The 144,179-nt window shown below is 43.4% G+C and overlaps 2 protein-coding genes and 1 pseudogene across 5 annotated transcripts; 1 reads left to right on the forward strand and 2 right to left on the reverse strand.

Moving 5' to 3' along the window:
- Window positions 1-3,025: 3,025 nt before the first annotated feature.
- LOC132815100 (centrosomal protein of 290 kDa-like) lies at window positions 3,026-28,325 on the reverse strand. Of its 4 annotated transcripts, XR_009644626.1 has the most exons (9): window positions 28,227-28,325; window positions 26,130-26,269; window positions 25,111-25,194; window positions 20,052-20,145; window positions 15,028-15,202; window positions 12,032-12,126; window positions 11,015-11,166; window positions 9,353-9,515; window positions 3,026-3,483 (listed from the first exon to the last, which is right to left on the reverse strand). XR_009644626.1 is itself a non-coding variant. In XM_060823860.1 (8 exons), exons 1-7 carry the CDS (start codon window positions 28,257-28,259, stop codon window positions 11,020-11,022), a joined length of 768 nt encoding a protein of 255 aa, XP_060679843.1. In that variant the 5' UTR covers window positions 28,260-28,325; the 3' UTR covers window positions 8,511-9,292; window positions 11,015-11,019. The 4 variants fall into 4 exon arrangements, 3 of the variants coding, with proteins under 3 accessions (XP_060679843.1, XP_060679842.1, XP_060679844.1); XM_060823860.1 differs by lacking the exons at window positions 3,026-3,483; window positions 9,353-9,515 and adding an exon at window positions 8,511-9,292; XM_060823859.1 differs by lacking the exon at window positions 3,026-3,483 and having other exon boundaries at window positions 8,511-9,515.
- Window positions 28,326-38,357: 10,032 nt separating this feature from the next.
- On the forward strand, window positions 38,358-79,294 carry impa2 (inositol monophosphatase 2). The gene is made up of 8 exons (XM_060824490.1): window positions 38,358-38,503; window positions 41,983-42,116; window positions 57,140-57,244; window positions 59,126-59,171; window positions 66,027-66,135; window positions 71,200-71,308; window positions 75,394-75,545; window positions 78,264-79,294. Exons 1-8 carry the CDS (start codon window positions 38,417-38,419, stop codon window positions 78,404-78,406), a joined length of 885 nt encoding a protein of 294 aa, XP_060680473.1. The 5' UTR covers window positions 38,358-38,416; the 3' UTR covers window positions 78,407-79,294.
- Window positions 79,295-83,017: 3,723 nt separating this feature from the next.
- Window positions 83,018-86,947, reverse strand: LOC132815249 (cathepsin Z-like; annotated as a pseudogene).
- Between the last annotated feature and the right edge of the window lie 57,232 nt (window positions 86,948-144,179).

The following is a 144,179-nucleotide window of genomic DNA, read 5'->3' on the forward strand; positions in this document are numbered from 1 at the left end:
TATTTGCAGAGCTATCATTGTGCTTGCTGAAGAAGCCATGATGTTGAGGTGCTGGTGTTGAATGGGATGGACAAAGTTAAAAATCACACAACACCAGATTATAGTCCAACAGGTTTATTTGGAAGTACAGGCTTTTGGAGTGTAGCTACCTGACTAAGGAGCTGTACTTTGGACTATAACCTGGTGTACGATTTTTAACTTAGCTGAAGGAGGTAACAATTACTCCTCTTTAAGTGATTTCTACACTTACTGTTTATAAAACAGACTTATTTGTCCCCTATGAACTGCTTATTTGCAAACTGCCCATTTATTTTACAGAAAGCAATCAAATACTCGCTGTACTTGGGTAGAACCATGATCTCCCAGCAACTCCCCACACTATTACAGTAGCACAAGCTCTGACTCAACATGAGCTGTTCTATGGATACATCAATGTACAAAAGAAGTGGTACAGTCAGTGCAGATTGTCTATCACTATTCAGTCACTATCACATTTTTTGAGAAGGAATGTCTAATTGCTGGTCCGTGTGCCCACTGGCACTTCATTCGTGCATGTATTATCCGTACCAATCAATGAAGAACTCTTTATCAGAAAGGAATCTATGGTCCCAGTGGAAAACGTGGACACCAATTGACAGATGTTGGGAGATACATGAGCACATGCTTTTAAATGGCTATACCATCATTTCTGTAACAGATCGGATTTGTGCTGTGGGACACTGCAGGACTCCTAGTCATAGCAAACATTGAGGGAATTGCCCAGAAAAGAGCCTCCATCCTACCCCACAATCAACCAACTAAACCACGCCAGCTGCTCAAACACCCTTCTCCCCCTGGAAAGAGACAATCATCTCCCCTTTGTCCCAAGCCTAGATACCTTCACCTCCCGAGATCCAATATCCCTCTTCTCTCCACTTGTCACATCCCCATCCCCAGCCCTAAAGACACACCCTCCCATGCTGCCCCATTCCCACATCACCCCACTCACTTGCCACTGGGACTCAATAAACCCTCTGTCCCCATAACTCACCATCTCCCGCCAAACCCCTGCTGCCAGAATCCAACCCTTCACCAACTCCCTCCACATAGAATCATAGAGATGTACAGCATGGAAACAGACCCTTCGGTCCAACCCGTCCATGCCAACCAGATATCCCAACCCAATCTAGTCCCACCTGCCAGCACCCAGCCCATATCCCTCCAAACCCTTCCTATTCATATACCCATCCAAATGCTTCTTACATATTGCAATTGTACCAGTCTCCACCACATCCTCTGGCAGCTTATTCCATACACGTACCACCCTCTGTGTGAAAAAGTTGCCCTTTAGGTGTCTTTTATATCTTTCCCCTCTCACCATAAACCTATGCTCTCTAGTTCTGGACTCCCCCACCCCTGGAAAAGACTTTGTCTATTTATCCTATCCATGCCACTCATAATTTTGTAAACCTCTATAACGTCACCCCTCAGCCTCCGACGCACCCTGTTCAGCCTCTCCCTGTAGCTCAAATCCTCCAACCCTGGCAACATCCTTGTCAATCTTTTCTGAACCCTTTCAAGTTTCACAACATCTTTCTGATAGGAAGGAGACCAGAACTGCATGCAATATTCCAACAGTGGCCTAACCAATGTCCTGTACAGCTGCAACATGACCTCCCAACTCCTGTACTCAATACTCTGACCAATAAAGGAAAGCATACCAAACGCCTTCTTCACTCTCCTATCTACCTGTGACTCCACTTTCAAGGAGCTATGAACCTGCACTCCAAGGTCTCTTTGTTCAGAACAGTCCCTTGGACCTTACCATTAAGTGTAGAAGTCCTGCTAAGATTTGCTTTCCCAAAATTCAGCACCTCACATTTATCTAAATTAAACTCCATCTGCCACTTCTCAGCCCATTGGGCCATCTGGTCCAGATCCTGTTGTAATCTGAGGTAACCCTCTTCGCTGTTCACTACACCTCCAATTTTGGTGTCATCTGCAAACTTACTAACTGTATTTCATATGCTCGCATCCAAATCATTTATGCAAATGACAAAGTAGAGAGCCCAGCACAGATCCTTGTGGCATTCCACTGGACACAGGCCTCCAGTCTGAAAAACAACCCTCCACTCTCTGTCTTCTACCTTTGAGCCAGTTCTGCGTCCAAATGGCTAGTTCTCCTTGTATTCCATGAGATCTAACCTTGCTAATCAGTCTCCCATGGGGAACCTTGTCGAATGCCTTGCTGAAGTCCATATAGATCACTTCTACTGTTCTGCCCTCATCAATCTTCTTTGTTACTTCTTCAAAAAATTCAATCAAGTTTGTGAGACATGATTTCCCATGTTCAAAGCCATGCTGACTATCCCTAATCAGACCTTGCCTTTCCACATACATGTACATCCTGTCCCTCAGGATTCCCTCCAACAACTTGCCCACCACCGAGGTCAGGCTCACCGGTCTATAGTTCCCTGGCTTATCTTTACTGCCCTTCTTAAACATTGCCACCACGTTTGCCAACCTCTAGTTTTTCGACACTTCACCTGTGACTATCGATGATACAAATATCTCAGCAACAGGCCCAGCAATCACTTCTCTAGCTTCCCACAGAGTTCTCGGGTACACCTGATCAGGTCCTGGGGATTTATCCACTTTTAACCGTTTCAATATATCCAGCACTTCCTCCTCTGTAATCTGGACATTTTACAAGATGTCACCATCTATTTCCCTACAGTCTCTATCTTCCATATCCTTTTCCACAGTAAATACTGATGCAAATATTCATTTAGTAAATATTCATTTAGTATCTCCCCCATTTTCTGTGGCTCCACACAAAGGCCGTCTTGCTGATGTTTGAGGGACCCTATTCTCTCCCTAATAACCCTTTTGTCCTTAATATATTTGTAAACACCCTTTGGATTCTCCTCTTGATACTCCATGCCTTGCATCCCAATGCTGCCACAGCCTGTATTCCATCACTTTCAAAACACAAGAAAGTGCACTGCACTGCACTGTTTGGTGGCCGAGTCAGAAACCCTTCACTCATGGAAAAGGCGCCTGAATCTGAAGATAAAGTATTGTAACCTGCAAGGTTATGGACCAGGTGCTAGAAAATTGGATTAAAATGGGTAGCTAGTTTTATTTTGGGTAGAAGCACACACACAGGTAGTCCGAATAATTTGCTTGAACATTACACTGGTTCTACACGTGCCAGCACCCTACATCAGTTTCTGTATTAAGCACTCACACCTCTACTTTATTGGATTACACCGGGATATACAATTTAACAATAAAGCACCATATTGCATGACTTCCAGTCAGCAATATTATAAAAACGGCACATTGGCAAGCAGTCCCTGTTGTATGAGCTTCACATTTTGCTCACTAGATCAACGATGTACAAAATTAAGAATCGTGAAGGTAGTGATTGTCAGCTGTGGCTCTGTTAGTAGCACTCCTGCCCCATATCACGAGATTCTGGATTTACGTTGTGGTCCAGCTCTGGAATGGAAAAATCAAATCTGATGCTCCAATACAGTATTGAAGAGGCTCTACCTGGTGACCTTTCATCTATGCTGTACAGTTCTAGGACTCTATGAATTGAATTGAATTCATTATCACGTGTACCAGGACACAGTGAAAAGCTTTGTTAGATCTATCTGAAAGATAATAGATGATCCCTGGTATGGATGGACTGTCTTATGAGCAAAGCTAAATCAGGTTGGACTCTACTCATTGGAGTTTAGAAGAATGAGAGGTGATCTCACTGAGATATGTAGGATTGTTAAGGGGCTTGACAGGATGAATGCTGAGACAATGTTTCTCCTCCTGGGTGAGAAGACCAGAGGGTGTAGCCTCAGAATAGTAATGCCAATTTAAAAATGAGATAAGGAAGAATTTATTCTTGCCAGAGAGCTTGGGTGGGAGGCATCCTTGTGTCTCTTTAAGGTCAGGATAAATAGATTCTTGCTCAGTTGTGGAATCAAGGATTCTGGGGAAAAGGCAAAAAAGGGGAAGCTATGATCCTATTAAATGGCCCAACAGCCTCCTCCTGTTCCTACTTGTTATGATCTTATCCTGCAGCACTATTCTGAAGAGCAAGGGGGTTATCCTCAGTGTCTTGGCTAGTTCATTCCTCAATCAACATCACAAAAACTGTATTTGATTTAACATTGCTGCTTGAGGTATCTTGCTGTGCACAATTTGGACACGTTATCTACATTAGAAGTGATTACACTTCACAAGGAATTTACTGGCTGTAAAGCACTTTGAGATGTGGGCATGTAACATTCTATAAAAGTGCATGTCTTTTTTTCAAAAATTACATCAAAACGAAGAACATAATAAATGGAAGATGTAAACTATTTTGTCTTTCAAGTTTGCTTCACCCAAGTTCATGGTTGATCTGATTGTAGCCTCAACTGCACTTCCTGCCTGCCCCAGACCACTGACTCCTTTGTAGACTAAAATTCTGTCTGAGTCTTAACCATGACCAACCACCACTGTTCTTTGAAGCAGAGAATTACAAAGTTTAATAGCCCTCAGAGGAAATCCCACTTCATCTCCATATTAAAAGAAGATCCTTGTTCTGAAATAGTGCTGCCTGGTTCTGGACTCGCATGTAAAAGGAGTCATTCTCTCAGCGACTCTCTGGTGAAGACCTGTCAGAATGTTTTTCTGTTTTAATGAGATCACTTTCACTCTACAATACACCCTTGAGTCGACAGTGTGATGCTGGAAAAGCGCAGCAGGTCAGGCAGCATCCGAGGAGCAGGAGAATCAACATTTCAGTCAAGAGCCCTTCATTAGGAAATACACCCATGAGTACAGGCTCACTCTCTTTATAATTTTCTCTAAGGTATCCCCCACTGTCCCAGGACATACCTACCAAACCTTCTGAGAACTGTCTACAATGCAAGGATGTCCCTTCAGCAGATCAAACCTGCATAGCATACTCTCAGTGCAGTTCCACTAACGTCCTAAACTGTTATAACAATACTCCCTACTTTTATGCTCCATTCCTGCTTGCAATAAAGGATACCATTCCATTTTAGCTTCCAAAATATTTGCAGTTCCTGCATGCTAATGTCTTGTGAGTCATGTAATGAGGATACCCAGATTTCTTGCCATTTAAATAATATACTGCTTTTCTAATCTTGCTGCCAAAGTGGGCAATCTCACTTTTCTCACATCACATACCATTGGCCAAAGTTTTGCCCACTCACTTAAACCTGTTTATATCCCTTTACAGTCTCTTTGTGATGACTTAAAACTTGTTTCCCTACCTGCTCACGAGGTGGGGCCTGGCAGCCGGGTCAGACAGGGATGGGGACGTGGACAGGAGGCAGTGTTGGATGGTGTGGGGTGGGGCAGGTTTGGACAGGGTTGTTTGGGTAGACAGGAGGGCAGAGGGGGTAGGGTTGAATGGGCAGGGTATCGCGCGCAGTGTGCGGCTACCTAGTCTCCTGAACGGGGAACGGACTTAGCCAGTGCTCGCTGTGTCAATCCCATTGAACTGATTTTTTTTGGGGGATTGTTCGGCAATGCTGCAGGTCCCTTACACACAAGGGTGTGTCTGCTCAGAAACAAACCCTGAGACAGAGAGGGGAAGCAAGACAGACAGAGCGGGGAAAAAGGAAACTTCAGAAAACTGAGCCCCGGAGGAGAGGAATTGTATCAATTAACCGAATAATCAATTATCCGAACAAAATAGTTCCCATTCATCTCATTCCGACAATCGAGGTTCCTCTGTATTTCTCCAAAACCCTGAGCTCAAATCTTGTGCAGTAACCTTTTGTATGTATGGCACCTCTCAAATGCCCTTTGGAAGTTCAAATACATTGCAGATACTAGCATCTACTAATGCACCTTGCTTCTTAATCTATAGAAAACACTAATAAATTGGTTAAACATGATTTCCCTTTCATGGGCACCTATGAAAACACCATTCTAGAATTCCTTTTGCTAAACTTGCATTAATTTACAATGTCACAACACACACTTTGCACCTCATTAAGTGCTTAACAAAGTGTAGAAATAGCAGCCAGATTACAATGAAAAAAACAGGTATTAGTTGAAGGATAAATCCTGGCCATGGTACACAGAGAAATCTGCAGCTATTCTTCAATAGAGTAATGGAATTTCTTACATCCACCTGAGATAGTAGGCACGTTCTTGGTTTAACATCTCACCAAACATTTATCCCAATACCATCTTGTAATCTTTGATGTGGCATCTTATCGGGTGCCTTCTGAACATCCAAACGCACTATATCTACTGGTTATGGAATCAAATTAATAAACAAAGCCACAAACTCACAGCTAAAGAATGTTTTCTTTTACTAGAACTTATTTTGAACCCTCACTGCTAAGAACCATTTTCTATTTACCCAAGTGAAACAACTTCCCAGTCCATACCATTATTTTTTCCAAAAAAAACCCACAATTCTCATTAATCTCATTTAAATCAGCCGATGTGTTGGAACACCTAAGTTTAACCACAAAGGCTGACAGCCAGCACGTTTGACTTTCTATTCTTTTCAGTGATCAATCTTAGCCACAGGTTCTTGTGGCACACTGACAAAGTCCCTGTCTCTGGGCCAGGAGGCCTGGGTTAAAGTCCCACCTGCTCCAGAGATGCATGATAACATCACTAACAGGTTGCTTAGAGAATATCTATCAATCTTAGCCAGAGGCTCTTGAGATGCAGTGGCTGTGCCCCTCCCTCTGAGCCAGGAGGCACAGATTGAAGTCCCACCTGGTCTAGACAAGGGTCATCACACCCTCAAACAGGTTGGTTATAAATATCAATCTCAATCACAAGATTGCTTCAAAGGGAAATGAGAGCCAAATGCCGGAGATAATATTGCACTAAGATATTGTTGGAGCACTCTTAACTTTGAATCAGAAGTTCAATCCCATTGTTGTGGCTCTGTTCGCCGAGCTGGGAATTTGTGTTGCAAACGTTTCGTCCCCTGTCTAGGGCCTCCTGTGAAGCGCTTCTGTGATCTTTCCTCCAGCATTTATAGTGGTTTGTCTCTGCCGCTTCCGGTTGTCAGTTCCAGCTGTCCGTTGCAGTGGTCAGTATATTGGGTCCAGGTCGATGTGCTTATTGATTGAATCTGTGGATGAGTGCCATGCCTCTAGGAATTCCCTGGCTGTTTTCTGTTTGGCTTGCCCTATAATAGTAGTGTCCCAGCCGAATTCATGTTGCTTGTCATCTGTGTGTGTGGCTACTAAGGATAGCTGGTCGTGTCGTTTCGTGGCTACTTGGTGTTCATGGATACGGATCGTTAGCTGTCTTCCTGTTTGTCCACGGCACACCCATGGGCTCACCCATCTCTGGACTCATAGCAGAAGCGGTAATGCAAAGATTAGAACAAACAGTCTTACTGCAAATTCAACCCAAACTCTGGGTCAGATATGTGGATGACACCTTTGTAATCATTAAAAACACAGAAATAGAGAACACACACCGGATCATCAACGCCACACTCACAGGAATCCGATTCACGAGAGACGAAGAAAAGGACAACCAACTCCCATTCCTAGACGTGATGGTACAGAGAACACCTAACAGAGAATTCAGCACAAAGGTATACAGGAAAGCCACACACACACACAGATCAAGTCCTGAACTACGAAAGCAACCACCCCAACACACACAAAACAAGTTGCATCAAGACACTATTCAAAAGGGTTGCTGCTGCAAATGTGTTGCTGGTCAAAGCACAGCAGGCCAGGCAGCATCTCAGGAATAGAGAATTCGACGTTTCAAGCATAAGCCCTTCATCAGGATCCTGATGAAGGGCTTATGCTCAAAACGTCGAATTCTCTATTCCTGAGATGATGCCTGGCCTGCTGTGCTTTGACCAGCAACACATTTGCAGCTGTGATCTCCAGCATCTGCAGACCTCATTTTTTACTCGACTATTCAAAAGGGCCACAACACACTGCAGTACACCAATGTATTCGCCAAAAACGGATACCCGCACAATTTCATCAACAGATGCCTAAGGGAAAGACAACAGAACGAGGACATGCCGCAACCCAAAGGACTAGCATACATCAGGAGCATTTCCGAACTGACAGCCAGACTGCTGCGACCACTAGGACTCATAACAGCACACAAACCAACAGCCACTCTCAGACAACAACTCACCAGGGCAAAGGACCCGATATCCAGCATGAGCAAAACCAATGTAGTGTACAAAATCCCATACAAGGACTGCACAAAACACTACACAGGACAAACAGGAAGACAGCTAACGAGCCACATCCATGAACACCAACTAGCCACGAAACGACACGACCAGCTATCCTTAGTAGCCACACACGCAGATGACAAGCAACATGAATTCGACTGGGACAACACTATTATTATAGGGCAAGCCAAACAGAGAATAGTCAGGGAACTCCTAGAGGCATGGCACTCATCCACAGATTCAATCAATAAGCACATCGACTTGGACCCAATATACCAACCACTGCAGCGGACAGCTGGAACTGACAACCGGAAGCGGCAGAGACAACCACTATAAATGCCGGAGGAAAGATCACAGAAGCGCTTCATAAGAGGGCTCCCAAGCACTGAGGATGTCACCTAGACAGGGGACAAAACGTCTGCAACACAAATAGTGGGCAGCACGGTGGCATGTGGGCGGCACGGTGGTACAGTGGTTAGCACTGCTGTCTCACAGCGCCTGAGACCCAGGTTCAATTCCCGACTCAGGCGACTGACTGTGTGGAGTTTGCACGTTCTCCCCTTGTCTGCGTGGGTTTCCTCCGGGTGCTCCGGTTTCCTCCCACAGTCCAAAGATGTGCGGGTCAGGTGAATCGGCCATGCTAAATTGCCCGTAGTGTTAGGTAAGGGGTAAATGTAGGGGTATGGGTGGGTTGCGCTTCGGCGGGTCGGTGTGGACTTGTTGGGCCGAAGGGCCTGTTTCCACACTGTAAGTAATCTAAAATTCCCAGATCGGCAAACAGAACCACAACGAGCACCCGAGCTACAAATCTTCTCCCAAACTTTGTTCAATCCATACTAGATGAATTTGTATATAATCTAGCATGCTGTACCAGTGCAGATTGGAATAAGTACTGCACTGTTACAGATGCATTGTTTTAAGGCATTAAACTGAGTTATTGTCCATTCTCTCCTCTCCTGTGAACATAAATGCTCCTGTAGCACAATTCAAAGTAGAGCAGGGAGCTTTTCCAACTCACATTCTTCTCTTAAGTTCACAATATTAAAACAGATCATTAGGTCAGTTATACAGACAATGCCGGAGAAATTCGACAGGATCTGATAGCATCTGTGGAGACAGAAAGAGAATTAACATTTCAAAATCTTCAGAACTGTTAAGTTTTCTTACTGAGGTGTTATTTAGGTTATATAACGCCAGTCATCTTGTTGCTGTTTCTTGGGACCTTGCTATGCACAGATTGGTTGCAGTTTTCTCCATTTTACAACAGTGACCATGCTTCAAAATAGACATCCTGAGGTTGTGAAGGTGCTGTAAAAATTCAAAGGTTGGCCTGTTCACAGAAAGGAGGAAAAGCCTGTTAACAGGTGACAGCCCTGGCCATTCTGACATATTTGCCATTTAAAAAAATTTTTAAACTGGGCTTAGAAGGTGAGAACACTGCAGTCTGAACTTGATTATTTCAACTACTGTTTGCACAGAAACACATGAAATAACGTGTTTCTAACAAAACTTAAAATTTCTTAGCAAATAATTACTTAACCATTTTATTAAAAAATGTAACTTTTTCAAACATTTCCTTTGGACTGAATATAGGGACAAGTAGCTGCTCAGAATGAGGAAGATTGGGTAGTTTACCAGTCAATCACTCTCGGAGCCTGCCCTGCACAAATGTCTGGGATCGCAAACCATCAGTATCATGTAACTATTCTCCACACCCTGCATTTTGTTGTTGGAATAATCCATTTATCAAGAGTCTGCTGCAGTTTTGGTCATCATTTTACTGTGGATTGTACTGACTTTTAGTTGCTAAGTAAATAAGTAGTTTTCTATAAAATAGACACAGGATGGATCCTGCACATATTTCCCTGCAAGAGGGTGGAAAGGTCATGGGGCTTTTGAAAACATTTCCAAGAGGATCCCAGCCACAACATGGTGAATAGTCCAATTAATATTTCCTCTCTCCAGTGTGGAAAAGAGATTTTGGGGTTTTTTAATGCTCATTTGCAGCCCAGATTAAAGAAATAGACTCCCATTGGTAGAAATCGTTTTACTGTCACCGTACTAAGTAACATACCCAAAATAACAATATGGTTTAAATACTATGGAATGGTCTCCACTTTAGACATAAATACTTATTCTAGGGTAAATAGTGCCCAGTTCCTTCTCAAATTAATTTGAGTATTGCTGAATGCAAAACTCACCATGAACCAATCAGTGTATTTTGGGCAGGGTTTTAAATTATTATATATCCCTTGCTGATTTTAAGAATGGTAAGTAGGTGTGGTTTGATTAGTTCAGCTGAATCATTGGCTTATCACAAGAAAAATCTTAAGGTAGAATTAATTAAGTTGCATGGATTAATTACCATTATTAAATTGCTCACCATCATGAATAGCTCAATCTTAAAATAATGAACACATTTTTAAAAAAAAACCTTGTTAGATTGGGGCAATGAGGTCCTTAGCAGTTTGGTTTTTAAAAACCTAAAATTTTTAAAATACGCTTATTTATAATGATGATGCCTAAAAGAGCCATCTTAAATTCTCGAGTCTCCCCAAGTGTCTATAAACAAGTGCAAGCTGTGGAAAGTCCCACTGATAATTTACTCATCAAGAGCACTGCTAGATTTCTGAACAGGACTGGCTTCTGATCACAGCTCATGCTCAGCATTTCATGACCTTTTGCACTGGGTTATGCATCTGTTGAGTGAAAAGGAAACAGTGCAAGAGAACAGCAACTCCAGGTCCTTGTTTTTTTTTAAAAAATGACACATTCTAAAAGTATGACAATTTTTGTACATAAGGAAAAACTATTGGTATCATTCATTACTTTTTTCATTTTGTGGTAACTGTACATAATGTTTCTGGAAATGGAAGGCCACATTTTTCACACATGGTCCGTAGACATTTTTCATACTCTTTATTCAGTTTAGCAGATTCTTGCAAAGCATATTTTAAATCTTCAATTTCCTCAAAGAAACCCTGCATTTCACAAAGAATAATCAAATTAGTCTAAGCAATGTAAAAATTCAGAAGTCACATTTAAAATATATCCTTAACATGTTTATTACACTTAACTTGAAGTGACAATAAAGCCCCTCTGATACTAGCTAATTCAGTTTTGAACATTCAATTGAACTGTTTGTTGAAGTCACACAACTTTCGTTCTAAAAAAGTTCAAAAGCATTGGGATCACTGTGCATTGGAATTTGATCATAAATTACACAGTAAATGGTTAGGGCACATATTCTTATGCCATACTAAATATCATCCACCGAATGCAATGGCATTCTGACAATTTAACCAGTGCTAGTATTACATAGCCGGGAGCAGGTGGCACTTGCAACCAGTCTTTGGCTCAGGGGTAGGGATACCTCTTGACAATTTTTTGTTTTAAGTTAAGAGTGTTGGGGTGAAATCATCATTAGCTCAACAATTTCTGATTTACTGCAGAAGATGGTTATGGTTGTTCAAAGCCAACGGTCTCACTGCAGGAGCTCCTCAGGTTAGGTATTTTCTTCATTAACCTGTTCAGAGATGTCATCTCTGGAGCAAGGAGGGACACTAGCATTATACCACAAGAGAATCTTATAACATATCTAGATATTTTCCAATCAGATTGCTCTGACATGTGATAACAATCCTTTGGAGCAGGGAGGATTTGAATGCAGGGCTCCTGGCTTAGTGGTGTCCCTACCACTGTGCCACAAGAACCCCTCATAGCCTATGCCCATGAAGTAATGTGGTGATGGCCACATCAGACAAGATGTCAATGAAATAACTTAACCAGTTGAAGAGGATTGCTCAACTAAATAAAGCTTACAACAAATCAAGAGCAAAATAATACCTTGTCTAGTCCAGCTAGCTCATTTTTCAGATTACGTCTCTCTTTTATCAGTTTGTTCTTATCCTTTTGCAGTCTTTCTATCTCCAGCAACAACTCTACGGAAAACGACAAATATTAAAAGGAAATGACAGGATTGCAAACATGGGGAGTAAAACTTGTTAAATTAGTCTGTTTTTATAGTCCCTCTTTTAAGACTCTTGCTCGAATTTCATTGGTTTCACAGGATTTCCTTTGAACTGCTGTTATGAAATAGAAGAGTGTCACCCAAGCAAATCTCCCTCAAGTAATTTGTCTGAATATCAGAATCTGACCACCTTGACCCTCTGCTTGGAAAAATTTAGTTCAGATCAGAAATTAAATGTACATTTGTATTCCATATTAATTTCTTAACTGTTTTTATGAAAGGTAAAGATTATCAGAGCTGTAAGATAGAATACAATTTTAATATCAGAGAGATGTGGACATTATTTTAATAGAATGCCCCACTCAAAAGTAAAACAAGAACACATACTAATGGATACGTATTCTGGAATTTTGTAAGCTGTTTGGTAAGTGAGAAATGATAGAGTACTCTTTATGCTGAACCTGTATAAGAAACCATTTAGATCACAACTGAAGCACTGCTGTGGATCTGGCATAGACAATGGCCCTGAACTGACCTCTGGGCAATTAGGGATGGGCAATAAATGCTGGCCTAGCCAGAGACGGCCACATCCCATGAACACATTTTTAAAAAAAATTCTGGGTGCCTCACCTTAAGGAGGATGTGAGCGTGTTGCAGGGTGTGGAGAAGAGGTTTCCTACAGTGGTTCCAGGGATAATACACTTCAGTTACGAAGATTGAAGAAGTTAGGGGTTAGATAGAATACATAAGCAAAGATTATTCCTGTTCATGAACAGACTGAAGATGAGTGGACACATATATAAGGACATTTGCAAAAGAAGCAAACATGACTTGAGAAAACATTGTTTTGTGCAGCAATAGAATCTGCAACACACAGCCAGGAAATATAGTGGAGACAGGCCTAATCAAGGCATCCAAGGAATAATTCCTTCTCTGAGGGTGATAAATATATGGAATTCCTTCACACAGAGGGATTTAGAGGCTGGTTCATATGCAAAGCTGGGAGAGACAGATTTTTAATCATCAAAGAAATCAAGGGTTATGGGAAAAGGTTGAAAGGTTGAGGATTATCAGGTCAGTCATGATCTCACTGAATGGCGGAGCAGATGTAGCGAACTGAATGGCCTACTGCTGCTCCTACAGTGGCAGATAATTACTTAAATCTAAACAATCATTCGGAGAGCTAGTAATGACAGAACGAACTGAATATCCCTCATTAAACTCCCCCATCAAATTCCCTCACCGTATTCCATACTCAGTGGTCTGGCAGGCATAAAATAGACAGATATCCAGGGCTTGATTAAATGCTGTTGAATGAGGCAAGGGAGGTAATGGCAGGGGAGATGGCAATAGTTTTCACTTTCCTCTCTGGTACACTTGGACAGGACAAACAAGGCATGGGAATGCATGAAGAACTATAGTATCTTGGGAGCACCAGGGATCAGAGGGACCTTGGTGTGCATGTGCATTGATCCCTTCATCCTCAATGTGGTTGGACAGGGAGATAAAGTGGTTAAATAGAATATGGAATAGTTGCCTTTTACTCTCTGAAGTTTAGAGTTTAAGAGCAGGAAGGTTATGGGGAAACCATATAAAATGTTGGTTGGGCTACGGCTAGATTAATGTGGGCCGTATTATAATACACATTACAGCATGGATGTGACAGTATTGCAAAGGGTGCAAAGATTTCCTAGGATGCTGTTTGGCTGGACAGTTTCATTTATAAAGGCGAGATTAGATAGACTGAGGTTGTTCTCCTAGGAGCAGAGGAGACTGAGGTGAGATTTGATTAAGATGTATAAAATTATGAGGGGCATAGACACAGTAGAACAGGAGGGAATAATGACAAGAGGCCATAGGCTTAAGGTATGGGGCAGGAGGATTAGAGGGATGCGAGGGAAGATTTTCTTTTACCCAGAAGGTGCTAGGAGTTTGGAACTCACTGCCTATAAGAGTAGTAGAGGCAGAAACATTCATCACATTTTAGTAGTACTTAGGTACACATTTACAATGTTAAGGCTTACAAAGCTATGGGCCAAGTGCTGGAAAAAGGGTTTAGAATAGTAAGGTTTCTGGCTGGTCCAGACTCAATGAATCAAAAGAGCTTTATTCTGTGCTGTAGATCTCAATGACTATGTTCTGAGGATTGGGCTAGATGGGCTAAACAATTACAATTACTGAATGTAAATTAAACTGCAAGACTGCACAAATTACACAGTGTGACTCTATAAGGTTCAATTCAGCTAGTTCAGGAAAGTAATGTGCTCCAGAGGGTAACCTTTCCTGCACAGAGCATGGTGCACATATGGAATGAGCTGCCAGCGCAAGTGGTGAAGGCAGGTATAGTTACAACATTTAAAAGGCATCTGGATGGGTATATGAATAGGAAGGGTTCAGAGGGATTTGGGCCAAGTGCTGGCAAATGGGACGAGGCCAGACTGGAATGTCTAATCGGCACAGACAGGTTGGACTGACTGGTCTGCTTCCAAACTGTATAACTCAAAGTGGTTAAGGGCTCAATCTGTGCTCTATACTGAGATTGCAGATCTCAAACTGAGTGATAATGGGTTGTCACAAATGACCTCACTGCCACAAAACACTGTGGATGGGTGGGTGGGAGAGGTGCAATTCCCAGATATTATTCCTATTCCCTATCACCTATCAAATGATGTCTGCTAGAAAGTAGGGATGTCATTAGGACAAAGTTAGCAAAAGAGCCCTGTCTATGATACTTCCTGCCTCTCACAGTTAAAACATTCTCCAGTCGTTCACTCATAGATGATGAAAGGCCACTTGAGCCAGTATATGAGAAACTAGATGTCTATATAAGTTAACATCCACAAGAAGAAAGAAATATCAGTTAAAGCCTCACCAGTGTGGATACAGTCAGATGAGCAGCATCTCTTGCCCTCAGACTGGTGTTTGAGAGATGTAGTGCCATGCTCTGGTGTTGGTGTCCTTCGTCTCCTCACTGTGGGAGGGTGTTCCAGCTGCTGAATTCTTTGTTTTGACGTCACAAGCTGCAATTCTAACTCATGAATGTTCATCTGGAAGATGCAAGAGTGAGGAACCAAACATTTTACACTGTGCAAACTGCAGGATTAAGTGAAACAAGAATAGCAATGAAAGAGAAGTGTTTGTCTATTGTGTATCATACTATCTTTCTGGGGTTGTAGCACACTCTGAATCAAAATTACAAGAAAAGAAAATCATGCAGGTTATTAAATGAAAACTATTTCCAGGTTCAGATAATGTCACGTCCATACACAAATTGTAACACAGTATACATTTACCTGGCCTATTGCTTTCATAAGTTTTTACATAAACATTCACATTAAACTTATATATAAACATCTTTTGTGCATTTTCCAATATATGCCTGGTTAGCAACCATGTTTGAAATCATAAATCCCTTTAAATAAAAAATCCTTTGTATCTTAAAAGGACTTCAATAGTCTGAGGTGATCACAGTTATTCTGAAATTACTGAGAGTTCACCAAGGATACTGTGGTGCAGCCAACAATAAAACCCACCACAGGTTTAGTCAGAGACTGAGATTTTGTTACAGTTTAGACCGAGAGCTAGGGAATGGTTTTTCATAACTGCATGGACGACTGAAAATATGTGCCATTATTTATCACTGACAGTTAACTTATCTAGTTAATGTTCAACTGTCCAGAGATTTATTTTCTTGGCCGTTATCTGATAACAATGTTAATTTAGCTTAGATTCAATTTATTGGCCATAAATTATGGAATTCCCTTCCTAAAGCTTTTTGCTTCTCCTCCTTCTCTATCTCTTATTTAGTGATACTCCTTAAAACTTATCTCTTTCGACAAAGCTTTCGGTGACCTTTCCTACCAAGTATCACAGTGTAAACTTTCTGAAGGTGTTATTAATTGAGAGCTAACTGAAATAATCTGTTGCTGAATCTAAATATAGTATTTCAACACGAACAACTAACCGTGGTATAAGCAAAGGTCAGGAAAGAATATCACTTACAATCCAAAGGTTATCCTAGAAGACATAGGTTGTAAAAGAAGGTAGTAAACAACATTGTTCAAAGAGGCCTAAAGGTTTGGAAAAACTTAATATGATCAATTAGCTGAGTTGGCAGCAAAAGAAACAAATGTAAAAACTCACTAACCAACAGGAACATGCGCAGCAAATATCAAAATCTGTCTTCCTAATACCTATTAAAGAAAATCTCTGCTCATGCTGTATGTTTGGACAAGAAAAATAATAGCGAAGGAAATATTACCTTCGGTGTCCACTACAAACTCTTAACTTGTCAGCAAAGCCACCTTTGGCAAGTGCCTGAGGCTGAACTAGAATGTGCACAGCTTGGTGTCATGCTTGACTATTTTTACCATGAGTAAGACCACTCTCTTCCAATTCCATAACGTTCTCACTTTCACCTCTGCCTTAGTTTATATGCTACTGAGATTTTCACTCACATTTTTGTTCGGTCTAGACTTGACTCTGTTGCAATCCTGACTCACCTCTCTTCTTCCAGCCAAGTTATCCTAAACTTTGCTGCCGATATTCTAGATTGTAACCAGTCCCAGCACTAAGGTTTTCTCTCATTTTTGTTGTTCCTGCACAGACGTCCTTACAGTGCGCGCAATATATTTAAAAGAGAGTGGAAGTCACACAGTGGATGATGACAGGAGAGAGCACGAGGATTTCAAATGATGTGCAGCCACACACACAACTTACAGGGAACACTGCCCATCACTTCTGTGCTTACTGATCAATACTGGCTCCCAGCCTGCCAATGTCTCCATTTTAGAATTCTCCTTGCCCTCAAACTCCATTATCACTTTTTAATGTACTGCTCCAGGCCTCTCGGGCTGTCAGTGGGCTTCCAACTCCGGCCTCTTTCTCATTGCAGCAGTATAGGTGACCGTACCCTCACCTGCTGAGATGCTTAATTATTAGACCATTAAAAGGCCACAAAATGTAGGACCAGAAAGTACGCTATTCAGCCAATCAAGTTCATGACTGATCTAACAATCCTCAATGCCACTTTCAAACCTTTAACCCTTTATTCCCTTACTGATTAACTATCTGCCTCTCTCAACCTTGAAAATAATTAACGCCCCAGCTTCAACACTCCTCTGCAGGAAAGAATTCCGCAAGTTCACGACCCTCTGAGAAAAGAACTTCTTCATTTCTGTCTTAAATGTGCAGCCCCTTATTCTGGGCTATTGCCCTCTGGTCCTAGACTCTACCAGAATGGGAGACAACCTTTCCGTGCCCAGTCTGTAAAGTCTCCCAAGAAATGTACGTTTCTATAAGATCGTCTCACAGTCTTCTACATTCCATCGAGTACAGGTCCAATCTATTCAACCTCTCCTCATCAGACATTCCTTCCGTACTGGCCAAGTGAACCTACTCTGGACTGCCCTAATGCCAGTAAATGTTTCCACAGATAAGGGTTCTAAAATTGTTCACAGTATTCCAACTGGGATCTGACCAGTGCCTTAAATTATTTTAGCAAAACCTCCCAACTTCTGTACTCCATTCCCTTTGAAATAAAGGTCAACACCCAGATCCCTGTGTCAACTGGCTGCTGATCTGTGCTCGCCTTAGACTTCGATCTTGGCCACGGTCCGGGTAATTAATGCTATCATTCCATCTAAATTTGAACATTTAAGACCAACTGCGCTGCAAAGTGAATGCCCTGTCGGAATACATGGAACAGCAGCCGGAGCAGTGGGATAGTCAATCTCACTCCTCTTCCATCTCATCAGTGATTCACTGTTTGAGGAAGGAAATATAGTTAGGAAATATAGAAAGAGAATATATGGGAAGACAATACCCCAACCACAGTTATTCCCTGGAGGAGAGACAGTGAGGAGAGCCAGAATAGGCTGGGGCTGTTTTCCCTGAAACGTCGCAGGCTGAAGGGTGACCTTATGCAGGTTTATAACATCATGAGGTAAATAGTCAAAACCTTTTCTTTGGGGTGGGGGAGTCCAGAACTAGATGGCATAGATTTGAGGTGAGAGGGGAATGATTTGAAAGGGACCTAAGGGGCAATTTTTTCACACAGAGCATCATGTACGTATGGAATGAGCTGCCAGAAGTAGTAATGGAGGCTGGTACAATTACAGCATTTAGAAGGCATCTGGATGGGTATATGAATAGGAAGGGTTTAGAGGGATATGAACCAAATGCTGACAAATGAGACTAGATTAATGTAGGGTATCTGGTTGGCATGGACGAATTGGACCGAAAGGTCTGTTTCCGTGCTGTACATCTCCATGACTCTAACTTTCCATTTGCCTTCCCTATTACACATTGAACTTGAATGACAATGTTTTGTGATTCATGGATGAGAACTCCCAAATCCCTTTCTGTAGCTTTCTCCAGTCTTTCTCTATTTAACTAATATTCCGTTCCTCTAATCCTCCTGTTAAAGTACATAACTTCACTTTTCCCCATATTATAGTCCATCTGCCAAGATTTTACCCGCTCACTTAACCTGTCTGCCTTACCCTTTATAGCATCCTCACCAACTGTCTTCCCACCTATTTTTCTGTCATTTGCAAATCTGGCTATAGTACATTCTCATTTCTCATCCAAGTGATTAATATATCCTGTAAATAATTGTGGCTGCAGCACTGGTACCTGTGGCTCACCATCAGTTATATGTTGCCATCCTGAAAATGCTCCCCTTAACTCAACTCTGTCTTCTGTAGTTAGCCAGTCCTCTCTGTTAATATATTTTGTCCAACACCATGGGCTCCTGTTATTAAGTAGGCTAGTGTGTCACCTTATCAAATTCCTAATGCATTACTTCCATTTCTTTCCTGTTATCTATCCCATTATCCCCTCAAAGAACTCGAGTAAATGTCAGGATGAATTTCCTATCAAAAGGCCACGCTGACTCTGCTTGATCATATTCTGTAGTTTTAAATGCACTGCTATTATATCCTTTATAATTTACTTGAACAGACACTCAGTCCACACATTCCTGCCCTAACCCTCTGCTGCTCACTTTCTTCCAGTAAGATATTCTTTAAAACTCTGTCAAGGGCCAGGAGAGAAAACCAAAGTGACAACAGAGAACAAAAAGGTCAGAATGGAAATCCTGTCGCAGAGAGGAGCAGAATTTATTCAAGGAATCATACTGAGAGTGAGTTAAACAAGCAGATGTGACAGCGAGTGTTTAACTCACTGCTTAAAATGACATCTTTGATTATCCTAATCCATCCACATGTGGCTCAGTATCAAACTTTGTTCAATAATACTTGTGTAAAGCACCTTGGGACATCTTGCTATGTTAAAGGTGGCATAGAAATGAAAGCTGTTGTTATTGTTGTTTACATATATCATGGACATAAACCATCATGGTGTCTCACAAAATAAACAAATAAATGTTTGGTAATTATGATTTCCACCCATTCTTCTTCCATGTGATTCCCATTAACCATATAAAGAAAAATAAATATCTCCAAATTCAGGCTAATGGTCAAATATGTCCTTGAACAGAACTACTTTTTATGTACGGTCAAAATAAAACATGGCTGACATAAACAAGCTTCCAGTTTCATGTTACATCAAACTAGGTCAGCTGAGACATTCAAGAGGATTCGGGATGATTACTTGGAGATAAATAACATGTAAGAATATGCAGGGGAAAAGCAGGAGATTGGCAATAGGAAATTATGCTCATTTGAAGAGCTGGTGCAGATGCAATGAGCTAAATGGTCTCATTCTATGCCATAATACTTCTAAGATTGTGAAATTCAGCATGTCTTCAATCTTCTCACAGGTAAAGGCTTGTCAATTCCATATCATCCCAAGCTGTCAATATTTCAGGTACAGATAGCCACTTGATAATGAATGAAACATGATGCAGTTGTGATACAAAAATGCAGAACTCACAGTGAGATTAGAGATGATTTCACTCTGCTCCTTGTTGGTTTTAATTTCTTTTTCATAGCGTTTCTGTAGAGCGTTATACATCTGTAGCAGTCGACTGTTTAAACAAAGACATGATATTTAGTCCAGTATCGTTATTTCTGAAATAACACACTCCTCTAGGCATTAAGATTGAACCATGTAAAATGAAACTGATGTCACATACAGGTTACAGAGGATTGGAGTAACAGGAGAGAAGTGAATACCCAACAAACCTGGAAGATTTTACAAATTTAAATCGACCATGAGTGCTCCCGTAGTTTGGGACATCCTAAAGGTGCTGTGACACATTGATACAGTTAGTAACTTACTGGCCACCCTGAACTACTGTGCTCAACCATCACGAGAAAAAGGAAATCATTGATCCGTCACCTTGCTGCTGCTTTTGAAATGCCCATGGCAGAGAACGGTTGCTGGAGTTCCCGAAAGAAGTCAGTGCTCTTCAAAGCAGTTATATAGGACAATAATTAGAGACTACACAGTACAATTTACTTCTGCATACTAAAATGCTTAAAATAAAAAATCAACTTGAAGAAACATTGGGGCATAACATAAACGTGGTTAAGAAAGTAGCCAGAAAGGCACATAACCAGAGGAGGTGGTGCATTTGGATGTTAAAATGGTATTTGCTAAGTTGCAACATCACATGGTGTAACAGCTAAGACATCACCATGGATCAAAGACTGGTTAGCTAAAAGGAAGCAGACGGTAGAGGGAAATTTCCTTTTTCACTTTGCAAGCTGTAACTAATGGAATGCCATAAAGATCACTGGAGTATCAACAACTTTCAACCAATATCAATGTCAGGGAGTAGGAGTGGCAATGGCCTAGTGGTATTATCACTGGACTGTTAATCCACAGAGCTAGGTAATGTCTAGGGACCTGGGTTCGAATCCTGCCACAGTAGATGGTGAAACTTGAATTCAATTTTTTAAAAAATCTGGAATTAAGAGTCAAATGATGAGAACAACTCTTTCACGCAGAGGAAGTGGTGCAGGTTGGTACAATTATAACTTGTGGGAGAAAGTGAGGAATGCAGATGCTGGAGATCAGAGTCGAAACATGTGGTGCTGGAAAAGCACAGCCGGTCAGGCAGCATCCAAGTGTCAGGAGAGTTGATGTTTTGAGCATAAGCTGTGCTCGAAACATTAACTCTCCTGCTCCTTGGATGCTGCCTGACTGGCTGTGCTTTTCCAGCACCACACCTTTTGACAATTACAACATGTGAAAGAAATCTGGATCGGCATATGAATCGGAAAGGTTAGAGGGATATGGGCCAAATGCTTGTAAATGGGACTAGGTTAGTTTAGGATATCTGATCAGCATGGACAAGTTGGACCAACACGTTTGATTGCATGCTGTACATCTCTATAACCATGAATCCATTGTTGATTGCTGGAAAAACCCATTTGAATCATTAATGTCCTTCAAGGAAGGAAATCTGCTGTCTTTGTCTGGTCTGGCCTACATGTGGGCCAGTTAGGAATGGGGCACTAAATGTTGGCCTAGCCAACAACACCGAGATCACGTGAATGAATTTTAAAAATCAGACCAAATTGACAACAGTACCAAGGTAGGTAGCCCAGAGGAGGTAGAGAGTCTGCAAATAGATTAAGTCAGTGGGGGAGAAAATACAGATAGTGTATCACATGGGAATATATGAGCTGCTCCATTTTGCACAAAACATACAAAAGCAAAATACTACTGAAATCAAAAGAGGTTTTGCAAACCTTGTGGGTCGGGGCATCGGGGTATCTTGGTACATGAATCACAAAGTTATATGCAGGTATAGCAAGGAGTCAGGAAAGCAAAAGGTTGATTGGTGTTTCATGCAAAGGTTACTGGAGTAACCCTTCATCCTGGGGGATGATAGGGCAGAAACCGGGTGGATGACAGGGTGAATAACCATTGGGATGACAGGGTGGATACTGGGGGGGGGGCAGACAACGACAGAGCAGATACTGAGGGGGGGGGGGGGGGGGGGGGGAGGGGGGAAATGACAGGGCGGATATTGGGGGGTCTGGCAGGGAGGACACTTGGAAGATGACGGGGCGGATGACCGGGGAGGTGACAGTGTGGATACTGGTGGTGGGGGGTTGACAGGGCAGATGCCGGGCGAATGACAGGGCAGTGCACGGGGATAACAAGGCGGATACCAGGAGGATGATGAGCAGACACTGGGGGGGGGGGGGGGGGGTAAGGGAAGGGTAGATACCAGGGTGATTGCAGCATTGGGTGGGTACCAGGCGGATCATGGAACAGATACTGGGAGAATGATGGACAGACTGGGGGGGGAATAACAGGGTGGATCCCGGAGTCGGACAGGGTGGACACTGAGGGGATGGCGGATATCAGGGGGATGACAGGGCAATACCAGGACAATGGCAGGGCAGACACTGATTTGGGGGGGGGGGGGGGAAGAGGGTAGAATGAGAAGGTGCACACCAGGAGGATGACAGGGCTGACACTGGGTGCGGGGGGGGGGGGGGGGGGGGGGGAAGTGGAATTAGAAACCGGAAACTAGGAGCTTCCAGGTTCCATTCCGATGTGACCTTGTTGGATTTAAAAATGAGATTAAGGGGGAGATCCAAGATGGCGGCGACTCAGCAAGTCTGAGTCTACAGAGCCCTTCCCAAAACCTGGGTAAAGTGGGTTTCCTGCCCCCACCACACTTGCCAAACCACCCAAAAAATTTCTTTAATCTTAATTAGCTGCTGAATATTATATTTAAATAGTCTAATACTGAGTGGATAATGAGTAAATCAAAGGGACCCCGCAGCTCTCAGAAAACAAAGACCCCTCCCCCACCCTCCTCTCCTCCGGCTGCAGCTGATGTAAAAACAGGCCTTGTAGAGATGATTGCCAGACTGGAATCGACACTCGTCAATTTCATCGCAGAATCCCGACAGAGATGGAATGCATTCAAAGAAAAGCTGCAGAAACAGAATCAAACTATCGGAGAATTGCAGGGCCGAGTGGAGGGGGCGGAACTAAAGGCCACGACCTCCGAGGCTGCAGCTCAAACAGCTGCAGAACAGGTGCGAACCCTCGAGCAGAGAGTCCGGGCCTTTGAAATTTACATGGATGATATTGACAACAGAAATAGGAGAAAGAATATTCGGTTGCTGGGCCTTCAAGAGCAAGAAGGGAAAGGAAAGTTAGCAGTATTTCTGGAGCGATGGCTGCCCCAGCTTTTAAACCTGGGGGCTGAAACCGACCGGGTAAGGGTGGAGTGGGCCTACCGGGTCGCAGCACGCGGATCTGGCCCAAACCAGCGCCCACGCCCGGTCCTGTTCCGGCTGCAGAGTTATAGGGAGAGGCAGATACTCCTGGATGCCTCCAGAAAGCTTGGAAAGGATCCTAAAGCTATGATTCATGAAGGATCCAAGATTATGTTATTTCAGGACTTCTCCCCGGCTTTGGCACGAAGAAGGAAGGCTTTTGATGAGGTGAAGAAATGTTTAAGGGACTTAGATATTCAATACACCTTACGCTACCCAGCGACGTTATGCTTTACCCACGAAGGATCCGAGTATAATTTTAGATCATCGGAAGAGGCCAAGAAACTTTTAGACTCGGTTAAATAAATCGTAAGAGAGAATTTATGTTGGCTTGCCTCTCCCACACTCCGTGGGGAGAAATGGATACTTTATTCTACTTTACTTTTGCCTCTGGGAGCGGGGTTGTCTTCCTTGCTATGTTATTATACTTAACTGTAATCTGTTGGAGTTGTAATTTTATAGTTATGTGTGTTTGTACGTGGCATTGATGCTATTAGATATACTCAGGTATGGGTGGGGAGGGGTGGGGGTGCGGCGCTCACTGTTAACTCTAGCTCGGTATTATATCTAAATCCTATTAAGGAGCGCCCGGGTCGAGGGTGGGACACTGTTTGGGAGAGGATATGGTGGAACGTTTGAAAGGTAGTAAGGCCCCCTGAGAACAAGGGGGAAGATCTCCATTCAAACATGTTTAATTTTTTTTTGTTCTTATTGTTTGGAAATAGCTTCCTTTTTATCATACTGTTATGAGTGTATTAGAGAACATTTTCTCTTATTTGAAGGATGTAAGCGACGCAACTATACACTCTGGATGATTGTGGATTAGTTGAATTTTGATGATTATATATTTAAGATCTATTTTTATATTAATGTTTGTGCTTGAAAATTCTGCTTATTTTTGTAAATTTGTCAAAATGTTAAATTCCCAATAAAAATATCTATTAAAAAAAATGAGATTAAAAGCCAGGTTACATATAGAATTCTTAAGAATTTACTTGTTGGTGGAAAAATATTCGTACTGAGTTGCAAGACATAACTCCGAGATCTAACCAACAAATTCTCTGATTATGATTGCATATTTATTTGACAATTTTTGACAAGGCGTAGAAGCTGCATTAGCAAGCTATAACATCAATTATATTGCACATCATTGTCGAAACATTTCTAAAGATGACTTTTCAATTTGTAGAAAATGTTGACTTCAGACACCCAAATCCACAAACAGTCTTGATAAATGCAACTCACTTTCAGTACCCAACCAATATGTTGCCTGCTTTACATTTATGCAGATATTAAATGTAACCATCATCTTTCTCAATTACTATTTCTATGAAACAAGTACCTACTCACTGTGGACTTCATATGGATCAAGATCATTTTGCATTTATTTTGTGACAATCAACTTTAGTTCCTCCAAGGTTTAGCGTCTGCCTCAAAGTCGCTTGCAGCTTCAGAGACCCATGCAGGACAAATTATCACTGTATTTTACACAAATATTTAATTTATACTATTTCTTCCAAGGTTGCTGGGAACAAAGTAACGGTTCTGGTGGGGACAAGTAAAAGAAATGCTGGCCTGAATAATTATTATAACCCTGTATACATCTATCTTCTTTAAAGCAAAAACTATTTCTGGCCTCTTAGATCACTCACCCTTCATTCACTCTAAATTAAGACAAGGTTTGGTTGCCTCTTTCTGCTCAATACACAAATATTTTTGAAAACGGCAACGAAGATACTTACTTGTTCCTTTCATCTGCCTTTGACATATTGCCTTGTTTAACACCTCCTTTGTGCCATGGTTGTGGTTCTGTCTGTATTTGAGCACTTGGAAAACAGAATGGTGATGGTTAGTATTTGTTTTGTAACATCTTCTACATCATTGCAATTAAATCCAACAAGGGTTAGAACTAATATGCACGCAGCTTTTTTGCATTAACACTTTGTAAATAAATAACAGCTCATGCACAGATGCAGCCTACAGTGGTATATCCTCCAATTCCTGCACAGATATTAATTCCTTGTCTATTCCTATTATATCAGGCTCTTTATTTCACTACTTGTCAATTTCACAAAATGGTTGAAACCATTTTAAAAGGCGGTTGCTGCACAACATTAATTGCAAACAATAGAATTATTTTAACTTTTAGATTAGAGATGATGTCAACAAAATGTCATTTAAACAAACCAAGATTTTGAAAGCATGGTGTACAATTTAAAAAGCTGGTTAATCCAGTCAACAAACAATTCAAGAGGTTGTAAAAATTTATGGACACAGCTGGCAAAGCCAACATGTATAACAAACTCCTCTTGAAAGCATGGTGGAGAGGGGCCACCTTGCTGAATACAATCAAATGATCTGATTGACAATTTCACAAGCAGTTACAAGTCCACCGTATTACAGTACTACGGTCCTGAAGTCTCACATGGACAGGCCAGACAGGATGACATACTTCCTTCCTTAAAAGACATGTGACTAGGATGAACTTTAATTGGTTGGATTTGAAGTTAAGTTCCCAGCTCATTAGCCAGTCTCTGAATCACTAGTCCAGTAACATAATCGTCATGCTACCACACACCCAAGTTTTGTAATTGTGAGTTTTAGAATATGGTCAGCATCTTGTCCAGCAGGCTTCAATTTTCTTTCTTTTTCTGAATGGAATTTTGCTGTTGTAATATTTGAGGGTTGTTTTATACACATATAGATATAGTAATGTAGCAGTGCTTAAGGACTCCTACAGTATGCAAGAAAAACTAATTACTCTCTGGTAGTTACAAAGTCCCTCATCAGCTGTTGCATTTGCAGCTTTCCCTGGACTTCTGAGAGCTCGCGTTCCAATTGTTCATTTTTCAGCCGAAGTTTCTTCAACTTTCTTTGTATATGCTCGTTTTCAGCAAAAAGCTAAAGGAAAACATGGAAATGGGGTTAGTCCAAATCACATACAGCACAGCTAAAACCTCCTTTGAATGATGCCTTTGTAACGTCCCATTTATTACTTGGAAAAGGAATCTGTGTTTTCCAACAATACGCTTTCAAATTTCTTGTTTGGTGATATGAAACCCTATTTTATTTCTTAACCTACATTTGTTCCCAAGCTACATCCTGACTCTGAGATCACAGACGTGTCTAATCTTTAGCTTCCCTCCACCATTGAGACCTGGAGCCAACACATTGGAAATGTGTTGCAGTGCTCCTGTGACACCTCAACTTTTCCAAGCCTTCTACAGTTGACAATTCAGCAATGATCAACAAGATCGATATTTTGTCTTTTTCCACCACCATTTCTCAACAATAATGTTTTAACATTCTGCCACTTAATCAAACCTAAAGACAAAAAATTTCAGTTTTAAAATTTACAAATGAAAACTCTGGGAAAAGAATGTAATAATCCCATAGACAGGCGGCACTGTCCTGCCTAAGAACACATCAACCACAGAAAGATCTGCAACTATTCTGAGCACCTCCAGCAGGTGGAGACCAAGTACAAACAGTAGAAGGAGCTGGAGAAAACAAACTGCAGTAATTATTGAGGTACTGTCCACCACTTTGAATCCAAAAATATACTGATAAGCATAAGTTAACATTTTCAGTCCAGCCACCCTTCTTCAGAACTGGATCCAAACATTAACTCTGATTTCTGTCCACAGATGCTGCCAGACCTGCTGAGATTTTCCAGCAGTTTCTGTGTTTGTTTCTAACTTCCAGCATCCGCAGTTCTTTTAAAATACACCAATTTTTGTAAAATCCGTTCACAGGATGTCAACATCACTGGCCAATATCATTTATTGTATCCGTTGCTCCCGATGCGGTCTCCTCTACATTGGAGAGACTGGACGCCTCCTAGCAGAGCGCTTTAGGGAACATCTCCGGGACACCCGCACCAATCAACCACACCGCCGCGTGGTTCAACATTTCAACTCCCCCTTCCACTCTGCTGAGAACATGGAGGTCCTGGGCCTCCTTCACCGCCGCTCCCTCACCACCAGACGCCTGGAGGAAGAACGCCTCATCTTCCGCCTCAGAACACTTCAACCCCAGGGCATCAATGTGGACTTCAACAGTTTCCTCATTTCCCCTTCCCCCACCTCACCCTAGTTCCAAACTTCCAGCTCAGCACTGTCCCCATGACTTGTCCGAGCTGCCTCGCTCATTTTCCTCCTATCCACTCCACCCTCTCCTCCCTGAACTATCACCTTCATCCCCTCCCCCACTCACCTATTGTACTCTATGCTACTCTCTCCCCACCCCCACCCTCCTCTACCTTATCTCTCCACGCTTCAGGCTCTCTGCCTTTATTCCTGAAGGGCTTTTGCCCGAAACGTCGATTTTGCTGCTCCTCGGATGCTGCCTGAGCTGCTGTGCTCTTCCAGCACCACTGATCCAGAATCTGGTTTCCAGCATCTACAGTCATTGTTCTTACCTTAGCCAGTACTTACTACCCATCCCGAACTACCGTGCCGGCAGTTAACTGTCAATCACATTGCTAGGGGTCCGAAGCCCTCCCTGAAGGACATTAACAAAATAGTTGGAGTTTCCAACATTAGTTTCATGGGAATTCCTGGATATTTATTGAATTAAATTCCACTGTTTGAGATTGAGGGATATGAACCACAGTCCCCCAGAATATTAACAGGGCTCTAGATTAATAATTAAACCATAATGTCACTATTACATCCTCACTGTGACTTTTATAAAGACATTATTTTATAAAGAAAATTGCACAGGTCTAGGCCAGTGGCCCCTTTCCGGGAGTGTCGCCCTGGGCCACTCAGACCCCGGCCAACACAGAGTGATACCGCCGGGGGAGAGGCACGGAGACCCGGCTGCCCGTTTAGGAAACTGCCCGGACTTCACTCACTTGGATACACCTGTGTACAGGCGGCATCGCCATCACCGCCGGCACTCACTCCCACACACACTCAACCAAGCTCCAAGGTGAACGCCGCCGTTAGCAGACATCGAGCGCCCCCTGTCAGCGGGAGGACCGAGCAGCTCCCCCTGTCAGCGGGAGGACCGAGCAGCGCCCCCTGTCAGCGGGAGGACCGAGCAGCTCCCCCTGTCAGCGGGAGGACCGAGCAGCTCCCCCTGTCAGCGGGAGGACCGAGCAGCTCCCCCTGTCAGCGGGAGGACCGAGCAGCGCCCCCTGTCAGCGGGAGGTCCGAGCAGCTCCCCCTGTCAGCGGGAGGTCCGAGCAACTCAGGTCCGAGCAGCTCCCCCTGTCAGCGGGAGGACCGAGCAGCGCCCCCTGTCAGCGGGAGGTCCGAGCAGCTCCCCCTGTCAGCGGGAGGTCCGAGCAACTCAGGTCCGAGCAGCTCCCCCTGTCAGCGGGAGGACCGAGCAGCGCCCCCTGTCAGCGGGAGGTCCGAGCAGCTCCCCCTGTCAACGGGAGGACCGAGCAGCGCCCCCTGTCAGCGGGAGGACCGAGCAACTCAGGTCCGAGCAGCGCCCCCTGTCAGCGGGAGGTCCGAGCAACTCAGGTCCGAGCAGCTCCCCCTGTCAGCGGGAGGTCCGAGCAGCTCTCCCTGTCAACGGGAGGACCGAGCAGCGCCCCCTGTCAGCGGGAGGACCGAGCAACTCAGGTCTGAGCAGCTCCCCCTGTCAGCGGGAGGACCGAGCAACTCAGGTCCGAGCAGCGCCCCCTGTCAGCGGGAGGACCGAGCAGCGGCCCCTGTCAGCGGGAGGACCGAGCAACTCAGGTCCGAGCAGCTCCCCATGTCAACGGGAGGACCGAGCAACTCAGGTCCGAGCAGCGCCCCCTGTCAGCGGGAGGACCGAGCAGCGGCCCCTGTCAGCGGGAGGACCCACAGAGCCCCTTGTCACTGGGAAGATTAAACAGCGCCCTCTCTCCGCGGGAGGACCAAACATTCCATTCCCTCCATTCCCCCCCTAAGAGGGAGGACCAAACAGCGCCCCCTTGTCAGTGGGAGGACTAAGCAGCACCTCTTGTTACCGGGGCAACCGAGCAGCGCCCCCTATCGCTCCCTCACATACACACATATAAATCTATGGGTGAATTTGCATTTGCAGATAATTGTATATTGTTCAAAAAGCACACAATCTGTAGGCTGTCAGTGCATATGACATTTTATAAGTTCCTACTCTGGAAATAGAACTGGTCTGAATCATGTCTACATCGACACCACTAACTGCAGAAATACAGCCAGACTCTAACTTCACACCTTTTTAATGCATTGTCTGAGCTGAGACATAACTTTGTTTTTAAAAACAAAATGCTGATTTTATGGCTGGTGGCCTCAGATTGAGGCGTTGCCATGGAGAGTTTATCTGTTAATGATGATAGACAGTTAACTGCCCAGTTGAAAATGTGTTGCTGGTTAAAGCACAGCAGGTTAGGCAGCATCCAAGGAACAGGAAATTCGACGTTTCGGGCATAAGCCCTTCATCAGGAATGAAGGGTTTAATGCTTCTTCATGATGAAGGGCTTATGCCCGAAATGTCGAATTCCCTGTTCCTCGGATGCTGCCTAACCAGCTGTGCTTTAACCAGCAACACATTTTCAACTGTGATCTCCAGCATCTGCAGACCTCATTTTTTACCAGTTAACTGCCCAACTCTGTTTAGATTTTAAACAAGGACTGAGCAGAGCCCCCTGTCACCAGGAAGACTGAGTAGAGTTTGTTAGGAATCATAGAAGCAAAGAATTATTACTGCAGAGAAGGAGGCCTTTCAGCCCATCGTGTCTAGGAGAAAGTGAGGACTGCAGATGCTGGAGATCAGAGCTTAAAAATGTGTTGCTGGAAAAGCGCAGCAGGTCAGGCAGTATCCAAGGAACAGGAGAATTCCTGAAGAAGGGTTTATGCCCGAAATGTCAATTTCCCTGTTCCTTTGATGCTGCCTGACCTGCTGCGCTTTTCCAGCAATACATTTTTAAGCCCAATGTGTCTGCCTAGGTTCTATTATCTAGTGCCTTTCCCCCATTTTTCTTCACACCATTTCTGTCCAGTTCATCATCCAATGCCCCATTGAACCTGCCTCCACCACATTTCCTGACAGTGTGTTCAAGACCCTAACTACTTCCTACTTGAAATAAGTTCTTTTTTTCCTGGCATCACCTTTGCTACTTCTGCACATCCTTTTAAATATGTTGCCTCTTGTTCTTTTATCTTTTACAATTGGGGACAGCTTCTAACTATCTATGCCCCTCCTGCTAGAGATTTCGAAAACGCCAATCAAATCTCCTTTTAGCCTTCTTTCCAAGGAGAACAAGGTGGCTCAGTGGTAAGCCCTGCTGCCAACAGCGCCAGGTTTGATTCCCACCTTGGACGACTATCTGTGTGGAGTTTGCACATTTTGCCCATGTCTGCATGGGCTTCCTCCAGGTGCTCCGGTTTCCTCCCACAATCCAAAGATGTGCTGGTCAGGTGAATTGGCCATGCTAAGTCACCCATAGTGTTAGGTGCATTAGTCAAGGCTACATATAGGGTGTGGGAATGATTCTGGGTGGGTTACTCTTTGGAGGATTGGTGTGGACTTGTTGGGCCAAAGCACCTGTTTCCATACTATAGGGATTCTAATTCTAATCTGTCCTCGTAACTGAAGTTTTTAATTTCTGAAACCATTCTTGTCAACTGCTTCTGTACTGTCTCCAAAGCTTTCACATCTTTCCTAAAATATGGCATCCACAACTGTACGTATTGCGCCATCTAAGTGATCTGTGCAAGTTTAACATAATCTTCTTGCTTTTGTACTCTATGCCCCTTTACTAAAGCCAAAGGCTCTATGGTTTAGTAACTACTCTCCTCATTTGACCAGCCATCTGCAATGATATGTGAACTATGCGATTAAGCAAGATTTAGGATGCATAAGATGGGGAAGGAAACTGCAGGGGATGGGCACAATTGAAATGTAGAGCTTATGCAAGGAACAGCTACTGGGTGTCCTTGATAAGTATGTACCTGTCAGGCAGGGAGGAAGTTGTCAGGTGTGGGAGTCATGGTTTACTAAGGAAGTTGAATCTCTTGTCAAGAGGAAGAAGAAGGTTTATGTTAGAATGAGACATGAAGGCTCAGTTAGGAAAGACCTAAAGAAAGAGTTAAGAAGAGCCAGGAGTGGACATGAGAAGTTGCTGGTGGATAGGATCAAGGAAACTCTAAGGCTTTCTATAATTATATGAGGAATAAAAGAATGACTAAAGTAAGATTAGGGTCAATAAAGGATAGGAGCAGGAAGTTGTGCGTGGAGTCAGAGGAAATAGGGGAAGTGCTAAATGAAATTTTTCATCAGTATTCACACTAGAAAAAGACAATATTGTTGAGGAGAATATGTTGAGATAGAGGCTACTAGACTAGATGGGATTGAGGTTCACAAGGAGGAGGTGTTAACAATTCTGGAAAGTGTAAAAATAGTTAAGACCCCAGGCCAGATGGTATTTATCCTAGGATTCTCTGGGAAGCCAGGGAGGAGATTGCAGAGCCTTTGGTTTTGATCTTTATGTCATCATTGTCTGCAGGAATAGTGCCAGAAGACTGGGGGATAGCAAATGTTGTCCCCTTGATCAAGACCTGTGAGCCTTACTTTGGTTGTGGATAAAATTATAAGAGGTATGATTTATAATCATCACAAGTTGGCTAGGGATAGTCAACACAGTTTTGCGAAGGATAAGTGGTGCTAATAGGCTTTTATTAGAGGGATTGAGTTTCGGAAACATGAGTCATGCTGTAACTGTACAAGACTCAGGTGCAGCCGCACCTGGAGTATTGCATACAGTTCTGGTCACTACATTTTGGAAGGATGTGGAAGCTTTGGAAAGGGTTCAGAGGAGCTGAAAATGTGTTGCTGGAAAAGCGCAGCAGGTCAGGCAGCATCCAAGGAACAGGAGATTCGACGTTTCGGGCTTAAGCCCTTCTTCAGGAATGGCACCAAACAACAACGTTACTGTCATTGCTGCTTCCTTTTTTGTATTACAAAAATATACTTTGTTCATAAAAAAAATTACGTACACAGTTACAGAAGCAGTTCTGTACAGTCTTTTCACATGAAGAACAAACAAGCGTTGGAATTTGGCTGCTGTTTCAAAAATAAAACACCAAGTCATTTCTTACTTAAGCAGAACAATATTTACATACGTTTGAGGCTCCGAGAGGGTGTGATAACTGGACAGATTCCCATTGTGCTTCAGCAGAAAAACCTCCGATGGTGGTGGTCTTTCCCCACTGCACCTTGGTGCCAGCCATCCCAAGCTTTAGTGCATCCCTCACACATAGTCCTGGAGCTTGGAATGTGCCAATCTGCAACACTAGGCCAAGGTCGCCTCTTTGTACAAGTTTCAGGCAGACCAAAAAGCATCTTTCACCAAGCTGATGGTCTTCCAGGTAGCGTTGATGATTAACGTTAATGTTGCATCTCAAAGAATTCAGCAAGCTTGTTAAACATGTTTTCTCCTGTACTGACTTTTATTAAGCATCCCACCTTTCTCATGTGGTAAATAATTCTATCTCGAATAAATGTTCCCAAAACTTTCTCCACTATTGAGGTTAAGCTAACCCTCTGGAAATGCTGGGTTAATCCTTCCAACCTTTCCTGAACAAATCTGTGATGTTTGCAATTCTCTAAACTTCTGGCACCTCCCCCTACTGCAGGGAAGACTGAAAGATTATGGCCAGAGTAATTTCCATCCTCACTTCCTTCAAAATCCTTGGATGCATCTCATCTGGCCTCAGCGCTTTGTTGATTGGAAATGCTAATAACTTACCCAAGAATTTATCCTTCTTAATTTGGAACTCTTTTAATGACAGAGTTTTCTTCTTTAACACTATGGTCTGGGCAGCATCCTCCTGTTTTGTAAGTATTAATTTAACACCTCTACCTCTGTGTGTAAATTTCCTTTTCAATGTCTAATCAGGCCCACTCTTTGCTATCATTTACTGGTTTTTTTCTCTCAGGTTTCCAACGCCTGCATTGTTTTGGTTTTGTTATAGAGCTGCTCCATTGGGTCACCAATGGCCAATCGGCCTTTGGGTGTGATCACTCTGCAATGGGATAATCCAATCTAGATTATAATGCATGCTTAAAGATTGGTAACTTTAGTGTTTGAGCAGCCAAACTTTTTAGTTCCTTCCTCAATCCTATTTAATTTGAATATCTGAAGTCTATAAAGGACACCTTGCTTTAGGCAAGACTTGATGGTGTTTTGAATTTTTGACAGATTCTCAGCTGGGTTAGGTTGCAGCATCACGGGGGTTCTAGTGAGGGTTGTGGAGGACTTAGAGTCAAACAAAATTTGTTACTGACAACCTCCTTTATCAACAGGTTCTCCCACCACCATTATATCAGAGAAGGAGGCAAGCTGGCTTGTCAAGGTTCTGCCGTATGCCGTAACTACTGGTCAAACTGTTATTAATTCTCATGATAGCACTTCCTCCATTCCCTCAATGTGTCTTTGACAATTCACTGCTGGGGTGTCGATGTTGCTAGCTGGAGCAGCATTTATTGCCCATCCCTAATCACCCTGAAGAAGCTGGTGATAAAGTGCATTTACCAGCCTCCCAGGCTATGAATTCCAGATTCCCATCACCCCCCTGGGTGAGGAAAACAATCTTTCCTCACATCCTGTCTAAATTTCCTGCCACTTACCTTAAATTTATGCCACCAGTCATTGATGGTTCTACCAAAGGAAACACTTTCTCCCTGCCTACCCTCTCATACTTTTATACATCTTAATCATGTCCCTCACTCAGTCCCCCATGCTCCAAGGAAAACAACACCATCTATTCCAGTCTCTCTCCATAACTTGGAGTGCTCTGCCCAGGTATGCAAGAAATTACAAGAGTTGTGAACGCAGCCAGTCCATCACGCAAACTAACCTCCTATTCATTAACTCTGTCTTTACATCCCACTGTCTTGGATAGCAACCAACATAATAGACCCTCCCCCACTCTGGTTATACTCTCTTACGCGGGCAGAAGAATCAAAAGATTGAAAACACATACCAATAGATTTAAGAGCAGCTTCTTCCCCGCTGTTATCAGACTTATTATAGACCTCTCATAATTAGAGTTGATCTTTCTCTGCACCTTCTCTGTGGCTGCAATAGTGTTTGTATTCTGTTCTATTACCATGACGTACTTATTTAAGATACAATTTGTCTGGTTAGCATGCAGAACAATACTTTTCACAGTATCTCGGTACATGTGACAATAATAGATCAAATCAAATCAACTAAATGAACATAACTTTGTTATAACTGAATAATGAAACAGACTTGATGGGCTGAATGTGAGTGTAGTGTAGAAAAGCACAACAGGTCAGGCGGCACCCAAGGAGTGGGAGGACCGACGTTTAGGGCATAAGCCCTAGGCACATGCTCGACTCTGATCTCCAGCATCTGTAGTCCTCACTTTCTCCTCCTTGATAGGCTGAATGGCCTACTTCTGCTGCTCCATATTCAAGATGGTGGCTGCGAAGGCAGTGACCCAGGCTCCTGAGCCCCGGGCTCACCCACTCAGCTCACTTACCTGTTTTTTCCTTCTTGTCCTTTTTTTCCTTTTAGTTTTTGCTTCTACTTACCTCCTGGGGACAGCTCGGTCATGGCGGTATCCGTGGCGACAATATCGACAAGGAAGGCAGTAGGAAGGCAGCTACCTTGGGGCCTGGGATGTGGAGGCAGCAGGTGAGTCCGGAGTGCAACCCTGGCGAATGATGGCGAGGGGACAGGTGGCAGAGGGGTAAGCATGGAACCCAACATCGGCTGCTACATTGGCAGAGGTGACAGTCAAAGATGGAGCCTGAGGAGCGGTGACTTTGACATTGGTTGGGTCTGGTGCTGGCAGCAGAGAAGCAGTTGTGGAAGGATTACAGACTCTCTACCTGTATAAACCTTTTTTTTATGTTTTTAATATTCTTAAACTGTTCAAAATGACACTGGATCATGGCAACAGTGGAAGCTTTTCACTGTAAAATACATATGACCGTAAAATCATGTTTACGGTCTGGTATTTTATTCTCATTATACATCGCATTGTTAAATTTTACGAACATTGTAAATTATCCCAAAGTCCTTCAAAGGGGAGTAATCAGACTGAGTTTGTCAATGAGCTGTCCAAGGAGATACTGGCAGAAATGATCAGAACTGTAAATAAAAAACATTTTAAGGAGTATTTTAAAGGACGAGACAGAAGTAGAGAGATAGAAAGATCTCAGGCTGGTGTTATGACCTCGGCAGCTGACATTTTGGCTCCCAGGGATGGATAATTAAAATCAGGGAGGTGCAAGAGTCGAAAGTTGTTATTGTCTGGTATTTTGTAGCCCAAGTTTTACTTGGTATTCTTAGCCCACGCCTGGATTGTGTCCAGTTATTGCCGTATTTGAACTCGGACTGCTTCAATTACTAAGGAGTCATGAATCGTGCTGAACGTTGTGCAACTATCCACGGACATTCCCACTTTTAACTTTATAATGGAGCATTTTTTATTTATGCAGTAAGTCATTGAGATCTAAGTTGTGCTGTCTAAATAGGTGGTGGAGCTAGATTGAAAAGCAACATTCAGTAGGAATTTAGAGTAGCATGGTGGCCCAGTGGTTAGCACTGCTGCCTTAGTGTCAGGGATCCGTGGTTCAATCTTACCCTTGGGCGGCTGACTGTGTGGAATTTGTACTTTCTCCCTGTGTCTGTCTGGATGCTCTGGTTTCCTACCACAATCTAGATATGTGCAAGTTAGGTGGATTGGCCATGCTAAATTGCCCGTAGTTTTCAGGGATGTGTAAGTTGAGTGCATTAGTCAGGGGTTAAGTATAAGGGAATGAGTCTGGGTGGGTTATTCTTCAGAGGGTTGGTGTGGACTTGTTGGGCCGAAGGGCCTGTTTCCACACTGTAGGGATTCTGACTCTAATTCTAATTGGATAAATACTTGAAAATATTGCAGGACTCTAGGGAAGGAGAAGGGTGTTAGGACTAATTGGATATTTATTTTAAAAGGTCAACAGAGACACATTGTGCTTAAAGTCATTGTCTGTCTTTTCTTGAACACTTATAATTGGCATTTGTCTTTTTCATTCATATGATGTGAGCATCAGATGCTGGGCCAGAATTTATTGTCCATCCCTAATTAAGAGTCAACCACATTATTGTGGATCTGGTTTCACATATAGGCCAAGCCAGTTAAGGATTATAGATTTCCTTCCCTAAAGGGGCATGGGTTTTTAACAATAATTGATGGTGGTTACGTGGTCACCATTAGGCTAGGTTTTTATTCCAAATTATTTTTTAATTGAATTCTGATTTCGCCATGTGCCACCGTGCTATCTGAGCTGTGTCCCCAAAACATTAATCTGTTGTTTGTTGTGGACTACTTGTCCAGTGATATTACTGCTGTGTCACCACCTTCCTTGTGGCTATGATCTCTGGGCCAATTCATTAATAGATTATGTCCCTTATGTATCTAATTAGAAGCAAAATATCAGCACAGTCACTGTATTTTTATGCATTTTTTGCTGTCTTTAGTCAGGAATTGTGGGATTTGCTTAAACCTTTAACAAGTGATTGGGCTGGTTACCCATGTGGATCATCACTGAAGGGTTAGCTGTGATCAAACGACGAAGCAGTTACCAGAATTTAACCCTCAGCAATTGCAGGAACACAGTGCTACCCTTCATTTTTCTGTTTTAAGTGACAGTTTATTTACAGAGATTAAATAGGAACAGAATGTTAGTAACTGGTGGCTATTTACAAACATACCAGCTCAGTTTTGGAACACTGAAGGCAGTAAAATTGAAGATCTTAGTCTACTTTGATCCCTCAGAATTGAATTTAATTAGAATGTGCAAGCAAAATACAAAGAGTGAGGTTTGGAAATATTTAAAAGGAGAGCAAACAGGACAGTCAAGTATGTTCACTGTCAGCTGGGATAGAGACTAGAGAGAGAGTGTGGTGTGTGAGACATAGGGAGGGGACTGCTAGTTGTCACTGAGTGAGTACAAATTAAAAATCACACAACACTAGGTTATAGTCCAACAGCGCTACTCCTAGTGCTTCCAATTAAAGCTGTTGGACTATAATCTGATGTTGTGTGGTTTTTAATTTTGTACACCCCAGTCCAACACCACCATCTCCAACTCCTGAGTGAGGAGGCAGACTGCCATCTGGGAGACACACTAGAGAGCAACAGAGAGAGAGAGAGAGAGAGAGGTAGACCAACCAGTGTGTGAGAGACAGAGAAGGGATCAATTGCTATTTCTGACTCAGTGGGTGATCACACAGCTATCTGGGATACGTGCTAGAGAGCAGCAGAGAGAGACAACCAAACGGATGGGTGTGAGAAATATTGGGAGAGTCACAATTGTCAATTGTGACCGAGCAGATTGCTATGGAATACATCCTAGAAAGCAGCAGAAAGACAGAGAGAGAGAGTCAGATTGCATTGGCAGATAATTGTTAGTTGTGACTGAGTGTAAGGGGTAGGCAGTTTAAAGGGGGTAAAAGGATTTTTTTTCAACCAAAAGGTGGTTGGAATCTGGAACTCCCCACCTTCATAAGGGACCGGGGTTCGATTCCTGCCTCGGGTGACTGTGTGTGTGGGGGTTGCACATTCTCCCCATGTCTGTGTGGGTTTGCTCCGGTTTCCTCCCACAATCCAGAGATGTGCAGGTCTGGTGAATTGACGGTGATAAATTGCCCGTAGTGTCAGGTACGTTAGTCAGGGTTAACTGTAGGGGAATGGGTCTGGGTGAGTTACTCTTTAGAGGGTTGGTGTGGACTTGTTGGGCCAAAGGGCCTGTTTCCATACTGTAGGGAATCTAATCTCATATGCTTGGCATGTAAGACTATGGAACAAGTGCTCGGAAAAAAACGGTTTTAAACAGGAGCTATGCAGATTTCATGGGCTGTCGATATCTCTCTCTGAGTGAGCAGGTTTACAGTTGGGATATCCACTGGAGAGTGACAGAGAAATTGGTGTGAGAGATACAGAGAGAATTGTTCATTGCAGTGATTCACACTAGAGAGCAGCAGAGAGGGACTGGTGTGTATGATATATCTGTAGAGAGAGAGAGAGGGGAGGGGGGTTCGCTGTTCTGCAAGCAAAGGGGAAGGCAATGGCCGGCTCGGGGGAGAGAAGCAGAGAGGAGCTGCTGGAAGACTATCTGAAGGCAGCGGTACAGGTGGCTCTGGAAGCCGGCCAGGTGAATAACAGAGGCTGGGGGGAAGTCACCGGGGCGGATCCAGGCAGGAGATGTCTTCATGATGACACTTTATGTCCTGAGAGGCCGCTGCTGTTTTTATAACAAAAGTGGGTCTGATAGTTTAATTTGAAGTAGGAAATTGATTTTTAACCCCGTGAGACAAGGTCTAGTGTTGTGTAACCAACTGATAGGCCGAGGACATGTGGGGTGGGGGAGTGGATGAAAGAAAATGGAATTGTTATAACAGTGACATTTCCAATTCAGGTGGGAGCCCAGGATTAACGTTTCTTCTCTAAGTCATGCCTGCACGGATCGTCAGCCAGTGTGGAAATGTGGTGGGAACACGTTTCAAATGTTTTAAAACGTTAAGGAGGTACAACCTCTTGTTGGTTTGAATCCAGAAACAAAACACAGAGCAGACTGCTTCCGCCACCGGCCAGCCCTGAGCAACCCCCAGAGTCCGGCTGGATGTCAGAGAGACCTTGAGATTAAGCTGCAGTCCCCTGTAGTTCGTGTTCCACATTTCACCCTCTTCACAGCAGCAGGAAGAGGGGGTTCGGCCGCCCCACCACCCGCTGGGATTCTCCGTCTCCATGAAGAGTCTGGAGGAGGAGAAATTACGAGGATGACTGAGGCTAGAAAGGTCAGCCTGGCCTTTTTCCCACAAGGTTAAGGGGCGTCCTTTTTCATGGTTGGGGTTCGCTCAGCAGGACAATGCTTCCTGATGTGGAAATGCTGTTAGAGATAAAAGGTGGTAACCTTTCAGTTCTCTGGGAATTAATGGGAGCGGCTACAATCTAACCCAAGGAGTGGCCGATGTAAACATCCAGGGGCTGGGTATATGATCCAGAGAGGGTGCAGCTGACGGTTTGAAACAGGGCTTCTGGACTTGATTTAACACTGAATTTGCCCCTTCTCATTTTCACTTTCTCCTGTATTCTTTTGCGGTTTATTTAGCAATCTCTTCATCTACTTGGTTAGGGAGGGGTACCATTGCTCTGACTTGTACCCTCAAACCCCAGATTCCCAGTGTGTTTTATGGCCATCTCATCAGCCTGATCTTTTTGGCAAATAGGTGGGGAAGCGACAGTCTAGTGGTATTATCGCTGGATTATTAATCCAGAAACTCAGCTAATGTTCTGGATATCCAGATTCGAATCCTTGTATGGTAGAGGATGGAATTTGAATTCAATAAAAAATCTGGAATTAAGAATCAAATGATGACCATGAATCCATTGCCAGATTGTTGGAAAACCCATCTGGTACACTACTGTCCTTTAGGGTGGGAAACCGCTGTCCTTGGTCTGGCCTACACGTGACTCCTGACCCCCAGCAATGGGTCCTCTGGGCAATTAGGGATGGACAGTAAATACCAGCATAGCCCACATCCCATTAATGTGTACCAAAAAAGGAAAGGACTGCGGAATCTGGCAATCAGAAACAAAAACAGAAATTGCTGGAAAAACTCAGCAGGTCTGGCAGCATCTGCGGAGCGGAATCAGGGTTAATGTTTCGGCTTCAGTGACCCTTCCTCAGAAAACTAGAGTTGTTGTATTCAGTATCAAATCAGGATGAGCCAGAGACAAAGGGAGGAATAACAATTCTATTAGTGCAGGAGGCAAGTAATAGATAGTAAAGGCCATTCTTAATTAATGTTTAGGGTTACATTTAAAGAAATCCAACAACAATGAAAACGTAAGTGATTGATATTCCACACTTATAATAGCTCTTTAAATTCACGGGGGTTGACTGGTAATAATTAAGTTGTCATATTATTAAAATTGTAGTTGTTCATTTTAGCCTAAGGCTTCAACATTGGGAAGCGAGTTGTTCATCTCCCTCTACATACAGCAATATTATCCTGTTCATTGCCTCTCAAGTTGAAACCAGATAGTGAGTTGAAAACAGAAAGAGTTAGAGAAACTTGACAAGTCTTGCAACGTCTGTGCAGTGAGTTAATATTGTGAGCCCAGTATCACTTGTTCAGAGAGTGAGATTTCTTTCGTGACACGAATAGCAGACGGGTGTATTTCAGACAATGTTGGTGAACTGAATCTGTCTTTATCCATGCCACTATAATTTTCGCCATGAGTAACAGCAAATAACTGTTTACAATATATATTAATGACTCGGGGGAAGGAAGTAAAATGTATTGTAGCCAAAATGTGCAGATGTTGCAGAAATAAGTTCTGAAAGGGATGCAAATAGTTTAGAAAGAGATATTGAAAGGTTAGGTAAACGTGAGCAAAACAAATGGAGTATTATGGGGGGGGGATGGGGGGGATGCAAAGCTGTTAATTTTGTAAGGAAGAACAGTATTACTTTAAATGGAGAAAAGTTGCATCATGGGCTTAGGGTCAGTTGTGTACAAAACACAGAAGGTTAGCACACAGACAACAGATAATCACAAAGGTTCATGGAATGCTGGCCCTTAATTCGAAGGGATTGGAGTATAAGAGTAGGGAAATCTCACTTTAACTGTACAAGGTCCCCGTGAGACCGCTGCTGGAACGCTGTGAGCAGGTTTGGTCCCCTTACTTAAGGAAAGAAATTGTTTCACTGGCAACAGTTCGGAGAATGTTCATTCAGATATGGAAGCATTGTCTTATGACCAAAGGTTAAACAGGTTAGGATTCTCCTCATTGGAACTTAGAAGAATGAGGTGTGATCTGATTGAGATATGTAGGATTCTTGAGGGATTGACAGAGTAGCTGCTGAGAGGATGTTTTCCCTCGTAGGGCAATCTCGGACCAGAGGGCCTATAGATCACATCTATCGCTCTGCCTTCGATTAATCCTCTTTGTTACTTCTTCAAAAAAAATGATTGTCTCAAAATTAGTGGGTGCAAATTTAAGATTGAGATGATGAGAGAGAATCTTTGGAACTGTTTTCCACAGAGAGCTGTGGGGGCAGAGTCTGTGTCAAAAGCCGAGATAGATAGATACATCAATTCTTGGTCAGTAGGAGAATCAATGGGGACTGGGCGGGAAACTGGCAGGGAGAAATGTCAAATCAGCCATGAATAGTGGAGTAGGTTTGAGGGGCCAAATGGCCTACGCCTCTTCCTCCTCCTTGTGGTCAAATGTCATTAGCCTTATTTCGCCAACAAAATGTGACCCGTGGTTTTATGTGGCATCTTCATGCAGATCTGCCACACTTCATAGCCCTTTCCCTCTTTTTGCAATGGTTTTTTTTTCAGATGGAGAAAATGCCATGTTCTAGAGTGAACTGATTCATTTGAACAGATTGAGTAATTCAGTCAAGCTTGGGTTTGAAACAAACTTGTTCAAGGAAAAGACTTGTCTTGGCTAGTAGCCGAATGTTGAGTGTCTGCCTGTTTTTAAAAAATATGTGTACATATTCAGAATAAGTATTTCTTGAGGTGTGGGAGGTACAGTGTAGAAGGAGAGTACTAAATGTAATTTAATCTAACAGTAAAAGCAAGTTACTGTTATAATGTCCTGTATCTTTATTCAAAGATAATTAGGGAAGCATTAACAAGTGAAAAGCGAGTGCAGACCAAGTCCTCAGCAGCAGATCTCGTAACTGAAACAGACCAGCTTGTTGAAAATCTAATCATCTCGACGCTAAGCAACAAGTTTCCTTCACACAGGTATGTGGTTTTCACTGACAGTTTTAGGTCCCAAAACTGGTATAACTCTGTTTTTGTCCTTTCCCCAAATTCGATGCAGATTCAATAGTATTACCAAAGAAGCTAGAGAAAGTGAGGACTGCAGATGCTGGAGATCAGAGTCGAGAGAGTGGTGCTGGAAAGGCACACAGGCAGTCAGGCAGCATCCGAGGAGCAGGAGAGTCGACGTTTTGGGCATAAGCCCATCCTGATGAAGAGCTAGTGCCCGAAACGCCGATTCTCCTGTTCCTCAGATGCTGCCTGACCAGGTGTGTCTTTCCAGCATCACACTCACGCCAAAGAAAATGAAGCTTGGGCTGACCAACAGACCAATCTTTACTCATTGAAACAAGTGCTTGGTGAATTTCAAAATTGTTGTAATATTTACTAATGTCTAAATTTTCAGCCTCCTTTCAATGGTTATGATTCCAATGACGGCATTGGTGGAAACAAGTTATTGGAAGGAATTGCAGTTTAAGTCTTTTTTGCATTGTATGTTTGCAAGCAGTTGGCAAATGCAATATTCACTGACCAGAATTGTTCAATTGCTTAACTCACTTAATTCAGGTAACAGGGAGAACTATGTTTTTTATAAAAAGAGACTGTTCTCCGGTTCGATAGCTTTACCTCTTCAAACCAGTGGAAGCTGCAAAAGGAAATTAGCGATGTTCCTAAAGTTCTTCCAACCTGCTGTACCGCTCAATAAGGTCATGACTGTCCATCCACCTCAACTACACTTGTCCATCCCATTCCTTTGATTCCATATAATTTACAAAGCTACTGGTCAGAAATTTAAGGATACTCATTGTTTGAATGCCCTTTGAGGCAGGGAATTCCAAAGATCCATAACCCTCTATAACCAAAAGGCTACCTGGACTATGAGGAGAGATTATACAAATTAGGAAACAATGGATGCGAGCATAAGAGGTATAGTCAGTTAGTTTGCAGATGACAGCGAATAGGGTTACCTCAGATTACAACAGGATCTTGATCAGATAGGCCCATGGGCTGAGAAGTAGCATATGGAGTTTAATTTAGATAAATGTGAGGTGCTGCATTTTGGGAAAGCAAATCTTAGCAGAACTTATACACTTAATGGTAAGGTCCTAGGGAGTGTTGCTGAAAAAAGAGACCTTGGAGTGCAGGTTCATAAAAATGGAGTTGCATGTAGGTAGGATAGTGAAGAAGGCATTTGATATGCTTTCCTTTATGAGTATTGAGTACAGAAGTTGGGAATCGTGTTGCGGCTGTACAGGACATTGGTTAGGCCACTGTTGGAATATTGCATGCAGTTCTGGTCTCCTTCTTATTGGAAAGATGTTGTGAAACTTGAAAGGGTTCAGAAGCGATTTACAAGGATGTTGCCAGGGTTGGAAGATTTGAACTATAGGGAGAGGTTGACTAGGCTGGGACTGTTTTCCCTGGAGCGTCGGAGGCTGAGTGGCAACCTTATAGAGTTTACAAAATTATGAGGGGCATGGATAGGGTAAATAGGCAAAAATCTTTTCCCTGGGGTGGGGGAGTCCAGAACCAGATGGCATAGGTTTAGGGTGAGAGGGGAAAGATTTAAAGAGACCTAAGGAGCAACTTTTTCATGCAGAGGGTGGTACGTGTAGTGAATGCACTGCCAGAGGAAGTGGCGGAGGCTGGTACAATTGCAACATTTAAAGGGCATCTTGATGGGTATATGAACAGGAAGGGTTTGGAGGGATATGGCAGGTGGGTCTAGATTGGTTTGGGATATCTGGTCAGTATGGACAAGTTGGACTGAAGGGTCTGTTTCCATGCTGTACATCTCTATGACTAAATCTGTTTTCTCTAGTACTTAGAAGGTTAAGGGATGAATTGATTGCAGTCTTCAAAATACTAACAGGAAAAGATAGGGTAGATAAAGATAAATTACTTCCGCTGGTTGGAGATTCTACAACTTGGGGGTGGAGCCTGAGAATTATGGCCAGACCATTCAGAAGATAGAGTCATAGAGATGTGCAGCACGGAAACGGTGCCTTCGATCCAACTCATCCAGGCCGCCCAGATATCCTAAATTAATCTAGTCCCATTTGCCAGATATATTAGGAAACACTACTACACACAGAGGGTGGTACAGGTTTGAAACACTCCTTCACAGACAACAGTGGATGCTGGATCAATTGTTAATTTTTAGTCTGAAGACTTTTTTTTAAGCAAAAGTGTTATAGGATTTGAGCCAAAAGTAGGTATATGGAGCCACGATCTCATTGAATAGTGGAACAGGCTTGAGGGGCTGAATGGCCTACAATTGTTCCTCTGAGTGAAAATAATTCTCCTCCTCCTCCTCTGTCCGAAATAACCTGCCCTGATCCTGAGTGTGTTATCCCTATTTCTAGGCCCTTCAGCCAGGGGGAAACCACATCACTGCACCCACCCTGTCCAGTCCTTTTGGAATCTTTGTTTCCAGATAATAGCCTCTCATTTTTCTAAATTCCGGCGACAATAAGTACATTCAACTCAATCTTCTTATAGGACAGTGCTTTAATCACAGCAATCAACCTGAGGGGAGAATGACAGAGAGAGAGAGACCATTACAATAATGCATAACATTTTAAAAGCCATCAGTGCAAAAGTTTAGTGCCTTTTGTTTACTTGGTGTTGCTTGATATTGAGTTCAGCAAATGAATATTGAAGTGACCAATCCCAGATTGGTGCGAAATAGTTTGGATGCGGACATTATGAGCAAATATTACAGTTAGGAGCAGGAGTAAGGTATTCACCCTAAAGGCCTGCTGCACTATTTAATAAGATGATGGATGATTTGTCTGTAGCTTGAACCTTACTTGCCAGTCTTCTCCCTGTGTCAGTGAAATCCATTGTTAGTCAAGAATCTGTCTAACTTAGCCTGAAAAGTGTTCAATGATCCAACCTCCACTGCTCTCTGGAGAAGAAAATACCACGGACTCATGCTTTGAAAGAGAAAACTCTTCTTTTCTGCTTTTTAAATAGGAGATTGCTCATTTTGAATCTGGTCCCGAATGCGAGTTTCTCGTATAAGGGGAAGCATATGTTCATGTTGTCAGGTTCCCTCAGGATCATATACATTTCAATAAAGATTATAAAACTAGGGATCTACTTCTGAGGCTCTATAAGGCCCTGGTCAGGCCAAATTTGGAGTATTGTGCGTAGTTTTGGGCCCCATATCTTCAGAAGGATGTACTGGCCCTGGAGCGGGTAAGGACAAGGTTCAAGAGAATGGTCTCAGGGATGCAAAGCTTAACATATGAGGACTCTGGGTGTAGACATGATGGAGTTTAGAACGGGGAGGGTGGATCTAATTAAAAACTTACTGAATGGCCTGGACAGAATGGATGTTGGGAAGGTGTTTCCATGGTAGAAGAGACAAGGACATGAGGGCACAGCCTTAAAGTAAAGGAAAAATCTTCTAGTATGGAGATCAGGAGAAACTAATTTAGCCAGAGAGTGGTCAATCTACGGAATTCACTGCCATAGAAGGCTGTGGAGGCCAGATCATTGCGTACATTTAAGATGGAGACAGACAGGTTCTTGTTTGTCAAAGGGGATCAAGGGAGAAAGCAGGAGGATGGGGTTGAGAAATTTATCAGCCATTATTGAATAGTGGAGCAGACTTAATTTCTGCTCCTATGTCTTATGGACTTCTAACGTCTCTCAGCTTCCTATACTCCAATGAGTACAGGGACAACCTGCCCAACCTTTCTTCATATCATAATCAATTCATCCCAGGGATCATTCAAATGAGCCTTCGGTGAACTGCTTCTCACTCAATTTATATCCATTTGTAGACTCCTTTTTATATTTGAGCTTTATTTTATTCTTTCTTTTTTTAATAGCGCCAAATAGTGCCCTTTAGTTTCCTTTTTCGTCAGATCACCCATGGGTTTTTTTTATATATATGTATGTATTTTTTATGTATTGTGAGATAAAGAAAAGATACCTTTGTGAATAGATTTTGTTATTTTCCACCACCAGGAAAATACCCACGTGGCTAAATGTGCATTGACAAGCAAAGCCTAAGGGCAATGCTGACATCAGAAAAAGTGAGGGAGGGAACAAAATCAAAGTGAGGTTGGAGATAAACCACTTCACCGTCCTACAGTGCCCATCTCTCACTAACTGAGACCAGGAATTGAATCTCAGCATCTTGGTTATCTTGCTGAAAACCAATCATTTGTAAAATTCTTTTAACTGTACAGGTTCCAACAACATACCAATAGCAAATATATAAAACTTTGCACTGAGCATCACTGAGTAAAGTCTGATTGTCCGATTAAGACGGCACGGTGGCACAGTGGTTAGCACTGCTGCATCACAGTGCCAGAGACTCAGGTTCAATTCCTGACTCAGGTGACTGACTGTGTGGAGTTTGCACATTCTCCCTGTGTCTGCGTGGGTTTCCTCTGGGTGCTCCAGTTTCCTCCCACAGTCTGAAGATGTGCAGGTCAGGTGAATTGGCCATGCTAAATTGCCCGTAGTGTTAGGGAAATGTAGGGGAATGGGTGGGTGGCGGGTTGGTGTGGACTTGTTGGGCCGAAGGGCCTGTTTCCACACTGTAAGTAATTAATCTAATCTAAGACCTTGAGAGAATTATCAAATTCAATGATTGGTGAATCAATTCATGAGTAAACATGTCAGTTTTGTTTTCCAGCAGTCTGGCGGCTTTCATGCTGTTTAGTTACATGGAAATCCTATAAATTATTGGCTAAAAGAGCCAGCCTAAACTTACACACTTCCTGCAATGTGGTGACTGGAGCTGTGTGCAATACTCCAGGTGTGGCTAACTGGTTTATTGTACAGTTCTTCATAACCTCGCTGTTTTAATATGCAATGTCCTATTGGGCTCCTGTAAGAGTGGCTTATACTTGGGGTCATTTGCTGCAACATTCTCCTTTTGATGAATGGAAACTTACTAAATCAGAATATGGTTGCCTGGGTGATGATGGCCAGGCTCTGCAGTGCCCATTGTTCTTTAAAAGCCACTATTGTGTCTGTGGATATGCTCCCTCACATAAGACACTCAAGTGCGGGTGTAACCACAAAGAAGGGAAGGCAGTTGGGCACAGAGACCCACTCCACAGCTTGCTGCCTGGACCTGTTAATCTGCTGAGTCTAAGTCCTGTCTAATTATTAGTGGCAACTAATCAAACACTAATGAGAAGAGATACCATCTTCCATAGCTAGAAGTAGAAAAGCATGATAGGAATAGGTGCAATTGGCATGAATGTTTCAGCATTATTACAACAATTAGGAACTATAAATGGCATTAACGAGTTTTGAGAAGGTTTGTAGCTCAGGTTGAGGTTCTGGATGTAAGTTTGCTCGCTGAGCTGGAAGGTTCATTTTCAGACGATTCATCACCATACTGTTATATCATCAGACTGTTATATCATCAGACTGGGAAAAGCTAATGAAACTTCAACATTGACACTTTCAGAACTATAATCTTAAATAACATTCCTCCCCATGCTGTTTACTATCAATATTTATACAGTTTCCATTTACTGTTTTCCCCCCCCCCCTCCCCCACCACCAACTGCCCACAAGTGTCTGCTACATAATCGCAGGATATCTGGATGTTGCTCAGTTCTTCCAAAGCACATTCCCTTCTGAATTGAAGGATTGGGAGGCCTTTGACTTAAGGACCATGGACAATGCTTCTGTAAATCGTTTCTGCTCTAGTGAAGTGTTTTATCTCTCAGATGTCCTTTTGTAGAGGATATCATTCCTGCTGAACCCAGTATTTGGTGTATTATCTTTTATGTGGAGATCCCTTAATCTCCTAATTTCCTTCACAGGTGAACTCTTCCCGGCTAATTTAGATAGATGTCCATAATATCGATTTGGGATGCTTTAATCTCATGACTATCCAACATTGAGGACAATAGCACAGTTGAAACAAATGCTTTCTTCCTTGCAGTATTCCAGTCCTCTTGACCTTTTTTTTAATCTGAAGATTTTTTTTAGTGTCCAGGTTTTAAAATTAGGCAGTTGCTTTCTTTTGATTGAGTCACGAAATTGTGGACATTGGTCTGGGTTCCAAGGAGTCAGTCAGGGGCGGCACGGTGGCTCAGTGGTTAGCATTGCTGCCTCACAGCACCAGGGACCCGGGTTTGATTCCAGCCTCGGGCAACTGTCTGTGTGGAGTTTGCACATTCTCCCTGTGTCTGTGTGCGTTTCCTCCGGATGCTCCGGTTTCCTCCCACAGTCCAAAGATGTGCAAGTTAGGTGAATTGACCATGCTAAATTGCTCATAGTGTTATGTGCATTAGTCAGAGGGAAGTAGGTTTAGTTGGGTTACTTTTCGGAGGGTCAGTGTGAACTTGTTGGGCTGAAGGGCCTGTTTCCACACTGTAGGGAATCTAATCTAATCATTCTGATTTATTTGAACAACCTTTATTCATTGTTTGGTTTAGAAGTATTATTTATCCATCCATTTATTGTTAATATGTTTGTTTATTCCTATTCCTTTGAAAGTTGTTTTAAACGTACAGTATTCTAATGCTATTTTAACCTTTTAGTTTAAATCTTGAACCCGTATATTAAATCAATGCTGGCAAAATTCTGTTGCCTTGAAGCTTCTTCAGGCTTTTAAACTTTCTTATAATGTCTTTTCTTTGCCTATAAACTTTGAAAATCAGTATTTTGATAACACTATATGAAATTCTTCCAATAAAGCATTCAACTTAAATAAGTTAACGAGAAAAACTGTTGTTACTTCATTCTAGGTTTAACCTGTGTTAAATGACCAGGCTGTATTTTTGTTTCCTGCTTTAACAATTAAAATGGTGATTCAACACCTTCTTAAGTAGTTTCCCACCTTCGTCACGGGCAAAATTGATGTTTTCTCAATTTTCATGCTCAAAGCACTTCTCCTTGCAAATTTTCTTTTTAATACATTTCTGTGGCTGAGCCTTAATAGATTTTCCTACTGAAATCCCAGTTTAATATGTGTGTCCCAGTCTTCTAAAAGCCTTGCAATTCTTACTACCTTCTTCTGTTAAACTTTTTTTTCCAGTCCTTTTAAGTTGTCACTTGAAAACATGCTACTTTCCTGACACTATGCTGTTGGTATAAAGTAATTTTCTGTCCCTTTCTCCGCACACTATTGATATGCTTTGAGCCTACTGCTTTTAAATGTCGGTGGTACTTGGTTTTGAAGGGTGAATGCTCCCTTTCACTTCTTTCCTTTCCAACTCAGTCTTTTGTTCCTGTGAAGTTTTCCCTTGCCCTTGAGGATCTCTAACTCTCTCAGATCCTTTTTATTTAAGGAGTCTGCTTCTTCCCAGTGTGGCTAGCACTTACTTTCTTCCTTGCTCGCATTGTTTTCCTTCTGTCCCTTACAAGGTAAAGGTTTCTTCTGGAGTGCTGCTGACTGCCTGTTGGTTTACAGGCTTCAGCTGCTAATCGTCTGTGTCACGATTAACTGTAAATTAATTTACCTTTCAGAATTATATTTTCCCCAGTAGGATGGAATCACTCCACTATTGTATCATGAGGTACTTCAGCGATGTTGTCCACTGCTGATCCCCATATCATATTGGGTTCTGGGTAACAACCCCTGGTGGCTTGCGATTAGCGTATTTTGCTGCCACCCATCCTCCTTTCTCATTGTCACTGAGAGAGTCTTAACAAGAAGAGGCATTTGTCTTACATAATAAGGTGTAGTTTTTGCACGATTAAAAGTCACACAACACCAGGTTAAAGTCCAACAGGTTTACTTGGAAACACTAGCTTTCGGAGCGCTGCTCCTTCATCAGATGGTTGTGGAGTATAAGATTTATTTTGCTATAAATTTTGTGTCTTACAATCTTACACTCCACGACCACCTGATGAAGGAGTAGCACTCCGAAAGCTAGTACTTCCAATTAAACCTGATGGACTATAACCTGGTAATTTGTAACTTTGTACACCCCAGTCAAACACTGGCATCTCCAAATCATTTATTGCACGATAGTGTCACAATTTCACTGGAAAGACTGCACAAGAATGTCCCACTGTTTCACAAGCTGTCACCCCCAAAAAAGTACAATAACCAAAAGGAATAGTTTATCTTTGGACAAAAGTAATTCACGTCAGGTATTTTTGGTAACAGGGAAAGAACTTTCTTTAATGTAATATTCTTAACTTTAACTGGAACAGTAAAACAAACATTTTTCTAATTTATGCAACTTAAACTTTACCCCTTCAAAACTGCAACTACACTTAATCATGATTAACACAGGCGAAAGATAAATGTTTTAACCATATGCCATGGGTGCAAAAGAATGTACTTATGGTATACCAAAGATCAACAAAGTGGAAAATTCCTTTTTTCATGGTACTTTTCATTTTTGCAACAATGATGGTTGAGCAAGTGAACTTGGGTCTTGTATGAATTCTTCCTAATGAGCTTTCTTGGATTTGCTGTCTTTTCCCACATAGAGAGAGGAAGAGAGAGACCATTTCAGTTTGTGTGATCTGATATTCCCCAATCCCCCGTCGTGCTGCTCTTGACATTTGCAGCTTTTTAATTCTTTGCAATTCAACCGATCAGTGTTTAGTGCCTTTCCATCTCATTCTCCCTTACCGCTTCAAAAAAAGTAACATTTTATTCCACAGCTCAACAACATGTAACACTTTTAACTTGCAAAACTTTCTTGTATTCTAGTTTATAGAACTCCACCTTCCACTTCAATTTGCAATATAGTCTCATAAGTGAAAACACTGTTGTCTTTTACAATTGCAGTAGTTACAATTAACATTAACCCATTAGGCATAACTACACCTATCTGGAGTCAAGAATCACATAGTCATAGAGATGTACAGCACAGAAACAGACCCTCCAGTCCAACTCGCCTGTGCTGAACAGATATCCCAGCCTAATCCAGTCCCACTTGCCAGCACCCAGCCCATATCCCTGCAAACCCTTTCTCTTCATTTACCCATCCAGATGCCTTTTAAATGTTGCAATTATATCAGCCTTCACCGCTTTCTCTGGCAGCTCATTCCATACACATACCACCCTCTACGTGAAAAGGTTGCCCGTTAGGTCTCTTTTATATCTTTCCCCTCTCACCCTAATCCAATGCCTTGTGGTTCTGGAATCCCCCAACCCAAGGGAAGGGCTTTTGTCTATTTACCCTATCCATACCCTTCATGATTTTGTAAACCTCTTTAAGGTCACCCCTCAGCCTCTGACACTGCAGGGAAAACAGTCCCAGCCTGTTCAGCCTCTCCTAACAGCTCAAATATGTGCCGGTATCTAAATGCAAAATTTCCCAATTCTCCAGTAAAAGGCTATTACATCATCAATTTCAACATCAACCTTTCAGAAATGTAATGTTATACAATATTCTATTCCTGTTTTAATAAAGGAAAGTATCTTGCATGATTTTAAACTCACTTTATTTACTTGGTCTGTTACCTCCTATCAAAGAATCTATCGAGCTTCTCTGCTACCCTAACCTTTTCTGTACTCTCATATTCATTGAGTATTTTTTTGCCTTGTTTTCTGTTCCCAAATATCCAATCTCTCTCTTTGGATTGAATTCCATTTGCTATTTTTCTATTTATCTGACCAGTCTATTTCTGCAGCCTATAATTTCCTTCTTCACTATTAATCACATGCCTTTTGTTTCATCTGTGAATTTCTTGATCATGTCTCCTACATTTAATTCTGAATTGTTCCATATATATAACTAAAAGACTTAGAATTGAGCCTCGTGTAACCTCACATCTTTCTCAGTTGTAAAATGACTCATTGTTCATAACCATTTAGTTCTTGGCTGTGAGATATTTTGGACCTAACTTTTCTTTGAATCCCCATGGACCATTAAGTTCCTGACCAGTGTACCACGTGGATCCTCATCAAAGAGCTTGTTAGAGACCATGTCAGCTATTCTATTTCTGGCTTACAGCTACCAGATAGATTGAGTTAATTTTCACGCGCTATCGTTGATGGGATTTGAACTCTTGTACTCTGGATTACTTGTTTAATGCTTTATGTATCAACAGCAGGTAAATGATGTTGAGGTACAGATGAGCAATGACCAACATGAATGGCAGGGAAAGCTGGATAGTCCATTCCTGTGCCTATAGCTGATGGTTTCAAGTCCCTGCTCTCATACCAGTATGTGAAAATGTTTGAATTTGTTTGTTGTAAAAATGAAGAAATTTTAATACTGTTTGGACTATATTTGTTGGAAGTTGTGTAGTTTGGTTAATGAATGACCAGAGCTGACATGATTTCTGAGAATAAATGAGCATTCTGACAAAAAAAAGTATAATTAATGGATTACCATGTTTCTGTAAATTCCAAAAAAATGAAGTTTATTTCATTTTTGGGGGGAAATGAGCTTTCAGTTTGATGTTGCACATATGCTACAGTAACTTAACAATTTACAACTCTTGACCAAAGCAGTTCCATTGAATAACCAGTTTCCTTTCTGCCCCAGTATCTTTAATGTGAAAATGTTACAATAAGTATTTGTTTTTGTTAATGTCATTTTACATTGCTGCCTTCATACTGGTAAATGTTTTGCAATATGAGGAAGTTTTATTTATTATGAAACTCCCTGCAGCCTTGATAGCATTTCTGAGCCTTAGTTTGAAAGAGAGAGAGATTTTTTGCTCCTTTTGTCTGACATGGAAGCATTTTTTTTCTGCCCACTTCCATTCCATGCACAAACATGTACGGCTGTGACGCTGCGACTCTGCAGCTGAATATTGCCGTGGTCTTATGATCATCATTAGGGAGGAAAACTTCTTCTCCACCCTCCGCAAACCAGCTGACAGCTGCACAGCTACATCCATGACCTGTGTGGTGAAGCAGTATCCTTGCATATCACAATCAAACTGATATATTTGCAGCCATAAAAGATATTTGAGAAGATTGTAAAGCGTATGCATTGATCAAACAGTCTAACATCCCTCATTTATTTATTATTTACATAATGTATTTCATAGGTAGGTTGGACCTTGAAAAGTGTGTTGCTTCAGTGTAATTCAGAGACATGTCCTGACCTTACGTCAAAAGGGAGCTTCATAAGATTCCTTGGCAGAGGCACTGTTGCAATACTTCGCAGATTTATGCCCCGAGAGATGTAGGGATTGTGCTATCAAATTGAACAAGCCTAAGGAAGAGACTGAATGCTTCACAAAGTGGAGAGTATATGGTGTGGGAGAACCACTATTTTGGATAAAGGCACATAATCAAAAGAATGACATGGTGTGGTTGGATTTCTGGAGGCATTTGATCAGATGCCCATTAAAGTTATTGGGGAAAATAGAAGCTCATGATACAGAAGGTAACGTATTTACATAGAAGTTTGGATGGCTGGCAGCAAACAGAGTGGGTAGAACCAGGTCTCTCTCTCTCATTGGTAGGATATGATGAGGGAGAGTTCCCATAGGTTCACTAATGTCTTTTAAGGAAGGAAATCTGCCATCCTTTCCTGGTTTGGCCTACATGGGTCTCCAGACTCTCAGCAATGTGGTTGATTCTTAACTATCTTCTGGACAATTAGCCATGGGTAATAAATGTTGGCGCAGCCAGCAATGCCCACATCCTGTGAACTAATTAAAAGAAAAGGTGTTTTTGCTGGTACCTCAACTGTTGACAGTTTGCATCAGTGACTTAGATAAGGGAAGTGAAGGTATGGTAGCTAACAGACAACAGATATAGGTGGAGAAAGTGAGGACTGCAGATGCTGGAGATCAGAGCTGAAAATGTGTTGCTGGAAAAGCGCAGCAGGTCAGGCAGCATCCAAGGAGCAGGAGAATTGACGTTTCGGGCATGAGCCCTTCTTCAGGAATGGCTTATGCCCGAAACGTTGATTCTCCTGCTCCTTGGATGCTGCCTGACCTGCTGCGCTTTTCCAGCAACAGATATAGGTGGAAAAATATGTTGTGTAAAAGACATGAGGAAGTTGCTGAAGGGTGGGTTGAATCTGGCAGATGAACTATACTGAGGGTAAATAGAAAATTATTCACTTTGGCAGGAAGACTGCCAGAGTATTACTTAAATGAAGAACAACTCTGGAATTTTGAGGTACATGAGGAATATTAGCTGCATAATCAGAAAATTGGTACACCGATACAGCACAAAATCAAGAAGGCCAACAAGTTACCACTAAGGGCTGTCGAGGCTGTGTTATTTAGTATACTCAAGGCTGAAAAAGACAGATTATTAAACAGTAATGGAATTAAGGGCTATTGGGAAAGGGCAAGAAGTAGAGTTGAGGAATATCAGATGAGCCATGATCATATTAAGTCTGCGGATGTTATTCTTCAGTTATACAGGGGATTACTGAGTTCACATCTTGAATACTGACGAATGAAAATGCATTGGAGGAAGTTCAGAGGAGATTTGCAAGATTAATATCAAGAATGAATGGGTTTTTTTCTGACTTTAGGTAGGGAGGCTGGACATATTTGCATTGGAGTTTAGAAGAGAGAGGTGTGACTTGATTGAAGCTTAAGTCCCTCAATGGTCTTAATGTGGTCATGGAAAGGAAGTTTCCTCTTGTGAGGGAGTCCAGAACTGGAGGCCACTGTTTTACATTAGGAGTCACCCTTTCAGGGCAGAGTTTAGTGTATTTTTCTCTTAGTGTTGTGTGACTTTTACCACAGAAGGTAAATATTTGTAAAGTAGAAGTAGGTTGATTCCCTGGTCTAACAAATATCTAAGGGTACTGGGGTAGATGGGAATATGGAATTTGATACAGAAACAGCACAGCCTGATCTTATTGAATGAAACAGCAGGCTCGAGGGGCTGAATGGTCTACTTCTGCTCTTATTTTGTCTATTAATATTGTCATACAAGATCATATGAATCACTAATGACCTTTAGGGTAGTTATTGCTTTGACCATACTGACCTGTGTGTGATTCTACACTCTTGTCTACGTGGGAGGGTCTGGGGGGTGAAAGGGGGGAGGCACCAATATTGTAGGCAGGGCCTGATGTGGCAAATTAAGTCACTAATCACCGAGGGGGAAGTGGGAAGATACAAACTTAAGCGGGTATGGGTGTAATTCACTTGCTTTAAAAATGCCGACATATTTTGCACCAGAAATTACTGTGAAATTATTGGTACAAACTAGTAGAAACACAACCTCATTATATTTGGAAAGTGAGAGTGCTAGATTTGAAAATACTTAAAACTCAACTTTATGGCATTGGGAAGTTTTGGCAAGGGAAGATTCAGCGTAGAGAGTGGGAGCAATTTATCACTAATCAACCCTGTGCTGTTTGTATTGAAGTTACACTGACCATATCACCACAACCCCAATGTGGTTACTTTCCTTGCAATTCATTATTTATTTTATCTCCAGTATAACTGGATCACATTAGCCTTAGATGGTAGCTAGACACTACAGGTTTTCAGAGAACATCTCCGGGACACCCGCACCAATCAACCCCACTGCCCCGTAGCCGAACATTTCAACTCCCCCTCCTACTCTGCCAAGGACGTGTAGGTCCTGGGTCTCCTCCACTGCCACTCCCTCACCACCCGACGCCTGGAGGAAGAACGCCTCATCTTCTGCCTCGGGATACTCCAATCTCATGGCATTAATGTGGACTTCACCAGTTTCCTTACTTCCCCTCCCCCTACCTTACCTCAGTTCCAACCTTCCAGCTCAGCACTGTCCTCCTGACCTGTCCCACCTGTCAATCTTCCTTCCCACCTATCCACTCCACACTCCTCTCGAACTTATCACCTTCACCCACCTCCATCCACTGTCAGCTACCTTCTCCTCAGCCCCACCCCCCCTCCCATTTATCTCTCCACCCCAAGGTTCCCAGCCTCATTCCTAATGAAGGGCTTTTGCCCAAAACATTGATTTTCCTGCTCCTTGGATGCTGCCTGACCTGCTGTGCTTTTCCAGCACCACTCTAATCTTGACTCTGATCTCCAGCATCTGCAGTACCCACTTCTACCTACCATAGGCTTTCAGTTTAATTTTGAAATGTAGAAGAGTCATATGGGACTTGAACTGTTAATTCTGTTTCTCTTTTCACAGGTGCTTCCTGACGTGATTTTCTACAGCATTCTTTGTATTTGTGTTTGTTTCTGATCTCCCGCATTTACAGTATTTTGCTTTTCTCAATTTATTACTGTTGTGTTAATTCTTGTTTAAAACACCAAAGAAACTGGGTTATTAATAAACAAGCACAAGCTGAAGAAACTCTACAATTCTGACAGTACCTGTAGAGAGAGAAGCCATGTTAATGTTTCGAGTCAATGTGGCTCTTCTTTTGAGCTAAGTAATAATATCCTCTATTCACCAAGTCTGACTGACAGCTCTGACCGCTTTTATGCAGATTGTTTGTGTTCTGTTCTTACTTAAAGACCGATATAACTGACTTCAGGACTGAATAGGAGAAAGTGAGGGCTGCAGATGCTGGAGATCAGATTGAGAATGTGGTGCTGGAAAGGCACAGCAGGGCAGCATCCGAGGAGCAGGAGAATCGATGTTTTGGGCTGATGAAGAGCTTATACCTGAAACGTTGATTCTCCTGCTCCTTGGATGCTGCCTGACCTGCTGTGCTTCCAGCTCAGCACTGTCCTCCTGACCTATCCCACCTGTCAATCTTCCTTCCCACCTGTCCACTCCACCCTCCTATCAAACGTATCACCTTCACCCCACCTCCATCCACCTATTGCACTGTCAGCTACCTTCTCCCCAGCCCCTCCCCCTCTCAACTTCAATGTTGAATAGTCATATCATTTAACAGTAAAGTTACAGTTAGCTGTATAAACATTTATAATATTAAATGAAAGTAATAACGTGACAAAACAAACTTGTTACAACTTGAATTCTCAATTTTGGTGGCTCTTTTGAAAAGTGCAGGAAAATCGAATGAAAGATCCCTTCTGATCAAAGCACTGCTTTGTTTTGAGCCTTTGACTGAGAAACTCCAGGACAAACAGTTGGTCATTATGTAAGATACAGTTGGATGGACAAATCCACTGCATTGTTGCCATTTTTAATTGAATCCACCTTCTTGTTGTAGATTTATTGGCGAAGAATCCGTTGCTGCTGGTGAAAAGTGCATTCTGACTGATGACCCCACTTGGATTATAGACCCCATCGATGGAACATGTAACTTTGTACATGGGTATAATCTAAGCTTCATAAGATTATTTCCAGTGTTTCTTAAAAAAAAAGGTTGTCTTACACACCAAACTGTGTTCTGTGTCCATGTTTAATTATTGTACAGGAATATTATGCCATTGCATAATGACCATAATTCCACTCTGTCATCTTAGAGTCATAGAGTCACAGAGAAATATACAGCATGGAAATAGACCCTTCGGCCCAACCTGTCCATGCCGACCAGATATCCCAACCCAATCTAGTCCCACCTGCCAGCACCCGGCCCATATCCCTCCAAACTCTTCCTATTCATATACCCATCCAGATGCCTCTTAAATGTTGCAATTGTACCAGCCTCCACCACTTCCTCTGGCAGCTCATTCCATACATGTAGCACCCTCTACGTGAAAAATTAATGTTCATTAACTGAAGGAAATGTTTGCTTTTGAATGTGTTAAACAACAAATGCTGGCAATATTTTAGGCAGGTGGTTTGTATTTTTAAAATGAGCACCCACAAATTAAATCCACTGCTTAGAAGCAGCCCTTCATGAATAGGGCAACATCCATACCAGTTTCCCTGTGGCAATGCTATCTCAGATTGAGCGAGGCAGTGTGGACAGTTCTAAGGAAGGCTCTTCCGATTCTGTGTTGAATGTGAGGACCCTTAAAGAAGGAAGTATCTGTCCTGGGTTGTTAATGATGTGTAGATACATTGGTGTTGTCTTCACCGTTAAATTAATTCCTAGTCTGTCATGGAGATTGATGAATCATTATTACCACTTTACTATTTGTGGAATTTTATACAAAACCAGGAAGAATGCAAATGTCAAATATAAGAAGGTGATTCCACAAACACTGAGTTGGCAAAGAAAAAGTGCTTGCAATCATAAAGCACATTTTCATTACCTCCGGACATTCCAATGCACATTTATAGCCAACATAGTACTTTGGAACTTTGTAGTCACCATAATAATGTATGAAATGTATCAGCAAGTTTATAATTAGTGAAGTCCCATGAATAGTAAAGTAGATAGTGGTGCTAGTTAAAGGGTAAATATTATCCAGAATATCAGAAAGAACTGCTCCTTGAAGAAGTGCCACAGAATCTTTAACATGAGAGGGGGAGTTAGTTTTCACTTACTGCCACACCAGAGATGGAGTCTCCGACAGCGTGGCTGGAATATTATGCTGGAATACTAGAATAGAATCTGTACTCGAGTGGGACTTGAACCTACAACTTACTAATGAGAGTGTTATCAACTGAGCCATGGTAGGCAAGCAGGAGGCTGAAAGAACGCAGCAAGCCAGCCAGCATCAGGAGGTGAAGATGTCAATGTTTCGGGGGTAATCCTTCCAAAGGTTACATCTGAAATGTTATGATTTGGAGATGCCGGTGTTGGATTGGGGTGTACAAAGTTAAAAATCTCACAACACTGGGTTATTATCCAACCTGGTGTTGGACTATAAACAAGTAAACCTGTTGGATTATAACCTGGTGTTGTGTGATTTTTAAATCTGAAATGTTGACTTCTTCACCTCCTGATGTTGCCTGGCTTGCTGTGTTCTTCCAGCCTCCTGCTTGTCTACCTCAGAATCCAGCATCTGCAGTTTTTTTTTGTCTCTAATCAACTGAGGCACAGCTGATATAGTATGAAAGGGAGGGGGTTAAATTCTAATGAGGTTAACATCTTATGAAACAGGTTTGGTATTGGAAAGCTGCATGTTTTTGTGAACTAACAGTGTTAATGGCAGTTTGATTGCAAAGCAAGGAAACAGTTACTTTCCCACCTGAATATCAGTTAGGTTTCCCCATTAGGCCAGCAATTGTGTATCTCTCTCTTTCTTTGTAAAGTGACATTATTAAATCAAACAGAATTGTGACACTGATTTCTCTTTTTTAGAACACCGGTGGTGGCAGTTTCTATTGGACTTTCTGTCAAAAAAGAGGTAAAAAAAAAATGTATGATTAAACTGGCCTTATCTTTCAACCCTGTATTTTGCATCGAGTTGCATCACAATTTCATCTGTTGCCTTCCCCTCCCCAATTTCCTGCACTTCCTTAAGAAATTAACTCTGTGCAAGTCTGTTCCAGATAACCAATCCCCATTGGTGAGAACAGGGTCATTTGACTAGTTGAGCCATCATAGATAAATCTGATTGGACATTTTCCAGCCAATCATTTTGTGGCTTGATTGGATGACAATGTGGAGCAGGTAGTTTCCTCCTCAGAGGACAACACACTGAGGCTTGTAACTTGATAATAAAGCAGACACAGATTATGGAATGTGAAATGTTCAGGAAATTGGACTGTGATTTTGGCTAAGTCTGAAGAGAGTTGGAGCTGTATCTATTAGACCCTGAAGAATTAGACTCCAGTCACATTTATTTATCCATGGGTTAGGGATGTTGCTGGCTAGGGCCAGGATTTATTGCCTACCCTCAAGCTCAGAGCTACCCACGTTGCTGTAGGCCTAGAGTCACATATAGGGAAGGATGACAGATTTCCTCCCCTCAAGTACATTAATGAATCAGATGGGATTTTTATGACAATTGATTGTGGTTACATGATAGCTATTAAACTAACTTTTCAGTCCAGAGTTTGTTTTTAATTTTTGAATTCAAATCATAACCCTTGCCATGGTAGGATTTAACCCCACGCAACCCAACCTTTAGCCTGGGGTTAGACCATAGAAGGATACAGCGCAGTACAGGCCCTTCGGCCCTCGATGTTGCGCCGACCGAATCCTACCTAACCTATACTAGCCCAATAACTTCCAAATGCCTATCCAATGCCCGCTTAAATGACCATAAAGAAGGAGAGTTCACCACTGATACGGGCAGGGCATTCCATGAACTCACAACCCGTTCTGGATTACTTGCCCAGTGGTTTACCACGACGTCATCACCTCCTTACATCAAATGTAAAGATAACAATCTTCATCATAGATCTGCATTGAGATGGTTGTTTTTGACACTAGTATTCTGTGGGAAATAAGGTTGTGTGTTGATCTGACATGTTAAATGTGAATGGAAGAGGTTCATAGATCAGACTGAAATATATTTTCAAGTATTGGTGGAAGACGGCACAACATAAAAGTTGAATAATATAGCAGAGCCAGTCATGGCTGTCTGAGCAGGATTGGGTGATGTATTTTAAGAATAAGTTATAGATTGATCCAAGTGGAATGTCACATTCATGGTGACAGGATTGACAAATCAAGTTTTCGCATTTTGTCTTTCTCTGCCCCTCTCCCTACAAGTGTAGTTTACTGTCTGGGAGCACAGAATTGTGGAATTATCTTTCAGAGGATTTTAAAAATGGGACAAGGAAGTAAAACTCTAAAGAAAAACAGTGCATAAACTATCTCAAGGGGCAACATAGAAACAGAAAATTTACTGCACATAAAAAGGCCACTTGGACATCGTTGTTCTGTATGAGAACTACAAAGTTGTGTGTGTTGGGTCAGAGGACTAGACCTTCTCAGAAAGTCAAGCAGCATGTTTTGATATAACAGGAAAGAGAATGTGATGCCTGGCAGCTCTAATACCTGCCAAGGCTGAGTGGATAGTACTTTCCCCTTGGAGTTGAAAGGTGTGGGTTCAGGTGGCACTCCAAGGATTTGGGCATCAAGTTCAGGTTGACCGTTTAGTACTGGGACACCTTTTGAAGAGTTTGGCTGTTTTTTCAATGAGATGTTAATCTGAGGTTCTCTCTTTATCTCTCAAACAGCACCTAAAAACAAATTGTCTGGTCAATACCACGTTGCTGTTTGTGAAATTTTAACTGTAATTTGGTTTGCCATGTTTCCTCCTTTTACATAGTCATATGACTACACCATACAGTGTAATTGTGGCACGGGAGATTATTTGTCCCAATGAGTCCTTTAAAGACAGACTGACTATAAACAGCTTTGGATGTCCTGAGGATGTGAAAGGCACTATATAAATGCAAGTCCTTTTTATTCCATTTGTCAAGACTCTGTTTTTAAGGTTGGAATTAGGAATACGCAGTAGTATATACATGTCCATAATGTATTAGTGATCTTCGGAGTTCGAGAGTGACATTTGAGATGAAACATCTGCATTTTATTTCCAAACAAAAAAAAGCAAAGAGCAGATTCTGGAAGTCAGAAACAAAAACAAAAATCACTGGTAAATCTCTGCAGGTCTGGCACCATCTGTGGAGAGAAAGCAAAATTAACATTTGGGGTCCAGTCATCTCTGTCACAGCTGATTGTAGCTAGGATAGTAGCTACCTCAACTCTTTTCATTTCTCCCCTTGCCCAGTCCCTGCCCACGTACATCCACAATTCCTCTTCTGCTTTACACTTCAGACTTTCCAGTTTGCAGGCTCCAGCCAGTTCCTCTTTACCATGGATGTGCACTCCCTTTACACATCTGTCCCCAGTCAGGATGGACTCAGGGCAGTCCATTTCTTCCTGGGGAAAGAAAGGGCTGAACCGTTCCCATCCATCACCATCCTCCTCTGCCTGGCTGAGCTCATCCTCACTCTGAATAGCTTCTCTTTTAACTCCTCTCATTTTCTTCAGGTCAAACAGCTGGCTAAGGATACCTACCTGTGCCCCAGTTATGCCTGTCTCTTTGTGAGGTACATGGAACATTTCTTGTTCAGGTCCTATTCCGGCCCCCACCCATAATTCTTTCTCCATTATATCAATTATACCATTGATGCTGCTTCCCTCTCTCATCCGGAATTGGAAAAGTTGACCCAATTCAGTTCCAATTTCCATCCCTCTGTCACCTTCACCTGGTCCATCTCTGACTCCTTCCTTCCCTCCCTCAACATCTGTTTCCATTTCAGAGGATAGGCTGGACACCAATTTCCACCATAAACCCATTGACTCCCACAGTTACCTTGACTATCTATCCTCGCACTGGGCTTCCTGTAACCCCATTCCATTTTCACAGTTCCTCCATTTCCATCATATTCGTTCGCACCATATCAACTTCGACAAGGGAGCCTCCAAAATGTCACCTTTTTCCTCATAGAAGATTTCCTGGCTCTGTGGTTGACAAACACTCAGCTAGGTATCCCACATTTTGGCCCTCACTCCCTCTCTTACCTCCCACAACAGCGATACTGTTCATCCCATCCTCACCTGCCATTCCCACCAGCCCCCACATCCAGAGGATCATTAACCACCAATTCCGCCGCTTCCTGCGGATGCCTCCATCAGATACATAAACCCCTCCCCTCCCTTGTCAGCCTCCTGCTGGGACCGTTCCCTCCAGGACACTTAGGTCCCCTCCATCTCACAAGCCCAACACTTCTTTGTGATCACAGAAGGTACAATGCCTGGCTATTTACCTCCTCCCTCATCACTATGCAAGGCACTAGACGCCTTCCAGGTGAAGCAGTGATTTACCTGAATTTCATTCAATCTAGTCTCCTGTATTCGCTGCTCAAAATATGGTCAGTTTTGGGAAATGAAGCACAGACTGGGCAACTGCTTTGCTGAACACCTCTGTTCTGTCAGCAAAAATGATCCAGTGCTTCCAGTCACCTGCCATTTTAACACACCAGCATGTTCCTTGGCCAACACCTCTGTCTCAGGCTTGCTGCAAAGCTCAGCACAAATTGGAAGAACAGCACTTCATTTTCTGCTTGGGAACCCTACAACCTTCTCGACCCAATGTCAAGTTTGATCATTTTAGGGCTAAGCAACTTCTCCCATGTCCTTACCCCAACCCCCACACACTAGACTTGTCATCAGATGGGCTATCACCACAGCCATCCCATTGTCAGCCAGTAATGATCCCCATTAGCAACTATTCATTCTCCCAGGCTGACTCCTACCCACTCCTTTGTTTGTCCAACTGTTGTTCTCTTTCTCTCTGAGCTCTATCTCCATCTACCATTCACTCCTCCCCCCAATTCCACTCCTACTACCCATCTTCAGCATATACTGTAAACCAATCTTTTCTCAAGTAAAAAATGAGATCTGCAGATGCTGGAGATCACAGCTGCAAATTTGTTGCTGGTCAAAGCACAGCAGGCCAGGCAGCATCTCAGGAATAGAGAATTCGACGTTTCGAGCATAAGCCCTTCATCAGACTCCAATGAGCTCTGAAGAATGGTCACTGGACCCAAATCATTAACTCTGCTTTCTCTCCACAGATGCTGCCAGACCTGCAGAGCTTTTCCAGCAATTTCTGTTTCGTTGTTTCTCTGCCCAAATCATTCATTTCTAAAATTTTGGTTTATTTGGTGTTAGCAACTATTTCTTTGTTTTCATTTACTTCAGAAAATGTTTTTTGTCCTCAATATGATGGCTTGTGGTTTTACACAATGCTAAAACACTCACCTGCAGATGACTAAAAGCTGCTCAATAGTCCAGATCATCTTGGAATACAGCATTAACTCCAGCTGCTTTACTGCCCTGCCCATTGCTTTCTGAAACCTCTCTCTGCTGTCTCCTCCATTATCTAACATTGACCTCTGAACCACAAAATTTAAGTCCTCCCTCTGATCTTAATCAAGATTGACACTCTGTGTTCCCTTTAACACTGCACTGAGTGTTGGAGATGGAGGTGGACTCTATCTATCTGCTCCAGAGATTGTAAAAGACCCCCCAAAACCTTTTTAAAAAAGAGCTAAGGAGTTATCCTGGACACATGGCCAATATATATTCTCAAATAACACTACAAAAAAAATTTATTTGGTCAAGATCACGTCGTTGTTTATGGGATCTTACTATGCATCTACCAGCTGCTGCAGTTCCCATGCTGCAACAGTGAGTTGCTTTTGAATAAGAAAAAGTTCATTGGCTGTTAAATGCTTTGAGTCACCTGGTCATGTGAGGCACTATATAAATGCAAGCCTGTCTTCCATCCATTTCCAGTTTCTCTTCCCCTCCTTCTTGCATCCCTTTCCTCCCTCCTTTCATTTTCCAACAACCAGTTTCACGTGCATGGTTGATGTTCAGCTTTAGTCTTGCCCTCTCTGTAAACATCTCCACTCAACATCTCCAGTTTGCTTGTCCCACAGTTAGTAATGGGTGGCAGGAATGTTTTTTATTTCAAAAATATACTTTATGCATAAAATTCCTTGATTGTCTGTACAGTTGGACATGCCATACATATGTAAACATTCCATTTCTTTGCATACCGAAACAGAGTAATCATTCCTATTTACAGATCTGTACAATTACATTTTTAGTCGCGGCGTTAGTGGAGCCCAAATGACTGCCCAGGCCCCCTGTTCTTCTTTAGGCAGGCAGACATTACATGGTGGTCTTTCCCCACCGCTGCCCCAAGCTTCAGCGCGTCCCTCAACACGTAGTCCTGACCTTGGACTGTGCCAGTCTGCAACACTCAGTCGGGGTCAACTCCTTCAGCTGGAAGATCAACAGGTTTCGGACCACCCAGAGAGCGTCCTTCACCGAGTTGATGATCCTCCAGGCACAGTTGATGTTCGTCTCGGTGTGCGTCCCGGGGAACAGGCCGTAGAGCATGGAGTCCCGTGTCACGGCGCTGCTCGGGACGAACCTCGACAAACACTACTGAACTCCTCTCCAGACTTCTTCTGCGTAGGCACATTCCAGAAGGAGGTGTGTGACAGTCTCGTAACCCCCCCAGGAATTTCTCTCCACTTAGTTATTGGGAAGATTAAAACCATTGTCTTAGTCCCCAGCACAAACTCCTCTCCCTGGCCACTGACACTACTCCTCTTTGTGGCACTGACTGAAGTGTAACCAGATGGTTTGCAACTTTGGTGTGTGATTATTCATTCCAATCTGATCTTCTGAGTCCAAATTCAGACCACTATTAGGAATGCCTTTGTCCACCTCTGTAATCCTGCTCAGCATTTGCTCCTGTGTCAACTTGCCTGCTGCTGAAACCTACCTCTGGGCCTTTGTAACACTTGAGGTGTGACTATTCTAATGCCTTCCTTGCTGGTCACCCACATTCTAACCTCTTGTGAACTTGAGGCCATCCAAAACTCTGCCTGAGTCCTAATCTGGACCTAACATTTTATATTCATTCATAAGATGAGGGTGTTGCTGTCTAGCCCAGCATTTAATGCCCATCCCTAATCGCTCAGAAGGCAGTTAAGAGCCAACTCTGTTGTTGAGAGTCTGGAGTCACTTGTAGGCCAGCCCAGGTAAGAATGGCAGTTTCCTTCCCTAAAGGATATTAGTGAACCAGATGGGCTTTTCCAAAACTTGACAATAGTTTCATGGTCATCATTAGACTCTCGGTTGAATTCAAATTTCACCAGCTGCTGTGACAGGGTTTGAACCCGGGTCCCTAGAACATCACCTGGATTAACAGTCCAGCAATAATACCACAAGGCCATGGCCTTCCCATGTTGACCTATCATCCTTATGCTCGTTATTACACTGACCCCAGTCAAGTAACATCTTGGTTTTTCAAATTCTCTTCCTTGTTTTCAAATCCCTCTCCACAATCTTGCCCTTTCCTATGTCTCTCACCTCTTCCAACCTCTCTCCCAATCTCACAACCTTCTGAGATATCCACACCCATCTATACCTGGCCACCAGTACATGCCCAGTTTTAATTCCTCTCGTATTGGTGGCTGTGACTTCAGATGCCTCTCTTTATCTCATTTTACCCTTTAATATACTCCTTAATAGCTACTACTTTGACTCCAATATTAGCCATCTACTTTACACCTCCCTATGTGGCTCGGTGTCATTAAAGTGTCATAAGGCCTCTGTACAGCTGCTTTTTAATGTGAAAGTTGCTATATAAATATATTGTTGTAGTATGCCATGTTGCTGATGACACTTTTTTTTGTTTTTTTTCTCCCCCCAATAGCTTGAACTTGGCGTAATTTACAGCTGTGTTGAAGAGAAGTTATATACTGGCAGAAAAGGCCATGGAGCATTTTGTAATGGGCAGAAACTTCAGGCATCTACTCAGACAGGTTTGTTAACTTTCTCTGTTTAATGCTTTTGGGTGTTCGTGTGAAATGTCTATTTGAATAAGCTTTGAACTCAGGGAACGAGAATAAAGAAAGTAATGGAATTGCCTCTGGCAATGCGGGGTTGTTGGTCATTTCCTTGTTCACTATTCCTTTCACCAGCCCATTCACATGCCCCACTCTCTAGTTGTAGAGAATAGAAATGGCACCTTAGTGCACCCCATACAGGCAAATGTCTCTGAGCATTTCATGGGGCTTTCCCCCCTGACTCCCATTGAATCCAGGTTTGCTCGGGTTCCTTGATTCCACACTTGGTCAAATACAGCCTTGAAGCCAAGGGCTGTCATACTTGCCTCCCCTCTAGGGTACAGCTCTTTTGTCCAAGCTGTAATGAACTATAGGGAAAGGCTGGGGCTATTTTCCCTTGAGTGTCGGAGGGTTAGGGGTGACCTTGCAGAGGTTTGTAAAATCATGAGGGGCATGGGATAGGGTGAATAACCAATGTCTTTTTCACAGGTTAGAGGTGTCCAAAACTAGAGGTTTAAGATGAGACAGGAACGATATCAGAGGAACCCTAAAATCAACTTTTTCACACAGAAGGTGGTCCGTGTATGGAACTAGTTGCCAGAGGAAGTGGTGGAGGCTGGTACAATTACAACATTTAAAAGACACCTGGATGGGTATATGAATAGGAAAGATTTAGAAGGATATGGGCCGAATGCTGACAAATGAGACTAGATTAATTTAGGATATCCAGTGGGCATGGGCGAGTTGGACCTAAGGGTCTGTTTCTATGCTGTACATCTCTATGATTCTGTGCTGTTTCCCAGCGCTGTCAACAATTCCTTCCATCACTTTACTGATGATCAAGAGTAGACTGATGAGGCAGTTATTGGCTGGGTCAGTTTTGTCCCGCTGTTTGTAGGAAATTGTCCACATTGTCGGGTACTTGCCAGTGTTGTAACTGTACTGGTACAGCTAATCTAAGGGAGCAGCAAGTTGTGGGTGATTAAGCCTTCAGTAATGTTGTCAGTAGTGTCCAGGGATGTGCAGCTAGCTGAATTATCCATGGCAAATGTGGTGTTAGGGTGCAGGGCTGGGTTAAAGTGGAATACTCTGTGGAGGGTCAGTGCTGACTTGATGCGCTGAATGGCCTCTTTCTGCATTGTAGGGGTTCTATGACCATATCAGGAAAGAGTCTAAACAGAACAATGGGGAATACTAAGTGCCAAGTAGACATGTATAAACTCTCTCAGTGGTGAATGAGGTTGGTGAGTTCCAAGCATACACGCACCAATTTTTAAATGGGACTATAATGTTGTGAAAATAACAGAATCCTGGCTTTAGAAATGGTGAGCTTCAAAGTGATCAGAAAGTACAGGGAAGAAAAATTGGGACATGGGGTGACAGTATTGATCAGGGAAGGTGTTGGAAAGGGAAGATGTTCTTCCAGGGATAAAGACAGATTCCATTTAGCAGAGTTCAACAAAAGGATATGATAATATCTGTGCTACTCTATGTAGGTCTTTAATTGGAGAAAGAGCTAGAGGAGCAAATCTGCAAGGAGATCAGATGTGTAAGAATTAGAGAGGTGATATTTTCCCAAGGGGGCAGCGGAGTGGCTCAGTGGTTAGCACTGCTGCCTCACAGTGCCAGAGATCCAGGTTTGTTTCCAGCTTCAGGTGGTTATCTGTGTGGAGTTTGCACATTCTCCCTGTGTCTGAATGGGTTTCTTCCAGGTGTTCTGGTTTCCTCCCACAGTATAAAGATGCGCAGGTTAGGTGGTGTGCTCACATTAAATTGCCCATATTGTCCAGGGATGTGCAGGCTAAGGTGGGTTGGCCATGGGAAATGCAGGGTTACATGTATATGGTAAGGGGTGGGTCTGGATGGGATGCTCTTAGGAGGGTTGGTGTGGACTTGATGGGCTAAATGGCCTATTTCCACACTAGGAATTCTATGAAACGCCAATTGGGATAACATTCGTATGAAGGATAAGGGTGAGGAGAAATTTGTGAACTGTTCTCAGGAGAACTTCCTTGACCTGTGGATCTGGTGCTAGGGAATGAAATGGCCAACTGGCTGTGGGAGAGCACTTGGGTAAAATGATCATTGTATCATAAGAATGTACATTAGAAATGGAAAAGAGCAACAGGAAGAAGTATCTAAGCTGGAACATACAAAGTGGAAGAGAGCTGACCTCAATGGAGAAGAGCAGTTCGAGCTAGTCAAGACTGGCGAGACAAGCTGTAATGGAATAGTGGGTGAACTTGGAGGGAAAACATGTTGGGTGCATTCCAACAAGAACCACAGGTACAGGAAGCAATGCCAGTTTTCCTTTAGATGGTGAGGAGGATGGAGAACATGATGAAATGAAAGGAATTTCCTCTAATGTATATCATAAACACACTTTTAAATTTTTGGTTAGAGTGAGAGTCAGACCAAATGGAATAGGTTGAGAAGTGAAGAGGAAAGTAAAATTGACCAAAAAAGGATGAGAATAGAGTGGCAATTAATAGAAAATGGGGCCCAAACCTCATCTATCAGATGTAAACAGTAAGGGGATCGAGTATGAAGTGATAGAGTGCATTTAGAGACTCCAGGCAAGGCAAGAATACTTGAGTACTCTGTATCAATGTTTACTAAGGAAGACAAAATATCAGATGATAGTGGAAATAATAGAAAGGTGAAAATTGGGAAGCAGGAGGTACAGCGAAGCCTGGCTGTGTTTCAGAGGGGATACATTGCCTGCTCAGGATGGATTGAATCTGACTCTGCAGGCTTTTCACCAGGGCAATACACCTAGTGATAGTTCCCTACCTTCTCACCACAACCCTGCTCATTCTTGCTCATAATCCAGTTCCCTCTTGAACAATATGATTGTATCTGTCTCCCAATACCTCCCCCCTCCCCACCCCCCCACCCCCGCCCCCCACCACAGGTCATAGCCAATAGCCCACATGAAATTTCTCCTCAGATCTCTATGCTGCTTTTAAACCTCTCGCTCTTGCTGGTTCTCCCTGTGTAATCTGACCAGAACCTTTGTGAAGTTGAACACCTCTATCAAATCTCTCTTTTCTGAGGAAGACTATCCCAACTTCTCCAAAATATCTACATATCTGAGCTTCCTCCTCCCTGTGAATCCTGTTTCCTCTATTTGTATGTACCAAAGTTTAGTATTCAGGAAACTTTTGGTGCTCTAGAATCAATAATGCATATAAAAATAAAAGTGAATGTGATGGTAGAAATACCGCTGATAAATAACCAATGTTGAGGCTTCTCTTCCGGAGTAGAGAGACATGCAGCTGAGGGAGGATGGGAGGTGACCCACCTGGAGCAGGGGCCATTTTGGCCTGATCCTGTGCTATACAGTAAAAAATGAGGTCTGCAGATGCTGGAGATCACAGCTGTAAATGTGTTGCTGGTCAAAGCACAGCAGGCCAGGCAGCATCTCAGGAATAGAGAATTCGACGTTTCGAGCATAAGCCCTTCATCAGGAATAAGAGAGAGAGCCAAGCAGGCTAAGATAAAAGGTAGGGAGGAGGGACTAGGGGGAGGGGCGATGGAGGTGGGATAGGTGGAAGGAGGTCAAGGTGAGGGTGATAGGCCGGAGTGGGGTGGGGGCGGAGAGGTCAGGAAGAGGATTGCAGGTTAGGAGGGCGGTGCTGAGTTGAGGGAACCGACTGAGACAAGGTGGGGGGAGGGGAAATGAGGAAACTGGAGAAATCTGAATTCATACCTTGTGGTTGGAGGGTTCCCAGGCGGAAGATGAGGCACTCCTCCTCCAGCCGTCGTGTTGTTGTGTTCTGCCGGTGGAGGAGTCCAAGGACCTGCATGTCCTCGGTGGAGTGGGAGGGAGAGTTAAAGTGTTGAGCCACGGGGTGACTGGGTTGGTTGGTTCGGGCGGCCCGGAGGTGTTCTCTGAAGCGTTCCGCAAGTAAGCGGCCTGTCTCACCAATATAGAGGAGGCCACATCGGGTGCAGTGGATGCAATAGATGATGTGTGTGGAGGTACAGGTGAACTTGTGGTGGATATGGAAGGATCCCTTGGGGCCTTGGAGGGAAGTGAGTGTGGAGGTGTGGGCGCAAGTTTTACATTTCCTGCGGTTGCAGGGGAAGGTGCCGGGGGTGGAGGTTGGGTTGGTGGGGGGTGTGGATCTGACGAGGGAGTCACGAAGGGAGTGGTCCTTGCGGAACGCTGATAGGGGAGGGGAGGGAAATATATCCTTGGTGGTGGGGTCCGTTTGGAGGTGGCGGAAATGGCGGCGGATGATACGTTGTATGCGGAGGTTGGTGGGGTGGTAGGTGGAACCCTCCAACCACAAGGTATGAATTCAGATTTCTCCAGTTTCCTCATTTCCCCTCCCCCCACCTTGTCTCAGTCGGTTCCCTCAACTCAGCACCGCCCTCCTAACCTGCAATCCTCTTCCTGACCTCTCCGCCCCCACCCCACTCCGGCCTATCACCCTCACCTTGACCTCCTTCCACCTATCCCACCTCCATCGCCCCTCCCCCTAGTCCCTCCTCCCTACCTTTTATCTTAGCCTGCTTGGCTCTCTCTCTTATTCCTGATGAAGGGCTTATGCTCGAAACGTCGAATTCTCTATTCCTGAGATGCTGCCTGGCCTGCTGTGCTTTGACCAGCAACACATTTGCACCTGTGCTATACAGCGTGTGTAATGTCTTATTTTGAACATTTTAATGGATGTGTGAGCCAATCAAAAAGCGTTTTCTCATATTTTGTCCCCTCCATTCAGATATAAACCATGATAATTTCTGAGTGAAATATAATCCGTGAGGGAGATTTTCAAACCATTGTGTGTTTGAACTCAAGTTGTAGAAGTGAAAAAGTAATTGAATTAAACAATGTGCTCCCCAGGCCCCCACTTATTCAATGCTGATTTTTAGACTCAACAGCTCTCTTGTCCTGAGCAAGCCAATCATTTAGAGAGGTCAAAGGACTTTGGAGCTAATTTCTGACAACACACACTTTTTTTGTTTTGAGCAGTGCTGATCTGACGAGGTTTACTGTAAGTTCACTGAACGCTTTTCTGTATTCTCTTGCAGACTTGTCAAAGGCTCTGATATTAACAGAACTTGGTTCGATTCGTGACCCAATGGCAGTAAAGCTGCTGTTTAATAATATGGAGAGGTTACTAAAAGTGCCAGCACATGGGTAAGATGGTCTAAATAATGCAGCTATTAACCAATGTTCAAAAGAGCTCTGAAATGTTCTTTTGCAATGAAGGAAGGCTACTTAATCCTGATCCATTATCATAAAATTATGACAAAACCTTTTCCAAATGCAGAGTAAAATCTGAGGGGTTTAAGCATGAATAATAAAAGTATCTTTATTTAAGAGGTTTGGAAACTGTTAACAAGGATTCAATTCTTTAGGTCTGAATGTCATTAATTGAGAGAATGATGTAAAGTTTTAATCCCACTATGTGAGTAATCCACAGGCCACTTTGAAACCTACCACGGCAACTGGTGAAATTTGAGTTCAATTCATATAAATAAAGTTAGGCTCAATAATGGTATCCATGAACCACTGTCAATTCCTGTGAAGGCCTATCTGCTTCATGTCCATCTGCTGTCCTGACCTAGTGTGGCCTACCTGTGGTTCCAGACCCACAGGAACGTGACTCCTAAATACACTCTGGCCTAGCAAAACTCTCAATTTCAGGGCAATTGGGGATGGGCCATAAATGCTGACTTTGCCACTGAGGCCCACATCCCATGAAAGGAGACATAAAAAACTTAAAACAGCCCTGAATTTCAATATTTTCTTGACAGATTTAGACTTAGATCTTGACACTTTTAATTACCTGGAATTATTCTTGCCATTATCTCTCAGCTGATATATTCTATACCTGTGCACTTCCTTCCACTTCACCTGATGAAGGACCAGTGCACCGAGAGTCTGTGATTTCAAATAAACCTGTTGGACTATAACCTGGTGCTATGTGACTTCTGACTTTGTCCACCTCAGTCCAACACCAGCACCTCCATATCAAAGATTGAAGATGTTTGAGATTCTTCTCAAAAGCAGCAAATGTCTTTCTCTTTTGGATGTTGACTGCTCTGTATTTCCATTATTTTCTTGCTTTTCCCTTCATTTATTCATGTTAAACTGTTTACAATACAGACTTTCTAGTTTCTCTACTATTTCCCATCACCTTCTCAATATCTTGCCTTGCACGTCACCATGTGGTCTTTTGGCCTAATTGTCTCTAAACTGTTGTCCACTCGACTGTCCCACCTGATTGCCATGGGAACTGAGAATTTAAATGACTCTCATCTGGCACTGTCCCTGTCCCTTTCAAACTCTGTAATCAATTGCCACCATCTCTTCTAAAAGTAGCCCTGGATACTCAAGTAGCACAAGGTTCATTATATTGATCCTGGTGTGAAGGGATTTTCTTATGAGGAGAGTTTGGACTCTCATTGGAATGAGAGTCGGAAAGTGTAGCGCTGGAAAAGCACAGCATGTCAGGCAGCATCCGAGGAGCAGGAGAGTTGTCGGTTTGAGCATAAACCTTTCATCAGGAATGACACACTTTTTGACTCTGATCTCCAGCATCTGCAGTCCTCACTTTCTCCTAGGAATTGGAATGAGAAGTGACCTTATTGAAACAAGATTCTTCGAAGACTTAGAGTCATAGAAATGTACAACACGGAAACAGATCCTTCGGTCCAACATATTGATGCTGACCAGATACCCTAAACTAATTTAGTCCCATTGGCCAGCATGTGGCCCATATACCTCTTCAACCCTTCCTATTCGTATACCCAGCTGAAAATGTGTTGCTGGAAAAGCGCAGCAGGTTAGGCAGCATCCAAGGAACAGGAGAATCGATGTTTCGGGCATAAGCCCTTCTTCAGGAATGAAAAATGATTCATATACCCATCCAGATACCTTTTAAATGCTGCAATTGTACCAGCCTCCACCACTTCCTCTGGCAGCTCATTCCATACACCCACCCAGCCTCTGCGTGCAAAAGTTGTCCCTTAGGTCCCTTTTAAATTTTTCCCCTCTCACCTTAAACCTGTGCCCCCTAGTTCTGGACTCTGCCACCTCAGGAAAACAACCTTGTCTATTCACCCTATCCATGCCCCTCATGATTTTCTAAACCTCTACTAAACCATTCCCCGGCCTCCTTGACAGAGTAGATACAGAAAGGTTGTTTCTCTCTTGTGGGCAAGTCTAGTTCCAGAGGGCACAATAAGGGGTTGCACATTTTAAGACAGAGTAGAAGGGATTTAGTCTCTGAGAATAGTGAATCTGTGAAATTCTTTACTGCAGAGAGATACTGAGGCTGGGTCCTTTAAGTATTTTCAAGGCTGAGATACCAGTTTTAATCAGTAAGGCAATTGAGGGATATAGGGACAAAGCAAGGAAGTGGAGTTAATGAATGGCAGAGCAGATTTGATGGGCTGAACGGCCTGCTTTTGCTCCTATGTATATCTTATGGTCTTCTTCTCTAACCCTTACAAACTGCCATGTTATGTCTAAACTCCCTTTCCTTTCTAAAAATCCTTGAATTCACCTCCCAAACCCACATGTTGTTATCAAGAATTTTGGCTACACCATCTATCTTATCTATATCTAATTAATCATACACCGGGACTCTGTCCTTACAACTCTCTGTGGCGAGGAGGTCTAGGGATTTTTCAATCCTCTGAAGAAATCCCTCCTCATCTCAGTCTTAAGTTAGCACCCTTTCATTCTGAGAGTATGTCAGTCTCCCATGAGAGGAAACATCCTCTCAGCATTTGCCCTGAAAAATCCTTAAAGAATGCGACATCTTTCAGTGAGATCACTTCTTATTCTTCTCAGCTCCCAATTATTCACTGACCTACATCCTAGTGTTTCACAGGCTCTGATATTAAATACTCATCCTTGTGTCCTGATCCCTTTATCGCTATAGCCTCCTCCAGCTGGATAACACTCAAGAGTACTCTGCATGTTCCAATTCTGGCCCTCCTGTTCAAGCTCCATGCTCCATGCCTTTGCCTGATCACTAGAATAAGAGAACGTGTAGATCTAAAAATCATCACTTTAATTGCCATGGTTAGAAACTGGGGGATAGTCAGCTAAACAAATCTGCAAATGAGGAGAATATCTCAAACCCCTTTTTTTACTAAAAGGAAGGAGCCTTCAAATTTCCAAATCTTTAAAGTAAGAATAATGAGCTATGTTTGGTGGGCAGTGATGTCACAAAGCTAGTCCCTTTTTTCTCTATAAGCTGTTCCTTGCCTCAACGATACTCTGTCCTTGATTTTTTCAGTGGGGGAATAAATCAGCCTGGGTTCTAGTCAGTCTGGTTTGGTAAAGAGATGAAAAGGATTTTCAAGAGGCCTCTTGTTTATATGTAAACAAGTGAGACTTCAGGCCAAAGTGGTCATGTTTTAGAAGTGACCTGTATAATGAAAGAGGAGTGGTCAGCTCTCTAGCTGAGCAGTTTAGTTCAGTCCAGAACTAGTTGGGAGTTCAACAGTGAGCTGTGTGGAACCAAACTCTCTCTGTCTGCCTTCTAACTTCAACCTGTAAGCATCTGTTCCATTCATTTATACTGGTTTTTAAGGAGGTTTGCTTACTGGGACCGTTGTGTGGATTCAGAATGGCATAATTACCTATAGTTTGATAGACTGAGTTTGGTAAGGGCTCTTTATTCTGTTCATTGCGTTTCACTGTGTAATTTTGTAAATAAAGTTTTTTGTCTGTTTTAAAATCTAGTAGTCAATCTAGCTAACTAATTCTGGGTAATTTTCACTGTACACTTACTGAAACAAATTGCAAAGTTATGGTCTGGGCTACCTGCTTAAGAATGTTTTGAGTGGCCTGGCTTAGTCCCTAACAGCGAATACAATCTTCTCTGTGCAGATTTTGGACTACAATTGGCGCAGCACGGTGGCTCAGTGGTTAGTACTGCTGCCTCACAGCACCAGGGACCCAGGTTCAATTCCAGCGTCGAGCATATTCTCCCTGTGTCTGCATGGGTTTCTTCCCACAGTCCAAAGATGTAAAGTTTAGGTGATTTGGCTCTGCTAAATTGCCCATAGTGTTCAGGGATGTGTAGGTTAGGTGCATTAGTCACGGCTAAATGTAGAGTAATAGGCTAGAGGGAATGGGTTTGGCTAGGATACTGTTCGGAGTATCATTGTGGGCTTGTTGGCCGAAGGGCCTGTTTCCACACTCTGGGGATTCTATGAATCACACTGGTCTTATTTTGTTTGTTGTTTTCTATTGGTTCCTAGGATCAGGATTGTGGGAAGCGCCGCGCTGGATCTTTGCCATGTTGCAGCGGGTGATGTTGATGCCTTTTACCAGTTTGGCCTCCATTGTTGGGACATGGCAGCTGCTGCCGTCATTGTGGGGGAGGCTGGAGGAATCATGATCGATACAGCAGGTAAGGGGCACCAACCAATGAATTTGGTCCAGTATTGGTACTTCAGTTTTTTTGGGATCAGATCCAGCCAGGAATCGCAGCCTCAAAACGTTTAGTCCCACATTCCTTCTCTATTTAAAGTCATCGAGATCATAGACCCTGCGGTGCAGCTCATCTATGCCGTCCAGATATCCCAAATTAATCTAGTCCCCATTTGCCTATATTTCTCTAAACCCTTTCTATTCATGTACACATACAAATGCCTTTTAAATGCTGCAATTGTACCAGCTTCCACCATTTCCTCTGGCAGCTCATTCCATACACAGACCACCCTCTGCGTGAAAAAGATCTTCCTTAGGTCTCTTTTGCATCTTTCCCCTCTCACCTTAAACCTATGTCCTCTAGTTCTGGAATTCCCCATCCCAGGGAAAAGACCTCCTCTATCCACCCTATCCATGCCTCTCATGACTTTATAAACCTTAAAAGATCTCCCCTCAGCTTCTGACGCTCAGGGAAACCTGCCCCAGCCTATTCAACCTCTCCCTGTAGCTCAAACCCTCCAACCCTAGTAACATTCTGAGTTAGTATCCAGTGAGTACCACGCCCACCTTGTTTCCTTCTGTTTATGTGGACTGGGAGTGCCTCCCTCTGATATCTAACAGTTAGCTGATAAGCTTGAGTCCACCAATTATAACCTGAGAGCAGTGTTGCTGATGAAATATGCAGGAGACAGTTTGTTAATATGGAGGCTAGGACTCTTTCGTCCTGGCTTCAACAAACTTGGTCAATCAACCAACCAATGTCCTTGATGTCTTGCTCACACCTCCTGTCACCCTACGGCCTGGAAGAATTCCATTCCATTCTCCCTGTTTCTCTATCTCTGTTGTATCTGTTCTGATGAAGCCACCTTCGCAGAGATGTTTCTGATATTTCCTCCTTATTCTTCAACCAAAGTCAGTGCTCATCCATCCCTATTTCCTACATTTCGACCATAACCCCTTTCCCTTCCTCCCGGAACAACAATGTTTTGCCTCGCCCTCACTTTCCGCCAGCCTTTTCATTCAAGGGATCATTCCAAACCATTCCAGCAGCTCCAGAGAAGTCAAGAGTGTGGTATTGGAAAAGCACAGCAGGTCAGGTAGCATCCGAGGAGCAGGAGAATCCATTTTGCGCACCTCTACCCTTGAACCCCTACCTCTCCAACCGCACCAAGGCCAGAACCCCCACGGTCCTCACCTTCCACTTCACCAACCTCCATATACAATTCATCATCCTCCGCCATTTCCGCCACCTACAAAATGGACCCCACCATCAGGGATATATCTCCCTCCCCACCCCTACCTGCTTTCCATAAAGACCATTCCCTCCGCGACTCCTCATCAGGTCCACGCCCCTCACCAATCCACCCTCCCCTCCCGGCACCTTCCCCTGCCACTGCAAGAATTGCAAAACCTGTGCCCACACCTCCTCTCTCACCTCCATGCAGGGCCCCAAAGGAGCCTTCCACATCCATCAGAGTTTTACCTGTGATTCTCCTGCTCCTCGAATGCTGCCTGACCTGCTGTGCTTTTCCAGCAGCACACACTCGACTCTAATCTCCAGCATCTGCAGTCCTCACCTTCACCTCCAGAGAAGTGCCAGCACCTAACATATCATCTCCCTCCCCTCCATTGTCAGCATTCCCCAGGGACCATTCCACTTGTGACACACTGGTCTACTCATTCATTGTTCCTAACATTCCCTCATTCCCCGCATGGCTTCTTTCCTCGCTGCCCAAGGTGCCAAACATTCCAGATGAAGCAATATTTCATTTGTTTTTTCTCAATCTAATCTAGCATGTCCACTGCTCACAATATGATCTCCCTTGCATTGACAAGACTAAACTCCGAAAGGGTGGCTCCTTTGCAGAAGACTAACCCTGACCTTCCAGTTGCTTGCAATTTCAGTACACCGCCCTGCTCTTGTGCTTACTTCTCCATCTAAAGTCTGCTGCGGTTTTCCAGCAATGCCTAATGTAAGCTGGAGAAACTTCACCTCCTCTTCTGCCTAGACGTTTTACGGGCTCCAAGACTCAACATTGAGTTCAACAAATTCATAGCAGGACCTCTATTTTCTGCTTTGATTACATTTCTCCTCCAAGTCCCCATCTCTTGTTTGCTGTGTGCAAAGCCAACCTATTTTCAAGTGACCATCTCTATCATTAACACCAATTTTGCACCTCAATCCCTCCTTTACGCCCATCACCACTATCACTTATTTTGACTTTTTTTTTTGTCTGGACATCATCTGTTCCACAGCACCTACTCCCTTTGTCAGCAGCATTGGGTGTGGACATGGCATTTTCTGCCCATCGCTAATTGCCCTTGAGAAGGCGATGGTGAGCTGCCTTCTTGAACCACTGCAGTTTATGTGGTGTAGGTACAGCCATAGTGTTGTTGGGGGAGGGCTGAGCACCATCATTAATACGGAGTGAACTTATTGACACAGAATATTTTACAACAGTCTGTTGTCAATTGTATCAATTTCATCTGTTTCTCCCTCACTCGCTCCCAGGTTTTCTGTTTTTGATATCATTGCTTTGTGGACGTCATTAAGATAAGTTGAGTGTTGATACCAAACACGTTGATATTTCTTGCCAGCGTTGTCCAAGTTTACAGCATCCAAATTTTATCGAGGGTTTGTGAAAAGTTCAACCTGCTTTTACAGGGCAGCCTTCAGTTCTGATTATCTGCTTTCTAGGAGGACCACTGGACCTAATGTCTCGGAGAGTGGTGGCAGCTGGCACTTTGGAGATGGCGTCTCAGATTGTTAAGGAACTGCAGCCTGTGGCCTATGAACGGGACGATAGCACTGAAGACACAAGTCACTCGCTGTGCAAATAATGACCATTTCAGAACATGCACTGGTGGAACTGTAGCAAAATCACAGCGCTGAAACCTTACAAATAACTTAACAGAGACAAGCAGCTATGATGTCCACACTGCACTGGTATTTATAACAAAAATCATAATAGTAAACTGGTCCTGCTTTTCCTTGACCATCAACAATATGTATCTTCTATGAACTACGTTGGTTGAACTTTCTATTGTTGCTGTTGAATGTTTTGGAGAGTCTGATGGTGGGATAAATCTAACGGGTAGACTTATGGTTTTATATTGATTTTGATGGAGTGAAGTGCTCGATGGGATGTAAAGCCAGAATCGCGTCTGGTCCTGTCAGCTCCTTAATGCACTGACTATGTTCAAGCCTCTCCCAACCTTCGGTATAATTTATTTAAAATTTGGTACTCTGTTTCTGTCAGATGGGATTGTGCAACAATCTGGAACAATAACTGTGATTGTATAAAATATCAGCAATTTCCAAAATCTAACTAGTGGTCACGATTCTGATTGATGTCCAGGTTAATCTCCCGTCTGTTATCTAACATTTCAACAAATTCAGGAAGTATTCACCTACTAATGAAGAAAATAAAAGTCATGGATTACATCTATGCTTCCTCACTTAAATGGTTCTTTGTTTAGATGCAATCCCATCTATGTTTTATACTACGTGAAAACGATTTGAATCAGATTTTAAATGGGTCAGTCAGAGAGCAGAGTGGATGATGATGAATACCACACCCATTATCAGTTCATTCTTTCATGAGATGTGGGTGTTGATGGCAAGGCAGCAGTTGTTGTCCAATCCTAACTGTTCTCGATTTGGAGATGTCGGTGTTGGACTGGGGTTTAAAAAAATCACACAACACCAGGTTATAGTCCAACAGGTTTAGTTGGAAGCACACTAGCTTTCGGAGCGACGCTCCTTCATCAGGTCATTGTGAAGTGCTCTGTTACGATCAAGCCCTCCACAATCACCTGATGAAGGAGGGTCGCTCCGGAAGCTAGTGTGCTTCCAATTAAACCTGTTGGACTATAACCTGGTGTTGTGTGATTTTTTTAACTGTTCTTGAACAGAATAGTTTATTTGGACATTTCAGAGGGCAATCAAACAAATTCAGTGTTGGCCAGATCAGGTGAGGATGGAAGATTTCCTGAACTGGATTGGATTTTTACAAAAATTAATGATAATTGGCATGGTCACCATTACTGAGGCTAGCTTTGTATTCCTGATTTTACTAATTGAATGTATATTTGGTAGTTGGATTTAAAACCATATCCCCCAAAACATTAGCCTGTTCCAGTGGCATTACCGCCACCTCCCTTGCAACATTGGACATGGTCTAAAACAGTGGTCGGTGCCAATAATCTATACGTCAAACATCAATGTCACTCTAGAATAACTGAATCCAAATGTTGATGTGTCTGTAAGTGGTTTTCATTGTAATTACCATCAAGTATAGTTTTCATTGCAAAGTGTAACAGTCTGTAAACATAGACACATGAGATGACTATTTTTTAAAAAGAAGTCCTATTTTTAAATCTTTTATTTCAGGGTTTTATTCATTTTACTGAGTGGAATGTTGGCATAGAAATAAAATATAATTGTTCATTAATAAATAGTTTTACATTCTTGTTTTATTTCATGTGTCAAACTTGTTTTACTCTCTTTTGATATGAACAGATCTAGAGTGAAAGAGAATTGAGAAACATAATTAAAATGAAAGGTAGGTTCAATCGAAGCACTCAAGAGGGAAGGCAGGGAGAATGTGCAGTGCTCCAGGGAAAACTCTGGAACGCGGCACTGGACGCATTGCTTATTCAGAGAGCCGGTGCTGTAACCATTCTGTGAAAGATTTTAATACTTAAAAAGATTAAAGCCTCTTCGGCTAAATTTCACATCATTGGAATCAATTGACTTGTAAAATAGTTCCCTCTGTCTCCGAGTACTACTAGTGTGGCCTGGTGGTCCTGTTACTGTGTGTGTGTGTGTGTGTGCGTGTGCGCGCGCGCGCCTTGGTTACATATTAGTCTTCCTATTGCAGAGGTGGTTCAAGGTGATTTTAATAGAGGTGTTGAAAATCATGAGATTTCATGGAGTAAATAAAAAGAAACTGATCCAATGGCAAAATGGTCAGTTACCCAGCTGACAGTTTCTGAGAGAACAGAGCCAATGTTGTGGGACTTTTTCCTGTTATCATAGAATCATACAGATGTACAGCATGGAAACAGACCCTTCAGTCCAACTTGTCCATACCGACCAGATATCCTAACCTAACCGAGTTCCATTTGCCAGCACTTGGCCCATATCCCTCTAAACCCTTCCTATTCATATATCCATCCAGATGCTTTCTAAATGGTGTAATTATCCCAGCCTCCACTGAAATGCACTCTGAAGGGGCAATGGAAGAAGATTCAGTAATAACTTCCAGCAGAGTTTTGGGTAAGTATCTGAAGTGAATGGGAAGCAGAGCAGGGGAGTGGGATTAATTGAACGGCTCTTTCAAAGATGTGATAGAAGTACAATGGACCAAAGGGGCCAGCTATCTCTATTACTCAATGATTCCATACTATTTCCAAGGTGCTGCAAGATTCTCTAACTTTGGGCGGTGATCGGAACAGAATTCAGTGACCATTGCTGGGAATTGTGTGCGAGTAGGGTAGGGCTATAGATGAATAGCCTCTGATTCCAACACATCCATGTCAAGCAGTAATTCAGGTGGTTATATGTGACTGTGGAATTATAATCCAGCAAGGCATTAGAGAAAGTGCAAAGCAAGGGTGTCTTATTCCTTTGCAGTGTTTCAGTCCCACCCTGCTGTTTGTTGCAAATACATATATGTTGCATATCAATCTGATTTGTCAAACTCTGCAGCTTTATACAGGGTTATATTAACATTGTCTTCCAGTTCATACAGATAGAATATGGGTGCTGCAAGTTCTTTTGTCATTGCAAAAAGCAGCTCTTCAATGTGGTAGAGGATCTCCATAGCCAGAAAATGTGTTGCTGGAAAAGCACAGCAGGTCAGACAGCATCCAAGGATCAGGAGAATCGACATTTCGGGCATGAGTCCTTCTTCAGGAATGAGGAAAGAAGGACTCATGCCCGAAACGTCGAATCTCCTGTTCCTTGGATGCTGCCTGACCTGCTGCGCTTTTCCAGCAATGCATTTTCAGCTCTGATCTCCAGCATCTGCAGTCCTCACTTTCTCCTAGAAGATCTCCATAGCCACACAGCTGTTCAATGGCGAGGTTGTAATGATTGCTCTTCCCACCTTTTATAGAGACGAGTGACAATCCGCAGTCACCCAGACTCTCCCTGTGGAGATTACAGAGAGATTCCAATGTTTTCGATTACTAATTATTGAAGCTAAAAATGAGCTGTGCAATGGATCTCCTTTATGGGACCATCCATCAATAAATTTAGAGTTTTCCAGGCTGGCCTGAAAATAAATTAGAGTTGCACAATGTATGTGCTCCTTGGTTGAAAAGGACAGTTACTACTGTGAGCCTCTTTAATCATTTTAATTTGGAATGCAATAGATTTTTCTTTGCCATCCAAGGGGAGGAGGAGTTATGGAGCCAAGGTAAGTAGACGCAGTTAGGGCAGAGAGCAGCAGTGATCTCACCAGCAGAACAAGCTGGAGAGGCTGAATGAACCATTCTGCAGGTGCCAGGTATCCATGTCGAAAGGATTAGATTTACCAATAAAAATAATCTAATGTTAAATTTGTCATCATTCTGTCCCACCAAAACTAGAATACAATGGATGACCTGTTCTTGTGTAGGTCTAGAATCAAGTTGTCACAGTAGATAATTCATTAAGCTTGAAATTAGAACAAACTGAATTTGAATCCAGAAAAGCATTTCTTTATAGCCATGACATACACTGACCCAGAACACCTACAGTACAGGCCACATTGTGTTCTGGCCAATATGCAGGGATTGGAATGAGGTCAGCCAGGTGGACCTCATAGAACAGAGGTTCCCAGATTGGACCAGGTTAACAGCCCCAATTCTGGGATAAACAGACATCTCAGGGGTTCTGCTCCATGTAGGAGTTGGCTCTGAGCTAGCTGGGTCAGTGTCATATACTATGCATGTGTAAATAAAGGGTGACCTGGTGATGGGCTACCAGCACTTATGGAGTTATTTCACAATACGTATTCCTCAGTCAGTGTTGTTAAATCATACTATCTGTTCTTCATCACACAGCTGTTTTTGTGGAAGGGATTTGGCTGCTACATTTCAAAACGATTATAAGTTCAAACTTACTACTTTGTGTCTAAAAGGCTTTAGAAATCCTGGGGTTGTAAAGGGTACTATATAAATGCAAATCTTTATTTCAGATGGAAAACGACACTTGGAAAAGTATATAAAAGTACATAATCTTAAAGATGGAAGAAGTAAATGAAATTAATGGGCACATGTTACCAAAGATTCAATTTTCAACAACTTTCTATGAAGAAATGACATTGTGACTGGCTCAGTGAAGAGTCTACCCATAGTGCCACTTGAATTTAAATTAAGTAAACAGGTTTTTCACGTGCTGTTGGCCAAAGATCCTCCTGTCTTGACACTTCACGAGCTCCATCTAAAACACATTGTCAATATTTAATGGCTAGACCCTTCTTCATTGGGTTTTGCAACAGCCAGCACCATTTCCAACTGGTGACCCTGAATTGTGACCCTGAAGATATTTGCTGTGGAACACAAGAAACTATATGAGAGGATATCACACTCCCCCCATGCTTCACCCCAGGAGTTCTGTACTACCCAGTACTCTGTTCCATCATCATCCTCACCCTGACCTGCTACTGATACAATGTGATTGGTGATGGCCAGTGGCCCATATTCTCCTCCGTGGTAGGCATCCAGTTTCTTTGTTGTCATGATACCACAGTTGGAACACAGTAGGTTACAGTTCCAGAGATCCCCACTGGCATGTGTTAATAACCACAGGACAGAGGTTTGAAAATAATACACAAAAGAATTTTGGGGAAGAGATCAGAAGTTCCTTTTTTTTAAACCCACTGCATTGTTACAATCGGGAATGCTCTGCATTAAACCGCTCATGTTTTGGTTGAGGAAACCAAGTTGTGGAAACAGATTGGGTAGAGATGAGAAATAATAAAGGCAAGAAATTACTTATGAGAGTGGTGTACTGAATCACAAAGAGTAACCATACAGTAAGATGGAGAATGAAAGAGAATGAGAACTTGCCAGAAAGACACAGATTAATAATCATAGGCTATTTTAATCTATATACACACCAGAAAAATCAGATGGGCAAGAGTAGCCTGGATGAACAGTTTATTGAACATTTTCAGGATAGCTTTGTAGAAGAGTGTGTTCTGAAACCAATCAGATACCAGGCTTAACCAGACCTTATACTGTATAACGAGATAGGGACTAATTCAGTATCTCTTTGTGAAGGTGCCCATGAGTCACAGCAACCATTGTACATTCAGTTTGAGGGAGAGAGAGAGAAGGGACTCAGACTCCCAATTTTGACACAAGCCCCCAGATGTTGGTAAAGAGAACTTTGCAGGGTGAATTGGTTTTCTATTTTCAGGATCCATCCAATTAGATTAAGTAGAAAATATCTGGAGGTGGGGACTGGAGCTCTAGTACTGCAGTAATATGTCCCTATCTCTGGACAAGGAGGCCTGGGTTAAGTCCCATCTGTGTAGAGGTGTGTAATAACAGCTCGGAGCAGATTGAATAAAAAAAATGTGGGACTGGGGACCAACTGTAATATTGCCATGTTCGCCAATGACACGTAGCTAGGTGAGAATGTGTGTTGTGGGAAAGATGCGAAGCTGCTTTAATTTTCACAGATGTAAAGAATAGACAAGAATACAACTGATAGAATATACGATGGAAAAATGTGAGGTTCTCCACTTTGGTTGGAAGATCAGATATGCAGAGCGTTTCTGAAGTATTAATATATTACAAAGTATAGGGAACAGGGTGTCCCTGTCAATATGTCACTAAAGGCTAACATGGAGGTGCTGTGAGCCAGGCTAACGGATGTTATTATTACAGTACAACAGATTCGACAAAGCAGTCCATTACCTGATAGGCCCATTGGTGTACATTTCTGCCATCATCTGCTCATGTCCGCTAATTTTACCATAATCCCCAACTTGCCATAGGGTATAGTTTTGGATCACATTGCAGACACCAAAAGTGGTGCATGTGCCACACTGGTTATTAAATGGTTTACACTCTACAGCAAAAAAGAAATATAATAATCAATAAGTACATGTCAGAATCTAAGAGATTAAAAATAATTTCCCTTAAAAGCCAGAACTCTCCAAACGATGAGGGGTGGATCTGGAGCTTATTACTGAAATAAAGGGTAAAAAGAAATGACGTCCACAAACTTGCTTCCCTCATGAGTCCACCTTTTACATTGCTCATTGCTCTGTAATAATACTGGAGCTGACAACCACATGCAGAACAACGTAAATTGTTAAACTCTCTGGTGTTACAGCATGGAGCTATTTACCAAAGCAGCACTCTCATTGTCTGCTTCAGCTTCCTGGCTTCAGCAGCTTTGAGTTCCTTTTTTTTCCCTTTCTGGCAATTGATACAACTAAGTGGTTTGCTGAGCCATTTCAGAGTCAACCACATCAAGTCATATCCAGGCTAGACCAGGGAAGGAAGAGAGTTTCCTCCGTAAAGGATATTGGTGAACCAGTTGTTTTTTTTTACTACAATTGACAATGGTCATCATCAGCCTTTTAATTCCAGGTTTTCATTGGATTCAAATTCCACCATCATCATGATGAGATTTAAACTCAGGTTCCCAGAATATGGCAAGTTTCTCTGGATTGCTAATCCAGCAACAATACCATTAGGCCACCGCCTTCTGCCAAGTCTAAGCCTTTCATAGACGGGAAATTATGAAAAGAATGTACCTTGGTCTTTAGCCTGGTAATTGTTGCAGGTTTCATCTGGTGTTCCATTATCATGAGCATACCTCCAAACTGCCAATGGTCTCCCCCAAAGCAAGAGCCGACATTTCCACAGTGTAGAACATTCTGGACTGATAGGTATGCAGAAGGCCACGCACCTTTCCTCTTTGCGTTGATATGATCTGTGAAAGCCAAGGAAATTATTCCTGCATCCCAAGCCTTTTTCTCTGAGACATTACAACACTCAGCACTCTTCCAGAGGTACTTCAGCAATCGTAAGGTGATTTAAATGAGGACAGACTGCAGAAAGTATGGAACAGAGGGATATGGGAGAGTTCCTTGTTATGGATCAGGCCAAAACCCCTCAAAATATATTAAGATGACAGCCTAGACCCTAACTTCTCTTATTTTAAAGGTAAGTGTAAGGCATTGTGTTCTGGATGCAATTTGATTGGTCAAACTATTAGGCTTGAAACAAAACATAATTTATTCATGCACTATAATTAATATACAGACAAAATAAAAAAAATTGGCTTAACTGTAACTCTATTGAAATTCTTAACAAAATAATATATTTATTAACTGCCACTAATTAACTGTTCCAAAATAGTAACATTCCTTAAACACACCCTTGGCAAAAGCAAATTCAGCAAAGTAGATTGTCTCACATTCAATTCTAGCAGCAAGAACAGAACTCCAACCTTTAGTTGTAACAGAGACAAAGGAATAAGAGCTTCCATATCCAGCTTCAAGACCCCAGCAACTGCTACTGAAGTACAATTAAAACTAAAAACAAAAATTCTGGTTCTGTGGGAGCTTGACCTCACCCATTCAGGCTGCTTCTATTGTTTAAAATGAAACCCCGAGGCCTCAAAAGCTGTTTACTTTATTGGCTTTGAAGCAGACTGCTCGGTACCTCTGTCTCAAACTCTCTTCACAACAAAAAGGACAAAATGCATCACTTAAAGCCATGGTATTGTCACATCATGTAGGCATCACAAAAAGCTGGATACAAATTTCAGTGGGTAATAGAAAAAGCAACTGTAATGTTGGCCTTTACTTCAAAAGGAGTGAAGTACAACAATATACTAGCTACCAGTCAGTTCTTATTCCCTTATCTAAAGGAATACATCCTGCCACTGGAGGTAGTCTAGAGAAGGTTCACAAGGTTGATCCTGGGAGTGAAGGGATTTCCTTATGAGGAAAGGTTGAATTGGTTAGGCTTGTACTCATTGGAGTTTAGGAGAATGAGAAGAGGCTTTACTGAAACACAAGATTGGGTCTTGACAGGGTAGATGTCGAAAGGTTGTTTCACCTCGTGGAAGAGACTATGACCAGAGGGCGAAATCTCAGAATAAAGGGGTCGCATATTTAAAACAGAGAAGAGGAGGATTCTTTTCTGTCATAGGGTGTTATAATCAGAGAAATTAACTTTAGTTCTTACTCCAAAATGATGCTTAAGCTTACCTGGCTTTATTTCATATACTTTAACAAATAGTGAGTAGAGTTGGGTGGGAGAACAGATACTGGGAACTAATTTAAGCTCACCTGCAAGTGCACTAATCATTTCCAGAGCCACAGTATTGAGAAGTGTGCTGGTTACATCCTCAGGAGAATTCATATTCTCAACAAACAGTATTTCAACACCATCTCAAACATCAAAAACTGTAAGTACAACAAAGTTTTATCTCCCCACCTCCATAACCAGGGCTCCTCAAACATTCCAGCAGATTCCCTGATGCAGCTGCCACCCCCCACGCTGATTGATGATGTCACTTTCGCCCTCATCATAGCCACTCCCACAACCACTTCCTCCTCTCACAATTCCTCAGGCATTACACGTGACATCACTTCCGCTCCTAAGATCATTACTGATGCCACACGCTCAGTGACTTCAGCTGCTGTGGTCACCACCATTCCGCCCCCACCAGCGCCACTCACCTGTATTCTGCTGACACTCCCTCCACAGACCCCACTGTCACTATCCCCACCCCCAGAACCGCGAGGGGAACATTACCCCTGCTCATGACTCCACCCCCATTCCCCCCACTATCACACCCACTCCAGTTACAGGTTCCACCCCCACTCCCAGCTCCACACCCACACCAGATCCCAGCTCCCAGCCCTGCCGAGTTTTCACCATCCCTCCAGACCTCCCCCGCACTGAGGACGAATGATCAGTCCTCAGCAAAGAACTCACCTCATCCCCCTCCGTCCACACATCAATGAATTTAATACATGCCGTGACGTTGAACAATTCTTCTGTCGCCTCCGCCTCCGAGTTTACTTTCACAATCAGGATTTCTGAGGATCCCTTCACCCACCTCCAACACACTGCATCCACCTGACACCCCTCGCCGGCCTATTACCTGCCCTCGACCTCTTCATTTCCAACTGCCGCCGGGACATTAACCGCCTCAACCTGCCTCCTCCCCTCCCCCACTCCAACCTCTCACCCTCACAACGCGCAGCCCTCCAATCCCTCTGCTCCAATCCCAACCTCACCATCAAGCCAGCAGATTAAGGGGGCGCAGTGGTAGTCTGGCGCACTGACCTCTACATCACTGAAGTCAAACGCCAACTCAAGGACACCTCTTCCTACTGCCCCCTCGACCATGACCCCACCCCCCATCACCAAACCATCATCTCCCCGACCATACAGAACCTCATCACCTCAGGAGATCTCCCACCCACAGCTTCCAACCTTATAGTCCGGGAACCCCGCACTGTCTGGTTCTACCTCCCTCCCAAGACCCACAAGCCTGACCACCCTGGCTGACCCATTGTCTCAGCATGCTCCTGCCCCACTGAACTCATCTCTACCTACTCGACACTGTCCTATTCCCCCCAGTCCAGGAACTCCCCACATACGTTCGAGACACCACCCACGCTCTCCACCTCCTCCAAGACTTCCGTTTCCCTGGCCCCAACACCTCATCTTCACCATGGATATCCAATCCCTCTACACCTCCATCCGCCATGACCAGGGCCTCCAAGCCCTCCGTTTCTTCCTCTCCAGACGTCCCCAACAATACCCTTCCACCGACACTCTCGTTCGTTTGGCCGAACTGGTCCTCACCCTTAACAATTTCTCCTTTGAAACCTCCCACTTCCTCCAGACCAAAGGGGTAGCCGTGGGCACCCGTATGGGCACCAGCAATGCTTGTTTCTTTGTTGGCTACGTAGAACAGTTGATCATCCGTAATTACATCGGCACCACTCCCCACCTCTTCCTCCGCTACATTGATGACTGCATTGGCGCCACCTTATGCTCCCGCAAGGAGGTTGAGCAATTCATCAACTTCACCAACACATTCCACCCTGACCTTAAATTTACCTGGACCATCTCTGACACCTCCCTCCCCTTCCTGGACCTCTCCATCTCCATTAATGACGACCGACTTGACACTGACATTATTTACAAACCCACAGACTCCCACAGCTACCTGGATTACACCTCTTCCCACCCTATCTCTTGCAAAAATGCCATCCCATATTCCCAATTCCTCCGCCTCCGCCGTATCTGCTCCCAGGAGGACCAGTTCCACCACAAACACACCAAATGGCCTCCTTCTTTAGAGTCCGCAATTTCCCTTCCCACGTGGTTAAAGATGCCCTCCAACGCATCTCATCCACAGCCCACACCTCCGCCCTCAGACCCCACCCCTCCAACCGTAACAAGGACAGAACCCCCTGGTGCTCACCTTCCACCCTACAAACCTTCGCATAAACCAAATCATCCACCGACATTTCCGCCACCTCCAAAAAGACCCCACCACCTGGGATATATTTCCCTCCCCACCCCTTTCCGCCTTCCGCAAAGACCGTTCCCTCCGTGACTACCTGGTCAGATCCACGTCCCCCTACAACCCACCCTCCCATCCTGGCACTTTCCCCTGCCACTGCAGGAACTGTAAAACCTGTGCCCACACCTCCTCCCTCACCTCTATCCAAGGCCCTAAAGGTGCCTTCCACATCCATCAAAATTTTACCTGCACATCCACTAATATCATTTATTGTATCCGTTGCTCCCGATGCGGTCTCCTCTACATTGGGGGGACTGGGCGCCTCCTAGCAGAGCGCTTTAGGAACATCTCCGTGATACCCGCACCAATCAACCATACCGCCCCGTGGCCCAACATTTCAACTCCCCCTCCCACTCAGCTGAGGACATGGAGGTCCTGGGCCTCCTTCACCGCTGCTCCCTCACCGCTGCTCCCTCACCACCAGACGCCTGGAGGAAGACCGCCTCATCTTCTGCCTCGGAACACTTCAACCCCAGGGCATCAATGTGGACTTCAACAGTTTCCTCATTTCCCTTTCCCCCACCTCACCCTAGTTCCAAACTTCCAGCTCAGCACTGTCCCCATGACTTGTCCGGACTTGTCCTACCTGCCTATCTCCTTTTCCACCTATCCACTTCACCCTCTCCTCCCTGACCAATCACCTTCCTCCCCATCCCCACCCTCCTCTAGCTTATCTCTCCACGCTTCAGGCTCTCTGCCTTTATTTCTGATGAAGGGCTTTTGCCCGAAACGTCGATTTCGCTGCTCCTTGGATGCTGCCTGAACTGCTGAGCTCTTCCAGCATCTGCAGTTATTGTTTTTACCTGGTTATGGGTTATACTGATGTCGCTTTTGTTATTCACCTTTCTCCAATCCCAGACCTTTGGCAAATTGAAGGCGTTCAGATACTCATGAGGTTGAGGATAAATCTTGAAAAGAGAGATATTTTCCCGAAAGCATGGAATGTGTAAAGGCCATTCAGCCCATCAAACCTGCCAATTCTAGACAGTAGCCAATGATAATATTAAAGTAACAGAAGAGATTCAGTTGGTAATATTCTGTCCCCAGAATTACAACAAGCAGGCTCAGATATCTCCTTGAAGCTTGAGCACAAACATCAAGGCTGTCTTTTCAGTACAGAACTGAGGAAGGGCAGCAGTGTTTCAGATGGAATGATAAACCAAGACCCTGCTGCCTGGATGGAGGAGATCCCAGGTCACTATCCCAGAGGAGTGTAAGGGAGCGGTTTCCTGGCTAATATTTGTCCATCAATCAACATTGTACAGAAACAGATTATTGTGTCATCATCACATTGCTTTATGTGGGATGTTAGATTAGATTTCCTACAGTATGGAAACAGGCCCTTCAGTCCAACAAGCCCACACCAGCCCTCTGAAGAGAACCAATTTGTGGGTGGCACGGTGGCACAGTGGTGCCTCACAGCGCCAGAGACCCGGGTTCATTCCCTGACTCAGGCGACTGGAGTTTGCACATTCTCCCCGTTTCTGCGTGTGTTTCCTCCCACAGTCCAAAGATGTGCAGGTTAGGTGAATTGGCCATGCTAAATTGCCCGTAGTGTTAGGTAAAGAGGTAAATGTAGGGGAATGGGTGGGTGGCGGGTCGGTGTGGACTTGTTGGGCTGAAGGGCCTGTTTCCACACTGTAGTAATCTAATCTAATTAACCCAGATGCATTCTCCTATCCTGTATTTTCCCCTGACCATATTGGAATTTATTATTGTTGTCTTTGCCTTATCTCCAAAATATGCAGAATGATGAGTTTATGACTCAAAACTGTCAATCACATCAAACATATGAACTAGGAGCAGATGAGGAGGCAATGGCCTGGTGGCATTATTGCTAGACTGTTAATCCAGAAACTCAGCTAATGTTCTGGGTTTGAATCTTGCCATGGCAGATGGTAGAATTTTAATTCAAAACAAAAAAAATCTGGCATTGAGAATTTACTCATGGTTATCTCGATTGTCAGGAGAAAAATCCATCTGGCTCAATAAGGTCCTTCAGTGAAGGAAATCTGCTGTTCTCTCCTAGTCCGGTATGACTTCAGACCCATAGCAAAATGTGGTTGACTCTCAAGTGGTCTAGCAAGCTACTCAATTCAAGGGCAGCTAGGGACAGGCAATCATTGCTGGCCAGCCAACAATGCCCACCTCCCATTAGTGAATTAAACAAAAAGTAGACCATTTGGCCCGAAGCTTTCTTCACCATTCAATAGGATTATGGGTGATCTGTTAGGCATTGCCCTTTGATGTGAAGGGCACTGCTTGTCACTGGCCACTTAGCTGTTTCTTTTTCTCCTGGTGGTGGAAACTGAATAAAGATTTGTACACCTTGTGTCTTTCACTGTGTCTCACACCTGCACACACACAACATGGGTGCAGGGGAAAAAATAAGCACAAAAAAAATATAAAGGGACTGAGATCCCAGAGGCTGTGACTCCTGTGAGTATTCAACTCAGGACACTGAATATTGGCAGATATCCCTCCAAGAAGGTGTAATATAACTGAGCCCACTGCTCCTCTCATTGGAAGGCCACATGGATAAACTTTAGGTGACAGGTTAGTCCATAGTTGTTAGGAGCAGCAGACCTGGCTGTTGCTTCTGCCCTGTGTCTATGACAGTTCGATTGTTATAGAGACTGAATGGAAAATCCAAGATGGCGGCAGAGTAGGGACCTGAGCCCAGCACCTGTTCACTCCCATTGGCTTTCTTACTTTGTTTTCACCTTTGTTGTTTTTCATTCTTTTTCTCTTTTTTCTTTGTTTTCTTTTCTTTTAAAGCCTAGAGAGCAGCAGATGAAGAGGAAGGCCTCCAGCAGCAATGGCAGCACCACCAGGATGTTCTGGGCATGGCTTCATCCCAGCCCAGAGTGTCCCGTTGAGTGAGGAACAAGTACAGGTCCGCAGCTAGGCTCCGGGTGCCTGAAGGAACAGAAGCATCAGCAAAAGTGACAGATAACAGATAGGTGGCAGCGTCTGCAGGAGTGCTAGATGGGGAGCGGGGGCTTCTCCCAGCCCAGGTGGCAGTTTCAGCCCAGCATTGTGCTCATCTTTGGTGGACACTTCCATTCTAGTGTGGTGTTCTTGTCTTGGCCTGTCCCAGAATGGTGTTCTCGTCCTAGAATTGCAGTCTCGTCCTGGAGTGGCGGTCTCATCCCAGAATGGTGGTCTCATCCTGGAGTGGTGGTCTCATCCTGGAATGGCGGTCTCTCCTGGAATGGTAATCTTATCCCAGAATGGTAGTTTCATCCTAGAATGGTGGTCTCCTCCTGGAGTGGTGGTCTCATCCCAGAATGGCGGTCTCATCCCAGAATGGTGATCTTGCCCCAGAATGGTGGTCTCGTCCCAGAATGGCAGTCTCATCCCAGAATGGAAATCTCATCCAGAATGGTGGTCTTGTCCCAGAATGGTGATCTCCTCCCAGAATGGTGGTCCCGTACCAGAATGGTGGACTCATCCCAGAATGGTGGTCTCATCCCAGAATGGTGATCTCATCCCAGAATGGTGGTCTCCTCCCAGAATGGTGGTCCCGTACCAGAATGGTGGTCTCATCCCAGAATGGTGATCTCATCCCAGAATGGTGGTCTCATCCCAGAATGGTGGTCTTGTCCAGAATGGCGGTCTCGTCTCAGAATGGCGATCCCGTCCCAGAATGGCGGTCTCATCCTGTAGTGGCGGTCTTGTCCCAGAATGGCATTCTCATCCCAGAATGGTGATCTCATCCCAGAATAGTGGTCTTGCCCGCAATGGTGTTCTCATCCCAGAATGGTGTTCTCATCCCAGAATGGTGATCTCATCCCAGAATGGCGGCCCCATCCGAGAAATGTGAGCTTGTCCCAGAATGGTGGTCTCCTCCCGGAATGGTGGTCTCATCCCAGAATGGTGGTCTCATCCCAGAATGGCGGTCTCGTCCAGAATGGCGATCTCGTCCCAAAATGGCGGTCTCATCCTGTAGTGGCGGTCTTGTCCCGGAATGGTGTTCTTGTCCCAGAATGGCATTCTCATCCCAGAATGGTGATCTCATCCCAGAATAGTGGTCTCGTCCGCAATGGTGTTCTCATCCCAGAATGGTGGTCTCCTCCCAGAATGGCGGTCTCCTCCCGGAATGGTGTTCTCATCCCAGAATGGTGGTCTCATCCCAGAATGGTGGTTTCATCCCAGAATGGTGGTATCGTCTGGAATGGCGGTCTCGTCTCAGAATGGCAATCTCGTCCCAGAATGGCGGTCTCATCCTGTAGTGGCGGTCTCGTCCTGGAATGGTGGTCTCGTCCCAGAATGGCGGTCTCGTCCCAGAATGGTGATCTTGTCCCAGAATGGTGGTCTCCTCCCAGAATGGTGGTCTCCTCCCAGAATGGCCACTTCATCTGAGAAAGGTGAGCTTGTCCCAGAATGATGGTCTCATCCCAGGATGGCGGTCTCGTCCCGGAATGGTGTTCTCGTCCCAGAATGGTGGTCTCGTCCGGAATGGTGGCCTCGTCCCAGAATGGCGGTCTCATCCCAAAATCGCGGTCTCCTCCTGGAATGGTGGTCTCATCCCAGAATGGCGGTCTCGTCCAGAATGGCGATCTCGTCCCAAAATGGCGGTCTCATCCTGTAGTGGCGGTCTTGTCCCGGAATGGTGGTCTCATCCCAGAATGGTGGTCTCATCCCAGAATGGTGGTTTCATCCCAGAATGGTGGTATCGTCTGGAATGGCGGTCTCGTCTCAGAATGGCAATCTCGTCCCAGAATGGCGGTCTCATCCTGTAGTGGCGGTCTCGTCCTGGAATGGTGGTCTCGTCCCAGAATGGCGGTCTCGTCCCAGAATGGTGATCTTGTCCCAGAATGGTGGTCTCCTCCCAGAATGGTGGTCTCCTCCCAGAATGGCCACTTCATCTGAGAAAGGTGAGCTTGTCCCAGAATGATGGTCTCATCCCAGGATGGCGGTCTCGTCCCGGAATGGTGTTCTCGTCCCAGAATGGTGGTCTCGTCTGGAATGGTGGCCTCGTCCCAGAATGGCGGTCTCATCCCAAAATCGCGGTCTCCTCCTGGAATGGTGGTCTCATCCCAGAATGGCGGTCTCGTCCAGAATGGCGATCTCGTCCCAAAATGGCGGTCTCATCCTGTAGTGGCGGTCTTGTCCCGGAATGGTGTTCTTGTCCCAGAATGGCATTCTCATCCCAGAATGGTGATCTCATCCCAGAATAGTGGTCTCGTCCGCAATGGTGTTCTCATCCCAGAATGGTGGTCTCCTCCCAGAATGGCGGTCTCCTCCCGGAATGGTGTTCTCATCCCAGAATGGTGGTCTCATCCCAGAATGGTGGTTTCATCCCAGAATGGTGGTATCGTCCGGAATGGCGGTCTCGTCTCAGAATGGCGATCTCGTCCCAGAATGGCGGTCTCATCCTGTAGTGGCGGTCTCGTCCTGGAATGGTGGTCTCGTCCCAGAATGGCGGTCTCGTCCCAGAATGGTGATCTTGTCCCAGAATGGTGGTCTCCTCCCAGAATGGTGGTCTCCTCCCAGAATGGCCACTTCATCTGAGAAAGGTGAGCTTGTCCCAGAATGATGGTCTCATCCCAGGATGGCGGTCTCGTCCCGGAATGGTGTTCTCGTCCCAGAATGGTGGTCTCGTCCGGAATGGTGGTCTCGTCCCAGAATGGCGGTCTCATCCCAAAATCGCGGTCTCCTCCCGGAATGGTGTTCTCGTCCCAGAATGGTGGTCTCATCCCAAAATGGTGGTCTCGCCCGCAATGGTGTTCTCATCCCAGAATGGTGTTCTCATCCCAGAATGGTGGTCTCATCCCAGAATGGCGGTCTCATCCCAGAATGGCGATCTCGTCCCAGAATGGCGGTCTCATCCTGTAGTGGCGGTCTCCTCCTAGAATGGTGTTCTCGTCCAGAATGGTGATCTTATCCCAGAATGGTAGTGTCATCCTAGAATGGTGGTCTCCTCCTGGAGTGGTGGTCTCGTCCCAGAATGGCGGCCTCATCCGAGAAAGGTGATCTTGTCCCAGAATGGTGGTCTCATCCCAGAATGGCAGTCTCATCCCAGAATGGTAATCTCATCTGGAATGGTGGTCTTGTCCCAGAATGGTGATCTCCTCCCAGAATGGTGGTCCCGTACCAGAATGGTGGTGTCATCCCAGAATGGTGGTCCCGTACCAGAATGGTGGTCTCATCCCAGAATGGTGATCTCCTCCCAGAATGGCGGTCTCGTCCGGAATGGCGGTCCCGTCTCAGAATGGCGATCTCGTCCCAGATTGGTGTTTTCATCCCAGAATGGTGGTCTCGTCCGGAATGGCGGTCTCCTCCCAGAATGACGGTCTCATCCTGTAGTGGTGGTCTCCTCCCGGAATGGTGTTCTCATCCCAGAATGTTGATCTCATCCCAGAATGGTGATCTCATCCCAGAATGGTGGTCTCATCCCAGAATGGTGGTTTCATCCCAGAATGGTGGTCTCGTCCGGAATGGCGGTATCGTCTCAGAATGGCGATCTCGTCCAAGAATGGCGGTCTCATCCTGTAGTGGCGGTCTCATCCTGGAATGGTGTTCTTGTCCCAGAATGGCATTCTCATCCCAGAATAGCGGTCTCGTCCCAGAATAGTGGCCTCGTCCCAGAATGGTGGTCTCCTCCCAGAATTGCGGTCTCATCCCAGAATGGCGGTCTCATCCCAGAATGGTGGTCTCCTCCCAGAATGACGGTGTCATCCTGTAGTGGCGGTCTCCTCCCGGAATGGTGTTCTCATCCCAGAATGGTGATCTCATCCCAGAATGGTGGTCTCGTTCCAGAATGGTGGTCTCATCCCAGAATGGTGGTCTCATCCCAGAATGGCAGTCTCGTCCCAGAATGGTGGTCTCATCCCAGAATGGTGGTCTCCTCCCAGAATGACGGTGTCATCCTGTAGTGGCGGTCTCCTCCCGGAATGGTGTTCTCATCCCAGAATGGTGATCTCATCCCAGAATGGTGGTCTCGTTCCAGAATGGTGGTCTCATCCCAGAACGGTGATCTCATCCCAGAATGGTGGTCTCATCCCAGAATGGCAGTCTCGTCCCAGAATGGTGGTCTCATCCCAGAATGGTGGTCTCATCCTGTAGTGGTGGTCTCCTCCCGGAATGGTGTTCTCGTCTGGAATGGTGGTCTCGTCCCAGAATGGCGGTCTCATCCTGTAGTGGCGGTCTCCTCCTAGAATGGTGTTCTCGTCCAGAATGGTGATCTTATCCCAGAATGGTAGTGTCATCCTAGAATGGTGGTCTCCTCCTGGAGTGGTGGTCTCGTCCCAGAATGGCGGCCTCATCCGAGAAAGGTGATCTTGTCCCAGAATGGTGGTCTCATCCCAGAATGGCAGTCTCATCCCAGAATGGTAATCTCATCTGGAATGGTGGTCTTGTCCCAGAATGGTGGTCTCCTCCCAGAATGGTGGTCCCGTACCAGAATGGTGGTGTCATCCCAGAATGGTGGTCTCATCCCAGAATGGTGATCTCCTCCCAGAATGGCGGTCTCGTCCGGAATGGCGGTCCCGTCTCAGAATGGCGATCTCGTCCCAGATTGGTGTTTTCATCCCAGAATGGTGGTCTCGTCCGGAATGGCGGTCTCCTCCCAGAATGACGGTCTCATCCTGTAGTGGTGGTCTCCTCCCGGAATGGTGTTCTCATCCCAGAATGTTGATCTCATCCCAGAATGGTGATCTCATCCCAGAATGGTGGTCTCATCCCAGAATGGTGGTTTCATCCCAGAATGGTGGTCTCGTCCGGAATGGCGGTATCGTCTCAGAATGGCGATCTCGTCCAAGAATGGCGGTCTCATCCTGTAGTGGCGGTCTCATCCTGGAATGGTGTTCTTGTCCCAGAATGGCATTCTCATCCCAGAATAGCGGTCTCGTCCCAGAATAGTGGCCTCGTCCCAGAATGGTGGTCTCCTCCCAGAATTGCGGTCTCATCCCAGAATGGCGGTCTCATCCCAGAATGGTGGTCTCCTCCCAGAATGACGGTGTCATCCTGTAGTGGCGGTCTCCTCCCGGAATGGTGTTCTCATCCCAGAATGGTGATCTCATCCCAGAATGGTGGTCTCGTTCCAGAATGGTGGTCTCATCCCAGAATGGTGGTCTCATCCCAGAATGGCAGTCTCGTCCCAGAATGGTGGTCTCATCCCAGAATGGTGGTCTCATCCTGTAGTGGTGGTCTCCTCCCGGAATGGTGTTCTCGTCTGGAATGGTGGTCTCGTCCCAGAATGGCGGTCTCATCCCAGAATGGCGGTATCGTCCTGAAATGATGATCTCGTCCCAGAATGGCATTCACGTCCCGGAATGGTGTTCTCGTCCTGGCATGGTGATTTTGTCTGGAATGGTGATCTTGTCCTGGAATGGTGATCTCGTCCCAGAATGGCAGTCTCATCCTGTAGTGGTGGTCTCTTCCTGGAATGGTGTTCTTGTCCCAGAATGGCATTCTCATCCCAGAATAGCGGTCTCATCCCAGAATAGTGGCCTCGTCCCAGAATGGTGGTCTCCTCCCAGAATGGCGGTCTCATCCCAGAATGGCGGTCTCATCCCAGAATGGCGGTCTCCTCCCAGAATGACGGTGTCGTCCTGTAGTGGAGGTCTTCTCCCGGAATGGTGTTCTCATCCCAGAATGGTGATCTCATCCCAGAATGGTGGTCTCATCCCAGAATGGCTGTCTCGTCCCAGAATGGTGGTCTCATCCCAGAATGGTGGTCTCATCCTGTAGTGGTGGTCTCCTCCCGGAATGGTGTTCTCGTCTGGAATGGTGGTCTCGTCCCAGAATGGCGGTCTCATCCCAGAATGGCGGCATCGTCCTGAAATGATGATTTCGTCCCAAAATGGCATTCACGTCCCGGAATGGTGTTCTCGTCCTGGAATGGTGATTTTGTCTGGAATGGTGATCTTGTCCTGGAATGGTGACCTTGTCCTGGAATGGTGATCCTGTCTGGAATGGTGATCTCATCCTGGAATGGTGATCTCATCTGCAATGGTAATCTCGTCCCGGAATGGCAGTCTCATCCCAGATTGGTGGTCTCATCCAGAATGGTGGTCTTGTCCCAGAAAGATGATTTCATCTGGAATGGTGATCTCATCCCAGAATAGCATTCTTGTCCTGGAATGATGGTCTCGAGCTGGAATGGTGATCTTGTCTGGAATGGTGATCTCGTCCTGGAATGGTGATCTTGTCTGGAATGGTGATCTCATCCTGGAATGGTGATCTCATCCTGGAATGGTAATCTCGTCCCAGAATGGCAGTCTCATCCCAGATTGGTGGTCTCATCCAGAATGGTGGTCTTGTCCCAGAAAGATGATTTCACCTGAAATGGTGATCTCGTCCCAGAATAGCATTCTTGTCCTGGAATGATGGTCTCGAGCTGGAATGGTGATCTTGTCTGGAATGGTGTACCCACCCTGGAATGGTGATCTCATTCCTGAATGGTGCTCTTATCCCAGAACGGCGATCTTGCCTGGAATGGTGATCTCGGTTTGGAATGATGTTCTCATCCCTGAATGCTGATCTCATCCTGACTGTGTCTTCAGAGTATTCCGCCATTCCTTAATTGGCTTTCCCTGAGCCCAGGAGCCATTAACTAAACTGTGATGAGCATTTTCCTAATTTTACTTCTTTTTAATATTAAATATGACTTTTATCATTAATGTAGGCACCTTAGTGTGACAACTTATAAAACATTTCACTGCATTTTCCATGTAAAAGTACTTGTGACAATAAATTACAATTTGATGAATTTCTGTTCTAAGATGGGATGGGGCCACTTGGCTCATGTTACAGTCAAACAGAAACAATGGGCCAAGTGGCCCTTCCTTAAAGTCATTGAGCTGACTGGTTGAATGATTAAACAATTTTGTTTTGTTATCAGACCAAACAGTGTGTGAAAAACCATTCAACTTACTGAATAATTTTATGTAATCAGTATTGTTTAAATGGGGTAGCAGCAACATTTCTGTTAGCTCAGGCTGTGCTGTTATCCTGACAAGCAATAGGAATGGTGTTACAGGGAAGCATAGTATCCCTGAACTGTTACTTCGTAAAACAGGGAGCCTGCTGTGTTATAACTGGGGCAACTATAAACTTCTTGAACTCCAGATTTGCAAATTCACATTTATTTGCTTAGATGTATTCAGGAATAGTGGTGCTGGACATGAAAATGATTGTTTCCATAAGACTGTAAGACATAGGAGTGGAAGTAAGGCCATTCAGCCCATTGAGTCCACTCTGCCATTCAATCATGGCCTCACATTCTATCTCATTGACCATCCCAATGCAGGGGTAGAAGAAGTGTTTGAACTTCATAAAATGCTTTTTCCTGTGTGCAATCCCACACTCACTGTCCAGTTGATGAAACTGAAATTATGCTTGAGCCTAAATCTAAGAAAACGATACAAACACTTTTGAAGTGCGTGACAGGACTGCAGTATTTCAGAGGAAATAGAGGTTGGGAAGGCCAGGACAAACAGTGGAGTTTCAGACAAATTCCCACCACAGAATGCAAACATAATGACTGTTGAATATGTGGAAGAAAGGATCAATCCTCATTTTTCAACCTTGGATGAAGACTTCAACATTTACAATGTAGATGTAGCTAAATACTATTTAGTTCTATTTAAAACATTTATCATCCATTTGTCATCATTTCAGGGGATGTTGGTATGGTGGTGGTATCACTAAAACTAGTTATCCAGAGGCCCCAAGTTAAAATTCTGGGAACATGGGTTCAAATCCCACCATGGCAGAAATTAGGTCATTCAGCCCATCAAGTGGAAAAATCTAAATACAATTTTTGACCTGGAACATAAAGTTAGTCTTGGTAATGCTGAAATGATTATGGATTGTTGTAAAAAAACCAATTAATTCACTCATGTCCTTTCAGCAGGGAAATCTGTCCACACTTAAACTGGTCAACATCTGACTCCAGACCCACAAGAATGAGTTTGACTCCTAACGTCCCTTTGTAATGGCCTAGCAAGCCACTCAGCTCAAGGGCAACCAGTGGGCAGAAACAGTGATGCCCGCATCTCATGAAAAACAATAAAGAAGATTGCAGAGGAGCTGGTTGCACTGGTCTGCACTGCTTGTTGAGAAATAAATTAGTGAAATCAACACCCTGCTAGTTGTAGGTGAAAGTCAGGACTGCAGATGCTGGAGGTTAGAGTCAAGAGTGTGGTGCTGGAAAAGCACAGCAGGTCAGGCAGCATCTGAGGAGCAGGAGAACCGACGTTTCAGGCAAAAGCCCAAAGTTTCCTGATAGAGTCATAGAGATGTACAGCACGGAAAGCTTCAGTCCAACTCATCCATGCCGACCAGATATCCCAACCAACATGTTTCGCCACATTCTCCCAGTGCTTTCCATTTTTAGGCATAATTGTACTTGTTTAGCTAAACAAATGCAACAACAAGAATGAACCAAGATAAGTTAAGCATATGTAAGTGTTACTAAAAACCAAAACTCACAAAAGAATCTACTTTCCAAACTGTAAACATTGCAGTGAGTTTAAGGATATACTATTTTATAATAACAGTGTTGTTATCCAATATTAAATGTAAAATCAGGGTCATTCATCTACGATAATTGAATTTGCCAAATTATATTCTGACTACAAGGCTTTCTGGCATATTTGAAGCTCAAATACCTCACCTTCATTCAGATTTTCAGGAAAAGTATAAACCAGTGGCCTTGTTTATTAATTTATGACCTTTATTGCTGCAACTGATCTTTACTTTTTAACCTTGTGTTAAGCACTTGATAAATGTAGTTTTTCTGAGGTGAATACCTTGAATATAAAAACACTTGGTACATTACACAGTTCAGTAATCCTGACCGTTGGGAAGAGAAGGCTGTGAACAGGGCATCTATGGAACTGAAGTGAGGGTTCGGAGCTTCTGCAGCCTAGGGGAGGGTTTTGTGACTTGCTGATATTGAGAGTGAATTCATAAGATTAATAGATATCTCAAGAATAAGTCATAGTGCCAAGAAATTATTTGCATTAGCTGTGATGATGAAGGGCTTTTGCCCGAAATGTTGATTTTCCTGGTTCTCGGATGCTGCCTGACCAGCTGTACTTTTCCAGCACTACACTCTCACCTTCCTAGTTGTGACCATCTGGTAATGGCAATGTTGCTGTTTTTTAACCTTGCAGAAGACATTATTAAAGTATTGTTTTCTGCTGTGGAAATATTGAAGGCAATCACAGGTACCATCTGAAAGTAGAGAAAGCTTTATGTGTGTCATTACCAAATCCATACCATAAAACCATAAAACATAGGAGCAGAAATTAGGCCATTCAGCCCATCAAGTCTGCTCCACCATTCAATCATGGCTGATAGGTTTCTTAACTCCATTCTCCCACTGTAACCCTTGATTCCCCTTGACAATCAAGAACCTATCTACCTCTGTCTTAAATATATCAATGACCTGGCCGCCACAGCCTTCTGTGGCAATGAATTCCAAAGATTCATCACTCTCTGGCTGAAGAAGTTTCTCCTTTGCCAGGGACCTGGGTTCAATTCCAACCTCGGCGACTGTCTGTGTGGAGTTTGCACCTTCTCCCCGTGGGTTTGCTCCGGTTTCCTCCCACAATCCAAAAATGGGCAAGTCAGGTGAATTGGCCAAGCTAAATTGCCCATAGTGTTCAGGGATGTGTAGGTCAGGTGCATTAGTCAGAGGTAAATTAAGAATAAAAGGGTAGGGAATGCATCTGGGTGGGTTACTTTTCGGAGGGTCGGTGTGGCCTTGTTGGGCTGAAGGGCCTGTTTCCATACTGTAGGGATTCTAAGTCCTAAATTCTAATTCTAAAAGGCCTTCCCTTTACTCTAAGGTTGTGTTCTTCGGTCTTAATCTCTCCTATCAATGCAAACATCTTCCCAACATCCACTCTGTCCAGGCCATTCAGTATTCTGTACGTTTCATTTAGATCCCCCCTCATCCTTCTAAACTTTGTTGAGTATAGACCTAGAGTCCTCAAATGTCCCTTATATGTTAAGCTTTCCCTGGGACCATTCTTGTGAACCTCCTCTGAACCTGTTAAAAAGCTAGTACATCCTTCCTGAGATATGGGCCCCAAAACTGTGTAAGATACTCCAAATGTGGTCTGACCAGAGCCTTACAGAGCCTCATAAGTACATCCCTACTTTTAGATTCAAGTCCTCTCAAAATAAATGCTATCATTGTATTTGCCTTCCTAGCTAATGACTCAACCTACAAGTTTATCTTGAGAGAATCCTGGACTGGATCTCCCAAGGCTCTTTGCACTTCAGACTTCTGACGTTTCTTCCCATTTAGAAAATAGTCCATGCCTCTATTCTTCCTACCTCACTTTCCCATGTTATATTACATCTGCCACTGCTTTGCCCATTCTCCCAACTTGTCCAAATCCTTCTGCACCATCTCTGCCTCCTCAATGCTACCTGTCCTTCTACCTATCCTTGTATTCATCTGCAAACGTAGCCAGAATGCCCTCAGTACCTTCATCTAGGTTGTTAGTGTTTAAAGGGAAGAATTGTGGTCCTGACACTGAACCTTGCAGAATACGCCTTGTTAATGGCTGCCATCCCCACAGTCTGCTTTCTGCCGGACAGCCTAGCTTCTAGCCATGCTAGCATCTTGCCTCTGACACCATGGGCCCTTAGCTTACTCAATAGCCTCCTATGCAGCACCTTGTCAAAGGCCTTCTTGAAGTTCAGGTGGATAACATCCAATGGATCTCCTCAACCTAACCTGCTCATTACTTGCTCAAAGAACTCTAGTAGATTTGTCAGACATGACCTTTCCTTGATGAAACCATGTTGACTTGGCCTGATTTTACCAGGCATTTACAAGTATTCAGAAATCTTATCCTTCACGATAGATTCCAGGGTCTCAACCATTCTTTCTCCCTCTCTCTAGATTCAGCCCTTTCTCTAACTCTCTCAGCACTTTGCCTCTCTCCTTCCCCTCTCTCCCTCCCTGTTTGTCTCTCTTTCTCCCCCCCCCTCCTTGCTCTCTATCCCTTCCTCTCAGTCCCCATAATACCCTCCCTCTCTCCCCTTACTCATGACTGAGGTTAGGCTAATAGGCCTGTAATTTTATGTCTTGGCCTTACACCCATTTTAAACAGGGATGTCACATTAGCGATTTTCCAGTCCTCTGGAACCCTCCCGGACTGTAGGGATTCCTGAAAGATCACCACTAAGGCCTCTGTTATCTCTTCAGCTGTCTTCCTTAGTAATCTAGGGTGTAGTCCATCTGATCCAGGTGACTCACCCACCTTCAGGCCATTCAGTTTTTCTAGCACCTTCTCCTTGGTGATGGCCACCATACTCAGCTCTGTCCCCTCACTCTCTTCCACCATGAAGACTGACATGAAGTAATTATTCAGCTCCTCAGCCATTTTCTTGCTCCCCATCTCCAGCATTATTTTCCAGCAGCCCAAAGTCCACTTTTGCCTCTCTTGTTGCCCTTTACATATCTAAAGAAACTCTTACAGTCTTCCTTTATATCACTGGCTAGCGTACCCTTAAATTTAACCACCCTCCCTTTTTTTTGTTGCCCTTTGTTGGTCATTGTAAGCTTCCCAATCTTCTAGTTTCCCACTGCCCTTCACCACATTATATGCTTTCTCTTCTGCTTTTATGCTATCCCTGACTCCCCTCAGACATGGTTGCCTCATCCTCCCTGTACATTGCTTATTTTTCCTCAGGATAAATCTCTATTGTGTCTCTTGAATTACTCTCAGAAACTCCTGCCATTGCTGTTCCACTGTCTTTCCTGCTAGGCTCCTCTCCCAGTCAATTCTACTCAGCTCCTCCCTCATGCTTGTGTCATGATTTGGAGATGCTGGTGTTGGACTGGGGTGTACAAAGTTAAAAATCACATCGGGTTATAGTCCAACAGGTTTAATTGGAGGCTCACTAGCTTTCGGAGTGATGCTCCTTCATCTGGTGGTAGTGGAGGGCTCAATCCTAACACACAGAATTTGTGCTTGTGTAGTTGCTTTTATTCAACCGTAATACCATTACCTCTGATTCTATCTTCTCCCTCTCAAATTGCAGAGAAAATGCAATCATATTATGGTCACTGCCTCCCAAGGGTTCCTTCACCTTAAGTTCCCTTATCAAGTCTGCTTGATGCACAGTACTAAATCCACACCAAGAATAAACACTCTGTGTTGTAAGGAGTATCAGTTCGATACATCCCACTGATATCGAAAGAAAAAAATGAGTTTTATTAAATAATTACCCTTCACATGCATGGTTAGTATGGCATAGTTTAGAATTTAGGTAGAAAGTCTTTGATTACTAATACATTTGAAAGGAGATCCTACAACTAAAAATATATTTGGAATCATGAATCTAGATTTCAAAACATTTTTCTGTAACTTTGTGCAATGGCATAACAAGAGTATCCTCTTAATCTCCGCACTTCCTTCTCCATTCTTTCCCACTCTGTTTTTCCAATCATTACTGAAAGCCTTGCTGTTTTCTATAAGCTTCCCAGGTCAATTATCGCAAGAACATCACATGAAAGGGGAGACTGAGTTCAACATGGGAGTGTACTTTTAATATTTGAGATTTTCCCGACATGTCCATTTACAACCTGGGTTTGACTGGTCAGGCATTAAGTAATTCTTTTCTTCTCTTTTATCAGGTTTTGCAACGTGGGCAGTTGCTTATAAAATATTTCCCAGATTCCAATGGTTTTGCAATTGTCTGAATACCTTTCAAAGTATCTGTGCAAAATGAACTCAGGGTGAGTTCAATTTAATACAAAACAACTGGAATAAAATGCATTTTTCTCATTTATCTATCATACACATTTAAGTCATAACTACAACATACAAAATATCCTAAGGCACATTTATGAACATTGTGGTAACAGAGAACATTTACAGTAGATTGAGAAAATAAGGTTGGAGAAGTTATTAATGAAGAGTGAAAATGAGGGTGGAGATATTTAGGGAGAGTGCTCCGAAGTGTTGCGTGTAGATATTTGAAAGCTCCACCATCAATACCTGGAAAAAAGATGGAGTTTTCTACAAGATCAGATTCAGAAAATGGAAAGACCTAGAGAGAGAGCTAAGACAAACGAGGAAGGGACATGAGAAGTTGTTGGCGGATAGGTTCAGGGAAAACCCCAAAGCTTTCTATAGGTATATAAGGAATAAAATAATGACCAGAGTAAGACTAGAGCCAATCAAGGACAGTGTGGGAAGTTGTGTGTGGAGTCAAAGGAGATAGAGGAAATGTGAAATGAATATTTGTTGTCAGTATTTACACTGGAAAAAGACCATGTTGTTGAGGAGAATACTGAGAAACAGGTTAGTAGACTAGATGGGGTTGAATTTCACATGGAGGAGGTGTTAGAAATTTTGGGAAGTGTGAAAATAGATAAATCCCCTGGACCAGATGGGATTTAACCTAGGATACTCTGGGAAGCCAGGGAGAAGGTTGGCTAGCCTTTGGCTTTGATCTTTATATTGTCATTGTCTACAGGAATAGTACCAAAAGACTGGAGGATAGCAAATGTTGTTCTCCTGTTCAAGGTGGGGAGTAGAGACAACCCTGGTAATTATAGACCAGTGAGCCTTACTTCGGTTGTGAGTAAAGTGTTGGAAAGATTATAAGAGATAGGATTTATAATAATCTCAATAGGAATAAGTTAATTAGGGATAGTCCACACAGTTTTGTGAAAGGTAGATCATGCCTCATAAACTTTATTGAGTACTTTGAGAAGGTGACTGGACAGGAGGATGAGGGTAAAGTGGTTGATGTGGTATATATGGATTTCAGTTAAGGCATTTGATAAATTTCCCCATGGTAGGCTTCTGCACAAAATATGGAGGCATGGGATTGAGGGCAATTTAATGGTTTGCATCAGACATTAGCTAGCTGAAAGAAGACAGAAGATGGTGGTTGATGGGAAATGATCATCCTGGAGTTCAGTTACTAGTGGTGTATCACAAGGATCTATTTTGGGGAAAGTGCTGTTTATCATTTTTATAAACGACCTGGATGAAGGAATAGAAGGATGGGTTAGTAAATTTACGGATGACACTAAGGTCGGTACAGTTATGGATAGTGCCAAAGGATGTTGTAGGTTACAGAGGGACATAGATAAGTTAAGAGGTGGCAAATGGAGTTTAATAAAGAAAAGTGTGAGGTGATTCACTTTGGAAGGAGGAACAGGAATGCAGAGTACTGGGCGAATGGGAAATTCTTGGTAATGTAGATGAGTAAAGAGATCTCGGTGTCCATGTACATTGATCCCTCAAAGTTGCCAACCAGATCGAAAGAGTTGTTAAGAAGGCATATGGTGTGTTAGCCTTTATTAGTGGAGGGATTGCGTTTCAGAACCATGAAGTCATGCTGCAGTTGTACAACACTCTGGTAGGTTGCACTTGGGGTATTGCATGCAGGTTTGGTCACCGCATTATAGAAAGGATGCAGAAGCTTTGCAAAGGGTTCAGAGGAGATTTGTTAGAATGTACCATGGAGGGAAGGTCTTACGAGGAAAGGTTGAGGGACTTGGGACTGTTTTTATTAGAAAGAAGGAGGTTGAGAGGTGACTTAATTGAGACATATAAGATACTCAGAGGGCTTGATCGGGTGGACAGTGAGAGCCTTTTTCCTTAGATGATGATGGCTAGCATGAAAGGACATAGCTTCAAGTTGAAGGGTGATCAAACTAGGACAGATGTCAGAGGTTGTTTCTTTATTCAGAGAGTAGTAGGGGCAGGAACACACTGCCTGCAACAGTTGTAGACTCGCCAACTTTACAGGCATTTAAATGGTCATTGGATAGGCATATGGACAGGAATGAAATAGTGTAGGTTAGATGGGTTTCAAGAGCTGAAAATGTGTTGCTGGAAAAGCGCAGCAGGTCAGGCAGCATCCAAAGAACAGGAAATTCGACGTTTCGGGCATAAGCCCTTTATGCCCGAAACGTCGAATTTCCTGTTCCTTGGATGCTGCCTGACCTGTTGCGCTTTTCCAGCAACACATTTTCAGCTCTGATCTCCAGCATCTGCAGACCTCATTTTCTCCTAGATGGGTTTCAAATTGGTTTTGCAGGGTGGCACAACATTGAGGGCCGAAGGGCCTGTACAGCACTGTAATGTTCTATGTTCTATGTGGAAGGGGGATGAACTTTGGAGGGTGTTGTAACTCAAGTGCCTCATTCTCTGCCCTGCAGTTGGAGCCATACTTTTGTGATGGCTGTGTCAGTCAATGAGATTCCACAATGTGATGACAGAGTGAGACTTGATGGCAATGGCACTTTGAAGTTCAGGAAAAGATAGTTTGACCTTTTCTTGTTTGAAATGGCCATTGGTCACCATTTGAACGGCACAAAGTTCATTTGCTGATTGCCAGCCTAAAGCTAGATGTTATCTTGGTCCTAATCTAGCCCAGCTTGCAGCCTGAGCAATAGATATCTTTTTGCCGATATCATTAAGGTGGAGAGAATAAATGTGGATCTCACTGTGAGTGTGAGCTTCCTGCTGTACTGGAGATTTGACAGACAGTACGTCTGAAGCACAGCATAGCAGCAAACAGTATTTACACTTTTGGCTTCTTGAGAATTATAGAGCAATACATTACACTTACCTTCAACAGCTATGTTGCAATGGTAGATTGATAACAGCAAGATCTAATCGGTCACGTCCCTCACGCAACCAGTCTGGCAGCCATGTTCTTCAAGTCTGAGCCAGCTCAGCAAGTAATGACTGAGCCATCCTTCATGGACAGTGAAGGGCTCCACCCAGAGTACAGTTAGTATTGGCAGAGGAGTGCCTATTGTGTAGTAGCCATGATATGGAGACACTAGTGTTGGACCGGGGTGTACAAAGTTAAAAATCACACAACACCAGATCACAGTCCAACAGGTTTATTTGGAAGCACTAGTTTTCGGAGCGCTGCTCCTTCATCAACAGTCCGAAAGCTAGTGCTTCCAATTAAACCTGATGGACTATAACCTGATGTTGTGTGATTTTTAGCTATTGTGTGGTAAGTAGTGCATGTAAATGACCCACTCTCTAGCTGACTGAAACCTCCAGCCATAATCACTGGGATTGCAGCACATCAACATTCAGGACAGTTGTATTATCCAATAGACAATAGACAATAGGTGCAGAAGTAGGCCATTCAGCCCTTCGAGCCTGCACTGCCATTCAACATGATCATGGCTGATCATTCCTAATCAGTATCCGCTTCCTGCCTTATCTCCATAACCCTTGATTCCACTATCTTTGAGAGCTTTATCCAACTCTTTCTTAAATGAATCCAGAGACTGGGCCTCCACTGTCCTCTGGGGCAGAGCATTCCACACAGCCACCACTCTCTGGGTGAAGAAGTTTCTCCTCATCTCTGTCCTAAATGGTCTACCCTGTATTTTTAAGCTGTGTCCTCTGGTTCAGGACTCACCCATCAGCGGAAACATGTTTCCTGCTGCCAGAGTGTCCAATCCTTTCATAATCTTATATGTCACAATCAGACCCCCTCTCAGGCTTCTAAACTCAAGGGTATACAAGCCCAGTCGCTTCAGTCTTTCAGTGTAAGGTAATCCCGCCATTTCAGGAATTGACCTTGTGAACCTACACTGCACTCCCTCAATAGCCAGAATGTCTTTCCTCAAATTTGGAGACCAGAACTGCACACAGTTGTGGTCTCACCAGGGCCCTGTACAGCTGCAGAAGCACCTCTTTGCTTCTATATTCAATTCCTCTTGTTATGAAGGCCAGCATCATTTAATTATGACAGTAACTGAAAGGATCGAGGAGATTCAGCAGGTGGCACTATAACACAACTGATGCTTCATTGTTGTGTATTGAACTTGTTCAGGCTGAATGAAAAAAAGCTCTTGGTTAGTTTGGGAGTATCTGAGTATTGTACACCAGAGTCAATTCCAGCTCTGATTTCTTACGTTCATTCATTCCTGGTAGAAATATATTTGAACAGTTAAGATGTGAACTTCACTAAATAATTTTGTTTTCCTTCAGTGACCTGTCTATGACCATGAGCACAGTCTAACAATAGGAAGTATTCACCATTGGTATCTATAGATTCATCTTTCAAATCTGAGAAGTTATTTATGCATTGTAAACATAATAACAGAACTATTAATGAACTTTGCAGAGTATCTGATGAGTTTTGCAGACATGTGTAATGTATTTTTTTTATATAAATAGAAAGCTAATCAATCTAGGCACACAGTAAGAGTTTGGAGAAGTCAAACTGCACTTTATGTAATTCACTTCTTTCAAACACATGGCTATAACAATATACAGAGACCTGTACTCTGCTGTTAAGTTCATTTCAAGTTCACTAGCTATATAAAGTTATGTCTATGAGTTCCACTATTGGCAGCAGAGAATTGTAGTTTTCCAACCCTCTGCTTTTTCTGTATTTTAGTGTATATAGTGCCTTATCACCTGGGACATCAGGAGGAGCTGCAAAATGTGTATTTGGTCTGTTTCTGAATATATTCATTAATAATCATAAACCCATCCTTTCTTTTTAAACAACGAAGAAATAAATTACATTTACACTTCATCATTTATGCTGTACCACACCCAGATACTTCACAACATTACCAACGTTAATCCATTTTGAAATGCCTTTAATGGGACAGCCAAATTGCACTTAGTTAGCTCCTACAGTCAAGAATAAGATATATGTTTCTTAGTGAAGTTGCTTGAATGAAATAGGCCAAGGAAACCTACACCGCACCCTCCCCCCCCCCCAACCCTCAACCCCATTCTACTTTGAAATAATGACATGGGATCTTCCAAAGTCTGCTGGAAAGTGGGATTAGAACTGGTGACCAGTGTCGACTCAATGGGCTGAAGGACCTTTTTTGATGCCATGGACCTCCCTGATTCTATGGCCTCTGAAATATACCACTGACTCTGCAGACCTTTAAACGGACAGGTCAGGCTCAGATCTCGAAGGCACCACCCCTTTTCCAACCGATTCCATTTTCCTGGTGAGTGCTAAACAGGAACTTATTTTTCTTTTCAAACCCCACTTAAGCAGTTGTAAGGGTTTTAACCCACAATGGGGAAACCACAAAGATAAGTTGTAGTCACTTTCACAATCTCTTTTGAAGGGCAAATACGATCTGATTAACTGATCTGAATGCTTTTTATAATCCTCTACTCTTTAAACTAACACTCAAGAAGCTCGACACTATCCAGGACAAAGCAGCTCACATAATTGGCACCATTACCACATCTACTCCCTTCACCACTGATGCTCTATAGCAGCATTGTCTACAAGATGCACTGCAGAAATTCACCACAAAAATCTTCAGACAGCACCTTCCAAATCCACAACCACTTCCATCTAGAAGGACAAGCAAATACATAGGAACACCACCATTTTCAAGTTCCATTCCAAGTCATTCACCATCCTGACTTGGAAATAAATCATTGTTCCTTCACTGTTGCTGGGCCTAAACCCTGGAATTCCCTCCCTAATGCCAACCCACAGCAAGTAGATTGCAGAAGTTCAAGAAGGGAGCTTATCACCACCTTCTCAAGGGCAACTAGGGATGGGCAATAAATTCTGGTCCAGCTAATGACATCCACATCCCACAAATGACTTACAAAAATGAAAGTCTGGCTTCAGTTTTCAGTGATTACTGACAGAATCACTGCTGTACTTTTTTGAGTGACAGGCCAGTTGGTGTAACATCTGCTTCAACTGTTTCAACAAAGTATCATTGTTCATATTTGCCCAAGTGTTGCAATTATGTTTATCTTAACAGAACTTTCTGTACTAACTGTTTGATATACAGTTTAAAGAGGCTTTAAAAAGAAGTATGATCAGAAGTTTATTTTTATAAGCAATTAACTTATTAAAGAGGAAGAGGCAGATGGTGAAATTTGAGTTTAATAAAACTTTTAATGTAATAAAAATAAAAATAAAATGTAAATATACTTAAACTTTAGTCTCGTGGTAACCATGTAATAAGTTGATTGTCATTTAAAAAACCCATCTGATTCATTAATGTCCTTAAAGGAAGGAAATCTGCCATTGTTACCTAGACTGGCCTACATGTGATTCCAGATCCTCACCCATGTGGATGACTCTTCATTGCCTTCTGGGTATTGAGGGATGGGTAATAAATTCTGCCTCACCAGATACATCCATATCCCATGCAAAAATGAAGCAAAAACCTTTGATATTTTCATGATTTCTTTTCAATATCAAGTGTTTATAATGAGACTTTAGAGATCTTATAGTGTAGTGACAGTGACTCTACTTCAAAGCCAGAAGCTCTGGGTTCAAGTTCCATTTCAGAACTTTATGACCAATGAGGGTGCTTTCATAATACAGACAAACAGGTTGAGGGTCAAATAAAAGCAAAATACTGTGTTTGCTGGAATTCTGAAATAAAAATAGAAAATGTTGAAGAGAGTCAGCAAGTCCGTGGAGAGAGAAACAGGACAGAAATTTTAACACGAGAGCAAGATGGGAATCAACTGCAAGGTTAGGGTCATTTATATGAACAGCGTGGAGGTGTGCTGAAAAGGTGTCATCCTGTCTATGTTTAGTCTCACCAGTGTAGAGGAGAGCACCTTGTGAACAGTGAATACAATAGACTGGATTGAATGAAGTGCAGGTAAATTACTGCTTCACCTGGAAGGTGTGTTTGGGACCTTGGACAGTGGAGAGGGAGGAAGTGAATGGGCTAGTGTTACATGTTCTGCAACTGCACAGCAGGTACCATAGGGATTGAAGATTGAGCATTGCTGCAAGATAATCCAGTCAAATAATTAGAGCAACTCTAGATTTCAATTCTTTATTTGGAGCAAGAAGAATAGTCTGCAGATAAATGCTATGCCATGAAGCAAGACATTAACATATTGGTATTTATTGGTATATTCATTAAGGTTTGAGTTAACATGTAAATTATGTATATGGGCAAGAGAAGACATTGGAAACGTGCACATTTGAAAACAAGCTGAGGTAAATTTTACAAGCTGATACTGGTATCAGAGAGCCAAATATTGTCTAGCCTGTCAAGGAGTAGACTGAAAAATATCCTCGTAGTAAAATGTGATTTAGAGATTAAGCACAAATATGATGTATGATGTACTGAAGGAAAGCTTAAGCCAATTTTGGAAAAGCTGTGATTATAAACATTGAAAATCAATGTTGTGTGAAACTGTAAAGTCTGGAGGTCCCAGAGCACATTGCAGAAAGCCTTGTACATTCTTATTGTTGAATTATAGACATTTGAGTTCAAGAAGAGGTGATTTGGCTCACAGTGCTTGTACTGCTCCCAGGTGAACAATAGCATGACTCTCCCTTAAACACAAATCTCTGATTTTTCCCTTCAATATCTTCCTCTTCAATTATGGCTAATGTCTTTGTAATGCTAAGATTAATTTACAATATTGCATTTTTTATTCTAAAAATCCTTTGGAAAAATAAATTGCTACATGTTTGGTTGTTCACTATCCACCCCTGTACAGTTAACCAGTTTGTTAGGCTATTTCATAGGGCAGTTCAATCACATTGGTGTGGGTTTGGAGTCACCTATGGAACTGACTGGGTAAGGACAGCAGAATTCCTTCCTTAAGGGAAACTTTCTGGTTCTGTGCTTTTCAAAAATCTTTTCTGGATCTTGTACTTTTAAGTACTTTCAGTACCTAACATCAAGTGCTTATAATGAGACTTTAGATATCTTATAGTGTAGTGATAGTGACTCTACTCCAAAGCCAGAGGCTCTGGGTTTAAGTTCCATTTCAGAACTTTATGACCAACGAGGGTGCTTTCATAATACAGACAAACAGGTTGAGGGTCAAATAAAAGCAAAATACTGAGTTTGCTGCAATTCTGAAATAAAAACAGAAAATGTTAAAGAGAGTCAGCAAGTCCGTGGAGAGAGAAACAGGACAGAAATTTTAACACGAGAGCAAGATCGGAATCAACTGCAAGGTTAGGGTCATTTATATGAACAGCGTGGAGGTGTAGCTAATCTCCACCTCTAGATCTCTAACAGGGTGTCTCAGTGGTTTTGTTTAGTGAAACTCGCATCAGTATACTCAGGAGATGAACAAAAAAAAAGCCAGCTTGCCAACTCAATTTAACATTGTTGGAATGATGATTATTCTGCTTCCCTATGATTTTTCTCTGGCTATTTGTCAGTGAGAGAACATCTCATCACCCTTTCATGCTAATTTTCAAACATAAACATTTATTAACAAATGAATATTCACGGAGCTTAAACCATACAATGTGTGTATTTCGACAGCTTCTTGCACTAGGCAGGTAAAGCATGTGTTTACCTTTGTTTTCTGGAGCACACATTTCCTTAAACAGACCACTCCACTATTCTGAAGCTTGAGGTTATAGCTGTATTTATAGCTGAAGGAGCACCACTTAGCATCAAGCATCCCATTCTTACCCCCCATCAATCGTGTATTGAAAGGATTTGTAGACTAATAATCAATTGCTTTGTCAACATTACGAATGTATTTTCCCAAGGCTATTAAGTCCTGGGGCTAGACTTGAACTGAAAGCTTTCATCCCAGAGATTATGAGTCTCCCATTACAAACCATGAGATGCCCTCAGTCATCAACAGGGGGAACAATACCAAAAGTTAATGCTCTGGGAGCTTCCGTGATAGGTACAATCCTTTTTATTTCAAACATTTATGTTATAAGAATCACCTGTGTGTATCTGCAAATGTTCTAAATCAGTTCTGTATAGTCTTTGCAGGGAATAAAAACACACAAAATATTGGAATTCTGACATTTCTCAGAACTTCTCTGCAGTTGGGGGGATACAAGCATTTTCTACTTACATACGAAACTGTTTGTGTTCATTCTGAGGCACCTAGAGGTCTGATAACTGAATGGACCATGATTATACTTTGGCAGAAAGACCTTAGATGGTGGTGTCTCCCCGTGGTGCCTTGGCAGCAGCTGCCCCAAGCTTTACTGCATCCCTCATCGTGTGGTCCTGGAGAGTGCCAGCCTGCAACACTCGGTCGAGGTCAACGCTGTGCATTGGAAGCCCAACAGGTTTTGGGCAGTCCAGAGAACATCTTTCATTAAGTTGATAGTCTTCCAGGCACAGTTGATTTTTATCTGGGTGTGGGTCCCCGGGGAACAGCCTGTAGAGCACAAAGTCCTGCATCATGGAGCTGCTCGGGATGAACCTCAACAAAAAAACCACTGCATCTCTCTCCAGATCGTCTCTGCAGAGACACATTTCAGAAGCTTTCAAGGGCAGGGTGTGCTGGCACACAGAAACTGGACGTGCATAAAGGATCTGATGGGTAATGCCCTCCTCACATGAAAGGTACAGTTAGGAAAATGTACCTGAAATAAGCTATAAGTTCCCTATTTTAAAGCTCCCTCACATATTCCAGGTATCCATGCTATACAGTAAAAAATGAGGTCTGCAGATGCTGGAGATCACAGCTGCAAATGTGTTGCTGGTCAAAGCACAGCAGGCCAGGCAGCATCTCAGGAATAGAGAATTCGACGTTTCGAGCATTAGCCCTTCATCAGGAATAAGAGAGCTCTCTTATTCCTGATGAAGGGCTTATGCTCGAAACGTCGAATTCTCTATTCCTGAGATGCTGCCTGGCCTGCTGTGCTTTGACCAGCAACACATTTGCATCCATGCTATACAGTCTCCTAAAGTTGTTATATTACCAACACAAATATTTGCACTATTTCAGTTGATTCTATCCAGATTGTCCATAAATGGTGTACAATTAGGCAAAAAAAAAGTCCAGACCAATAAAATTAAGTGGTAACCTGTACTTCCATATGGAGCTATTATATGTGCAAGTTTAATGATCTCCTTACAATCTATTGGACCCTAGTTAGAACCTGGTTTCCAGTAAAGAGCCCAGCTTTCTCCATTTAATGATGCTCACAGGGATTGTCTTTTTTATAGCTCTTGGCCTGCCGCTGAGTATTAGTCTAGATGCTTTACTGCCATGAAATAACTGGCTGCCAAATTCATAATTGAACCAAATACTGAATTTGTATCTATTTAAAAATTGGGATTGAATCTCCTTTCAACCTTGTTGCCAGAGTGATGATAACAACCAATCCCTGGGGGAAAAAAATGTAACAAAATAGTTTGAGGCCACATGTTTTTTTTAAGGATCTCATGTTAAAAGTATAGCTTTCAGACCAAAACAAGACACAACTGTTTCATATTTGTCCCTCCAGCCTCCTCTCTAGGCTGGGTTCTTTTCAAATCTCTCCTTTGTCAAGTCCTAGTTTGCAATCAATTATTTTCTGATCTTTAAGCAGTTAGTCCCGGACAACAATCTCCATTCTCAGACTTGCTGATCATGTTGTGTTTTCCCACAGAGCTCAGCCCAGCTGTTTCCTTGCCATTTTAAAAGTTTGGAAGAGTCCAGGGTTTTATCTAGTGCTTTAAATATATTGGGGAGTTTTGCTCAATCCTCCACCTTGGCCTTGTTCATTCCGAACTCCGTAATGTTTTCCAGGTTCACAATCCTCCGAGGTAATGTCACCCTTCTAATTTTAGACTGTTGAATATATCTGAATTTTAATTCCTCTATCATTTGACCAAATCCCACACTCAGGAATTCCATCTCCAAACCTCAGCACCTCTCTCTTCTTTAAAATGTCAGATAATCAATGGCCCTATTTTTGTTTTGTGGCAAGATGCTGAAGTTTGTTTACCAATACTCCTATGATGTGCTGTGGGCTATTTTACTAAGTTAAAGATGATTTGCAAATAAAAACTTCTTGTTGTTCAAGAAACAGTCCTAAAGATAACAATGACATCAAGGTTACTATTTTGATGGATTTTTGTTTTTGTTTTTCTTCTAATAACGTTGCCCAACTTTTAGGAACGTAGGGACAGGAGTAGGCCATTCAGCCCCTCGAACCTGCCCTGCAATTCAACACGATCATGGCTGATCAAACACTTCAGTGTCTTTTACCTGCCTCATCCCTTTAACCTTGAGCACCACTGGTAATCATAAATCCACTAATCTGGGGCTTAAGCTTCCACAGCACTCTGGGGTAAAGAATTCCAAAAGTTCAAAACCCTCTTAGTAAAATAATTTCTCCTCATTTTGAACCTAAGAGGCATCCCCCTTATTTTTTAAATTGTGTCCTCTGGTTCTTGATTTCCAAGCTGGGGAAGGGGAAGCATCTTACCTCCACCTATCTATCCTGTCCATACCTTGAGGTATTCTGCAGGTTTCAATGAGATCACCTCTCATTCTTTGCAACTTTGGAGAATACAGGACCAATTTGCTCAATCTCTCTTCACAGCACAGTCCTGCCATCCCAGTGACAGGTCTGGTGAACTTTCATTGAACTCCCTTGATGGTCATATTGTTTTTCCTGCAATTAGGAGACCAAAACTGCACACAGCATTCTCAGTGCATTCTAACCAAGCTCTCAATGGAAGCAAAGCTTCACTACTTTTGTACTTGAATCCTCTTGCAATAAAGGGTCATATTTGATTAGCAAACCCCACCCCCCAACCTCCCAAATAACTTGCTGAATTTAATGTTGGACTTCAGTTTTTTGACAAGGCCACTCAGTTCCCAATCACTTTGGCATATTTTTATTTTTCTGGATCATTTCCTCTTTTGTGACGTTTTAAATTAATCAGCTGAAGTGTTATCTATTAAATCTCATACAACAGTTTAGTGCAAAATGAGCTTTTAGTTTATTTAACGTAGAACATAGAACAGTAAAGCACAGAACAGGCCCTTCAGCCCACGATGTTGTGCTGACCACTGATCCTCATGTGTGCACCCTCAAATGTCTGTGACCATATGCATGTCCAGGAGTCTCTTAAATGTCCCCAATGATGTTGCTTCCACAACTGCTGCTGGCAACACATTCCATGCTCTCACAACTCTGTGTGTAAAGAACCCATTCTGACATCCCCTCAAAACTTTCCTCCAACCAGCTTAAAACTATGGCCCCTTGTGTTAGTCATTTCTACCCTGGGAAATAGTCTCTGGCTATCGACTCTATCTATGCCTCTCATTATCTTGTATACCTCAATTAGGTCCCCTCTCCTCCTCCTTTTCTCCAATGAAAAAAGTCCAAGCTCAGTCAATCTCTCCTCATAAGATAAGCCCTCCAGTCCAGGCAGCATCCTGGTAAACCTCCTCTGAACCCTCTCCAAAGCATTCACATCTTTCCTATAATAGGGCGACCAGAACTGGACACAGTATTCCAAGTGCAGTCTAACCAAAGTTTTATAGAGCTGCAAAAAGATCTCATGACTCTTAAACTCAATCCCCCTGTTAATGAAAGCCAAAACACCATATGCTTTCTTAGCAACTCTATCCACTTGGGTGGCCATTTTAAGGGATCTATGTACCTGCACACCAAGATCCCTCTGTTCCTCCACACTGCCAAGAATCCTATCCTTAATCCTGTATTCAGCTTTCAAATTCGATCTTCCAAAATGCATCACCTCGCATTTATACAGGTTAAACTCCATCTGCCACCCCTCAGCCCATCTCTGCATCCTGTCAATGTCCCGCTGCAGCCTACAACAACCCTCTATACAGTCAACGACACCTCCAACCTTTGTGTCATCTGCAAACTTGCTAACCCATCCTTCAATCCCCTCATCCAAGTCATTAATAAAAATTACAAACAGTATAGACCCAAGGACAGAGCCCGGTGGAACACCACTCACCACAGACTTCCAGGCAGAATGTTTTCCTTCTACTACCACTCGCTGTCTTCTGTTGGCCAGCCAATTCTGTCTCCAGACAGCTATGTTCCCCTGTATCCCATTCCTCCTGACCTTCTAAATGAGCCTACCATGGGGAACCTTATCAAATGCCTTTTTGAAGTCCATATACACCACATCCACAGCTTGACCCTCATCAACTTTTCTAGTCACATCTTCAAAGAACTTGATAAGGTTTGTGAGGCATGACCTGCCCCTCACAAAGCTGTGTTGACTGCATTTAATCAAGCCATGCTCTTCCAGATGGTCATAAATCCTATCTCTCAGAGTCCTTTCTAACACCTTGCAGATGACAGACATGAGACTTACTGGTCTGTAATTGCCGGGGATTTCCCTATTTCCTTTCTTGAAGAGAGAAATTACATTTGCCTCTCTCCAGTCCTCAGGTACGACTCCAGTGGAGAACGAGGATGCAAAGATCTTTGCAAATGGTGAAGCAGTTGCACTTCTGGTTTCCCAAAGCAACCGAGGACAAATCTGGCCCGGGCCTGGTGACTTGTCAATCTTAATGTTTGACAAAATTTTCAGCACAACAGCTTCCTCTATCTCTATCCATTTCAGCACAGCTGCTCTTCAAAGGTTTCATTCACTACAAAGTTTGTTTCTTTTGTAAAGACAGAAGCAAAAAACTCATTTAGGGCTCCTCAGACTCCACACACAAGTTCCCTATGCTATCCCTAATCGGCCCTACTCTTTCTTTGACCATTCTCTTATTCCTCACGTAAGTGTAAAATGCCTTTGTGTTCTCCCTAATCTGTTCTGCCAAGCCTTTTGTGAGCCCCCTCCTGGCTCTCCTCAGACCATTTTTGAGCTCCTTCCTCGCCTGCCTGTAACCCTCTAGAGCTGAGCTTGACCCTAGCTTCCTCCACCTTATGTAAGCTCCTTCTTTCCTTTGACGAGAAGCTCCTCCGCTCTCATCATCCAAGGTTCCTTTATCTTACCCCTTCTTGCCTGTCTCAGAGGGACATATTTATTCATCACTCGCAACAACTGTTCCTTAAACAGTCTCCACATGTCTATAGTGCCTTTACCATGGAACAATTGCTCCCAGTCCATGCTTCCTAACTCATGTCTAATCACATTATAGTTTCCTCTTCCTCAATTAAATATTCTCCCATTTTGCCTAATCCTCTCCTTCTCCATAGCTATGTAGAATATGAGGCAGTTGTGGTCACTATCACCAAAATGCTCTCCCACCATAAGATCTGATACCTGCCCTGGCTCGTTTCCGAGCACTAAGTCTAGAATGGCCTCTCCCCTCGTCGGCCTGTCAACGTACTAAGTTAGGAAACCCTCCTGAACACACCTTACAAAAACAGCTCCATTCAAATCTTCTGCTCGAAGGAGGTTCCAGTCAATATTGGGAAAGTTAAAGTCACCCATTACAACAACCCTACTACATTCACACTTTTCCAAAATCTGCTGACCTATGCTTTTTTCAATCTCCCTGCTGCTATTGGGGGGCCTGTAGTAAACCCCTAAAGAGGTGACTGCTCCCTTGCTGTTCATAATTTCCACCCATACTGACTCAGTAGGCAGACCCTCCTCGACAATGGTAACTTCTGTAGCTGTGATACCCTCTCCGATTAGTAGTGCTACACCCCCTCCTCTTTACCCCCTCCCTATTCTTTTTAAATGCTCTAAACCCTGGAACATCCAGCAACCATTCCTGCCCCTGAGAAACCCATGTCTCTGTTATGGCCACAACATCATAGCATCAGGTACTGATCCAGGCTCTAAGTTCGTACTTTTATTCCTGATACTCCTTGCGTTAAAGCAAACACACTTTAACTGATCCCTTGGTTCCTTCCCAGGAAAATCCTTCCCACTAGCTGGTCTACCTCTTGCTATTGCCTCATCTGCATCAACTCTCACCTCCGGTATACAGCTCAGGTTCCCACCCCCCCGCCATACTAGTTTAAACCCTCTCGAATACTCGAGCAACCTTCCACCCAGGACATTGGTCCCCTTCCAGTTCAGGTGCAAGCTGTCCTTCATGTACAGGTCCCACCTTCCCCAGAAGGCATCCCAATTATCTACATATCTGAAACCCTCCCTCCTACACCAGCTGCGCAGCCACGCTGCGCCCGCTCCCTGTTCCTCGCCTCGCTATCTCGTGGCACCGGTAGTAAACCTGAGAACACTACTCTGTTCATTCTGCTTTGCAGCTTTCATCCTAACTCCCTGAAATCACGTTTTACATCCTCAATCCTTTTCCTGGCTATATCATTCGTGCCAATATGTAACACGAGTTCTGGCTGTTCACCCTCCCAGCATTTCATGGGTCACTTATGGCTATTAAGTGAACCTAATCCTCCCCCAACTAGCCAAGGTGTGGCCCTTTTTGGTTCTGGGTAGAGCCCAATCAAAAGTGCTCTGAAAGTAATGATAGTATCCCAGTTACTCTTAGCTGGAAATTGATTTGAGAATCTCACATGTGAGACTTGACTAAGGCAATATATAAGATATAGACCAGGTAGAGTACAGACATGGTGCTCAAATGTAATGCTGACTCCACATCTTTCCTTGGAAAGGAGATATTTTCCTAAATGACCTGTTCTGAGATGCTCTGGAGCAGGCAAATTTGACCCCAGGTCTCCTAGTTCTGAGGTAGGGACATTGCTACTGTGCTACAAGAGCCCTCTCCTCCATGAATGAATCATACATTCCTTTGAGCTGAGCTCAGTGCTGGCAATAAAGCTGTTCCAGATTGTGTCAGACATGTTGATCATTAGACACCAGCTGCCACAGTCAGCCTCCTATTACCGAAACCAAATTCACCAACAGTGTGAGAAACAGTTTTTATATATTGTGCTTCTGGTTGATGGGATGACTGAGTTTGTGTATTGGATGGTGATAAATGGTCAAGCTGTTTGTCACTCTCTTTAGCTCTCACTGTTTGCTAGCAGTCCGCCATTACACCCAGGAGAACCGAGAGTGTATGCCTGTCCCTGCCCATACATCAACAAACCCAACGATGACAAATGTAAACTGGGTACCTCACTGTTCCAGGGTGAACTATAGAGGACATGGAAGAGCCCTGCTGCCAATACTTAGGGCATACAGACCCACTATTGCCCTGAAGCCGGTTAAGGATACACCCAGCTTTTAGTAAAAAGCTAAGGGAGTGAATCCTGACTGGATTCCAGTACAAAACCAGTAAAACTGGGAAGTTAACATACTGGGCATACTGAAGTCCCATTTTCAGGTATACAGATTAATCTTTTACTGATTTTCCTTCAGTGGAGTATTAGGCCTATGTTCAATTAGATCAAAATAAAGTTGGCACTAATTCAACAATGGCCATTCATGAGACAATGCATTGTGGGCATGGGCCTCTCAACCTAGTTTTCTGTACACCCATTGAAGTTGATAATAAGGGAGAATCAAGGTTAATTTCATACCTCAATGTCTTACCAATGGATAGTTCCCAGCTCAGAGCAGTGATTTGAAATGAAACATTTGATGCTGACGTTACCAGCTATTTTCACCAATATCCTGAGTAGTGCTGTGGCTTTTCTCAGTTTGATTTCTAAGGAATAGAACAGCTGGCAGGGAGAGTGCGAACATCACAATCAGGATGAGATTGACTCACTGTGCATTACAGACATGAACTAAATCAAGAAACATCCCTCTGGGATTTTGGAGCCAGCTAACATTTGTTTGGAGTCTAAATCAGAATGATATCTCCATTCAAATTGCATCTGAAGCAGCAAACTACTTATTGCTGAAGGTCTGATACATTAGGATAACAAATTCCACAAACTTAGTCAATTAAATGAGCAAATAAACAATGATTTTCACTGAATGTGTCACTGTGTTTTCACTTTGAGAAGGGAAGGGGTGGATATCAATCATAAGATTACTTTTATCAAATAATCCTTTGTTTCAAATATACTGGAACATTGCCTCTGTACAATACAATTTATTTGAAAATAATCTTTGATTATCACTGTTTAGGTTAAAAAGCTCCTCAATCCTAAGTCTTTACTCTTCCTCCAGTTCTCTCAATTGAAAAAGGAGGGATATTTACCAGGCAGTCTAATGAAATGAAGCTCCATTATTTACAGTTCTCTGCTCTGTTTTTAATATACTGCCTGACCAGAGGGAAGGTCACTTGTTTAGTAAATAACATAGTGGTGTTGTTGGAGGGTGGGTGTCGTAGGAAATGAACAAGTCTGACAGAAGAAATTTGAACAATGGCTCACGTGGAAGACAAACCTTGGCACAGCTTCCTTGCTGTAATTTCCGTGTAATCCTTCTGTAAAATTTGGAGAATAAATTACACGTCTCAACACCAAGTGGCAATTATTTTGTACAGCTGCATTTGAAAACAATCCTTTTATAAACACTGAAGTGCTGCTGTTTGTAATAATTCACAGTAGGTTAGCTGAGTTCTCAAACTGGTGGCTCAGCTCAAAACCCGAAAGGCCAGTGAGTCAGTCAGTATAGAATCAAATAACTAGGTTCAGTCTTTCTAGTCGACTGGAGTGTGAACACATCCTCAGACAGTCGACAGCTGTCACTGTGCTGCAGTGAGCAAACACTGACACCTGCCCTGCTACACACACCCAGTGACAGGAAAATTGTCTACAATTATAGAATCACTTTAGTTGTAGTCACAGATGTAAAAAAAAATGAACTCCTTTAGTCCTTCCCTGTTTGGGAAAGCTCGATAGCTGAATGTAGGCATTTTCTTAAATGCTGCGGGAGGTTTGGGGGAGGCGGAGCTTTCAATTTAGCAGCAGGGTGTGGTTCTATTTAAAGTCTGACACTGAGGAATGGTACAATGTCTGTGACTACATTATCCAAACCCCTGTCTTTCCCTCGCACCTTCTCATAGGATTCAATGCGTACCTTTTCTTGCCTTGTTCAGGTCCATCTCACTCCTCCACCAGGTAACGTTCAGACCAATCCCTCCAGGAGTGGGTTCCATTTCACCCACTTTGAGGTGGGCAATGCCTGTATGGTCACCTATTTTTAGCCCCACATTTTCTTTGCCTGATGCTTCCTGTCAGGAAAACCATCTGCAGACACTGCTCAACTCTTACACCAGGACCTGCACCATCCCTCCACTCAGCTCTCTTGACCTCACAGGCTCCCCATCAGAAATCACTTCAGAGAGGTCTCATTTACATAGAGCCTTTCTGTTCTGCTATTAGCCATGCTCAATGCTTTCATGCACTTATAACTTTGTAGTGATTTCTTTTGGCTTAATTTGTTATGGCAGAGAAATCGTTTCAATGCTTGCTGCTTTGCTGAGAAAATATACATACTGTCGAAACTTTTTGTACTGCCCTCATCAGGACAGAATCACAAGAATACCAAATCTCGAAGGGAATCACAATTTACACGGCAAGCAAAAAGGGTGCTAACTGGTTGGCAGGTTGACTCTGATTGGTCAAGGCATCGCCATAGGGAATCACAAATCTCAGGTGAACTGGTCAATATGACATTACTGTGGGAGATTTCTATGTGGCATGTTTTAAGAAAGCCAGTGGCACCTTCTTCAATGTCCTAGTTGATATTTATCCCTCAATCAATAACACGGCTATTAATGAATTGGCGATTGCAATGTTACCATGGCCACATAGAGTGAAAACTTCCATTAAGCAGTCTACATTCAGGACCAGATGTCGAAGCAAACGCCACTGAAATAACTCCACAAAGTCCAGTTTTCTGTCACCAAGTCCCCCTTTATTTCCATGTGGAGGGTCCTTGACACTGATCCAGCTCCCGCAGAGCCAACTCACAGAGTGAACAGAATCCCTGACACTCCTGTTCTTAACTGTCAATCAGGGCTCCCTGATTGGACTGGGTTAACAGCCCCATCCAGAGAACTCATATTCTATGAGGTCCACCTGGCTGGCCTCATTACAATCACCATAACCCTCCCCCTCTGAGTCTGAGGACATTGGCTGGTTCTTATTTTTTGAAGCTCCTCCTGGGGCATTTTAGCTCAGGGTCAGGTTCCTCAGGTACGGGTGGTGTGTACTGTACAGTAGCTCGCCTCTTGCACCTGGAGTGTCTCGGAAGAAATTCATTCGCCTGTTCAAGCAACAAAGGTGCTGAGGTGACAACATCTCAGACTCCGAGGTATTTTCAACCTTTGATGGAGATGGAGAGCTCATGGCTTCCAGGACATTCGGGAAGGCTGTGTAGGAGCTGGGCATGTTTTGCTCCCGCACTATTGCAAGTTTGCAGCTTTCATATGGTTGCTTTTGCTATCTCAAGTCCGCATACTGGCCGCAACTACAATGGCTTGCTGACATGAGTCCTGAAGAAAATTTTGAACTTTTGACTGAGGCTTGGCTTTGGTTTGGGGTTTTGCTGTGGGCTGACCTTGGGTCCCTCTGTTCAGGATATGTCCTGAGTGAGGCTGTACCATTGCCTTTACTCCAGTAACTCAAGCTCAGTTGGCCTGGCGAGGGTGTCCATTTCCATCAGCATACCCTGTACCTCACATGTTGCCTTGCCACATTTTCCAACGATGTGGTGCCTGTTTGAAGTTCAGCTGGGCTTCAGCTAGGAGGCACTTTTGTATGGTTACATCATTAATCCCACATATCAAATAGTCTCTCAGCATCTCATTAAGGATTAAACCAAAGTCACATGTTTCTGTCAGTCATCTTAACCTAGTAAAAAATCCTGATATGGATTCTCATGGTCTTTGAGTTGCTGTGTAAAACTGAAAGCGTCTCAAAATTAGAGGAGGTTTTGGGTCATAATATTCTTTAACTAAATCTGTCAATCTTGGAAAGTTTTAGTATCTGGAGCTTCAGAGAAAGTTAGGCTCCGAATAACTGAGAAAGCTGCTGGTCCGTAAGCTGTCCAGAGAATTACTCATTGCTTTTCATCTGCCCCAAACATTTGCCCAAGAAAAATAACCCCTTCTTTTTACATACTTCGATGGCAGGATCGAAGAGTCAAGTTTCCCAAATAACGGCATGATGCCAGAAAAGCTTACCCCAACTCAAAGATGACCGTTGCATGTGATTTTCTTCAGGAGCATGCTTTGCTCTTGTTGCCACTGAAATATCTCCATCGAGACCAGTATCCCATCACCAAGTCTCCCTTTATTTCAATTTGGAGAGTCCTTGACACTGATCCAGCTTCCTCGGAGCCTGCCCTCAGAACGAACAGTTTGTCTGTTACTTCTGTACTTACTGTTAGCCAGGGCTCCCTGATTGGACCAGATTAACAGCACCAGTAAGGGAACTCATACTCTATGAGGTCCACCTGGCTGGCCTCTTTACAATGACTACAGTCACGTCTTCTCGAGGCTGGGTAAGCATTCCTTAAATAATTACACAGCTCTCAGCTCGTTACAAATCCATACACAAGGGACACAGTGAGCCCTGTGGTGGGAACAGGCAGGACGTCAGCCCCCCACTTAAAGGGATTTCTTACTGTAAGCAATCAAAAGTCCTTGCACCACATGTGGCACTATCACCGTACTAAATGGGGCGGACTTTCAACAGATCTAACAACTCAAGATTAGATTCATGAGGAGCTGTGGGGCATCTGCAGCAGAATTGTATTCCAGCACAATCTACAACCTCTTGGTCTGGAATATCCTCCACCCATCCATTAGCCCTGGTTCAATGGAGAATACAGGAGGGCATGCCAGGAGCAGCACCAGGCATACCTAAAAATGAGGTGTCAACCTAGTGAAGCTATCAACAAGACTACTTCCATGTCAAACAGCATAAGCAGCAAGTGATAGACAGAGCTAAACAAACCCACTACCAGCAGATCAGATCGAAGCTCTGAAGTCCTGCCACATCCAGTGTGAAGAGAGGTGGACAATTAAACAACTCACTAGAGGAGGAGGCTCCACAATTATCCCCATCCTCAACAATGGAGGGGCCCAGTATGTTGGTGCTTGCAGCATCTTCATCTTCCAAGTGGATGACCCATTTTGGTCTCCTCCAGTAGTCCCCAGCATCACAGACACTGATCTCCAGCCAAATTGTTATCAAGAAGTATTTGGATACTGTCAAGGCTAGGAGCCCTGACAACATTCTGGTAATAGTACTGAAGACTTATGCTCCAGAGCTTGCCACTCCCCTAGTCAAGTTCTTCCAGGACAGCTACAACCCACCGTTCCTTTAGTATTGCTGGGGCAAAATCCTAGAACTCCCTCCCTAATAGCATTGTGGGTCTACCTACAGTACATGAACTGCAATGGCTCAAGTAGGCAGCTCACCTTCTTCTCAAGAGCAACAAAGGACAGGCAGTAAATGCTGGTCCAGCCAGCAATACCAGTGTCCCATGTGTAGATGAAAAGAAATGAAAGGATGCCTGGACAGGCATGACTTCTTTACAAAGAATTCCACTTTGGGCTTTTGCACTGGATGACTACAGGAAAATGTTCTGGTCCTTCAACCTTCCTCAGTCAGCAAACCGCCCCTCCCCTGGTTAGCAAACGCACCCTCCCCCCAGTCACCCAACCCCCTCCCCCATTATCAAACCCTCTTCCCCATCACTGAGCCACTCCTTCACCAGTCACCAATCCCTGTTACCATCAGTAAAACCCTCCTTCTCTCAGTCATCAAACTCTCCCATCCTGTCATACCAACACTCCTTCAGCCACCAAGCTCCCCCAGTTACTCAGCTCCCCCTTCCCAGCCACCAAGCTCCCCATCCCCCAGTTACTCAGCTCCCCCTCCCCAGCCACCAAGCTCCCCCTCCCCCAATTACTCAGCTCCCCCTCCCCAGCCACCAAGCTCCCCATCCCCCAGTTACTCAGCTCCCCCTCCCCAGCCACCAAGCTCCCCCTCCCCCAATTACTCAGCTCCCCTCCCCAGCCACCAAGCTCCCCTCCCCCAATTACTCAGCTCCCCTCCCCAGCCAACAAGCTCCCCCTCCCCCAGTTACTCAGCTCCCCTCCCCAGCCACCAAGCTTCCCGTTCCCCCAGTTGCCAAACCCCCCTCACCCAGTCACCAAGCTCCCCCTCCCCAGTAACTGAACTCCCCCTTCACCAGTCACTAAATTACCCCTCACCCAGACACCAAACCGCCGATATTACCGACCCCTACCCCCTCACCAGTCACCAGTTCCCCAGTCACCACCCCTCCCCCCTCCACTGATCACCCAATCAGATTACATGTACTCACTTGCAGATAATTTAACTGGGAAGGGTAAATTAATTCTGGTTTGATGGCATTTAATGAGCAATTGACTTTTTCACAATTGCATCAGGGAGCTCAACCTGCCTTCACAGGTTTAAAACCTGATGGCAAACTTCCATCCTGCCATTGGGAACCTGGGTTTTGGTCAAACAAAATCCCTGCCTTGTTGCCAGCTCTCAGGAGAGAGTCTCTGCCCATTACGCTCTGTGTGTGTATCAGCTCTGGATGGTAATGAGGAGCCCTTAGCTTGTTTTCATCATATGGTGACCAGGAACCTCTCACATTTCCACTGTCTACCAATGATGTATTGGGGAAGGATTGGCATCGTGAATGCACTGTTATTGACCATCCCAGTGGGGTGGGACTTGAACCTAGAGCTTCACAACTCAGAGACAGGGACACTACCTACTGCACCAAAAGGCTCCTCTATTCAAATACTAACTTGTAAAGAGAACGGTAAGGTTTGGTACTTCCATGATGTTTTAGATGCCATAATACACACAGTGCAGCAAGAGGCCATTCAACCCATCATGCCCATGCCTAATCATTTCAGCAAGATGTGACTGTAATATTCTGCCTCACACATTTCCACACCAATGTTCGAGTGAGCTATAATAATGCTGACCAATATGCACTGCAACCCCAAGTATCCCTCATTCACACACACTGTGGCATACCTAAGGCTGAGGATCATGCAGCACAGCTGTTAGCAGGAGCAGCTGAGATGTTTTGTGAGCTTGAAGAGACTGGAAAGTTTCATTAGCAATTTCTGGAGCTGAGAATTATATCCTGCAGTGATTCTGCTTCCACAGGGCTGGGAACTTGTCTCTGACACTTCTGTCAGTACGAGACCACTAGGAAATATTCCCTTACCAACTCTCCTCCCAACCCCCACTCCCCACAACCCACATCGAACAGCACAATCTCCTTGCTGATGGTTATATCCCTGTAAGTTATTATTGTGAAGGAAATAGTCGAGGGGAATTAGAGGAAGCAAGTATATGTGGGACAGCCTGAAAGGAAGATGCACCCCACCAGAAATCAAACCCATTCTCACTGACGAGGATCACAGGGAATACAACATGTGAGAAATAGCAACAGAAAACACTGGAAAATCTCAGCAGGTTGATGGAGAAAGAAGCAGAGTTCATGTATTGAGTCCAATATGATTCATCTTCAGAAAAGACTAAAGAACTCCCAATCCAGTCACCACTTTCTTGATTTCAGGACAGCCTAAAGCACTTTACAGTCAACTGAGTTCTTTTGAAGTGTAGCCCCTATTGTAATGTAGGAAATTCATGCACAGTAAACTCCCATATTAGCGCTATAGTAATAAAGGATAAATATTGGCCAAGATACTGAGCACAACTCTCATGTTCTTTTCCAGAGAGTGCCATTGGAATCTTCTTTCGTTGTCTGAGAGAAATGGAAAGGACCGCAGTTTAATGTCTTATCCAAAAGATGACACATCTGACTCCCTCAGGACAGCACTAAATACAAATCTCTGAAGTGGGATTTGAGCCTGTGACCTCAGGTGCTGACGTCTGGGCATTAGAAGAGGCCACTTTTGTGAGCAATGTGACACATTCAACCACATTCCTTTCCTTGTGAACTGTTATGAAAAAGCCATTTCAAAAAATACCAGTAGGGTCAGCAGCTCCCTCAATGTCCAGTTGTGCTTCTATCCCATAGTCTAATACCCAAACACTGCTGGGAAGCTGTCATTTTCCATTCATTCTATGAAACATCACCCTGATTGAAGAATCTCGAGAAGACAATCATATCAAATGTTGGCCTGTGCGGGTGTAACTCTCACACAGATAAGGACTTGGCTAGAACTGGAACGAGGAGCATTAAAGGGTTGGAATGGCAACACTCAACAAGAGAGACAATTGAGATGCTGATGTCATGTTTTAATTACCTGGACTGTTAGCTTGCAGTGCCATGCACAGGTTGACCATAGATATAGACAGATCTGAAATGGGGACGCTGCTGAGAAAGTGGTCCTGGCTGCTTTGGAGGCAGAACAACACAGAACACAGGGCATGCTCCCGATAACTTCCCCACCCCACACACCTCCAAGACGTTCAATGAACGACCCCCCGGAGTTAGCATCTTTCACCCTTGACCAACTTGGAAAGACAATCTTGAGTGATGAGTGAACAGAATCCTGTATAGCTCCCTGATTGATTTACTGCTCATTCTGAACCAGTTACACTGGACCTGCAGGACTGACCATGGCCCACTCCCTGAACTGTAGAGGGACAGGCCCCCAATCATGCATGTCCCAGGCAGTTAACTGACTGTGTGCAAGCCTCTGGACTGATTCTGGGCAATAGCTTTGACTGACTGCAGCAGTAACCTCTAACTGAGGACAGTCTTCCTTGACTTAACCGAAATCATTCCCTTTGACTTTGAGTGAAGTGTAAGCAAAGTATTTGTCACAAACTGATGACACATGGCTAGCAGTTGTGGCACTGACATAGCATGATGCCACCCCTTGATTGATCATCCCTGACAGCTAGCACACGCTGCCCGGCTTTGTGCCTGCACTCAAAGGTAAGGTAACTGAGAAGAACTGAGCACCTCAAGCTCTGGCTGAGGGGGCTACATGCAGATAGGAAAGGCAAAACATGGCAGAAATGCTGTGGGCAACCAAATAGGCACAAAGTGAGTGAGTGCTGAGACAGTGAGCGAGGAGTCCTGGTCCAGTCCTGAGTTGAGTGCCTGTCCCTCTGTACAGAGCGATGCTGGTGATCTCCAAAGTGTAGCGTTGAAGTGCAGAACTCAATGGTGGTGTTCTGTTTAGTGACTGTAATCTATTATACATGAAGACGTGCTGTTTCTACATCACGTTACAAGGTTATAAATGTCATGCTCATGAACAGATGAAGCGACAACTGGTATTTTGAAAAGCAACCACAAAACCTTCGCAGGACTGCTATGAGCAGGGGAAGGCCAGTTGGCCCATCATGTTCACACTGGCTCTCTGAATTGTTGATTTTGTGCCAATCTCCTGCCTTTCCCCCATAATCTTGTCCATTGGTTCCATTTAAATAATCATCTAAAACACATGTTACTGCTTCAATTGACCTTGCCTCTAACGCACACTGCAAAACCTAACTATTCATTGTATGGAAATTATTTTCTCAACTCGAATTTGCTTCTCTTAGAAACCGTTTTAAAACTGTGTCTTTAGGTGCTCAATTCTTTTATGAGCAAGAACTTTTTCTCCCTATCTCCCCGATCCAAAGTCCTCATCATTTTGAAAACTTCTATCAAATCTTCTCTCAACTTTATTCTCTCCAAACAAAACAGTATCAACTTCTCCAATTTATCACCAAGTTTCTCATCCCTGAAACTATACTCATAAAACTCTTCTACACTGTCTCTAACGCGTTCACATCCTTCCTAAAGTGCAGCACCAGACTGTAGTAATTCACCAGTTGATGCCTAAGTAGTGTACCATATAAGTTCAGCAGAATACCTTGCTCTTGTGTTCTAGATTGCTATGAATTAAATCTGGCACAATATTAACGTTATTTACAGTGCTTCCTACCTATTCTGCCACAATTACTGACAGGCACATACATGACCAGGTTGTTCTAAACCCTGAAAACTCTTTAGAATTGTACCCTTTATTCAATATTGTTTGCCCATATTCTTTGTATCAAAGTGTCTACACATACATAGTCATAGAGTCGTAGAGATGTACAGCATGGAAACAGACCCTTCGATCCAATCTGTCCATGCCAACCAGATATCCCAATCCAATCTAGTCCCACCTGCCAGCATCCGGCCCATATCCCTCCAAACTCTTCCTATTCATATACCCATCCAAATGCCTCTTAATTGTTGCAATTGTACCAGCCTCCACCACTTCCTCTGGCAGCTCATTCCATACACGTACCACCCTCTGTGTGAAATAGTTGCCCCTTAGGTCTTTCCCCCTATCTTTCCCCCTCACCCTAAACCTATGCCCTCTAGTTCTGGACTCCCCGACCCCAGGGAAAAGGCTTTGTCTATTTACCCTATCCATGCCCCTCATAATTTTGTAAACCTCCATAAGCTCACCCCTCAGCCTCCGATGCTTCAGAGAAAACAACCCCAGCCTGTTCAGCCTCTTCTTATAGCTCAAATCCTCCAACCCTGACAACATCCTTGTAAATCTTTTCTGAACCCTTTCAAGTTTCACAAAATCTTTCCAATAGGAAGGAGATCAGAATTGCACGCAATATTCCATCAGTGGCCTAACCAATGTCATGTACAGCTGCAACATGACCTCCCAACTCCTGTACTCAATACTCTGACCAATAAAGGAAAGCATACCAAAGGCCTTCTTCACTATCCTATCTACCTGCGACTCCACTTTCAAGGAGCTATGAACCTGCACTTCAAGGTCTCTTTGTTCAGCAACATTCCCTAGGACCTTACCATTAAGTGTAGAAGTCCTGCTAAGATTTGCTTTCCCAAAATGCAGCACCTCACATTTATCTGAATTAAACTCCATCTGCCACTTCTCAGCCCATTGGCCCATCTGGTCCAGATCCTGTTGTAGTCTGAGGTAACCCTCTTCGCTGTCCACTATACCTCCAATTTTGGTGTCATCTGTAAACTTACTAACTGTACCTCTTATGCTTGCATCCAAAACATTTATGTAAATCACAAAAAGTAGAGGGCCCTGCACCAATCCTTGTGGCACTCCACTGGTCACAGGCCTCCAGTCTGAAAAACCACCCTCCACCACCACCCTCTGTCTTCTACCTTTGAGCTAGTTCTGTATCCAAATAGCTAGTTCTCCCTGTATTACACGAGATCTAACCTTGCTAATCAGTCTCCCGTGGGAAACCTTGTCGATCGCCTTACTGAAGTCCATATAGATTACATCTCCATAATGAACTTCCTCTGTACCTATCCATCCACACCACCAACATGTCAATGTCCTTTCGAGGTTCTATACCATCCAATTCTCCCAAGTCCCATTCTCAAGTTTTATACTGTCCTATTTGCATTGTTCTCCCAGATTTTCTGTCATCTGCACATTTTGAAATTGTCCCATGCACACCAAGATCTGAATCATTTATTACATGAAGATCTGTATTTAGAAACAGTAAAACACAAAGGTCATAATGCTGACTCCCTAGGGATCTCCACTATAGACCTTCTTCCAGTCCAAAAAATATCCGTTGATCAAAACTCTCTACTTCCTATCTCTCAGCCAATCTTATGTCTACATAGCTACTGTCCTTCCATGACACTTAACTTCCCTTCAAAATCTGAAGTGTGGCACCATTTCAAATGCCCTGAGAAAATCATCAATTTTTTTCAAAACATTTGAGCAAGTTGGTGAGATGCAATTTTCCTCTTAGGAATCATACTGACTCTTCAAACCATTTGCAATGTTTTCCATGTGATTATTAACTCCGTCCTGAATAATTGTTTCTAGAAATTTCCCCACCAACAAAGTTAAACAGACTGGTTTGCAATTGCAGGGCTTACCTTTACATCCTTTTCGAACAAGTACGTAATGTTGAAATTCTCTAATCCTGCAGCACCACCTCAAATCCAGGGACGACTGAAAGATTCTTGCTATTGCCTCTACAGTTTCCACCCTCACATCCTTCAATATCCTTAGACTCCTTGCATCCAGTCACAGTGCTTTATCAACTTTAAATACTTAGTCAGTACTTCATCAGTTTTAAGCTCCTCTAAGGACTGGGGTTTCTCCTCTATAAGGGAAACATCTGCATTGTAGGTAAAGACAGATAGAAAGTCATGATTTGGAGATGCCAGTGTTGGACTGGGGTGTACAAAGTTAAAAAATCACACAACACCAGGTTATAGTCCAACAGGTTTAATTGGAAGCACACTAGCTTTCGGAGCGTCGCTCCTTCATCAGGTGGTGGTGGAGGGCTCAGTCCTAACACACAGAATTTATAGCAAAAATTTACAGTGTGATGTAACTGAACTTATACATTGAAAAATTGATTGTCTGTTAAGCCTTTCATCTGTTAGAATACAGTGATAATTTCACTTCTTTCATGTGTAAATCACAAAACCCTTTTTTAAAAAGTTGCATTCTCAGGTTAGCTGTAACAATGGGTGATAGCTAGACAATATGTTGAAGGTGTTAGCCCCCTGTGTTCTCTGTCTGTGCCATGATGTTTAGATTGAATCTAATCTGAAAAGTGTGATAACAGAGTTCTACATGAATTCCTGCAGTTTTTGAGCAAAGTACAATGTAACTCTGCAAGTACAAATTCACCCCACAAAATATATATGTGCATGTGGGTCTTTGTGTGTGTGTGTGTGTGTGTGTGTGTGTGTGTGTGTGTGTGTGTGTGTGTGTGTGTGTGTGTGTGTGTCTGTCTGTCTGGGTTGGGGTTTATGAGTGTGAGAAAGTGTATGTGTGTGTATAGTGAGTGCAGAGTGTCTTAAGTCTGTGAGGGGGTGCATGTGGGAGTGTGGGAGTATGTGTGTCTATAAGGGTGTGTGTGGGTGTCTGTGTGTGCATCTGTGTATATGCATGTCCATGTGTATGTGTATATAGGAGTGCCTGTGTGTGTAAGAGTATCTGTATGCGTGTGTGTTTAGTGCAATGATGGTCACCTGTAATGTGACATGAATCCAAGGTCCTGGTTGAAGCCCTCCCTATGGGTACCGAACTTAGCTATCAGCCTCTGCTTGACCACTTTACACTGCTGCCTGTCTTGAAGTCCGCCTTGGAGGATGGTCACCCGAAGGTCCAAGGTCGAATGTCCTGGACCACTGAAGTGTTCCCCAACTGGGAGGGAACATTCCTGTCTGTTGATTGTTGTGCGATGCCCATTCATCCGTTGTCGTAGCCTTTGCTCGGTTTCCCCAATGTACCATGCCTCCGGGCATCCTTGCCTGCAACGTATAAGATAGACAACTTTGGCTGAGTCACATGAGTACCTGCCATGTACAAGATGGGAGGTGTCCCGCGCGTAACGATGGTATCCATGTCCACACTCTGACATGTCTTGCAGCGCCTAGCGTGACAGGGTTGTATGGAGTTGTCCTGAGAGCTGGGCAGCTTGCGATGAACAATGATCTGTTTGAGGTTTGGCGGTTGTTTAAAGCAAGCAGTATAGGTGTGGGGAAGGTCTTGGTGAGGTGTTTATCCTCATTGATAATGTGCTGCAGGTCACGAAGAACATGGCGTAGTTTTTCAGCTCCTAGCAAATACTGAACAACGAAGGGTATCCTGTCAGTTGCAGCATGTATCTGTCTCCTGAGGAGGTCATTACGGTTCCTTGCTGTGGCATGTCGGAACTGGTGGTCAATGAGTTGGGCATCGTACCCCGTTCTTGTGAGGGTATCCCTGAGTACTTCCAGATGTCCGTCACGTTCCTCCTCATCTGAGCAGATCCGGTATACGTGTAGGGCTTGTCCATAGGGGATGGCTGTTTTAATATGTTTTGGGTGGAAGCTGGAGAAGTGTAGCATTGTGAGGTTGTCTGTGGGTTTGCGGTAGAGTGTGGTGCTGAGGGATCCATCCTTGATGGAGATGCATGTGTCCAAGAATGAGACAGATAGTCGAGAGTAGTCCATGGTGAGTTTGATGGTGGGATGAAACTTGTTGATGTCACTGTGTAGTTTGATCAGTGACTCCTCGCCATGGGTCCTGAGGAAGAAAATGTCGTCAATGTACCTGGTGTATAATGTTGGTTGGAGATCCTGCATAAAGGAGAAGTCTTGTTTGAACATATGCATAAAAATGTTGGCATGTTCTGCAGATAGAAAGTGTTGATTTAACACCTCAGCCCTGCCTCTTTTCCCCTTGGCATTCTGGGACTGCTCGCCAATTGGATACAAAACTTGTCTTCTGGTAGAAGACAGAGGGTGGTTTTTTTGGGCTGGAGGCCTGTGATCAGTGGTCTTCCACAGGGATCTGTGCTAGGTCCCCTGTTATTTGCTATTTATATAAACGATTTGGACGAGAATTTAGGAGGCATGGTTAGTAAGTTTGCAAATGACACCAAAATTGGTGGTATAGTTGACAGGAAGGAAGGTTATCTAAGGTTTCAGTGGGATCATGATCAACTGGGCCAATGGGCTGAGGAGAGGCAGATGAAGTTTAATTTGGACAAACCAGGACAGGACTTACACAGTTAATGATAGGGGCAAGATTAGAGTAGTGCTGGAAAAGCACAGCAGGTCAGGCAGCATCCAAGGAGCAGGAAAATTGAGGTTTCTGGCAAAAGCCCTCCATCAGTAAAGGGCTTTCATAATGAAGAGCGTTTGCCCAAAAACTTTTCCTACTCCTTGGATGCTGCCTGACCTGCTGTGCTTTTCCAGCACTACTCTAATCTTGACTCTAATCTCCAGCATCTGCAGTACCCGCTTCAGCCTAGTTAATGATAGAGCCCAAGGGAGTGTTGTTGTACTGAATGACCTAGAGGTTCAAGTTCATAGTTCTTTGAAAGTTGCGTCACAAGTAGACAGAGTGGTTAAGAAGGAATTTAGCATACTTGTTTCGTTGTTCAGAGCATTGAGTACAGGAGTTGGTACATCATATTGAAGTTGTACAGGACATGGTGAGGCCACTTTGGAGTACTGTGTACAGTTCTGGTCACCCTGCTATAGGAAGAATATTATTAAATTGATGAGGGTTCAGAAAAGATTTACAAGGATGTTGTTGGGACTGGCGAATTTGAGTTATAACGAGAGGCTGAAAAGGCTGGGACTTATTTCATTGGAGCATAGGAGGTCGAGAGGTGACTTTATAGACGTTTATAAAATCAAGAGGGGCACAGAGAAGGTAAACAGCAAAGGTCTTTTCCTTAGGGTAGGGGACTTCAAAGCTAGGGAGCATAGGTTTACGGTGAATGGGGAAAGCCATAAAAGGGACCTAAGGGGCAACTTTTTCATGCAGAGGGTGGTGTGTGTATGGAATGAACTGCCAGAGAAAGTGGTAGATGCAGGTACAGTTACAACATTTAAAGGATTAAATCAGGAGGACAAAAAGGGGACATGAGATAGCTTTGGCAAATAGAGTTAAGGAGAATCCAAAGGGTGTTTACAAATACATTAAGGACAAAAGGATAACTAGGGAGAGAATAGGGCCCCACAAAGACCAGCAAGGTGACCTTTGTGTGGAGCCTCAGGAGATGGGGGAGATACTAAACGAGTATTTTGCATCAGTATTTACTGTGGAAAAGGTCTTAGAAGATGTAGAATGTAGGGAAATAGATGGTGACATCTTGAAAAATGTGGATATTATAGAGGAGGAAGTGCTGGATGTCTTGAAACACATAAAAGTGATTAAATCTCCAGGACCTGATCAGGTGTATCCTAGAACTCTGAGGGAAGCTAGGGAAGAGATTGCTGGGCTCCTTGCTGAGATATTTGTATCATCAATAGTCACAGGTAAGGTGCCGGAAGACTGGAGGTTGGCTAACGTGGTGCCACTGTTTAAGAAGGGTTGTAAAGACAAGCCAGGGAACTATAGACCAGTGAACCTGACATCGGTGGTGGGAAAGATGTTGAAGGGAATCCTGAGGGACAGGATTTACATATATTTGGAAAGGCAAGGACTGATTCAGGATAGTCAACAGGATAGTCTGTGGAAAATCATATCTCACAAACTTGATTGAGTTTCTTAAAGAAGTAACAAAGAGGATTCATGAGGGCAGAGCAGCGGACATGATCTATATGGACTTCAGTAAGGCTTTCGATAAGGTTCCCTGTGGGAGACTGATTTGCAAGGTTAGATCTCGTGGAAAACAAGAAGAACTAGCCATTTGGATACAGAACTGGCTCAAAGGTAGAAGACAGAGAATGGTGGTGGAGAGTTGTTTTTCAGACTGGAGGCCTGTGACCAATGGAGTGGACAAGGATCAGTGCTGGGTCCACTACTTTTCATCATTTATATAAATGATTTGAATGTGAGCATAAGAGGTATAGTTAGTAAGTTTGCAGATGACACCAAAATTGGAGATGTAACAGACAGCAAAGAAGGTTACTTCAGACTACAACAAGATCTTGATCAGATGGGCCAATGGGCTGAGAAGTGGCAGATGGAATGTAATTTACGTAAATGTGAGGTGCTTGGAATGCTTTTCTTTATTGATCAGAGCATTGAGTACAGGAGTTGAGAGGTCATGTTGTGGCTGTACAGAACATTGGTTAGGCCACTGTTGGAATATTGCATGCAATTCTGGTCTCCTTCCTATCGGAAGGATATTGTGAAACTTGAAAGGGTTCAGATTTACAAGGATGTTGCCAGGGTTGGAGGGTTTGAGCTATATAGGTTGAATAGACTGGCTGTTTTCCTTGGAATGTCAGAGGTTAATGGTTGACCTTATAGAGGTTTATAAAATCATGAGGGCATGGATAGGATAAATAAACAAAGTCTCTTCCCTGGGGTGGGGGAGTCCAGAATTAGAGGGTAGGTTTAACGTGAGAGGCGAAAGATATAAAAGGGACCTAAAGGGAAACTTTTTCCACACAGAGGGTGGTACGTGTATGGAATGAGCTGCCAGAGGAAGTGGTGAAGGCTATTACAATTGCAACATTTAAAAGGCATTTGGATAGGTATATGAATAGGAAGGGTTTGGAGTGATATGGGGTGGGTGCTGCAGGTGAGACTAGATTGGGTTGGGATATCTGGTCATCGTGGACGAGCTGTACTGAAGGGTCTGTTTCCGTGCTGTAGATCTTTATGACTTGATAACTCTTTGACATTTGGAGAGGTAAATTAATAGGAAAAGTTTTGAGGGATATGGGCCAAACGCAGGCATGTGGGACTAGTTTAGTTTGGGAAACTTGATTGGCACAAACGAGTTGGACTGAATGGCCTGTTTCTGTGCTGTGTGACTCTCTGACTCTATGAGTAAATCCCCTTTTTTGACCCCAAACAGCCCTACTCCTGGTTTTACAATCCTTATACTATTGAGAAGACTTTGAGATTTCCCTTTATGGTATGTGTCAGTCTTGTTGCATTATTATCTTTGCTTCTCGTGTTTGTTTTTTTCACCTGTCTTCTGAACCTTCTGTATCCAACTTGTTTCTCAAGTACATTTACTACCTGTCACCTATTACTTGTATACTTTTTCTTAATTTCTATCTCCCTTGTCATCCACCATACTCTGGATTTGTTTATCCTCCAATTCACTTTTCAGGTAATATACCTTGACTGAGCTCAGCCATGTCTTCTATTCCTATGATATTATCACTCCACTACCTCCTTCCCAACTAATTCCATTGGTTCCATAGCCTATAAATCTACCCCAATAAATATTTATTCATTTGTTTCCTGATTGTTAGCATTGAATCTTCCACTACCCTTTTAGGAAGTGCATTCCAGATCATAGCAATTCACTGTGTTGCACAAAAACATTCATTCGTCTCAACTCTAAGTCTTTTAACCAGTTATCTGAAATCTGTAATTATGACACCAATACATTCTTAGCTTTTGGCATCTGTCATTCCAAACAATAACACAAAAGATTTCCATCATGCAAATAGTTGTACTATGCCCAAAATGTGTATTGTACTCAGCTGGCCTCCGGCTCCAATTATAGGGCACAACAAATGAACCACAGAAAGCACAGTGCTCAATGTAGGCGGACAGCAGGATGAAAGAGCTGTGTGTCTCACTGACCTTCTGCATTCCACACATCACTGAGATGTTACGTAAGAAATAATGCTGCTGTCTACATGTCTCATCTCGTCTGCAATTGGAACAGACTTTTATAATTAACTAACATGAAGCTGGGAGGCACCAAACAGAAAGACTCCTGACAGTTCCTTCACGTTTCCATGTTACAACCTGGAGAGTCCCAGCACATTCACTGAACCCTTTAATGCCTGCATTATCTGATGGAATGTGACTTTGCCAGTCAGTAACTATTGTCATTCCAGAAATGCCATTGGTCAGCAAGCAAACATTAATCTTTTGTGCAGTTGACACTGCATTAATAGTAGCCCACAAATCTAAGCAATCAGCTGGTGAACATCTGAGGTAAGTGAAACACAGAACCTTGTGGCCACTAAAATATGACAAATCTTTCTCCCTTCGCAGGCATTGACTCACACAAGGGTGTAAAAGTGCAGGCAGCAGCAGCCTATAGTAACTCACCGAAGCATCAATCTCTGTGCCTGAAAACACTTTATTCTCCTAAATTTAGGGGCCCAGTATCATTGTATCATTTGACAGCACCTTCCAAACCCATGAGCCCTGCTACCTAGAAGGATAAGAACAACAAATAGGTAGGATTACCATCATCTGAAAGCTTTCCTCTAAGCCATGCACCAACAGACTTGGGAATTTATCATTGTTCCTTCAATGTTGCTGGGTCAAAATCTGGGAACTTCCTCCTTAATGGCATTGTGAGTTTACTTATGTCAAATGTACTGTACTGGTTCAAGAATGAAGCTCACAACCACCTTCTCAAGGGCAACTATGAATGAGCAATAAATGCTGCTCCAGCCAGAAACACTCAAAAAATATGTCGAAAGCATCACAATCAAAGCTGTCCTGTACTGTGTTGGTAGTACTCTGTGTCAGAGGTTTGTGAGTTAAGTCCTGTCTGAGTGCACAAATCTAGGCCAACACTCCAGTGCACTACTGTGGGTGTGCTGAACTATCGGAAATGTTGAACTGAGAACTTGCCCGCCCTTAAAGTGCACGTAAAATATCCCATGTGGCACTACTTTGCAGGAGAGTCTGTCCTGGTCAAGTGTGCCCCTATCTACGTTACAAATTTATTTGCTCATTATCACATCTCAGTTGTGGGAACCTGCTGTACACAAAATGGTGGCTGCTTTTTGTACAGTATGTTTTGTGTAATATACATAGAACTATTCCTTTATTTAAAACAAAATTTATTCCATGAAGACGCAAAATTTGTTAATACACTCAACTTATAATATGGAAATATACAGAACCCAAAACATACACACACTTCACACACTTTCTTTCTCTCTCTGTCACACACACTCACACATTTTCTCTCGCTCACACAAACACACACACACAAAGTAAAAGGAACAAAAACATATTTCTATATATGGGATTCATTTACAAAAATCACTTTTTGTCCAGTGAGTCTTAGTTCTTGATGGTAACAATGATAAGGTTTAAGACGTTCAGGTGGATGTGTGTTTGAATTCCCAGGGCAGAGATGAACGTTACCTGAACTCATGCAGTCGTCACTGTCGGCCTTTATAGACCACAGTCATTCAGCAAATATCAACAAACTCTATCAGAGATTTCTCAAGTGGCAGCTGCAGCAAGACCAAACTGCAGCTAGCACTCAGAACCCACAACCAGGGTCCTGATCCTGGATCAGGAGAGCTCAAAAGAAATCATTGGACTCTAAATGTTAACACTGTTTCTCCCTCTACAGATGCTGCCAGACCTGCTATGTTTCTCCAGCATTTTCTGTTTTTATGTCAGATTTCCAGCATCAGCAATATTTTACTTTTATTTGGGCTGGGAAGCTCAAATATCTTCGACCATTTAATCTGATCATGGCTGATCTTCTATGCCAATGTCATGTTACTGTTTCTCCCCGTACCGCATGACACTGTTAAAAGCAAAAAAAAATTATTTGTCAATTTTTAAAATATATTCAGTGATTCAGCCTCCTCTGTCCTTCTGTGGTAGAGAATTCCACAAGTTCACAAGTGCAGAAATATGACCAAATCCTCTTACAATGAAGGGAAACATACCATGTACCTTCTTAGTTGTTTGCTGCATGTACCGGTCTCCTTTCATTGGCAGGTATACAGAAACACTCAGATTCCTTGGTACGTCCACATTTCCCAAATAATACTCTTCGTTTCTGTTTTTCAGACTGAAATGTATAACTTTGCATTTTGCCACATTTTTCTGCATTTGCCATGTCAACTTCTCTAAATCGTCTTGAACCTCCTTGCTTCCTCCTCACAACTCGCAATCCTGCGTAGTTTGGTGTCATCAACAAACTTGCATCAACAAATTTTCGCATTTGGTTTTCTTATTTATATAGATTCTGAATAGTTGGGGCTCAAGCACTGACCCACTGGTCACCTGCGTGCCACGTAGGAAAAGGAAAATGTATTACAGCTCTCTGTTTTCTGTCTGTCAACCAATTCTCAATCCATGCCAATATATCAGCCTCGATCTCATGTGCTTTAATTTTACCCACTAACCTCTTAGGTAGGATTTTGTCAAAAGCATTTAGAAAATCCAAATACACCACATCTTTGTCTTTATCTGTTCTACTGGTTACATCCTCAAAAAACTCCAGCAGATTTTATAAACCATGCTGCTTTGTCCAATACCATGAATGCTTTCTAAATATTCTGTTATCACGTGTTTTACAATAGACTTCAGCAATCTGAAACTAAAACAAAAATTGCTGGAGAAACTCAGCAGGTCTGACAAAATCTGCAGAGAGAAAGCAGAGTTAATGTATTGGGTCAGATAACCCTTTTTCAGGTAAGTGGTCCCTGCGACTCCTCCAGTAACTTACTTACTTGAAAAGTCCAAAAAACATAGATTTTTTTGAAATGTCACTCATTTTAACAAAAAAACTTGCTAAAGGACACTCTCCCTAGACTATTTTACCATGTTGTTGACTACAGGACATTCTTCCCAGACTGCTTCACTATGATGCTAACTGCAAGAAATAAGCAATTATCACAAGATATATGGTTACCAAAACATACCGTAATAAACAAAACTGTTCCGGTGCTGTTTTAATCTTAATCCTGGATACAGTCGATTACTAAACATCCACAAGCCTCAGGAGTAGAACACTTCAAAGGTTCACACCCTAGTAAATGAAGATATTTTTCCTCATCTCGTACCTAAATGTTTGATATCTCATGTGGAGATTGATTCCTATTTTAATTTCTCCAGCAATGATGCACAGAGGAAACTAATCTTGAATGTACTGTTCCACATCAGATCGCTTTCTCTGTTAAAGCTGTCTGGTGGATATGTCGTAGTGGGTTCCTGACTCACGCCAGAATTCAAATCATATCGAGGTCAGGTGACATAGTCGAATCCCAAAGTGTGTAGTAAAACAAGGAATCTGTCAGGTCAGGTTAAAATTAACATTGGCAAGATCCAGGGCTGTTATTGACTGTAAGTCGCCCCATCAATCTTCACTTTCCATCCTCTCAATTTTTAGTTGTGCAGTTGGAAGCAAAATTGATGTCATTATTTTGTGCAGTATCCATCCTTTCCTGTCTTTCAGTGGCCAAATATATTGAAATAAATTGTTGTCTAACCGCCACTGTTTTGTTGTTTGCTTTGGCCGAGCATGGGCAAAGGAAATACAAAGAGAAAGGAAGTAACAGTACAAAATCTTTATAGTCTTGGAACATTCATCTCAAATGTTAACAATTAACACGTTTGAGTTGGAAACACTTACAGAAATGCGGCCCCATAAAATTAAACTTGGCAACTGCTGAAAATAGGTCTAAATGATGATCTTTGATCCAGGCTCCTTATCTTTGTAAAAGTTCTAAATTAATTCTTAAAATCATGGAATCCTACACAGCGAAGGAAACACTTAATCCCTGCTTACTCTTTAGTGGAGCAAACTGCATTACTCTGCCCTTTCCCTGTATTTTTATCGTTTTGTGTTTCTCTTCAAGTATTTACTCAATTCCCTTTGGAAGTACAATTAAATCTCCGGCACCACTCACTTGGGCAGTTTGGCATCAGGAAGGGCTTCTGCCTGAAACGTCAATTCTCCTGCTCCTCGGATGCTGCCTGACCTGCTGTGTTTTTCCAGCATCACACTCTCGACTCTGATCTCCAGCATCTGCAGTCCTCACGTTCTACCAGTAATTGGCTGGGTTAGATTTGTCCTGCTTTTTATGTACAGGACATACTTGGGACATATCCTCTGACCTGCTTTTGTAGCCACTGTAATGATTTGTGAATTTGGAATGCTTTTGCATTCAAAACTTGATCAGTCAGAAAGGGAAGTAAAGAAGATAAGTGAGAGACTGAGCAAAAACTTGCAAAATAGTAGCTCTTCCCATTTAGTTAATTTGCCAATTCACCTCAGCTAGGACAGTTTTCATTCCCTCATAATTCCCATATTTAAGCTTAAAATAACAACTTTTCCTCTCTCCTTTAAACCAAATGCAAGATTCAATGATATTATGCTTACTGCCACCTAGGCGTACCTTGACTGATGTCACTAATTAATCCTATCTCAGAGTACCAGGTCTAGATCAGCCTTCTCTCTGGTTGGCTCCAGAACAGATTGTCCTATGAGCTTCTTATCAAGGCTGCCATTGCCATGTGATTTTTATAGTCTATACATAGATTAAAATCCCCCAGGATGCCATTTCTGACAAGATCCAATTATTTGTGCCTGTATATATGACCTTACCATGTGGTTACTGTTTATAGATCTGTACACTACTCCCACAAGTGACCTGCCTTTATCTTTTCTCATCTCCACCCAAGCTGCCTCTGTATGCTGGTTTCCTGAACTTAGCTCACCCCTCTGTATAGTGTGAATATTATCATTACTTAACAGAGCCATCCAGCCACCTTTTCCTTGCTATCTGTCCTTCCTAAATGTCCTCCATCCTACAATATTCAGATTCTAATCTACATCATTTGCACCTATGCTTCAATAGTGGCTATGAGATCGTGCTTATGGATTTTTATTTGCACTGTCAGATCCTCTGTTTCATTCTGAAAGCTTCAGAAGGGTTCAAATACAGAACCTGTAGATTTATTATTTTATAATGTTTGCAATGTCTGGCCTTATCTGTTGATTTTTTCTTACAAATACACTCTCTATCGCTATCACGTTCTGCTTATCATTTCCTATATTACTAGTCTTGCCTTGTCTCTACACTAATTTATTACTTTTCCCACATTTGGTTTCTTTCCAACACGACTTAGTTGAAAGTTTCACAGCTCACTAGAATACCACCCCAAGCCTCATCCTGGTATCACAAAACCCACTTTCCATGATCTGCTTACATATCTGCTCCTCTATCTCCCACTGGCTATTGGGAGGCTATGGTATAACCCCATCATAGTGATTGCACCTTTCTTATTCTTGGCTTCTACCCATATGGCCTCCCTGGATGAGCTATCAAAGATGTCTTCTCTTTGTCACAGCTATAACATTCTCCTTAATCAGTGATGCAAATCCCCTACTATTTTTACATACCTCTCTATCTTACCTGAAATAAAATTCTGCAACAATGAGCTGCCCATC

Source organism: Hemiscyllium ocellatum, chromosome 4 (assembly GCF_020745735.1).
Source record: "Hemiscyllium ocellatum isolate sHemOce1 chromosome 4, sHemOce1.pat.X.cur, whole genome shotgun sequence".
NCBI lineage: Eukaryota > Metazoa > Chordata > Chondrichthyes > Orectolobiformes > Hemiscylliidae > Hemiscyllium > Hemiscyllium ocellatum.

Bases quoted from the DNA above. Each gene is read 5' to 3' on its own strand.
- LOC132815100 (XM_060823860.1), bottom strand. From the start codon at position 28,259: ATGGCGATGCCGCCTGTACACAGGTGTATCCAA. The intron at 26,270-28,226 runs GTGAGTGAAGTC...GTTTTCCTTTAG, and splicing joins CTGTACACAGGTGTATCCAA to CTTTTTGCTGAAAACGAGCA. The intron at 15,203-20,051 runs GTGAGTTCTGCA...TGCATCTTCCAG, and splicing joins AAATCATCTCTAATCTCACT to ATGAACATTCATGAGTTAGA.
- impa2 (XM_060824490.1), top strand. From the start codon at position 38,417: ATGGCCGGCTCGGGGGAGAGAAGCAGAGAGGAGCTGCTGGAAGACTAT. The intron at 57,245-59,125 runs GTATAATCTAAG...TCTCTTTTTTAG, and splicing joins ACATGTAACTTTGTACATGG to AACACCGGTGGTGGCAGTTT. The intron at 59,172-66,026 runs GTAAAAAAAAAA...TCCCCCCAATAG, and splicing joins GACTTTCTGTCAAAAAAGAG to CTTGAACTTGGCGTAATTTA.